General features: G+C 36.9%; 7 protein-coding genes across 17 annotated transcripts; 2 read left to right on the forward strand and 5 right to left on the reverse strand.

Annotated features, from left to right (window-relative positions):
- Window positions 1–12,489: 12,489 nt before the first annotated feature.
- LOC129241878 (major facilitator superfamily domain-containing protein 8) lies at window positions 12,490–63,160 on the reverse strand. 6 transcript variants are annotated; one of them, XM_054878425.1, is made up of 6 exons: window positions 62,990–63,160; window positions 21,844–22,257; window positions 21,258–21,764; window positions 21,030–21,181; window positions 13,309–13,929; window positions 12,490–13,247 (listed from the first exon to the last, which is right to left on the reverse strand). In XM_054878425.1, the coding sequence occupies exons 2-6, from the start codon at window positions 22,027–22,029 to the stop codon at window positions 13,019–13,021; spliced, it is 1,695 nt and encodes a 564-aa protein (XP_054734400.1). In that variant the 5' UTR covers window positions 22,030–22,257; window positions 62,990–63,160; the 3' UTR covers window positions 12,490–13,018. The 6 variants fall into 6 exon arrangements, with proteins under 6 accessions (XP_054734400.1, XP_054734404.1, XP_054734402.1 ...); XM_054878429.1 differs by lacking the exon at window positions 62,990–63,160 and adding an exon at window positions 54,350–54,369; XM_054878427.1 differs by lacking the exon at window positions 62,990–63,160 and adding an exon at window positions 54,060–54,140.
- LOC129241877 (uncharacterized) lies at window positions 54,512–92,876 on the reverse strand. 3 transcript variants are annotated; one of them, XM_054878421.1, is made up of 11 exons: window positions 92,564–92,876; window positions 92,170–92,504; window positions 91,957–92,113; window positions 91,232–91,544; window positions 89,877–91,169; window positions 89,704–89,823; window positions 88,900–89,650; window positions 88,535–88,606; window positions 86,170–88,460; window positions 82,121–82,378; window positions 66,367–66,634 (listed from the first exon to the last, which is right to left on the reverse strand). In XM_054878421.1, exons 1-11 carry the CDS (start codon window positions 92,764–92,766, stop codon window positions 66,569–66,571), a joined length of 5,859 nt encoding a protein of 1,952 aa, XP_054734396.1. In that variant the 5' UTR covers window positions 92,767–92,876; the 3' UTR covers window positions 66,367–66,568. The 3 variants fall into 3 exon arrangements, with proteins under 3 accessions (XP_054734399.1, XP_054734396.1, XP_054734398.1); XM_054878424.1 differs by lacking the exons at window positions 66,367–66,634; window positions 82,121–82,378 and adding an exon at window positions 54,512–54,554; XM_054878423.1 differs by lacking the exon at window positions 82,121–82,378.
- Window positions 79,099–82,113, reverse strand: LOC129241881 (uncharacterized). Its single transcript, XM_054878432.1, has 2 exons — window positions 81,305–82,113; window positions 79,099–80,160 (listed from the first exon to the last, which is right to left on the reverse strand). Exon 1 carries the CDS (start codon window positions 82,088–82,090, stop codon window positions 81,467–81,469), a length of 624 nt encoding a protein of 207 aa, XP_054734407.1. The 5' UTR covers window positions 82,091–82,113; the 3' UTR covers window positions 79,099–80,160; window positions 81,305–81,466.
- A 2,333-nt stretch (window positions 92,877–95,209) lies between the features above and the next one.
- LOC129241879 (ubiquitin-like-conjugating enzyme ATG3) lies at window positions 95,210–97,305 on the reverse strand. The gene is made up of 5 exons (XM_054878431.1): window positions 97,063–97,305; window positions 96,865–97,000; window positions 96,618–96,808; window positions 96,227–96,553; window positions 95,210–96,116 (listed from the first exon to the last, which is right to left on the reverse strand). Exons 1-5 carry the CDS (start codon window positions 97,132–97,134, stop codon window positions 95,835–95,837), a joined length of 1,008 nt encoding a protein of 335 aa, XP_054734406.1. The 5' UTR covers window positions 97,135–97,305; the 3' UTR covers window positions 95,210–95,834.
- Window positions 97,306–97,998: 693 nt separating this feature from the next.
- Window positions 97,999–103,075, forward strand: LOC129240687 (kelch-like protein diablo). 4 transcript variants are annotated; one of them, XM_054876627.1, is made up of 8 exons: window positions 97,999–98,323; window positions 98,402–98,524; window positions 98,945–99,712; window positions 99,791–100,360; window positions 100,575–100,696; window positions 100,752–100,941; window positions 101,008–101,195; window positions 101,269–103,075. In XM_054876627.1, exons 3-8 carry the CDS (start codon window positions 98,999–99,001, stop codon window positions 101,291–101,293), a joined length of 1,809 nt encoding a protein of 602 aa, XP_054732602.1. In that variant the 5' UTR covers window positions 97,999–98,323; window positions 98,402–98,524; window positions 98,945–98,998; the 3' UTR covers window positions 101,294–103,075. The 4 variants fall into 4 exon arrangements, with proteins under 4 accessions (XP_054732602.1, XP_054732603.1, XP_054732601.1 ...); XM_054876628.1 differs by having other exon boundaries at window positions 97,999–98,319; XM_054876626.1 differs by having other exon boundaries at window positions 97,999–98,524.
- Window positions 103,076–108,830: 5,755 nt separating this feature from the next.
- Window positions 108,831–112,016, forward strand: LOC129240856 (DNA polymerase eta). Its single transcript, XM_054876887.1, has 4 exons — window positions 108,831–109,092; window positions 109,161–109,428; window positions 109,498–110,009; window positions 110,079–112,016. The coding sequence occupies exons 1-4, from the start codon at window positions 108,932–108,934 to the stop codon at window positions 111,952–111,954; spliced, it is 2,817 nt and encodes a 938-aa protein (XP_054732862.1). The 5' UTR covers window positions 108,831–108,931; the 3' UTR covers window positions 111,955–112,016.
- A 2,825-nt stretch (window positions 112,017–114,841) lies between these two features.
- LOC129242165 (larval serum protein 1 beta chain-like) lies at window positions 114,842–116,890 on the reverse strand. Its single transcript, XM_054878729.1, has 2 exons — window positions 116,824–116,890; window positions 114,842–116,564 (listed from the first exon to the last, which is right to left on the reverse strand). Exons 1-2 carry the CDS (start codon window positions 116,888–116,890, stop codon window positions 115,015–115,017), a joined length of 1,617 nt encoding a protein of 538 aa, XP_054734704.1. The 3' UTR covers window positions 114,842–115,014.
- Between the last annotated feature and the right edge of the window lie 4,326 nt (window positions 116,891–121,216).

The following is a 121,216-nucleotide window of genomic DNA, read 5'->3' on the forward strand; positions in this document are numbered from 1 at the left end:
TTCTTAGGATCAGTTCTCTCACATATGCATTGTTTTATTTCTTCTAATGTAACATTTTTTGGTTTGCATGCATCTTTTTTTGCGTGAGTCGGGAAAAGGTTTACATTAAGCGTATTGTTCGTAAAAGTACTTTTGAAGTGTTTTGTAAGAATTTCAGCCTTGTTTATCAGTTATTTCATATCAAATTCTAATAAAATAACATAAACTGAGGAGATTAGCAGTATGCCATGAAAATTAATTCAATAAAATGTGTTTTTTTTTTATAGTGGTATAAGTCAGTCTGTTCACAAAGTTTGACAAAATAATTAGTAATTTTTTCATGTCTTCAGATAACGGTTCAGATATGATCAAGTAATCGTTTTAATGTACTATTTACGTACTATTTATAGTTTATTGTAGACATTATACGACGAAGAAGTATAAGTAATGTGAATTCGGAACGCTTAAAAATGGAAGAAAGCAACATGAAATCAAGAAAGGGGACACGAAATCAACGTAATTATGCACAAAATATAACAAAAATGGAGAGAAATAGTGGAGAGGAATATGAAGCGAAAGAGTCTAAGCATTTGAGTGGTGAACTTTTCGAAAATAGACATTGTCTTTGTTCCAAAAAATGTTTAAATGGAATCGGATATGAAGACAGGAAAGCTAATTTTGATTCTTTTTGAAAATTAGCAAATTTCGAAAAACAGAATTTGTTTCTGTATGGTTTGGTTTGAAAACAATCAATAAAACAAAGACGACCCAGAATTTACGAAGGATATATGAGAGAATATAGTTTTAAGTTTCATCTATGTATGTAAATGTACGGAATTCAGAAGTTTCTGTTTACAAAACTTTTTTTTTTTTTGATACTTTCAAAATATTATTAGATTAAGAATAGATTAAGCCGTGTCTTAAATGATAAAACACTTAGAAATGGCTGGTTCATCTAGAAAAACAGGTGAAGAAAAAATTAAAGTGATGCGAGAGCCATTACACGAGATCACATCACTCTTCAGGTCGAAAGTATCTAAGTGCGGACTTAGATATTAGAAAAATGTATGAACTGTATGTGAAAAAATGTGATGAAAATAATATGATGTGAAGGAGTGGGCTTACCGGAAAATATTCAATACGGAGTTCAATTTAAATTTTTTACTCCTCGTAAAGACACGTGCCAAAAGTGTGATTCGCTAAAACTAAAAATTGAAGCATCCAGTAATAAAGACGATAAGTTGCATCTTATGCAATCGTTATCCACATCTTAACAGTGCCGAACAGGCTAGAAAAAGTTTAGCAGATGATATACAAAAATCAGAAGATAAGCCGAGTGAATAATCCGGATTCACATTTGATCCACAAAAAATATTTCTTATCCAAAACTTTCGGTTTCGACAGTTTATTATAAGCGCAGCATGTAACTCTGTGGGCAAAAAGTAAGGTGAATTTGGTTGTAAAATGAAAAATCTTTATTTATTCTTGTAAATCAATTTCATCCCCTTCAAAATAATCCCCTCCCGATGAAATACACTTATGCCAACGATTTTTCCAATCCCCGAAACATGCCAAATAGTCCATTTCCGGTATAGCCATCAGCACTTTTTTCGATTCAGCTTTTATCTCCTCAATCGACCAACGATTTTTCCAATCGCCGAAACATGCCAAATAGTCCATTTCCGGTATTTCTTCGATTCAGCTTTTATCTCCTCAATCGACTCGAAACGCGTGCCCCGGAGTGGTCTGTTGAGTTTTGGGAATAGCCAGAAGTCACACGAAGCCAAATCAGGCGAATACGGTGGTTGCGGAACGATATGCGTGGAATTTTTGGCGAAATGGTCACGAATAACGAGTGCAGTGTGAGATGGTGCATTATCGTGATGCAAAAACCAAGAGTTATTGGCCCGTAATTCTGGTCTTTTTAGACGAATTGCTTCACGTAAACGACGCATAAATAATATTCCTTATTAACAGTTTCCCCAGGTGGAAGGAATTCATAGTGCACCACACCACGAAAATCGAAAAAAACTGTCATCATGACCTTTATTTTTGAACGACTTTGACGTGCTCTTTTCGGTCTGGCCTCGCCTTTAGCACGATATTCGCTTGATTGGTCGGTTGATTCAGGGTCGTAAGCATAAATCCAAGTCTCATCTCCCGTAATGATGCATTTGATCTTGTCCTGATAGACTGAAAGCATTGTTTCACACACATCAACGCGACGACTTTTTTCCAAGAAATTGAGGGTTTTCGGTACCAAGCGAGATTTGACTTTTCGTAGGCCCAAATGGTCTTTCAAATTGGTTTTCACAGATCCTTCTGATATTCCGATCATATCAGTAAGGTCTTTAACAGCCAACCGACGATTTTCGAGCACTAACTCCTTCACTTTATTGACGTGTTGGTCATCTGTTGACGTCGATGGTCGTCCGGAGCGCTCCAAGTCATCAACACGTTCTCGACCTTCTTTGAAGTATTTATACCACTTATAAACATTTTTCTGCGACATGGCCGAATCACTAAATGCCTTCTGCAACATGCTAAACGTTTCCGCAACCGAAATTTCATTCCGCAAACAAAATTTGATGGCACTTCTCTGCTCAATCAAATCAGACATTGTAAAAATCGAAAAATGCACTCTTGGTCGTTTGGTAAACACAAGCGTAAATATATTACTGATAATGACATTCACATGAAAGTTGGCCTAGATGTTATTAACAGTGCTGCCAACTCATGAAAAAAATAACTAGAGCGAAATTTTACTCCCGCAAAGTTTGACAAATAAATTCACCTTACTTTTTGTATACAATTTAGGGTTTCATTAAAGCACATTCGGGGCATTATCACTCAAAAGCATGTTATAGCTTACAGTTACGGCTGCTCAGGACAAAATCGTAACATTAACATAGCTTTAATTTGTTTAAAAAGTGTTCAGTTACCTGATAAAAATGTTGAAACAGTTGATCATAAATTTATGGTATCCGGCCATTCTTTTTTGCCAAATAATCGCGATTTTGGTTTGATAGAAACTAAAATTAAAAAATCGAATTATATTTATACACATACCTGAGCATTACTATAACTTAATAGAAGTATGTAAAAAGAAAAACCCATTTTTGGTAACACAAATGGCTCAGAAAGATTTAATTTCGGCAAAACAACTAATAGTCCGGGAGCCAGGGGTCGATTTTGGACTGGGTTTTTATACCGTTAAATTCTTGACTATGCTTGTGATTTAGCTTTCATGAATAACGAAAGTGAACGTCAGCTGGCGCACCCGCGGTGAGTGTGATTGTGGGAGGGTACGAAACGCATCGAAGAAAAATTTCTACCAACTCATTTTATACCGGTTGAAATTTTTTTTCATGTATTGTTGGCATTTAGTAGAATAAAAAAAATAGTCAGCTGCGCGGTAGAGGGGGGAAAATACGTCAGCTGAACAGGTGAACTTGTAAAAAAAATTGAAAAGTAAAACTACTTTATGCCGATTGAAATTTTCAAATATTATAGTATTAATAAATGAAAATGACAAAATAATCGTCAGCTGATTGTCCGTTGGAGGAAAAGATGTCAGGCGTAGCATTGAAAATTCCGCGCGCCGCCGAGATGTATGAACGCAATGATACATCCTTGCTTCGGCTGACGGTCTTCCCACCGCTATAAACGCAGCTGGCCATCATTATTATATTTTCATATGTGTCCAAAATTATGTAAAAAAATTTCAATCGGCATAAAGTTAGGTTAGGGTTAGGTTGGTATGGTTGCCCAGGGAGTGAGCACACTTGGACGAAGAAGGATTCGTCCTTTGTGATACCATTGTGAAGGAAGTGAGGTGAAAGGGAAGGACCGATGGGATGCAGGGAGAGGGCGGGGAGAGGTGGTGATGGAATGGTTAGGAGCGTGCGGATTATGAACGATGACTATGTTTGCGTCAACCGCTTTGTGCTGCTGATGAAATTCATCAGATTTTTAATGTCAGCGCCAGCTATATCAGCAGGCGTGGCAAAGAAGTAAGAGCCAAGATGCCTGGATCTTAGCCCCGCCAGAGCAGGGCAGCTAAGGAGAAGGTGCTGAGATGATTCCACCTCATCCTCCATACATCCAGCGCAAAAAGGACTCGAGGTGATTCCAAGTCTCACAGCATGCATTCCTTGCTCATTGAGTCCTGTGAGAGAACCCACTAGATTTGAGAGCTGATATTTTGTCAGCCTCAGAAGCTCGCCCGAGCGCCTCCGGTCCACACGTGGCCAGACGGATTTCGCGACTTTACACGTTTGTGTATTTGCCCAGCGCTCGCTGAGTTGGCGCGATGCCCATCTTTCCAGGAACAGACCGCAGGTGGTCAGGGGGATCCCAATTTTCTCCCTTCGCGGGGAAATCACCTCACATGTCCTTTGTCTGGCCTGCTCATCCGTCTCACAGCATCTTCGCAGCAGAATCTGCAGGTGCTGGTGTTAGTTTTGCCTAATTTATGTAAGTGTTTGTTGCAGCTGAAGTGACTCGTGAGGGCGCCTGTGAGAGTGCGAATGCTCTTTTTATTTAACGTGAGGGCCATGTTAACTCTTTTAGCATTGAAACTTAAGAACTTTTTGGAGTGTCTATGCCCCTTTACTAGCCTATATCTCACCAAATTTTCCCAAACACTTTATTTCCCTAAATACTAATAAATAATTTATTTAGTTACAATGAAATGAGTTTGAATAAAATGTTAATTACTAATAAAAATGTCTTCTTGATGGTATAAGTCATTTATAAAATCATGCAGTTAATTTTGAAAGTATATTTGGTATAACTGATTTCATCTTGTACAAAGTTTGAAACTGGGATTATTTGTGTCTTTGTTATAGAATGAACTAAATATATTTTTATTAAAATATAATTGAAATTGAAAAATAAATAAATAAATCGTTCAACCTTGACAATATGTATATACAAATATATCTACATATCCATGTGCAAAAAACCGTATTAACGAGACAAGTGGTTTAACTAAAGATAATCTGACTTGAATAAAACCAAAAGTTCAGTTTGAGCTCCCATTGGACTCTCTGAAGCTTTTAGGCTTTGTATCACACAACAAATTCATATCATATAACAAAATGTGCATTTTTCATTTCTTTCAAAGTGCATTTGTCGTCGTTATTTCAAACAGAAACCAAAGAGAAAGTACCTCAAAGCTTTTCATCATTATTTTATTGGTGAGTTCTCTATAATGACAAACCGTAAATCTAAGCTCCTCGCTCTTCTGCATTTTAATATTCAATGTACTCTCTTGATTTCAACAACATATACGTACATACTTATATATGTACATATGAATGTGCATACAATAAACTGTTTACTTATTGCACATACAAAGTTGATTATAGCTTAGCACATCCGCCGTTTTACTTGTCGTTTATGAAAAATATCGATGGCGGGAAATTATCTGATTTGAATGAAATTAATATGAAGTTAATAATGTCAATTGCTTCCACTAATATATGTACATATTTACTTCGACAACAGATGCAATTGTGCATATAAAATTGGGATTGGAAATAAGGGATTGGATCCCGTTGAAATGCGAAAAATTATAGTCTGGGCAGTCTTTGGGAGATTTTTTTTTTCAATTAACAAAACATTGAAAAATTCATTTCTTGGCTTTATTAAGTACATAGGGGTATTTTGTTACAATAAAAATACAAAATGGCGTCAGAAAAACAAATCAGGCACACACACTTTATTACCATCCGTGGACAGTACAGTAATTTTATAGTAACAGCTGCTAGAGCAAATAAAAAAAATATTATTTACATAAGTTTTTATAAAACTCCTCGAACTTGTTGCTTCATTACTTGGCAGTTTTACGTTATTTTGTTATTTATAAACACCAAATAACGAACCGCCGGGGTGTACAAAAAACAATTAATTATGCAATAATTATTTGAAGTAAATAAGCGTGAACAGAGTGAAAAATCTGGAGTAAAAAAGTTTCAAAATATAAGTACTAAAAATTGTAAAATGTTTTTAAAGGTCAGCTGCCATATTTCTACTAGTAAACAAACGATCAACACAGTATTTATTAGCAAATTTCTGCTAAAGTTAAAATCTTATGCAAGTTGGATTCAAGAGAATTATTGTTTTTATTCACTACTAAGTGGTTGGTGAATCGAAAGCAGCTAATAGACTCCTTCAATTCGCCATGCATTGGCGAGTAGCAAATGTCATAAATAATCATACATTGGCAGCACTGGAAAAGAGCTACCAGAATTGAAATTTGCTTGGAAGCACTGAATAAGTATTAATAATAGGCCTCTTTTTTTCGCCAAGACTTAGCAAGTGGCGAATAGGTGAAGCATATGAACATATGTCGGCAACTCGGGAAGAGAACTGCCTTAAATTACTTGTGCTGATAAGGCAGTGCGACCTAATGAGCTACAGTAATACTCGCTATCAGCGAATCTTGCTCGATAACTTTGTTGTTGTTTTCATATGCAAATTTTTCGTCAAGTTAATCGACCATAGAGATAGCCAGCGGAGCAATGGCGAACAGAAGAGGCCTAATGAAACATTGAATACAGTGAGTTATACTAGTTTTATGAGACCTAACCATACTCGATTGAGGCGAATCTTGCGCGATAACTTTGTTGTTGTTTTCATATGCAAATTTTTCGTCAAGTGAGCAGAGCTCAAACATAGAGAGCAGAGAAGAGTCGAATCGAAGACGACTAATATTAACTAAGTCTTATGCAGCATGTACTAAAAACTCACTGCTAAAAAGTGTATGCTAAAATTAAAAAAAAAATGTGTAACCAGGTTATACTAAAACTATTTCAATAAGAAATTTTTTGGACTAAAAGTCTCTGCGTATATTGTGTACTAAAAATGTTGTACTAAAAAGTTGAACTACAATTATTTTTGTGAAATATTTTGGACTAAAATTTGTTGTTCTAAAATTATTTTTGTAAAAAATGTGCTCTAAAATTGTTGTACTAAAATTATTATGAATGTATATTACATGTGAAAAAATTTGTACTAAAATTGTTGTACTAAAAATGTGTACTAAAATTATTTTTGTGAGAAATTTTGTAAGAAAATTTTGGTAGCGAAAGTATTTTTGTGAAAAATTATGTACTAAAATTGTTGTCTAAAAGTGTGTACTAAAGTTTTTTGTGTGAAAAATTGTGCACTTAAATTGTTGTCTAAAATCGTGTACTAAAATTATCTTTGTGAGAAATTATGTACTAAAATTGTTGTCTAAAAGTGTGTACTAAAATTATTTTTGTGAGAAATTGTGTACGAAAATTTTGGTACCGAAAGTATTTTTTTGAAAAATTATGTACTAAAATTGTTGTCTAAAAACGTGTACTAAAATTTCTTTTTTTTTTTTTTTTGAAAAATTGTGCAGTGAAAATGTTATACTAAAAAGTTTATGCTAAAATTATTTGTAAGAAAAATTTTGTTTTAAAATGATAGACAAAATTATGAAAAACCACATGACAGAAAATTTTGTGTTTAATGCCGACTCGAACTGAAATTTATTAAAATGGAAGATATTAAGTTGGTAAAAGAAATTGAAATTTATAATAAAAAAAATATATCTAGGTGCAATTACGCTAGTGAAAATGGAATGCAGAAAATTTGCCAAAACGAAAAATTCATTTTTAAAAGATCAATTCTCGTTACTTTTTTGTCATAGACATTTCGTAAAGTACTTTTTTGAAACTCTTAAAATAAAATGAAACTCACACGGCAACTTGTAGAATTGTGCCAATTTGGCTCAAGGTTTATTAAAATCGCGACTAAAAATTTGAAGTTTCCATTTTTGATATTTAATGGATAATACTTTAAATGCTTTATGTTATCTGATAAAGAAAAGAAAGAAATAAGAAAAATCTCTATTTTATTTTTAATGATCTGGAAAAATCGTTCTATAGGGTACCCGGCAAACTAATATGACAGGCTCTTAGAGCACAGAAAGTACCTGAATACTAAGTCAAAGCAATACCGGACATCTATGACAATGTAACCACAAAAAAGCAACAGCTGGCGGGCGACAGCGATGAGTTTGCTGTAAAAGAGGGTATACACCAAGGTTCCACATTGATTGATTTTAACCGCCAGCATTCAACGTGACGCCCGGTGGACCATACCGTACGCAGAAGAAGTGTGGAAGTGAGCGAGGATGCAAATAATATCCCAGCCACACTCATCTATGCCTTTTTATTCGACATCAAATGAACTAGAAGATGTTTAAAGTGCTTACCTCTTAAAGCTCGTGGCATAAGGAATTTGCTGATTAAGAGAGGCTTTAACATTTTATCACCAGATGCGTTACGGCAAAACAAAACCGTCACTCGATCTTTGGCCGCTTTAAAACCACCAGCTGATTTTTCAGATTTTGCTTTGTGCGTTCATTTAGGCATTTTCTTCTAGAACAATCCCGTTTCGTCGGCATTTAAATATTTGATCGGAAGTATAACCGCCCTGTTCAATTATTTTTCCTAGTTTATTCGGAAAACTTTTTGCAGCATTTTCGTCTGCTGATGCTACTTCTTCTTTTATTTTTACATTGTGAAATGCGTGTCTTTTTAGAAAACGTATAAGCCATCCCTGTTGATCCTTGTTGATCCTTCAAATTTCTGAAGTTGGTTGTAGATTTTAAGTGCTTTCTCTTTTTTAATTTTCCCAGCAATAGGTTTTTTTTTTGCAAATTTTCCATCCAAAGCACCCTGTGTTTTTCTGATTTCTCAAAGATAGGTTGTCGACTATAAGAAGAAGTTTTAGAACTAAGTTCCGATCCACATATTATTGATTGTCGAATGGAATTCTCATTTTTTCTAATTGTTCTTATAGTCGCTTCGCTTGAACCAAAAGCTTTGCCAACAGATGTGGGACCTTCGCCTCCCTTCAGACAGTCTAAGATTTTTATTTTGGTTCCCAGCGAAATTGCTTGCCTCTTGGGAATATTTTGTTGTTGTTTAGGCATTTTATTGATAAGAATTTTATTGTTTATAGAACTTTTCTAAACCGAAAATTTAACACAATATTACCTTTTTTAGTAGTAAAAAGTTATCAACAACATAAATCGGACTGAAATTTCACCGCCTAATTAAAACAAAAAAACTTTGATTTGAACATTAACTTACAAAATTTTATTGAAATTACATATTTATTATAATATGTACATCCAACGAACTGAACACTTTAACACAATACTGACTGACGAAATGCTGTGTTCAAGCTGAAGTACGAGGCGTGTTTTTAAAGCAAGTACCGTTTTGACATAAAAAACAACAAATAAATTTTTTCCACAAATAATTTATTCACTTGAAAGGCCATACTTTACTCTACTTTTCTACATAACTCCCATTACTATTGAGGCATTTATCGTATCTTGGGACCAGCTTTTGTATGCCATCGTCAAAGAAGATTGCCGCCTGATTAGACAACCACTGCCTCACAGTCGTTTCCACTTTGTCATCACTTTGGCATCCAGCGAGCCGATAATTTAAACTTTCGGACACAATTTCGTAAAGAACACTTCTTGAGACAGCAGGAAACTTTTCAGTTAAGGACGAACTCGTGAATCGTCTGTTCCCTTGCACTTTACAGTCCACTTTTTGAATCAGTTCATCGGTAATGACTGAAGGTCTCCCACTTCGTTCCTCATCATGAATGTTTGTGCGGCCATCTTTAAAGGCCCTAACCCATTTCCGCACCATTCCATCACTCATAATGTTTTCACCATACACTTCACTGATTTGGTAATGAATGTCAACTGATTTGAAGCCTTGAGCACAGAGAAACCGTATTACAGCACGCACTTCACAGTCGGCGAGATTCTCAATAGGTGGAGGCATTTTAAAATCACGCAAAAAGATGTAGACTCGATCGGATGGTTCCGTAATGGCATCTGTGGCTTCCCAACAGTTGTAGCTACACGACGCGCATACGCTAAACGGCGACCGCAGCGCTGCGGCGGCGTAATTTAAAAACGGTACTTACTTTAAAAACACCTTCCATCGGGCCAGACAGTCAATAAAAAATATTATTTATACGTTTTTAAGCGTTTCAGTGGGCAAATGTGGGCAAACAATTCTTGGATTTTGCATGATGATGACGCGCCATCGCACTGAGCCCAAATTGTGCTGGATTATTTGACCAAACGCCAAGTAAATACCATCGTGCAAGCACCGCACTCTCCTGATATGGCCCCGCGCTCCTTCTTTTTGTTTTCCAAGTTGAAGTTCGTGGAAGGAGATTCCAGTCGATAGAGGAGATCAAAGAGAATGAGACGAAGGAGCTGTCGGCCTGAAATTTAACTGTTTTGGGTTTTACGATAATCCCCCAACTGTATTTTGTTGCTGTATAAATAAGTTTTTATAAGACACTGTCAAAATTAGAATAAACAAAATGTTTAGGGACTCGTGCTAGAACAAAAAATTCGCGTAAAAATATGTATTAATTCCACAGTCCTGCGAGGGTGAGTTTCTAGAATGGCTGTACTTGTTTCTTGTAGTTTTTCATGCGCTGAAAACGAATCTGACCTTCAAAATGCTCCAACACGTCAGGATTTTTGGTAAATGAAGCCTAAAAGGTCAAAAAATGGCCATTTTAGCCATTTTTGATAATTTTTTTTGGGATAGAAAATTTTTTTTTTCAATTTTCGACGAAAGGGTCGCATAGTACAACTCTTTAGCTTTAAAACCCATTTTTTTAAATTATTGTACGATTTTTTAAAAAAAAGTTATGACATTTTGAAATTAACAGTTTCAGTTACGTATACGTTGGGTATAACGTCTATTGGCGTAACTGAAACTGTTAATTTCAAAATGTCATAACTTTTTTTTAAAAAATCGTACAATAATTTTAAATAATCGTGTAAAAAATTCCGTGTAATAAAACATAGTTTAAAAAAACTAAAAAACACACTGTGGGCAAAAAATAAGGTGAATTTATTTGTCAAAGTTCGCGGAATTAAAATTTCGCTCTAGTTATTTTTTTCATGAGTTGGCAGCACTCTTAATAACATTTGGCCAACTTTCATGTGAATGTCATTATCAGTAATATATTTACACTTGTGTTTACCAAACGACCAAGAGTGCATTTTTCGATTTTTTCAATGTCTGATTTGATTGAGCAGAGAAGTGCCATCAAATTTTGTTTGCGGAATGAAATTTCGGCTGCGGAAACGTTTAGCATGTTGCAGAAGGCATTTGGTGATTCGACCATCTCGCAGAAAAATGTTTATAAGTGGTACAAAGACTCCAAAGACGGTCGAGAACGTGTTGATGACTTGGAGCGCTCCGGACGACCATCGACGTCAACAGATGACCAACACGTCAATAAAGTGAAGGAGTTAGTGATCAAAAATCGTCGGTTGACTGTTAAAGACCTTACTGATATGATCGAAACATCAGAAGGATCTGTGAAAACCAATTTGAAAGACCATTTGGGCCTACGAAAAGTCAAATCTCGCTTGGTACCGAAAACTCTCAATTTCTTGGAAAAAAGTCGTCGCGTTGATGTGTGTGAAACAATGCTTTCAGACTATCAGGACAAGATCAAAGGCATCATTACGGGAGATGAGACTTGGATTTATGCTTACGACCCTGAATCAACCGACCAATCAAGCGAATATCGTGCTAAAGGCGAGGCCAGACCGAAAAGAGCACGTCAAAGTCGTTCAAAAATAAAGGGCATGATGACAGTTTTTTTCGATTTTCGTGGTGTGGTGCACTATGAATTCCTTCCACCTGGCCAAACTGTTAATAAGGAATATTATTTGAGCATTATGCGTCGTTTACGTGAAGCAATTCGTCTAAAAAGACCAGAATTATGGGCTAACAACTCTGGTTTTTGCATCACGATAGTGCACCGTCTCACACTGCACCCGTTCTTCGTGACCATTTCGCCAAAAATTCCACGCATATCGTTCCGCAACCACCGTATTCGCCTGATTTGAGTCCGTGTGACTTCTGGCTATTCCCAAAACTCAAGAGACCACTCCGGGGAACGCGTTTCGAGTCGATTGAGAAGATAAAAGCTGAATCGAAGAAGGTGCTGATGGCTATACCGGAAATGGACTATTTGGCATGTTTCGGGGATTGGAAAAATCGTTGGTGTATTTCATCGAGAGTGGTTTATTTTGAAGGGGATGAAATTGATTTTCAAGAATAAATAAAGATTTTTCATTTTACAACCAAATTCACCTTACTTTTTGCCCACAGGTAAAAAAAGAAAATATTAATCCTGGCAATCCTAATAAGGATAATGGAAAACTTTTATCAAATTATTGCATTGTCATCGGTCCTTGATAGGTGTGCAAAATTCCAAGTCGATCAGATTTTTAGAAGCCAGTGAAAATTAAGCTCAAAGATTCCGTTACATACATACATACAACCCGAGCTAATAAAAGTGTGTTAAAAAAGTTGAGAGTAATTTCTTTAATTATAGAAATTTGTATTTTTTGAATATAGGTGTTCCAGTTTCTTTTTGGTTCACTGTAGATGCATATAAAAATTTATTTTAAATTTTTATTTTTATTTGTAAGTACAATACGTATAAAGTATACAAAACACATTTAAAGTAAATAATGGCAATATATTTTCATAATTAAATATTGTATAGAAAACTTTTAATAAGATACACACTCGTTTTAATATTATGTACAAACATTTTAAGTCTTTTCTTTCCTACCACAAGGTGGCGCAAAATTAATCACTCTAATCGGAAGATTTATAATATTTTTCGTACGTCACTCATATTGCCCACTTGTGACAGCTGTATTATAAAAACAGCCAAGCAATGGAGCGCGTAAAGGTCCAAATAAAGAAATCCATCACTTAAATCATTTTTTGTTTTATTTAGTAAAAAAGTAAAATAAAATTGTATGACCAATTTGGCACCACTGGTATAAACAGATGTGTCTCATCTACCCTACTTCGCCCTGTAAACCAACAACTACTGCATGCTTAGTAACCCTAAACTTAGCACACATAAAATCGCAACTACTTGGAGGTACATCTGATATAGTAAATATGTATACGAATCACTTTTCAGTCACAACTATAGTGATGTTATTTTTGTCCGAACAAAGAGCTGTATTAAGTGCAGTATCCAAAGCTTCCACGCTATCTGCCAGCGCGGACGCTACTTCGTCATTTTGTGGCACCACTTTGTAGTCGCCGTCGCTAGGTGGGAGTGGCACTTTGTTTGTACTTGGTGTTTGCATTTCAGCGTCCAACGAATTATCAAAGTTCGGTGGTATTAAACGATTTCTAAAACAATAATAAGTGTCAGTGTAAGTTACTCAAGTTTCTTCGAAATACTCAAACTCACTTTGATAACAGCAACCATATCATCGCCGCGAACATCATCACCGACGTAAAACCGAAGGTCCAGTAAGTACCATAACGTGTGTAAATCACACCAACGAAAACAGGTCCCAAAACACGCGATAAACACCCTGCACCGGTCATCAGACCCATCCATACGCCTTGCGGTCGTGGTCCCAAAACCTTGGAGAAAATCGTTTGTATCAACGTCACACCAATTGGATAGCCAATCGATGTGAATGCATAGCCGATTATAAATTGTGTGAGCGTCAACGCCGGTGTACGTTCACACCAAGGTTGAGTTTTGGGACAACCGAGAAAAATTTCATCATTCGGACCGAGATCTATTGTAGCATTGCCCGTAAGTGGTATTGTCACATTGTAGACTTCTGCAGTAATAGGTGGTCCATCACCCCAAGGTATGTACAGCACGCGACCCAGTACCATCAACGAAAAACCACCCCAGATGAGTACATAATGTTCGGGGAAGATTTTGCAAAGTGGATTGATGGCAACAAACGTGACGAGTGCAACAATGGCGCCCACTGACATCAGTAGGCCCATATAATAGAGCGCATCATGATTACTCCATGCGAATTGATCCATGGTGAGCGATGTGCCGAGTCTGCAAGAGAAAAGATGTAAAATGATGAGCTAGAACTGAACAAATCTAAGAAAGTACACAGTAGGTAAGCAAAAACAAAACAGCGGCTGAGACTTATCGAATGCTCTCAAATACAGGGTGGCTGATGAAAGCCGCTACCAAAAAAAAATTGAATAACTTTTTTTCTTTTTAAGTTATCTGTTCCATTTTTGTTTTAATTTGCAGATTGATCTTTAAAATTTATTAAAAGGGATAACTGGGACACGCAAACAAGAATTTGGATAGTCCGCCGCTATCACGCACTGGAGTCCGTAGTTTTGGTACAGAGAGAGTACAAGCGGATGTTTGGCGGCGATCCCCCGAGCAGATGGACCATAATGAGACTGGTGAATAATTTTGCTGAGCAAGGAACAGTCGCAAGAAGGCCTTATCATCGAAACCCACCAGTTCGGACGGAGGAAACGATCGCTGCTGTAGCTGCAGCTATACAAAGCAATCCAAGGGTTTCAACAAGAAGCTTATCTGCTCAACTTGGTGTCAGCCGACAGTCTTTGCAAACAATAATGCACAAAGATTTAGACTTATTTCCCTACAAAATTCAAATGGTTAACAAACTGAATGCAAACTTGCCAATCCGCTTTGAATTTTGCCAGAAGATCCTGCAAATGGTGGAAGAAGACCAAGACATGTTAAACTGCCTTTTCATGTCTGATGAGGCCCATTTCGATTTAAACGGCAATGTGAACAAACAAAATTGTCGAATATGGAGTACTTCTAACCCACAGATACTCCACGAGACGGAATTGCATCCTCTTCGCGTGACAGTGTGGTGTGCGGTTTCTTCACGCTGTATTGTCGGGCCTTATTTTTTTTTTGAAGAAAATGGTCACACCGTTACGGTTACTGGAGACCGTTATTTGAAAATGCTGAAAGAATTTTTCTATCCAGAACTACGCCGAAAGAGAATTCCTTTCAACTCTATGTGGTTTCAACAAGATGGGGCAACGTCTCACATAGCCCAGACTGTTATGACAGAGTTGCGACGAAAATTTCCCAATAAACTGATTTCAAGAAACTCCGAATTTCGTTGGCCCCCCAGGTCGCCTGACCTTACTGCACCTGACTTTTTCCTGTGGGGTTTATGTAAACAAGAAGTTTATAAAACAAAGCCAACAAATTTGGATGAACTAAAACAATCCATTCGGGCAACAATTGCGGCTATTCCTGTCGCAACTCTCAAAGCAGCAATGAACAACTTTTTACTAAGATGCCGCACTTGTGTCAACGAGAAGGGGGGCATTTAAATTCAAATATTTTTAAAACTAGTTAAGCTACATTTAATAAAATTTAATGACCTTCAACTTGAAAAAAAAAAAAAATAAATGAATTCCATACACTAAAAAAAAAGTTATTTGAGTTTCTTAATGTAGCAAAATTCATCAGCCACCCTGTACTTGATGTGAGACTGTAAGCAGTATGAACGCCCCAAGAGTCGTTATTTTTAGGTAGAAGCCTGTCGTACCAAGGGAAACAGAAAATTAACGAAGATTCAGAATTGGAGGTTGAAAGGCCATTTTCTGCTTGTGATCAGTTGCTTCAAAGCCTTATATTTAAGGGGTGTCTACATCGCAACTAACAACTCACTGGCAACTAAAAATGAGTCCACTACAATAATCCGAAGTCTAGAAAGTCATGGCGAAAGCACAGACATCCATATCAACGGCCAGACCGAAGGTTATGCTCTTTATTTGGTGCCGGTGTTATTATAAATCATAAATCACTATTGTAAGAGGCGGCCACCGTAACCCATTGAGTTGGTGTGTGACTACCATTCGGGAGTACGTAGATTCGAGTCTTCGTGCATGGAACAATTTTTTTCTAATAGCGCTCGCCCCTCGGCAGGCAATGGCAAACCTACGAGTGTATTTCTGTCATGAAAAAGCTCCTCATAAAAATATCTGCCGTTCGGAGTCGGCTTGAAACTGTAGGTCCCTCCATTTGTGAAACAACACCAAGACGCGCACCCCACATAGGAGGAAACCGGCTAAACACCTAACAGAAGTGTACGCGCCAATTATTTATTTTTTTTATTGTAAGCTGAAACTCTATAAAACAATAATTAGGTCTTGCGTTACTTATGCTGCTGAAACCTGCATTATCGTCTACATTACAACGATGAACGTCTAGCTGAGTTAAAGGACTTTAAAATCGCCGACATCAAGCTTCAGCGTCTTAAGTGGGCTGGATATGTTCTGAAACCCAACAGAAGTTGTAAAAAATATCTATAATAGTAAGCTGTGCCTCATAATAGGAGAAGCCCAAGAAAACTTGGATTGGCACAATTAATGACGGCAATAAGATCTTTGGACTGAAAAACTGGAGGATGTCTGCAAAAGATCAGGATTCTCGCTCGAAGTTATTAAGGGAGGCCAAGGTTCAATCCGGACCGTCACGCCAACAATGCTGATGCTGATGATGATAAGCGAGTGAAACCAGTACAGAGTACCGATATCGAATGTATGTAGTATACATTCTGGATATAGTAGCAGGTTAAACTCCTACTTATACAGAATCTACCCTGACATACCCAATTTCAGCATGTGAAAGCACACCAAACGACACTAACCATCCCTTAACATGACCTGTCAACCCTACTCACCTAACACCCCTCTACCTCTGGACTCAACCTGTCGAAACAACACGTTTTCTGGGTCTACCGTTAGATGAGTTAGTAAGCTGCTACAACAACAACAAACAATATCGAATGGAATGAATACAGGTGGGCTGGGCTCAATTAAAATTAAACTGTTTAGTTACCTTTAGGGCGCAACTTCTTATAGGTATCTAGAGGAACTATGATGACGAAACTCTCACAATAGATAAATGAGCTATTCGAATTTCCGCTCCAATATTTCTTCTCTTCGATGGGGTAATAGCCTCCCATATATACAGGGTTGGCCATATTAAACTGACCCATGTGATTATTAAAAAAATATGGAAAAAGAAACATTTTTTTGTGTTTCATTGTGAAAAACATTTAATTTAGTTCAAGGAGATTCGTTTACATCACTTTTTGAATATGATATCGCGCAAGTGGTCGCCCTTAGCTCGTATAGCGTAATGTGCCCGTTTTTCGGCGTTTTCCATAGTTTTGCCCAGCGTCTCGGCCGATATGGCGGCTATTTCCCGTCGGATATTGGCCTTAAGTGCGCCTAGTGTCTTTGGCTTGTTGACGTAAACCTTAGATTTCAAATAGCCCCAAAGAAAAAAGTCCGGTGGCGTCAAATCCGGTGATCGTGGCGGCCAGTCAAAATCGCCGCTTTTTGATATCAAACGGCCAGGGAACAAAGTCTTCAATAAGTTGACGGTGGCTCGTGCTGTGTGTGGTGGTGCGCCATCTTGCTGAAACCAGAAGTGCTCCATACCATTTTCACGAACAATCGGCATCACAAAATCGGTTATCATGGCCCGATAACGCTCTTGATTGACGGTCAATGGTTGGTGTTGACCATTTTCAAAGAAGAACGGCCCAATGACCATATCAGCGCAAATGCCACACCAGACTGTAACTTTTTGGTCGTGGAGAGGTACCTCTTCAATAATTTGAGGGTTTTCAGTGGCGTAGAAACGGCAATTTTGCTTATTTACGGTTCCGTTCAAGGAGAAATGGGCCTCATCACTCATAATGATTTGATGCCAAAAATCCTCATCAGTTTGGACCATTCGGACGACAAAATTGGCATATTCCAAGCGACGAGGCTTGTCGGCCGGCAACAGTTGTTGATTTAGTTGTATTTTGTACGGGAATATCCCCAAATCCAAACGAATGATACGTCGTAGAGTGGTCCGAGGGATGTCCAACTGAGCAGAACGACGATTACCTGACGTTCGCGGCGATGACTCGATACTGGCTCGTACGGCCGCGATATTTTCGTTAGATCGTCTTGGCCGCTTTTTATTTGGACGTCGGGTATTAGCCACAGTGCCGGAAGACAAAAATCGTTTGTGCATTTGCTTGATTGCGTTCTTTGACGGCGCACTTTTCACTTTATTTTTTTTTCTCCACGCACGTTGCGTTTTTACAATCGAGAAGGAATTTTGAATGTACAGCTGAACAATTTCAGCGCGTTCTATTGGGGTGTACTGTTTCATGGTATAAATCTCCTTCGACTGACGCTTCCAACGCGGTATGTCATTAGCTGATCTGAAATTACAGTAAAAAGTTATAGGGTTACTCAATGGGTCAGTTTATTAGGCCAACCCTGTATAACTGGTGGGGCAAACTCGATTCCCTAATGTAAACTGGCCATAATTTTTGACGTAGACGTAAATGCGGCTTAAAGTATGACATTTTAAAAAGTAGACGTCAGTAGAATTCTAACCATGTCGCAGTATACACCTGTCGAACGTTCTGAAATCGTCGAACTTTACATTAAGAATCAGAACTCAATTATTCTGACTCAACGCGCGTTTCGTGCAAAATTTCCTCGGAAAAAAGCACCTGATCCTAAGACAATGCGTGCATTATATGCTAAATTTAAATCTACTGGTATTCTCAGTAATGTGCCACGTCCAATTATACACCGCAGAGCTAGATCAAACATCAATATCACCATTGCACAGGAGCTTTTACAGGAGCTTTTTTTCCAAGTCGATTAGTGTCAAAAAAAGGTGATTTTGACTGGCCGCCGCGTTCACCTGACTTAACTGCTCCCGACTTTTTTCTGTGGGGATATTTGAAGGGAAAGGTTTACACTAACCAGCCGAAGACACTTACAGTTTTAAAAGAAAATATTCGACAAGAAATTGCAGCCATAGGACCAGATACATTAAAAAAAGTCATGGAAAATGCAAAAAAACGAGCTCAACTTTACGTTAAAGAAAAAGGCAAACATTTGCGTGACATCATATTTTCTATTCTATCGATTAACATTAGTTAACAAAACCGATTAAACTTAAATCTGTTGTATATTTTTCACATAATATGAAAAAAGAAATAGGGAATGGAGTTTGCTTCTCACTGTATAAGTACATATCAATTAGAGCAACACACAACCGTAAATACAGGGAATACAAATTTGGGCTCTCCGAAACACAATTGTGAGACTAACTTCGGCTGCCACGCCCTCGGGATTTCGACAGCAGAATTATGCCCTCCCTTTTCATGCGTATTCATACACTCGTCAAATCAGTCGTTGTTCAGACGGTAACGAATTAATATTCGCGGAGACTGCTTTGATTTTTTTCTTATATCACCAATACAATCTCAGTTTTTGTCGACTTCTGTTGTAAACCAACCGCTGTCATAACCCCGATTACGTCATTATTCCTTCAAAATCGCTGAAAGCCGGTTAACCGTCTGATGTTGGCCACACCTCCTTCTATATGCTTACCACAAAGACAGATTGATTGAGAGAGCACTGCATAAGGTTGAAGGACCGCTAAGACAGGTACAAATTTGCAATTCATTCACTCTTCTTTGAATGCTGTAGAACTAGAACCTTTCATTATTCTTTGGGTCAGTTATTGCAAAGTCTCTCCTCAGAGTACGATTTTATACCTTCAGCCCAACACATGAGTTCGATGCCAAAATGCGCATATGTTCTTCAACCGCTTTAAAAACCACCAAATCCCTTATCACTTCTTTTGCACAAACCTTCTTTAATCGGTCTGAACAAGATTTCCAATATGTTAATGTATAGAATTTCTCAAATTTTTCCTTGCAATATTCATGAAGCGCAGAAAAATCGACGCAAAAAGCTGCAATCACCGACCGCAAATAGATTCGCCTTTCGCTTTCACTCTTGCTATTTTCCCCCTCACAGATTGCCATTTTCAAGAAGATATTTGGTGTGAGGATGAGTTATGCCACGCACCAGTAGGAAGAGAAGAAAGGAAATTCACAATGCTGTGCGAGTCACTGCTCAGAGTAGGGTTCTATACTCTCGGCTCGTGAGCCACGTGCTGAAAAAACTTCGATTTCACACTAACTCGATTACTATTCTGATCGTGTGACGATTCCTTTGGACGATCACTAAAACAATACAATCTGCACTTAATGACTTGCCCAAATAGAGAGGAAGAAAAGGCCTGCGGTTTAATCTCTTCGAAACCAAACTGATCCTATCTATGAGATCTATGTAAAAATTGTATCCGAATAGAAAAATCGTGTATTACTCATATTTTCATTTTTCATATTTCAATTTTTTTAGCTTCGAAAGGTAGACAGTTGAGTCACTCAATTACAAAAAATTAACTGGATTTTACTGAAAAGACCCAACATAAAAACCGCAACAGCAGGATGCTGTATTGGCTTGCTGCTTGTCCACACTGTTCTTCGAAGTTATTCGGCGAATGTAAGACAAAACTGAACTGTATTACAAAACACAACAAAGTTTGTCTTATTTGGGTGCCTGGACATTGGGGTATTACAGGGAACGAGTTGGCTGATAAACTGGCTAATGAAGGATCTGCAAGTATGCCACTAGGCTCTGAACCCTTTCTAGGTGTCGATTCCGCATCGATTCAACTATGGATCGATGACTTCATGAGGTCTACCCATAGAGAACGTCGGACTGCGTTGAGCTCGTGCAGAGTAGCCAAGTGCTTTGTGAAAGAACCAAACAGGAAAAAAGCGACCTTTCTCTTAAAACTCAGCAAAAAGGACTTGAGAGTGCTGGTGGATGTAATCACAGGGCACAACGCCTCTGGTCAGCATATGCCTACCATGGGTGTCGTAGACAACCCAATATGCCTATCCTGTCTTGAGGATGCCGACACTGGAGAGCATTATCTCTGTAGGTGTCCGGCGTTTTCCAGAATCAGACTTAGGATATTGGGTTGCGATATACTGAGTACGGATAAAGTTCATACTCTTCCTCTTCCGGATCTCTTAAGATTCATCAATGAATCCAAGAGATTTGTGGACGAGTGACCTCAAACTAATTTATCCGTCTTACCACCCACATTTTATCTTTTCTATCTCTATTCTTTCTACTGAAATCTAACCGGGTGTAGCACAATGGGCTCCTGACTGAGTGCTTGGACTTGTCCCATCCCCCACAAATCTTATCTAATCTACATAGATTGCAGAACAGGTTTGATAAATTCCAGTTACTTACGTTTCGAGCAGCACAAAGTTGAAGACCAACACGAAGAATGCCATAATTAAAGTCCACGCCGACACGTAGTCCGGTTTAATGGCCTTCCACGTTTCACGCTCCGAACTTTTGCCCTGCCTTATCATGATTTCGCGTGCGGCTATCTTGTGCTCCTACAAATAACGAAATATGAAGGATATGCAAGATAAGAGTTGGCGAGTAAAGCTCGCCTCAAATATTTCCACTAACCTCAAATAGTCCCGGCAGAAACATGATAAAGTTTCCGATGCTCATTATAACATTTATCCAACCACATGCCGTGTACATGTTGAAGACCAGAGCACCCCAGAAAAAGGTATAGCCGGTATTGCCTAATGGCGTAACGGCAGTTTGTAGGCCCGGACCCACAATAAAGCCCAATACCTGAGCTAATGAGACCATCGAAACTGCTTTCGTGCGTTCACTGAGACGTGTTGCAGCAGACAAATACGAACGACAAACAGCAATATTTGCCGAACTGACGCCGATCAAAAACCGTGCGGTCAACATCCAGTACTTAACATTATCGGGACGCATTTCCAGCGCGGAATAGAGACCGCTTGCAAATGTGAATAGCGCTAAGGAGCATAGTAACGGTAAGCGTATCGAAGCTATTTTATTGCTCCACCACCCGAAGAGCGGACTGAAAATCATCTGACCCAAAGGATTAGCGGCAACAATGAGGCCCATGAACTCTTTGCCTGCATGTGGATCTAGCTATGAAAGAGCGGGAAATTGTAACAGAACTTCGGTTGATTTTTTGTTTGGTACTTTTCGAAATGTAAAATGTGCATACCTTATTTAAGTAGGGCCATATGCCCGTAAGTATAATACTGAAACCAAGTGACATCAGGAACATTGTGAAGTAGATAACGCGCACCGAACGCCAACGACTCTGATATTCCGCCAATGTTTCGAGTCCATCATTGACATCGTCTGGCAGTTTTTGTGATTTACTAAAACAATTGCTGCAGTTGCCCATTATTGCTATTTGTGGTTTGGTGAGGAGATATGTTTTTCACATGAAGAAAAATCGGGAAGATTCGTTGTTGTCGCCTTGCAGTCAACAATTTGTGAAAGGCAGCTTTGTGATCAACATTTGAACTATGCGGTAAGTAGTAAACTAATATGAAGCATACGGCTAGATTTACAAAAAAATTTAGGTCGACTGACTTTCGCTTGCAGAAGGATTTACATGTTGCTCGGTATCCTAAAAGAAAGAAAAAAGAGGGGAGAAACGTATAATAAAAACGGGTAAGCAAATAAAAAATATTTATAAAATATTTGGCTTTATTATAAACCTTTATTGTGTTTCATTATCTTTATTTATCCTGCAAATTTTCATATTTGCAATAAGGAGCCCCATTTGTAAAACCAGATGTGTGCTGACATCAACAAACAACAGGATATGCAGTCAGCTGCACAAAAAACTGTCAAAGCAGGACGCAGAAAAAGTCACATGCTCGAAAAAAGCTTTTTGCACTTCACTCTTACAGGGTGTCCCAAATACAAGCGGTTGAGAGAATACAGAAAATTTCACCTAACACGGTACCGTTAATCGATTCTTAGTTGACAGAATCAGCTGTTGAGCTAACATAATTTTAATGGGTAAAAAATCGTGCGTGTGGCTCACAGTTTATTAGATGTAGTCAAAAAAAAATTATTAAAATATCAAATATAATTTATGGTATTTCCATTACAGAAAAAAATCTTATATTTTTTTATTGTTAAATAACGTGTTTTATTTCATAACAAAAAATGTTTCTTCATAAGAGAGATATGGCAAATTGAAATAATTCAGTTACAGTTTTGAGGGCACAGCTTAAATGATGTACTAAATTAAAAGTATTCACAAAAGCATAAACACATTAATAATGGGTGATCAATCATGAGGTGCTTTTTTCAATAGTTAAAAAAAACAAAAATGTAAATTATGTTCAAAACCTTTATTTATCATTTGAAAGGACATTCTTTGACATTTACTTTTTGAATATGACTTCATTCAAATGTTGGCCGCAACTACGCTTACGGTGGTCCATTCTGAAGGTCCAATTTTCAATCACTCGTTCGAGCATTTCGACTGGTATGTCGTGAATAACACGCGTAATGTTGGCTTCCAGAGCTTCAATCGTAGCTGGTTTATCAGCATAGACCTTGGACTTCACGAATCCCCAAAGAAAAAAGTCCAAAGGTGTGATATCACAAGATCTTGGTGGCCAACTCACAGGTCCTAAACGTGAAATCAGCTGCTCTCCGAAATGACTTCTCAATAAAGTCATTGTTTCACGAGCTGTATGGCAAGTGGCTCCGTCTTGTTGAAACCAAATGTCGTAGAGATCATTAGATTCAATTTCAGGTAGCAAAAAGTCCGATATCATGGTACGGTAGCGAGCACCATCCACAGTTACGTTGCGGCCATCATCATTTTTGAAAAAATATGGACCGATGATTCCACCAGCCCATAAACCACACCAGACCGTTGTTTTCTCTGGGTGTAAAGGTAGCTCTTGAACCTGTTCTGGTTGCTCTTCATCCCAAATACGGCAATTTTGCTTATTGACGTAACCATTGAGCCAGAAATGCGCCTCATCGCTGAACAAAATTTTGCTCGAAAACAGCGGATCTTCTTCAATCTTTTCAAGAGCCCAATCAGCAAAACGGTGACGTGCAGGAAGGTCATTTGGCTTTAGTTCTTGTACGAGCTGTATTTTGTATGCTTTTAAATGAAGATCCTTCCGTAAAATTGGCCAAGTTGTTCCATACGACAGTCCAAGTTGCTGAGAACGGTGCCGAATCGATTCATCGCGGTTTTCACGTACACTCTCTGCTACTGCCGCTATATTCTCAATGCTTCTTGCTGGACGTGGTCTATTCGGCCGAGAATCATCCACCAATGAATATTCGGATTCAAATTTGTTGATGGTATATCGAATAGTGTTTAAGGCAGGCCGATTATGTTGACCATAATGCGGTCTAAGCGCACGAAAAACATTTGTCACAGAACGCTGATTTTCATAATACAGTTGAACAATTTGTAGACGTTGTTGCGGTGTGAGTCTTTCCATGATGAAATGCCAAACGCTGTTCAACAAATCCACGATGACAGTTTGCCACAACTCGCGCGCGATCTGTAAAAAAAACGCAAATGAAAAAAACTCCTCTTAATTGATCACCCGTTATTTCGATTTCATGATTACGGCTAGTACTTAGTGGATATCCCTTTTGATTCGGAACAGCTTTTGATCGGAAATTCATAGATTCTACAAGTTTTGCTGTATAATCGGCACTTCATTTTATCCCATTCTTCCTGTAGTGCCCGTTTCAGATCAAATGCATTAGAAATATTGTCGTTTCTTATTTTATTTTCCTGCACTGACCACAAATTCTCAATAACGTTGAGATCGGGGCTCTGTGCAGGTGTCTGTACTACATGTGGGCAATTCCAGATAAGCCAAGTTTTTAAAAAAATACCAGACGTATGCGTGTGATCGAAACGAATCTTTAATGCCCATTTTATCCACACTTTGTACTAAATTATCTTTTAGCAGATCCAGATACATCTTTTTATTCATGCTTCCTTCGATAAATGTTGAATTCCCCTTAATAGTACATGCAACCCCATACCATCACACTGCCTCCGCCGTGTTTTACTGTAGAGCGCAAATTTCATGGTTGAAGCGCGGTGATAGGTTTTCTCCAAATGAGGACTTCCCATCAGACCTGAAAAGGTTAAATTTGCTTTCATCCGCAATAGCAACGGACTCTCAGAACGAAATGTCTTTGTTCAAATGTTGTCTGCAAAACTCTATTCTTTGTTTTCTATTACGAGTATTAATCAACGGCTTATTTCGGGTAGTCCTTCCATGAAAATTTTCTTCGCGCAGAACTCTACGAAAAGTTTCAAGCTTACAGATCTTGCCTAAGTAAAGGGTGTTTTTTTTTTGAGGAACAAATAGCAACAATTTCTGCAATTTTTCGTTGGCTTTTGCCCTCTTTATAATGACGAATAACGTCTTCCTTTTTTTCAAGCGAGGTCCGTTTCCCCATTTTAAAAATTAATTTTTAAATTAAAATTCAAAAAATTTTTAATTTAAATGTTTTCAACTTTTCTTTACAAAATTTTTTTGAGAATGACTTAAGACAGAAAAAAATACATTTCACCGTTATTGCATTCTCGGAGAAAATATAAAATACACTGCATCATTTAAGCTGTTAGCATATTTTGATGAGAAAACTATTTGTTTTTATATTTTTTCAGCAAGCTTTGTTTTTGTTATTATTCTTTCTGCACTGATAAACAGTACATACATATCTCATTACAAATCGTATACATTTTTTATTACATTTATTAAAATCGACTAATTTTCTTTTTTTCTAAAAAAGTATTGCCTGCATCAAATAAGCTGTGAGTCACTGTATGTCGTGTTTTTGTCTGGTAAGAGGCTGCAATCATGACAACATAAGAGAAATTCTTATTTCCCATTCACACAAAATTAAAATTAATAATACTACAATAATTAAAATTATGGCCGGATATTTTTATTTTTCAAGCACTCAGGCTATGTTCCCCATTGCACTTAAGGCCAAGACATAGAATTTAAAGGATAGAGAGGGGCAGGTAAAAGATTCATTACTCTCCTGAAAACTTTCCAGACTATTTTGTGAATCTTAGCAGTTGCTTGAGTGGAAAAAAATGTAGCTCAATACAACCGACCCAAAAATATACCATCTAATTCTGGCGCAGGACGGACAGCGGCGGCGAAAGTTTTTTTTTTTTAAACAAATAAATATCCTCATGGATCGTCGATGAGGCCTAAGGTGGTCATATGTATGCCATCCCCAGGGATGTTCACGCGTAATTAGTCCGATCAGGGCTTTTGAATCACTCATCCTCAGTCTGAGAAGCTACCAATCCTGTCAGAACATTTCAGCAAACACTTCGTTGTATTGCAGATGGCAGTACTGCGCCCACAATTCTCGTGAGGTTTATTACTGAGAGCCTTATTGCACACGAAAGTGTATGAAATGGAGTTCTAATAATAATAAAAAAAATTTTTTGTTCTTTCTAATAAAAAAAAAAAATTTTTTAAATAATTTAGACGAGCTTCTCCTCCTATTTGTGGCGTGCGTCTTGGTGTTGTTCGACAAATGAAGTGCTCTTTCATGGCAGAAATACACTCGGAGACTTTCCATTGCCTGTCGAGCGTTGACCACTATTAGAAAAACAAATTTTCTATCATTTTGTTGTTTCTTATTAGGTGCGCAACTAAGTTCTCGCTGTTTTTTTGATGAAAATACAAGTTTATTTTGAAAAAATGGTTACAAGTGCATAATTGAAAGTATTGCCCATCGCTGGCTACTACTTTTCCCATCTTTCTGGTAGATCTCGTATACCGTCGCGATAAAACTGTTCATCTTTTGAGGCTATCCACAGATCAAGCCATTTTTTTATGTCTTCATATGAATGGAACTGCTGGTCAGCTAGACGATGTGCCATCGATCGGAACAGGCGATAATCGGACGGCTCAATATCTGGAGAATTTGGCGAGTGGGGTAGGATTTCCTATTTCAGTGTTTCCAGGTAGGTTTTAACGTGTTTGGCAACGTGAGGCCGAGCGTTGTCATGCTGTAGAATCACTTTTTCATGCCTCTCCGCGTATTGCGACCGTTTCTCGCGCCGTGCTCTGCTCAAACGCATCAATTGAAGTCGATACCGATCCCCAGTGATAATTTCGCTTGGTTTTAACAGTTCATAATAAATAACACCAACTTGGTTCCACCAAATACATTGCATAACCCTCGCAGCGTGAATATTCGGCCGAGGCGACGACGTAGAAGCATGACCGAGCAGTCCACATGGCTTTATTTTCTTTGGATTGCTGTAATGAATCCATTTTTCACCACCCGTCACGATGCGATGAAGAAACCCCTTCCTTTTTTTGCCGCTGGAGCAGTTGTTCAGAGGCGAAAAAACGACGTCCAACATCCCTTAGTTTTAACTCATAAGGGACCCAAGCCCCCTGTTTCTGAATCATTTCCAAAGCCTGCAATCGCTTGAAAATGGAGTCACACGCCTAATACTGAAGCAAGCTCTTCTTGCGTTTGACACGGATCCTCATTGAGCAATGCCTGCAATTCAGCGTCTTCGAAGGGTTTTGGCCTTCCTTCACGCTCAACATTAAAATCACCGTCTTTGAAGCGACGGAACCAATCTCGGTACGTTGTTTCACTTAAAGCAGCATCTCCATAAACTTTTTGTAGCTCTCAATGCGCTTCAGCGGCTGGTTTTTTTGAATGAAAGAGGAAAATCAACACTTCCCGCAAGTGACGATTATACGGCACAAAATCAGACATTTTCTGAAAACCAAAAGTATATGATGCCAAAAAAAAATCACTAATGTTCGAAGCAGTTTGTTTACCATAGGTCTAAGCTTGGTTTATGACGTTTGGATTATGTTAGAATCGACTAGCACACACTGCTGGCGGCATCTATTGACAAACAGCGGGGACTTAGTTGCGCACCTAATAATTTAAATTAATTTTTAAAACCTACATACAGACCACCCTGTAGGCGCAAGTGTACTTTCGCAAAAGCTTTTAAGTTTAAGGCACAGGATGCTGAAAGGACACCGAAATAAATGTGAATGCAATTACAAATACTAATAGATATTAGTACGGGTTCATTTTCTTGAAAAAAAGTAGCATACAGCACTAATCGAAGTAAAGTTCACTAGAAAAATGGGTTACTTTTCAATTTTTAATTTTAGTGAACCCCATGAATTTCTGTGTAACTACCGTACCGAATTAGACACCAGGAACATAGAACTGATAACATGAAAAATCAGTTGATAGAAAAAATTGTCCTAATTGTAGTCACTACTCGGCAAGAAATCGCAAACCTTCGAGACAGTTTTTGGTCACGCATAAAAATCATCTGCCGTTCGGCGTCAACATAAAACTAAAGGTTCTTCTCTTTTATGGAACAACATCAAGGCGCACACCAATTCGAGGAGTACCTCAGTCAGAAACCTTATAAGACATGTTGGCTTAAAAATTAAAACATATGCAAAATCTTAATAATACATATGTGAATCTGTCAGTCAGGTTTTAATCATCTTTTCTCAAAAAAAACTACTTGAACACTTTTGCAGTTTTTTTGATTTTTTTTAATTCCGGATTCATGTTGAATATTCCTAAAATTCCTAAATTTTCATCAACTGTTCCTTCTGCTCTTCGACGCAATCCGTGGTAGCTCCTTTCTTCATCGACCTGTGTAAGGTTTCCAATGTAGCTAACAATTTATGAGGAGCAGGTTTCTTGTCTAGTTTTTTCGCCATCTCTTGTAAAATGTCCTTTGCTCGAATTTGGAAGCATGATACTCTGCCTGATACTACACTTTTCTCAAATCTTCCAACTTTTTTCCATATTTCTATTCGGCGTCTGAAACTTACTTATAAATTCTTAAATCTAGGACTCAGATGCCTTCGGATGAGATTCAGTAAACTAGGCTTCGATAGCTTATCAACTAAGTCCACAGAAAGGTTGAAGAGGTGGTTGGTAGTTAAATTTGAGGGTTTCGGCTTTCCACTCACTTTCTTAAGTGGCTAATTTTCTACCATAATAATACAAACTGCGTCGTTCGGCTCGATAATACATCGTCATATTTTTTTTTGCTTCGTCTGCTTCCTCAAGGTAGTGTCCAACCATTCGTCGATTATGTTCATTACTATTTGTCCTCTTTATTAGCGATATTTCCTCCTGTTTGTCCATGTATAATTTTCTTCTATACGCGGATGATCTGAGTGAGTTGAGTCACTTACATATGTAACGGGTGGGCCATATAGCGTTTGCTTTTTGAACCACCTATTTTTTTGAGAATGGTAACACAAATTACATGTCAAATGTGTTCATAATTTACTTAAAGGTTTGACATTTACGAAATGGGACGCTATACGCTTGAACAAAATTGCGAAATATTGAAAACCTATTTCCAAAATGGTGCGTCTTCTTCTTTTCTGATTTTCACATCGGTGGCTACATCAATAAGCAAAATTGTCGGATTTGGGGCTCATAAAATCCACACGTTACTGTAGAGAAGCAAATGCATCCACAACGAGTCAACGGTTTTTGGTCTGGTGGCATCATCGGGCCATTTTTTTCGAAAATGAGCGAAGAGCCGCGGTTACAGTAAATGGCGAGCGTTACCGTGACATGCTCAACGAGTTGTTTCCAAAAATTGAAGAGGATGACATGGACGACATTAGGTTTCAACATTACGGTGCAACTTGTCACACTGCCAAAGTTACACTCGAACTTTTGGCTACTGTTTTTGAAAACCGAATAATCAGCCGAAATTTCGATATCAATTGGCCGCCTCAGAGCTGTGATTTAAGCCCGTTGGACTATTTTTTGTGGGGAGCCGTTAAGGACAAATGCTATGCGAACCATCCAGAGACGATTGATGCTTTAAACCACGAAATCGAAGTTGCCATTCATGAAATTGGAGCCCAAGCAATCGAAAATGTGCTTAAAAATTGGGTTGATCGAATGGCCTACTGTAAAGGCAGTCGTGGCAGTCATTTGAACGACATTATTTTTCATTCATAAATGACAATGTTCAATCTTTAAAATAAAGAAAAAGTTTGAAAAAATATTGATTAGTTTTTTTTTTATAGCCGATTCAAAAAGCAAATTTTACATGGCCCACCCTATATATAGTTGACGTGTACTTAATCGTTTGTTCCTCAACATTAGTAAATGTCACTTTACTTCTTATGCGAAAATTTTTAATATTGTTCCAACATTTTACTACATCTCAAACTCGCCACTAAAGACTATTAGTGAATTAAAAGACCTGGGAGTTTATTTTGACTCCAAGCTCAATTTGAGCACCCACATAAACTAACAGGTGGCGCTAAAGTAATCCTCCTATCAGAAAATGCTATAAATTTTACGATTGGCCCCTAATGTCAGTTCTGTTTTGACATTTGTGTAGTAAACACATGCGAAATACACGTTAATAAACAATGTTACGCTACACTGCTCCAGAACGCGGAATATTGCTGACTATTTATTTGACCAATAATCGGTGACTTTGGCACAACGTGAATTTCGTCGCAGATTTCCTCGCCCTCCAGCGCCTACTGGTGAAACACTGCGACGTTTAGCCGCTCGCCTCGAAGAGACTGGTACAACACGAGATGCTGCCCCGAAGTAGCCGTTCTGCAGAGAATATTGCGCCGTCGACATCGACCAGACGACGTGCCACGCAAATGGGTATCAGTCGACGGTCTTTACAGCGAATTTTGGTACAAGATTTGAAAATGTTTCCGTACAAAGTCCAGACGGTGCATCAGCTGTTAGCTGCTGACCGCCAATCGTGTCTAACATACGCTCAAGCCATCCTTAATCACCACCAGGAGGAAGATGATTTTTGAGGCCCATTTCCATCTTAGCGGGTACGTAAAAATCAAAATTTACTCTTCTGGGGCACTGAAAATCCGCGTGTAACCCACGAACAGCCATTACACCCGCTCAAAGTCACTGTATGGTGTGCTGTTTTCGCTGGAGGAGTCATCAGACCTTTTTTCTTCGAAGACGTCGCGGGCCAAACGGTTACTGTGAATGGTGAGCGCTACAGAGCAATGATCAACGAGTTCTTTTTGTCGCAACTTGATAAATTGGGATTGGAAAACATGTGGTTCCAACAGGACCGTGCAACGGCACACACTGCACGTACCACAACCGATATGCTGAAGGATGCATTTCTCGGGCGCCTAATCTCCCGTTTTGGCGATTTGCACTGGCCAGCAAAATCACCTGATTTGACCGCTCCAAACTTCTTTTTGTGGGGCTTTTCGAAGTCGCGGGTTTATGTCAACAAGCCTCAGACTCTTGCAGCTCTTAAAGACAATATCCGTCAAGAATGTGAGGACCTATCGCCGGAAGTTTTGGCCAAAGTGATGGAAAATGCCATAAAAAGGGCTCTAATGGCAATCAACTGTGGCGGCGGTCATTTATATGGCATCATATTCTCGATTTGATGTAAAAAAAATTAAAAGACCAAATAAAAATAATCCACAAGAAGAATCAAAGTTTTTAATTTTTTTTTTAATTACAGCCAAAAAACATCGCAAGGTTACTTTTGCGCCACCTGCCACCTTGTATATTCTTTCTAATTCGTTCGCATTGTTAGCCTTTATCTGTCGAAATAGTTCTTCGTTTTCTGACCTTTTCTTCTTCGTTTTCTGACCTTTACTCTCAAACGGTTGTACTCGTCTTAGTTCGGTCCAGGTTAGAATACACGGCATTTGTTTGGAGACCGTGAGTCTGTGTGAGAGCTTTTGTGCGCTTTACTTTGCGCTCGATGAAGTTCATTGATGCCATTCCGACTTATCGCTCTCGTTGCTTATTAATAAATCTAATGTCCTTAGAGTCTAGGCGTGTTCTGTTGTCGATGTGTTTTATCTTTGATATTTGCGCGGGCTCAATAGATTGTCCGTATCTGCTCAATAAAATTCGTTTTTAATGTTCCCTCACGCATTTTCCGTTGTAATGAATTGTTGTTTTTTGAGGATTGCTAAAACTGTTTATGGAATGAATGCCTCGTTTAGAAGGACGCCATCTCAATTTAATGCTTATTCTTCTACCTTAGACTTTGATTTCTCTTACTCTAAGTTTACTTTTAAGAAGTTACTTATAGGAATCTTGTCATAAGGTCTTTGTTGGTATCTATCTATTAATAGTCTGTAAACATCTTGGTTGTTGATGAATAAACAAATAAATAAAAATATTTATTTTTTAATTAAAGCCCATTAAAAAATTAAATTGATGAGAAAATAAAAATTACTCTATAAAACCTATACCTTTATGTGCATAAGAAATTTTTCCTGGATAACAAAAAAAAAGTGTTTTTTCATGCGCACACGTCCGTATATTTGTATGCAAACGTATAAATTAAAAAGTACTCAGGGGTGCTGTGGTATTCCTTCAATCTCAATGGCCTATCTACTCGATTAATTACTTCAATGCATACACTAACATACATACACACTTCATATCAGAAAATAAATGTAACTGGATCATTTTATGGAGTTACTTTTAGTAGAACGAATGTGCGCATATCAAATGTACATACATATGTATGTAAATATATAATAGTAACGGGTGATTTTTTAGCTATTATCTTTTTAAACATTTGGTTGAAACAGCTGACGCACGTTTCGTGATTTGTTTCACTGTCAAACATCTTCAGTTTGGTCTATAATATAAACACGAATCGTCTTCCAAACGAACAACGCTTGCAAATCATTGAATTTTATTATAAAAATGCGTGTCCTACAGGGTGGCTGATGAAAGCCGCTACCAAAAAAAAATTGAATAACTTTTTTTCTTTTTAAGTTATCTGTTCCATTTTTGTTTTAATTTGCAGATTGATCTTTAAAATTTATTAAAATGGATAACTGGGACACGCAAACAAGAATTTGGATAGTCCGCCGCTATCACGCACTGGAGTCCGTAGTTTTGGTACAGAGAGAGTACAGGCGGATGTTTGGCGGCGATCCCCCGAGCAGATGGACCATAATGAGACTGGTGAATAATTTTGCTGAGCAAGGAACAGTCGCAAGAAGGCCTTATCATCGAAACCCACCAGTTCGGACGGAGGAAACGATCGCTGCTGTAGCTGCAGCTATACAAAGCAATCCAAGGGTTTCAACAAGAAGCTTGTCTGCTCAACTTGGTGTCAGCCGACAGTCTTTGCAAACAATAATGCACAAAGATTTAGACTTATTTCCCTACAAAATTCAAATGGTTAACAAACTGAATGCAGCAGACTTGCCGATTCGCTTGGAATTTTGCCAGAAGATCCTGCAAATGGTGGAAGAAGACCAAAACATGTTAAACTGCCTTTTCATGTCTAATGAGGTCCATTTCGATTTAAACGGCAATGTGAACAAACAAAATTGTCGAATATGGAGTACTTCTAACCCACAGATACTCCACGAGACGGAATCGCATCCTCTTCGCGTGACAGTGTGGTGTGCCGTTTCTTCACGCTGTATTGTCGGGCCTTATTTTTTTGAAGAAAATGGTCACACCGTTACGGTTACTGGAGACCGTTATTTGAAAATGCTGAAAGAATTTTTCTATCCAGAACTACGCCGAAAGAGAATTCCTTTCAACTCTGTGTGGTTTCAACAAGATGGGGCAACGTCTCACATAGCCCAGACGGTTATGACAGAGTTGCGACGAAAATTTCCCAATAAACTGATTTCAAGAAACTCCGAATTTCGTTGGCCCCCCAGGTCGCCTGACCTTACTGCACCTGACTTTTTCTTGTGGGGTTTATGTAAACAAGAAGTTTATAAAACAAAGCCAACAAATTTGGATGAACTAAAACAATCCATTCGGGCAACAATTGCGGCTATTCCTGTCGCAACTCTCAAAGCAGCAATGAACAACTTTTTACTAAGATGCCGCACTTGTGTCAACGAGCATGGGGGGCATTTAAATTCAATTATTTTTAAAACTAGTTAAGCTACATTTAATAAAATTTAATGACCTTCAACTTGAAAAAAAAAATAAATGAATTCCATACACTAAAAAAGAAGTTATTTGAGTTTCTTAATGTAGCAAAATTCATCAGCCACCCTGTATTAAGAAAGTTTATCGCGCGCTTCTTCCATTTTATGGTCAGTTTAAACGACCCACTGAAGCGGCTATTCGAGCTATTGTGACTAAATTTAGAACCAAATTTACATTATTGGACATCAAACCACCAACACCAACACGCTTACGTAGAGTGCGAACTGAAGAAAATATCGCAGCTGTATCGGTCAGTGTTAATGATGACCATCAATTATCGATTCGTCGCCGTCCCCAGCAATTGGGTCTCTGTTAGTCAACAACGTGGAAAATTTTGCGAAAGGATTTAGGTGTGAAGCCTTTCAAAATACAGCTGGTGCAAGAATTGAAGCCGAACGACCTACCGCAACGCAGAATTTTTGGTGAATGGGCTCTTGGAAAGTTGGCCGAAGATCCACTTTTTTATCGAAAAATTGTGTTCAGCGACGAAGCTCATTTTTGGATTAATGGAGTTACGTAAATAAGCAGAATTGTCGATTTTGGAGTGAAGATCAGCCAGAAGAATTGCAAGAGCTACCAATGTATCCAGAAAAGGTCACAGGTTGGTGCGGTTTATGGGCTGGACCGTACTTCTTCAAAGATGCTGCGAATCGTAACGTAACTGTGAATGTTGAGCGCTACCGTGAAATCCTATCCAACCTTTTTTTGCTCAAAATGCAAGAGCTTGACTTGCATGACATGTGGTTTCAGCAAGACGGTGCCACATGCCATACAGCACGCGTAAAAATGGGCTTGTCGAGTTCGGTGAACATTTTATTTCACGTTCAGGACCTGTCAATTGGCCACCCAGATCGTGCGATATAACGCCTTTAGATTATTTTTTGTGAAGCTATGTTAAAGCTCATGTCTATTCAGACAAGCCTGCTTCAATTAACGAATTGGAAGACAACATTAAAGCATTTATATGTGAAATACCGGCCGAAACATTGGAAACAGTATGCCAAAATTGGACTAAGCGGATGGACCATTTGAAGCGCAGTCGCGGTCAACATTTGCATGAAGTAATCTTCAAACATTAAATTATATGGACTGTACTATCGATTTAAATAAAAATTTCATGCATTTTTCTGAATTTTACGTGTGTTTTTTTGAAAAACTTTCCTATAGCTTTTAAAAAAATCACCCTTTAGAAAACGAATTATAATATTCGATCTGCACTTGTCGTACACCTAAATAACGATGTAGGTGTGCTGTAATAATCATCTGGCAATTGATTAATAGCCGTACTTGTTTAATAAAAAAATACACAGCTGCAGTGACTGTTATTTGCATGCATGCATATACATACATATATTTGTGTGTATGTGCATTAAGGCGGTCAGTTCTGTTTTTTTCGGTACTTAAAAAATTCCGGGATTTGTAATTTTTTGCGAAGCACACGAAATGGAGAAAAAAACACCTTGGCTCTAACTTTTTAAGAAACATGGGTAAGTAAGTTTGAACATTTCTCTTTTTTTTAACATAAAAAGCAATACACACATACTAATCAAACGATTTTTGTTTTTGACGTGATAACGTCTTATAATTCGATTTAACAGGCTGCACGCACGAAAAAATGTGTCGTTACCTTGCTCATATGTAGTTACCTTGCTCATATGTAGTTACCTTGCTCATATTAGTGTTACCTTGCTCATATGTAGTTACCTTGCTCATTGCATTGAATGAACTGCAAGCGAAAGAGCGGAAGGAACGACAAAGCAAACAAAGCAAACGAACGGCAACGTTCGACATCTTGCTCTCCCCTACTTAAGTGAGCGTATATATGTATGTATGTATATGCGCATATGTACATATATAAATTCACGTATTTGTATTGGCATATGCCTTCTTATTGATTATTATTATTTTGATTTACTTGAAGAATTTAAAATAAAACCAAGTTTGTTAATAATACCTGTTGTTTTAATGTTATTATTATTATTTTTTTATTATATCTGAAGGAAAAAATGTATGGTAATATTTACCATATCTATACTAATATTATAAAGAGGAAAACTTTGTTTGTTTGGTTGTAATGAATAGGCTCAAAAACTACTGGACCGATTTTAAAAATTCTTTCACCAATCGAAAGCTACATCACGAGTAACATGGATTATATTTTATTTTGGAAATAGGGCTCGAGATATAGGTCAAAACGTGGACCCGGGTAACCTTCGGATGTGTATGTACAATATGGGTATCAAATGAAAGCTGTTGATAAGTGCTTTAATACGGGGTAATTTTCATACCTATTGATGACTAGGGTCTGGAAATATATGCCAAAACGTGGACCCGCCGTGTCTTTGCACCGAATTAAACCAAACCTACACACATTGTTAAGTAGGTATTGAAGATGATTTCCGTATAGTTTGAATACCTATTGGTAGATAGGGTCTCGAGATATAGGTCAAAACGTTGACCCGGGTAACCTTCGGATGTGTGTGTACAATATGGGTATCAAATGGAAGCTGTTGGTGAATGCTTTAGTTCAGAGTATTTCCATCCGCTCCGTGACTAGGGTCTCGAGATAGAGACCAAAACGTGGACCCTAGAATGTGTTTGTACAATATGGATATCAAATGAAAGCTGTTGATAAGTGCTTTAATAGGGGGTAATTTTCATACCTATTGATGACTAGGGTCTGGAAATATATGCCAAAACGTGGACCCGCCGTGTCTTTGCACCGAATTAAACCAAACTTACACACATTGTTAAGGAGGTATTGAAGATGGTTTCCGTATTGTTTGGGTACATATTGGTAGATATGGTCTCGAGATATAGGTCAAAACGTGGACCCGGGTAACCTTCGGATGTGTATGTACAATATGGGTATCAAATGGAAGCTGGTGGTGAAAGCTTTAGTTCAGAGTATTTCCATCCGTTCCGTGACTAGGGTCTCGAGATAGAGACCAAAAGTGGACCCTAGAATGTGTTAGTACAATATGGATATCAAATGAAAGCTGTTGATAAGTGTTTTAATACGGGGTAATTTTCATACCTATTGATGACTAGGGTCTCGAAATATATGCCAAAACGTGGACCCGCCGTGTCTTTGAACCGAATTAAACCAAACTTACACATTGTTAAGTAGGTATTGAAGATGATTTCCGTATAGTTTGAATACCTATTGGTAGATAGGGTCTCGAGATATAGGTCAAAACGTTGACCCGGGTAACCTTCGGATGTGTATGTACAATATGGGTATCAAATGGAAGCTGTTGGTGAATGCTTTAGTTCAGAGTATTTCCATCTGCTCCGTGACTAGGGTCTCGAGATAGAGACCAAAACGTGGACCCTAGAATGTGTTTGTACAATATGGATATCAAATGAAAGCTGTTGATAAGTGCTTTAATACGGGGTAATTTTCATACCTATTGATGACTAGGGTCTCGAAATATATGCCAAAACGTGGACCCGCCGTGTCTTTGAACCGAATTAAACCAAACTTACACACATTGTTAAGTAGGTATTGAAGATGATTTCCGTATAGTTTGAATACCTATTGGTAGATAGGGTCTCGAGATATAGGTCAAAACGTTGACCCGGGTAACCTTCGGATGTGTATGTACGATATGGGTATCAAATGGAAGCTGTTGGTGAAAGCTTTAGTTCAGAGTATTTCCATCCGTTCCGTGACTAGGGTCTCGAGATATAGGTCAAAACGTGGACCCGGGTAACCTTTGGTTGTGTATGTACAATATGGGTATCAAATGAAAGCTGTTGATAAGTGCTTTAATACGGGGTAAGTTGTTATGTTATGTTATGTTATGTTATGTTGTGTTGTGTTGTGTTGTGTTGTGTTGTGTTGTGTTGTGTTGTGTTGTGTTGTGTTGTGTTGTGTTGTGTTGTGTTGTGTTGTGTTGTGTTGTGTTGTGTTGTGTTGTGTTGTGTTGTGTTGTGTTGTGTTGTGTTGTGTTATGTTATGTTATGTTATGTTATGTTATGTTATGTTATGTTATGTTATGTTATGTTATGTTATGTTATGTTATGTTATGTTATGTTATGTTATGTTATGTTATGTTATGTTATGTTATGTTATGTTATGTTATGTTATGTTATGTTATGTTATGTTATGTTATGTTATGTTATGTTATGTTATGTTATGTTATGTTATGTTATGTTATGTTATGTTATGTTATGTTATGTTATGTTATGTTATGTTATGTTATGTTATGTTATGTTATGTTATGTTATGTTATGTTATGTTATGTTATGTTATGTTATGTTATGTTATGTTATGTTATGTTGTGTTATGTTATGTTATGTTGTGTTGTGTTGTGTTGTGTTGTGTTGTGTTGTGTTGTGTTGTGTTGTGTTGGGTTGTGTTGTGTTGTGTTGTGTTGTGTTGTGTTGTGTTGTGTTGTGTTATGTCATGTTATGTTATGTTATGTTATGTTATGTTATGTTATGTTATGTTAAAGTATATGTTATGTTAATGTTAACTCATTCTCTATATCCATACAAAATATGTATCAAACAAATAAAATTAAAATTTTCTCTTGAAAAATGCAACCATTCAATCAGTATTTTCTTATGACGTTATCACGTTAAACTATCGTCAGTAAATCGAATTTGCAGACAACCTCTTTTTTTCTAAAAATATAATTATATATACTACAACAAAACCCATATAATGCAAAGTTGCAAACTTTGCACAAAATTTATAAAAACTCGGCAAATTTTCATCAAAATTTTAAACCCAGAATCTTTTGCTAAAATCCAGGTTTTATAGTTCAAAGACCGCTTTGATTTTTCGATTTTTTTTACTGATGGTGCTAGTTCCATAAAAAAAATTCTAGCGTGCGTTAAATGTAGAAATTTCACAAGACCGGCAGCAAAAAAAATCTCAAAAATCAATTTAACTTACACTGACTTACTTGATTTTTTATTTTAAAATAAATTAATATGTATTAAAGCCTACCAGTTTCCGCTTATTCCACTTAAAGTGTACGAGATTAAAAAATATATGAACTTTTTTCAAGCACAAAATTCATTTGTTTACTTTTTCAGTTGTGTGGCGGCCGCCGTAGCCTAATGGGCCTAACGCTCGGGAGTGCGGATCTCCGTGCATGAAACAGCAAAATTAAAAGGTTTTTTTTGCTAATAGCGGTCGCGCACCCACAGGCTGTATGTGTGTTTCTGCCATGACTTTTTGATAAAAGTCTCCATAAAAAATCATTTGCCATTCGGAGTCGACTGAAAGCTATAGGATCCCCTCCATGCATATAAATCTAATTATTGTCTTTTATTTTAATACAAATGAAATAATTTTCTCTTTAAATACAAAAATATATTTAAACCCCATTTATTTATTATTAAGGGGGGAGCCTGGTTTATGAGGTCTAAAAATTGCATCCCTTTGCGATTTTTTTTTTTAAAGGAAAAAATTAATTTAGCACTGCAAAGTTTTTTCTATCTTTTAATGAACATTTAAAAAGTATAAAAAATTTTTGTACTGGTTAAAATAAGTTGAAAAAAATGTTTAACATAGAAATTAGTAGAGCGCTGCAACGCTGAAGTTTCCAACTGGCGTACTAGATACAGCTCGTAATTATTATCTAAAGCAAAAAATTCAAATGGATTTCTAATTATCATGATTTTTTATTCTAGATGAACTAAGAAAACTGAGAGAAATTCCAAAATTTCAACTTTTTGGAGGTTTTAAAGAAAAAAATGCCTTTCTATAAAAAAAAATTCACTTCAACTTGGTATAAAAATCTTGAAAAATTTTTTTTTATCTATTTTGTTAGTTCAAATAGAAGAGAATTTAATATTGAAGGGAACAAGCTATGATTCATATCAAAAGGTTCATTAGTTTTTTTCATTCATGTACGCCAATTCAAAGAAATCATCAAATGAAAAGTAGAGAAAAGAAGATAAAGTTTGTACTATAGCTGTCCGGTCACAGCGTAACTACCTAACGCTCGCCTACCTTTGGCTTTGTATCTACGGAAATATTGAGAATTAGGCTCTGTAACTTTGTGTGAATATTGTGAAATATATTAGGAATCGCTTAAAACGAAAAAAAAAAATAGATTTTTTTGACCTTATAAACCAGGCTCCCCCCTTAATTATGTGGAGCTTACCAAATACAATAATACGAGTATGCATGCAATTTTTTCAAATTAATTTGTTGCAAATGAATTAATAGCTGCATGCTGGGACTAATCCTAAGAACCCGGAATTAGAGTGAGGAGATCCCGGAATTATAAAAATCTAAAAAAATTACATTTCTAATGTACATATTCTCATGCTTCAAGACTGATTACTAATATTTATTAATTTTTTTATTTTATTTATTTTTCTGTCACTTGAGCAATAAATTCTTACTGAGCAATAAATTCCAACTGAGCATGAAAAAGTTCTTAAAAATAATTAAAATGTGCAGTTCCAGTAATAGATAAAAGTCTACCCCCCGGATATAGGCGTTTCAAAGTCCAAAAGTTGTATTGAGAAATGTGTTGATACAGTTTTATTTGAAACCTTTTTTAATCACAATAAACTGAAAAAATCCATTATTTAACGTAAAATAACAAAATTATGGGGGAAAATGCAAGAGCAGCGTTGACAAAAGTCTACATACACACCGAAGTTCCTAGCTAGTATACAGATCTGTTGAGATGTGATTATGATAAAGTCCTATTTTTTCTTCTTTTTTTTTTGTTATGCTTGTAGCTTTACTAATTTCAATTCAGTTGTAATTTGGACACTTAAGCATCAAATGTGGATCCGCGAAAAGAGAAAAACATATGGTGAAATTTCAAAAAAATTTAACTTAAAAATATTGGTTCTACTGAAAATAAGCCGCGCACTGACCGCCCCGGGAAACTACCACTCTGAGACATCAGTTCGAATCTCAAGGAAATGGACAAAAATCTATTGGGTTGTTCGGAAAGTAATTTCGTTTTTCCCCGACAGAGGATTTAATTGTATTTTTTTCACAGCTAACTTCACACTTAAGTCGCATTGTCATTGTCATATGTTTTGACAGCTGATATAGCAAGGCTTGTGTGTGAATAAGTTCAATTGATTTTACGCAGTAGTTTTTGGTCGGTGCCCTTTTAAATATGGAGAGCAATAAGCAGCATTTTCATCATATTTTACTTTTTTACTATAGAAAAGGTAAAAATGCTGCTCAAGCCAGAAAGAAATTAACCGATGTGTATGGAGAAGATGTGTTAACAATACACCAGTGCCAGAATTGGTTTGCAAAATTTCAATCCGCCAATTGTGATGTTGAAGATGCACCACGTTCTGGAAGGCCGGTTGAAGCTGATAATAGGCACGATAAAGACATTAGTTGATGCAAACCGGCGAATAACAAATACGTGAGATCGAAATACTGCACTTTATCCAAAGAATTTAGTATCAACTGTGAAGCATGATGGCGCCAACGAAATGGTTTGAAGAGCTGTTGCGGCATCTGGAGTAGGAAGAATAGCATTTATTGAGGGTAACATGGATCGTTATAAATATAATCTTTTACTGGAACATAATGTGAAATCTTCGGATAATTTGGAGCTTGGTGCAAGTTGGATCTTTCAACAAGACTGGCTGATTCACTATGAACCAAGACAATTAAGCACACCACCGTAAAACCCAGATTTAAGTACAGTGTTTGATTGAAAAGTAGTGAGCCTTGTTTTTTTAAGCAGTTTTATTAAACCTTTTGGCTTATACAACTAATATTCTTCAAAATAGGACCCTTGAGCGTCAATACACCGCTGGTAGCGGTCCTTCCACTGCAGTAAACATTTTTTAAACTCATCCGCCGGAATCGCGTTCAATTCGGCTGTCACAGTCTACTTGGGTCGTGGCGACTGGCTCGTGTGCCACTCCGCACTCTCTCTCTTTTGCCTCAGGATCGTACTCAAAGCACCAGGTTTTATCTCCTGTAATACAATTGTCTACAGTATTGTCCGCTTCATCACTTTCCAATACTTCACGACTCTTTTCCACACACAATTGCTTTTGTTCATCAGTCAAAACCTTTGGCAACAATTTGGCACACACTTTGCGCATTTCGAGTTTTGTGCCATCGTTTTACCTGTGCACTGGACAGAGATTGGTCCCCGAAAGCCTCCTTGAGTAGCCCAATGGTTTCGGTACTCGTTTTGTTTAGCTTTACGCAAAATTTGATCGAGTAACGTTGCTCCAACACTTTTAAAACAGCTTTCACGCGCGGAGCGATGTTGACTGCACCGCTGTTGCCAGCGAACTGGAACCGGTTTCTAGTGGAAGTGGAAGGTCCAACGATCATTTTCCCCCACCAGCCGATTCGGTTGATCGCTTGGCAGACGCTCCGCGCGGGAAGGCTCATTACTTTTCAATCAAACCCTGTATTATTGAACATTATGGGAAAGCTTGAAAGTCAGAATTAGAAAAAACTAAGTTTGGTACCCATAGAGTTCTCATCAACACCACGTAGGTTACGTAGCATAGTCAACTGTTCCACCCAAAAAGTGGGCAACAAAAGAGCAAGTAATGTAGGTGCAATAGAAACTTAACTTTTCTCGAGTTATACAGGGTGGGCCAAACAAGATCTACTAATGTTAAGCAAAAATAACTTTTTTTATTTTTTGACATATTTATTTTTCTCTTCTTGAAGGTTATAATTGAATTGTTGGAAATTTATTATGGAACCCTACAGTACAACATAACGCGTTAAAATTATCGAGTTTTTCTATTCTTACACAATTAGCCACACAAATTAGTTTCTTAAATAATGTTTTGATGTCGGATGAAGCGCAATTCCATTTAAATGGTTATGTCAACAAACAAAACTGTAAATTGTGGGGCTCTGAAAATCCAAGGGCAACACACCAACATCAGTTGCACCCATCTAAATGTACTGTTTGGTGCGGTGCTATGGCCACTAGAGTTATCGGTCCATATTTCTTCGAAAATGAGGATGTAACGCCGGAATCGATTTCAAGAGCTTCTTACAGAACATTGATTGAAAACTTTTTGCGGCCAATGGCGGAGCAGTATCCTAATTTGTGGTTTCATACTGCGAGGCAGTAGTCTTTAGTCATTAGTAGGTCTTTGGTAGGTATTTGGCCCACCCTGTAGCTTGTAACATCAGACGGCCGTATAGAATTTCAGTATTAACATATAAAAATGGACGCGATTTTTTTTATCCGATCTCAATAATATTTATGTCGACTCTAAATGAATTATGAAGCAATGCGTGTACTAAGTTGGGACGAGTTTTATTGTTCCAGCCAGATTCTCTACCTGGCTCTAGGGCTTTACATGCCCCCTTTTCTTCAAACTTGGCACCATCGGACTACTATTTGTTCGCTAATTTTAAGAAGAGGCTGGCGGGAAAAAGATTTTATTCAAACGAAGAGGTGATTGCAGAATTAAATGGCTATTTTGCAGACTTGAACAAATCCTATTATTCGGAAGGGATCAACAAACTAGAACAGCGTTGGACGAAGTGTATAAGACTAAAAGGAGGCTATGTCGAAAATTAAAAAAGGTTTACCCCAAACAATTAAGCAATTTTCAAATGACCCTCATATTCCACTTATAAGTAAGTCATTTTGCTGCCTAGGCAAGAGTCTCCGTAAACAGATGGTATTTTTGTTAAATTTTTGTATGCTTAGTCTTAGAGTCTTGTATGCTTAGTCCTAGATTAAGCTTCTATCACGATACGAAACTCAATTTCCTCTATAGTTGATGCTTTATTCTCGATTATCTTGTTTAAAATTTTATTTTATCTAAAATTGTATTTTTAATTAATTTTACCATCTCAGGCTTCTGATCACTTTTTATCATTAAAAATGCCAACAAACTGAAGAGTATTCGGTACGCGGAGCACAAGGAAATGTTTCAATCAGTAAATCAATCAATCAATCAACCAATCAATCAACCAATTACAATTGAAGTGGTCCTGATTATCTATACTTATGATTGATATTTTTCAAAATTGGTATAACGAGCATTAATCATTTAAATACTGAGCAAATTTTTGGACATCAAAATGCGGAACAGTTCGAATAAATGATGACAATTGGAATCTTGGAGTTTTGGCAAAAATAACATGAAAGGCAATTTGATTAATATTATTTATGGAATTTGCATTGAAATGGAAAAGCGAAGCCAAAACAAAAGAATTTATAACTAATTATTAAATTGATTTTTCGCACACTACTCCTCAGTTGGTTTACGAACGGAAATTTAATTTTCCTTATACCTCATATCAACTCATTTTTTTAAACTGCATAGAGCCCGATATGAATCACTGCATGCAAGCCAAATAAAAATCATAGAAAAAAACCTACTTTTATCAATAACTGAATAAAAAATCATTGGAAAAAAACTTAATATTACATAATACATTCTTCTTTCAGGAGTTTAATATTACGAGGGTATAGATACATATATATGTAAGTATGTATGTACGAGTAGCACAAGTACTAAGCGATACTACTAAATTTCTTAACTCTTAATAATGGTTAATCTAATCTAATCTGCTTAGAACTTTACTGATTTTTATTTGTTTGAATAAATTTCGAACTTTTCGCCATTGACGAAATATGAAACATTGTGCTACATAAAGTAACAGTTTAATTTATTGCAACGTGCCAATTGTATTTCATTAAAACAGACATTGTACCTTCACACATTCATAACTATGTGCGGTATGTAAACGATGTTGTGCTTCAAGCCTACATACAAATAAATGCATTGATACCGATCTGCAGTGATGAGCAAATATATGGCATAGCTACGCAGGATGATAAAATTTGGTCGACCTTTAGAACCAAGAACCAGAAAATACTTTTCGAAAGATTTTCGACGTGTTGCATCCGGAGCTTCATGAAACAAGAAAACTATATGCAAAGTCCGGCACTCGATGTGTAACCAACTCCAGATCGCTCGCGCACGTGCCTGTTAGTTGGTTAAATGACAGTCCAGAGTATTGTTTACAAGCGCTCGGAAGCATTTTGCCAAAAGTAAACGCGAAAAGATAAAATCAGTAATGGATTTCAAACGTAATAGTGTGATTGCATTATATTTGGCTGAATTGGAGATTGTTCGTGAGCTCGAGCACCTTAAAGTAGATAAAGTTTTTGTTTATCGCACCATTACTCGCTACAGTGATACGGGTAGCATCGCGAAACGTCATGGAGGTGGGCATTAAAAGACTGCAATGTCACGTGAAATGGTGAAGAAGCGTCTGAGCAAAATCCCCGACGTAGTGCTAATCAACTGGCGAAAGAACTGAAAATACCTGATCTTAGCATCCGCCACATACTGAAGAATGATATCAAGCCTTACAAGATCCAAAAGGCGCATGATCTCACACCAAAGCAGCAACAAGTCAGACTTGAGAGAGCGAATGAGTTGCTTCAGTTGGCCGAAAGCGGTCAATGTCCTAACATTGTGTTTTCTGATGAGAAAATTTTTCAAATTGAGCACTTCGTAACTCCCAAAGGGAGAGGTTTATTTGAAAGACCGTTCATACGGAAATTTGAGTCATCAATTTGCCACCAGAAGCCAGTACCCCCCACAGGAAATGGTTTGGGCCGCTGTAACCGCTAATGAGCGCTTTCCAATCGTTTTCATGGAGCTTGGCGGCAAGGTAAATGAATTATCGGAAAAGTATTCTGGAGCTTGCTTTGAAGTCGTGCGCAGACAAAAATTTCGGTGGTAGACCATAGACGTTTCAACAGGACTCGGCACCATCTCGCAAAGCTCGAGTGAATGAAGAATGACTAAAAAACAACGTTCCTAACTTCATAACCTCCACACAATGGCTCTCAAATTCACCAGACGCGAATCCGATGGATTATTCTCTTCGAGCCATTTTGAAGAGCAAGGTCCGAACTAAAAGATTCACCAGTCTCGAGACGCTGAAAAATACCTTGTCCGCAAGTGAGCTAAAATACCTGCTAGTCACATTTGGGCAGCTTGCGATTCGTTTCTGAACCGTCTCAAGGCAAAAGGTGGTCATATCGAGCAAAAGTAAATTGATTCTTAATTTTGTATTTTAATTGAATAAAAGTAAGTTCCCTAACTAAATTTATGGCCTTTTTAATTGGTTACACTTCGAGTGCCGAACCCTGTAACTATAAATTGCGAATTTACTTTTTAAAGAATTTTTTTAATGTTAAGTTTGCGTCACTACGTTCTTCTCTATATCTGATGCTACTCAGTTTTTCGCACATCGACAAATTCTGCAGGCACCGTAAAATATATACAAAATGTCTCAGAGTCAAATAAAAATCTTTTTATGTATAAAAATGGATTTTAAGGGCAATAGTTTGGTACTTTGACAAATAGTTATGGCCAAACAATGTAAAGATCAAGACCCCAAATATATCCAAAACTGCAATTTTTCTACTTTTACACGAGAATACGGACGATTGAAAAAGTAAGGCAACTTTTCAAATTTTCAGAGCAGCGCACATTCGATCATCGATCTTTTTTTCTCTCCCGAAATCCGAGATCATAAAATAAGCTTCAATTATAAGATACTTTTTCTCCAGTGTTTCTATCCTATCGATAGTAATTATTACGAATGTAAGGAGACACGTCAATCTTAAAACTAAATAAAATGGACGCTGACAAAGAAGAGGGGTTTGTAGACAGAATTCTAAAATTTGTTATACTAATTCTAAATTTTTGTTGCATATTATTAATTATAAATTCACATTACAGACAAAAGCGTGTATCCATAGACGCTTTAGCCTGTTATTGCTTATTATAAAATGTAACTCCGAATTTCGCATGCGTTTGCTGTCATAAATTTTGCACTCGAAGGTTTGCCATTGCCTGCCGAGGAGCGACCGCTATTAGAAAAAACTTTTTCTTAATTTTGGTCTTTCACCGAGACTCGAACCGACGTTCTCTCTCTGAATTCCGAATGGTAGTCACCAGGCACCAACTCATTCGGCCACGGCGGCCAACTGTCTATTACTAGCACCAAATTACGCAATTAAATTAAATATTGCTTCTCCTTGCCTGTTCTTCAAATCATTAATAATAATTAAACAAACCAAAAACAATAAAATATTCCACCAAACCAAATTCTATGAAGAAAAACCTTTCAGTCTTGTCACCTGATTACCATTTTGTAGGTAATCTGTCATATGTGAACGGATCGATTAATTTTTCTGGATTTTTTGCTAATCACGGCATTGACGTATGTACTTGTATATTAGAGTTCTCGTCCATTTTCTGCTATCGAAAAAAGTTGATGAAAAATCTAAATTTTTTAACCAAAAGTAACACTGTAATTTTGTCTCAACCAACTTACTCACCGGATGGGCTTGGTCTGTTGCGATTTTTCCTTGTTCCCGAAACAGAAAATACACATGAAAGGGCGGACGTTTGCTACAATTATGGAGATAAAGTTCGCATAGTTAGAAGAACTTAGGCCATACAAAAGCGCTTTTTGATCAAAGGTGATTCGGTGATGGGAAAAAGCGGTGGCACAAGTTGTAACTCAGTTTTATACTTGAAAAGGCTTATCCTTGAGGGGGATAAAAAAGATGTTGGTGCAAAAATAAATATTTTGTGAAAAAAATAAAAAGTCACCTTACGTATTTGAACACATCTCATATTTCGAAAAGCTGATTTATGAGGCGGCCGCCGCAGTCGAATGGGTTGGGGCGTGACTACCATTCGGAATTCACAGAGAGAACGTAGGTTCGAACCTCGGTGAAACACCAAAATTAAGAAAATCATTTTTCTAACAGCGGTCGCCCCTCGGCAGACAATGGCAAACCTCCGATTGTAATTCTGCCATGAAAAAGCTCCTCATAAAAATATCTGCCGTTCGGAGTCGGTTTGAAACTGTAGGTCCCTCCATTTGTGGAACAACATCAAGACGCACACCACAAATAGGAGGAGGAGCTCGACCAAACACCCAAAAGGTGAGTACGCGCCAATTATGTATGTATGTATGATTTATGAGTTCATACTCGGGTTCGACACATCAAAAACTATCGGAATGGTACAATCTGGCTCCTAGTTGAAAATGTGTGTGGTGTATCAAATAAATTTTTTTTTTTTTTGTTTTTTATTATTTTCAAAAAAAATTTGCCAGCAACGCTATTTCTGAGATTTTAACAGCATTCGTTCTCTCCCGAAAAAGAGCAAAGGACGCAAAATCTGGCAAATTTCATGAACAACCGACTATTTTTAGTGTAAAATACACGGAAATCATTTTTAAGGTTAAGGTTAAGTGCTTTGATAGTTCAAGTTACTGAAAAAAATACAAACCAATAGTATTTATTTACTCAAGCCCTATTATTTTTTTATTTTTTTAGCGCTAAAAAAAAACACTTTTTTTTTAATTTTTTACAGAAATATGGCTTAAGATACTTTAATAAAATCAGTTGCATGTTATTGTACATCTTTTCAATAAGTTTTTAAAAAATATGAATAATAAAATATTGACAAATAAGCCCATGACAGAGTTTTTTTGGAGATATGTTTTTCGAGAGATGCTCTGCGGTGCCAATCGGCATTCGTCGTAGAATCATCTGAAACTAAAAAAGTCGAATTTTTCAGTTAAAGTATGACGTAATGCTCCCCCCCTACATTAATAAATTTTTTTTTTTTCATTTTTGTAGTTTTGGTGGCAAAAAAACGTAAAACGAGCATTTTTGGCGAAAAATTTCGCCATATTTGTAAGTGAAAACCAACCTTAAAAAAAAAAAAAAAATAAAAAAAAAAACAGTGTAGGGGGGAGGTATTTTTGATTTAGAAAACGTGTGCCAAATTTGAAAAGAATCGGTTGAATAGTTTCGGAGTTGTGATTGGCACCGACTTTTAAGAAGTCGTTTCGGGAAAAACGCGTTTGAAAAAATGACTCTGAGAAATTATCAATGCTCCGCATTCGAGGTGGAGTGCCTACAAAGGCTATAACTTTGAGAGTTCTGCTCCGATCCACTTAAAATTTTGACACAACATTCTTGAAATGATTTACTATAAGATGAGTGAAGAAAAAAAATTTCGATTTTGTGACCCTACCCCCCCTTAACAACAAAAAAGCTTCAAACTTCTATAAGCCGCTGTTTAAGAGCTTTAATATGGTGGCCAAATAACTGGATTTCTAATGACGAGTTCCTTACTCAAAGCACGAACAAAGGCCGGTTGAAATTGAAATACGCGAACGAAAGTGGAAATGAACAGACTGTACCATCCGTAAACCTGCTTGGGACATCAGCAGGATGGTCTTAGACTAGCAAGGCTTTCGTCGAACAGGACGGTCGAAAGGAATATGGGGACGAAGCCTGTATGACGAATTCACGATATCTGACGACAACTCGCTCACTTGGACGCAGATAAAGTCAAAAGCGACAAATCGGCCCCAATGGAATTTATTGCTAACTGCACTTTGCGCCCCTAGCCGGCGCGATAGCATATACTCGTATCACTACTTTGATAATAATATTAATAACAGCAACTCTTGCAAGAAAGAGTTTCCTCTACACCAATTTTCAGTTTTCCCACAAAATTTAGTCAATTTGCTATCGAAATTTAGATGTTCCTTTATTTTATTTTATTTTTTTTTTTTGAGATGCAAAAATTAGTGGAATTTTGTAAAGAAAAATCAATCCTCTTGAAAATTTTTTTGAAATAAATCAGTTTTGGCACTCTTAAAACTCAGACATTAAAAAATATAAAAAAAAATATTGTAGTTTCGAAAAAAAGTTTATTTATAAGCTGAAATGTATATATTTATTTCAATTCACTAATTCTCCTTTAGATGCGCATCGCATTTCCTTACAAGAATTTTATTAAGCCATATTACATATAGTTGCATCGGTCAACAAGAATTTTGTTTCAAATTTCAAAATTCAAATTTATGTTTTCAAAAATATTGCCTCTGGGTCATCGGAATAAAAAAGTTGGTTCAATCTTACTCAGAATTGAAAAAAGTTCAACATAAAAACAGATTCGTTCAAATCGGAACAGAATTCAAAAGAAATTTGAATTACATTTTTCGAAATTCTGCTATGCAATTTTTGTGCTCACCACTTTGCACACCCATACAAAAATGCAATCCTTGCTTTATTTGCATCGCGCTTAACCTGCGTGACTCAGCAAATATCCAGACGGCTGGCAGGCAGCAAAGAAATTAATTAAGTGCATGTAAATGTTACATGCGTGCATGTGATGAAAATGAACTGCATTTATGTAATACACATACGAGAGCACGTATATAAGAGCGAACGGGTATATGTACATTAGGATGACCAGCATAAAAAAACTGTTTTCTTGATATTACCCCCTGCACTCTATGTATAATAAAAAAAAAAGTGGTAAAAATGCAACAACTGCTGCTGTAGAAATAAACATTGTTCACCGAGAGGATACCGTGAGTGTAAGGACTGCGCAAAAGTGGTTTTCAAAATTCCGAAGTGGTAACTGCCACGTGGAGGATGCCCCGCGCGCTGGTCGTCCTGAAGTCTTTAACTCCGACGCCTTGCTCGAACTCGTGGAAGTTGGGCCAAATTTGACAGTCGATATGATAGCTCAGAAGTTAAATTCATCGCATGGAACAGTTCACAGGCACCTGGTTCAGTTAGGAAAGGTTTCAAAGCTGGGAAAATGAGTTCCGCATACACTTTCCGTCGCCAACCTTCAGCAGAGAGTGAATCTGTGTTCTCAGCTGCTGCAACGGCGTGAAAATGAAAGTTTTTTGAACCGTATCGTTATTGGTGATGAAAAATGGGTCCTTTACAATAATCCTGTTCGCAAACGCCAATAGTTAGATAAAGATGAAACACCAGAACCGACCCCACCCCAAGAAGATTCTCCTGTCTATTTGGTGGGATATGACTGGTATTGTTTATTATGAACTTCTGGAACCAAACCAGACGATAACTGCTGATTATTATTCCCATTAGCTATCAAACTTGAATGAGGCACTTAACAAAAATCGACCGTCTTTAGTGAATAGACGCAAAGTTTTGTGTCACAACGACAACGCAAGACCTCATACCGCAAGGCAAACATTAGGCAAGCTGAACGAACTCGGATGGGAGCTAATGCCGTATCCGCCATACTCTCCGGATATTGCACCTTGTGATTATCACCTTTTCCATGGACTTCAATCTCATATGAGTAATAAGAACTACTCCTCAAAAGAAGCTATAAAAAGGGATATCGAAGCGTATTTTGGCTCCAAGGACAAACAATTTTTTTAGCAGGGAATTAAAAATTTGCCTAAACGTTGGGAAGACATTGTAAATAATGAAGGAAAATATATTATTGATTAATAAATACTTTAAACATCTTTTTTATTAATTTTAAAACCACCTTTACAAAACGCACGAACTTATGGACTGACCTGATACCTAGAAGGGTTTAAACTTAAAAGGTCTGCAAAAAAAATATTTTAAAATTGTATCAACGGAATCAAAATAATAACATCTTTGAAGCTACTTTTGACTTTTTTCGGAAGAGAGGCTTAAGGAAAATTTGGATAACTCAATTGTGACCGATTTATACTTCTAAGGTATCATTGCAAAGGTATTTATTCGCATTTTTATAACCCACATCCCATTTTTTTTGGATCTATCACTATTTTGATTCTGTTATTTAATTTTTTTTTTTTAATTTAGGTTGACCTTTCAAGTTTTAATTCTTCTATTATCTAAGGTTGTTTCTTTGAAAAAATATTTTTAAAAACTTTTTATAACTTTTTTTTATTTATAAGAAAATTGTGTTGTATAACAATAAGTTCTGCTCACCTAAATCTGAATATTTTTCCAAACAATTTTTGTGGAAATCTTAAAATATAATAAATTTTATAAATCCTATGGAAAACCAGTACCCATTTACTTTGAGTGGGGAGTGATGCACCCTAATCTACATATGTATATGCTATATAGTATGTGTGCATGTGCGTAGATGAATTAAATAAACACTGTAATTGCCTTGCATGCGCACTCACGCATTTTTTGCATGCAAATTTAAATGATGCGCCGCGATTGCGCTTAATAAACCCTGAAATGTTGACAAAGATTTCGAAAAAAGACAAGAGAAATGCTAACAATGATAAGCGGTTTCCTCTTTGTTCATCAACTCTTCAACTCGGGTGTTTTTTCTTTGGTTGGCATGTATTCAACTACATTTCTACTTATAGATATAAGGCCGGATCGGTTTGTATGAAATGTTTATGATGCGACATAACATATGGGCTCAAAAGTTCCGGGTCTAACAAAGAAAACACGTTTTTTGTTTTGTTCAAAATTAATTTTATTCGTCAACATAATTTCCACCAAGAACAACGCAACCATTCCAGCACCGCTCTCACATTTCAATACCATTTTTTTAAGTCTGCGAACGGGCAGTTGTCGCTGGGAGCCAAATCTGGCGATTACGATGGACGTGGGAGCAGTTCGAAGTTCAATTCATGCAGTTTTGCCATTGTTTTAATTGAATTGTGGCACGATGCGTTGTCTTGATGAAACAAAACAGTGCGCATACGCGGCACCCACTTTGAACAAAGCTTTCTCATAGTCAAATGATCATGCAACATAAGGCAACACGTTCTTTTGATATCTCTGCAATGTCAGCGAACTCAAACAACTTCACTTTTCGTTCATTCAAAATGATTTTGTGGGTTTTTGTTTTTGTATGTTTCTTGGTGTTACCGCCTCATTTGTACGCCCACTGCGTTGCGCATCATCGGTGTCTCTACGGCCACGCTTGAGGTCATCGTTTTATTGTTACTTCTGATGCAGCGGAACCGTCATAACACTTTTCAAGCCATTTGAATGGTATTTTTCCCCATCAAAAAGTAGTGTAAAATTAAACAATTAAATCCTTTTGGATTCATAGTTTGGAAAATAATAAACGTAGCGTCGCTCTTAGTACAATAATTCACGAACTAATGAATGGAATATCATGAAATTGTAACAGCTGTCTTTTTATGGTTAGTAAAGGGTGTGTTTTTAGAGGTTAGGTTTTCAAGTTGGCACTACTTTTTTCGTAGATGGTCTTTTTGACAGCTGTCACTTGATTTATGCTCAGTTTGGTTTGCCATTTCATAATGAATAGACTTACACCTGAACAACGTTTGCAAATCGTGCAAATTTATTACGAAAATAATGGTTCGGTTCGCGCGACGCATCGATGAAATTTTTGTTCAGCGATGAAGCTCACTTTTGGTTGAATGGGTATGTCAATAAGCAAAATTGTCGCATTTGGAGTGAACATAATCCACAAGCCATTGGTGAGACGCCGTTGCATCCTCAAAAAGTCACTGTTTGGTGTGCTCTATGGGCAGAGGGAATCATTGGTCTATATTTCTTTAAAAATGAAGCCGGCCATAATGTTACAGTCAATGGAGAGCGCTATAGAGCCATGATTAATGACTTTTTCGTGCCTGAATTGGACGATGTTGATGTGGACGACCTTTGGTTCCAACAAGACGTCGCTACATGCCATACAGCCAACGCAACAATCGATTTATTGAAGGAAATTTTTGGTGAGCGCATTATCTCGCGCCGTGGACCTGTGGCGTGGCCTCCAAGATCGTGCGATATAACACCGCTGGACTATTTCTTGTGGGGCTATGTGAAGTCGCTTGTCTACGCAGATAAGCCCGAGACGATTGACGTCTTGGAAGAGAATATTCGGCGCGTTGTTGCTGACATACGGCCCCAATTGCTGCAAAAAATGGTCGAAAATTGGGCCTCTCGGCTGAAATTTATTCGAGCCAGCCGCGGCGGCCACTTGCCCGAAATCATTTTTAAAACATAATGGCAAACCCTTATCTTTATAATAAAGCTAAATTCTTGGCCATAACATTAAATTATATACATTTTATTTCATCTTGAAAACCTAACCTCTAAAAAAAACACCCTTTACTAACTGAAAAAAGAGGTGAATGCAATAAAACTAGTGCCATTTATGTATTAGGCCCGGGACTTTTCAGCCCATGTGTTATTTAATACACGCAGAAGCCTACTGTAGCTGTTTAATAGTAAAAAGTAGATATACCATTGGCTGCAATTGTAAGACTTGCATTATTTTTAAATAGTTTCTAATCAGTTTCAACTATTAACTAACGGCTACATTACATTATGTACACAAATATGTATATACATATTACAGAATGCATCGTAACATATGTGCATAGCTAACAGCGCCGCTGTTGGCATGTAAAGAAAGACTTCGGTGAATCGACTCATTTTGAATTAGTACCGAATGGTACAGTTTTAGGCCATTAAAATTTTTAATAAAAATTATTCACTCACATGTGCACGTGGTACTTTTTAAAACCAAATAATTATCTCAGCACAAAAAATGTGATTTTTTAAACCACTTGAGCTCACTCGATTATTATTTACAATCTTTAATCATTAGATTATAAATAAAATGAAAAACGTTGTTGGTTAATATTTCACTTACTAGCGCATGAAAATGATGGAGCACAAGTATGGAAAAAATCTATCGGCAATGGACTCAAATGTGTCGCAATTAATACTTTATTATTGTTATTACTTCATACACATTGTTGTTTTTATCTAAGTTCATTGCATTAACATTGCTGTTATATTTGATACATGAAACTGAGAGCAGCGGAGATAGTGAGAATGTAAAGCTCTAGTAATTATCAGCTGCTGTTACAAAAAAAAAAAACAAAAACAATGCGATTAGAGAATTATATATCAGCAGAAAATAAAATAAAATCATCGTACTTAGCTGCCAAGAAACAGCGGTGCAAATGGACTGACTGACGTAATTTTTTTATTTCCCTTTTCATCAGTTTTTTTTTCACTTTTTCACTTTTTGTTATGTTATTTCTCTATTTTATGGGCTTATGGTGCGGGAGCGGTAAACTTATCTGCACTGATTAAATATTTAACACGCGGTTTAAGTTGGTTAACATTAATTAGCGGTGGGCTGTAAAAAAAAAATTGGAAAAAATTAAACAAAAGAAACTAAATTAAAAAAAGAAAAATTTTATTAAAAAAAATTTTTTTTGTTAATAAATTAACCCGTTTTTTATTTTATTGTTAACTTAACAAAAGTTAAATTATGTTTAATGTTTCTACACTCCCAGATGAAGGATTACTTTTAAAATATAATAATTTTTTAGGGGTCTAGTTACGGGCTATGGGAGGGGCCTAGTTAAAAACTTTGTCCATATGTTTAAAAAAATTTTATTTTTATTTTTAAACAAAGTTGGGAAATATTATATTAAAAATATTGAATTTTATTCGAAAATCGAATAATCGACTTAGACTTGACTTCATAGATTATTTCCAGAGCCGATTAAAGGGCTGAAGCATGAACTCGAAGTTGGTATTGGGCAAATTAAAGGCGGAACAAGCGAAAATATTCTGAAAAATTAAATGGGTAGAATGGACTACCGTACAGTAAGCGGTAGAAATCATTTCAATGAAATTGTATTCCACATGTGATGGCAAGATTTACTTTTAGAAGATACATTTTCTGCGAAAAACGAAACTATTAAAAAATGTTATTTGGCATTTTATTTAAAACTGAATTAAATTACGAGGGCGGGTCAATAAGTCCGTGACTTGTTGTATTTCTGAAAAATTTGGCTGATTTGGAGCAGATTACCTCCACAATTTGCGCAGAAATTAACACAAAGTATTACTCCTGAAACCATTATAGTTAATGTGTATAGCTATATAAGTATATTTTATTGAATATATTGCGTATAATAAATATTATAAACCAACACGATCCAATTTGTTCGAATCGAATTGATCAAACAGTTTTCAAGCTATCGCGGTCACGTTTCTATTAGACAGACTGTACACAGGCCATGATGGTGTTACACACACCAAAATGAATTTTTGTCGGTCCGTATGGAGTTTGTAATTTACGAGGGCGGGTAAATAAGTCCGTGACTTTTTGTATTTCTGACCTCTTTACTGAAAAAGAAGTACTGCTCCTGTCAACAGGCATGTGTCAGTTGACTCCTGTCAAAATTTGAATGTGCTGCGTCAGTTAGTTTGTGTTTTACAGCTACCTTTATCAGACTACCCAGTAATTTGAGGAGAAAATGGAAAAAACTGAATTTCGTGTGCTTATTAAGCCGGTTCAGCCTTAGAAACCCACTGTTTCGAATTGGTCGACTGTTGTTTGGTCTCTGGTGTTGTGGTGATAGATCCATATTTCGTCCACGGTTACAAAACGGCGCAAAAACTCCTCCATATTGCGATTAAACAACGCCAAACCTTCCTGTGAAGTTGTTACACGATTGCGTTTGTGGTCGACTGTAAATTACTGGGTAGTCTGATAAAGGTAGCTGTAAAACACAAACTAACTGACGCAGCACATTCAAATTTTGACAGGAGTCAACTGACACATGCCTGTTGACAGGAGCAGTACTTCTTTTTCAGTAAAGAGGTCAGAAATACAAAAAGTCACGGACTTATTTACCCGCCCTCGTAAATTACAAACTCCATACGGACCGACAAAAATTCATTTTGGTGTGTGTGACACCATCATGACCTGTGTAAATTCTGTCTAATATGTAGAAACGTGACCGCGATAACTTGAAAACTGTTTGATCAATTCGATTCTAACAAATTGGATCGTGTTGGTTTATAATATTTATTATACGCAAAATATTCAATAAAATATACTTATATAGCTATACACATTAGATATAATCGTTTCACGAATAATACTTTGTGTTAATTTCTGCACAAATTGTGGAGGTAATCTGCTCCAAATCAGCCAAATTTTACCTGAATAACTGTTTGACTATCCATATTTGTTTTGCTTTAAGTTTTTGCTTAACTATTGCCCAAACATTTTCAATAGAATTGATATCAGGCGACTGTGAAGGCCAGTCCAACATTTCAATCACATTTTGCTGTTTCCACTCCACACACCTTCGATACATGGGATCGTTGTCTTCTTATAAAATTCAAGGATGGCTAGTTCTTCCAAACAACTTCGCAGCTAACGATAATAATGCTTTTTGGTAAATTTAACCATCAAAACTGTATTCAAATTGACGGTAAACACAAATGGCCAAAACTTTTTTCGGAGAAGCAGTCCCAAATATTATATTAACCTTATTTGGATGCTTAACAGTTTGTTGAAGTTGTCGATTATCAACAGTACACCGCGATCCACGTATTTAATTATTCGCCCAAAAGAAAGATTCATCCGGGAATATTACGTTTATCTAATTCTTTTCTGAATTCGATTTAGCCTATGCAAATGTTTTTTCAATGTGTGATAATGAGATCAGGGCTTTTTCAATGTACTCTGTACTTTGAGGCCTTTGTCACAAGGAAATCAATAATCTTCTGGTCTCGAGATTTTTTTTTTTTGAGGTCACGTCCGGGGTAGTCCTCAATGTTTTTACTTTCGGTATACCGTTGCACCCATTTATTTATGAATGTCTTCGACTTCTTCAAATATTTTGATGTAGATTTGGCCTGTAGATTGTGTACATAGGAACACTACCTCAAGTCAATTTTCATACAAGGAACTAATTTTGTAAAAACAACGTACGCTGTATAAATTTCACACAAAACTAAGAAATTGCACAACGTGTATTGCGAAAAGAATACGCCTATTTAGCAGCATTTACACTTTTTTATAACGGAATTTTAAGTTTGAATTTAGCCGGTCGCGATTCTATACATACATACTGTATCTATGTCTGAGTTGTTTAAGAACACATAACTCATAAATTACAGGTATTGCGTATATGTACAGCCTATTTAGTTTATATTTTGTCATACGGATGCTGCGAATGCGAATGTCAAATATTTTTAAGAAATAATTTAAGTAAATTAAGTAATTGAAAAAAATGTAAGCTAATAACTTTTAATAATTTTTATTTCATTTAGTACTTAAATTTAAAATTGTGCCGTATATTTAATAAAAAAGTAACATTGCTGCCTTTTCAGGCTCCAGTGGAGAGGACTTTCAGTTATATTTATGCTTTGTTTCTGCTATACAAGAATATATCATTTTTGAGAATAGCATCGGGGCTGTGTGGGCATTTGTTATCCTGCCAAAAGCATTTGTAACATGGCTTCAAACAAGTATGTTCAATACATTAGAGTGAAAATATGCTTAAAATATTTTAGAAAACGTACGACCTTCAAGTACATAATCATAAATAATCTAATGAAAAATCGGTAATTTTTGCTTTCATATTGAAAAACCAACACTAAGTTTTCGCGCAAATGAAAATGCAGCTGTCGAATTAGCAAACCAATAGTTAGTAGTAGGTAATATTTATCAAGATAACAGCTTTGATTATTGAATCTATAAGCAATATTCTGCTTCCAATGACAATCTGGTATGTTCCCTATTGAAATATTAAGATAACAACTTGTGCTTGTGGAGATGTGGGTTGACGTGTCAGATTTGTCACTTGCTGACGCACTCGCAAGTAGCTGAGATGAAGATTCCTATTAATAAGTGTCCACAATTTATTGTCACATTGCAACTTGCACAGCATTCGCATTCGCACACAAAAGCTTCGCATTGATTATTGCAAATGCGTATATCCACATCATCCACGCTTTGTAATACGTGTGGTATGAGTAACTTTCGTGTGCAATTTAAAATTGCGAATTGATGTGGAAAAATTGGAAAACCCTCATGTGTTGATGATGTGCGCAAAGTTGGCTTGGAAAAAGCTATGAATACGGGACGCATATATTCCAAAAAGAAATATTTGACTTGATTTTTGCTTTTATTCAAAAATATGGCAGTTCAAAATTCAGTGAAAATAATGTGGCATAATCATGGCATAAGCAAATTATATTAAATTATTAAATCTACGAGGGAACTAACAAAAGTTCGGTAAGTTAATGGTATTTTTCATTTTTTTGAAAATTTTTAAAATGTCAAATTTCAGAAAAAATTTAGAAAAAATCGGTTAGAATGGAGACGAGAAAACGAAACTGAAGCAATGTCTGCAGAAATTCCGGCAGCGACGCAGCACGAAATTCGTTACTCAATACTTTACGGCTTTTGGCCTGAACTCAAGCCTGTGGAAAATTTCAATAAGTTCTGAACTGCATATAATACGGGCACGCCATATCTTAAGACTATTTGTAAGTGGTATCACAGATTTTACACTAAACATTTTTCTGTGGAGGCCGAGCCTCAAGAAAGGCGGACAAAATCGTCGACCGAAGAATAAATGCGGCACTAATGAACCGAAAAATTAACGGAGATCCACGAATGACACAGAAAATTATGAATAGTGAACTGAGTTTGAAATAGGTGGGTTCTACGAACTGAATGAGCGTCAAAAAGAAGGTGGAGTAAATTTTGCTACATATTCTTTAAGAAAATTCGAAAGCGAAAAGTCTATTAACTATAATATGATCTTAACAAGTGGCAAAGCTTGGTTTTTTAAGTATGGCCCGGACACCAAACAGCAGTCTATGGTATGAAGACCTAAAGGAGCAAATTCACCTGTGAAAGGCAAGCAGCAAAATTATAATCTCGGTACACTTCACCCGAGCAAAAATTTGGTGCTGCTATTCCGTTAGATTCTGACAGTTTCTGTCTGCCAAATAGTACATGGAAAACTACCGAATGGCAGTCACGCACCAACCCATTCGGCTACAACGGCCGCCGTACAGTGGATTTACAAATTTCAAAAATATGGAGAAGAAAAAAAATAAAATGAAGATTAAAAATAAAAATAAAAAATAATAATATAACGGACTTTTGTTACTCCCCTCGTAATTCCTTCATAGCTGCTGTCAAGTCATTTGCACTTAATTACAAATTGCTGTTATATTTTTGTATGGAAATAATACATGCACTTTAATATGTAAAGGTTTAATGGAAAGGTTTCGAATTTTGTAAATGGGTTTAAAGTTCTTTATGTGACGATGTGAAATTAGCCAAAAATCGTATAAGCGACTATCGCGCCAATCAAGAAGAAGAATAGAATTGTACGATTTGTAAACGTTGTTGAGGCGTAAGTCTTTCCATGATGAAATACCAATGAATACTAAAACAAATTATGTATGTATGTATTTAGTTGGGAAAAAGTGCTCCAATCTGATCACCCTTCTAAATTGCGCCCTGCTACTAGCTCTGACGTCAGAAACGAAATAGTACGCATCGGAAGTAAAGAGGAAGTGTCAAAATCACATATCGCACCCTAAATACAAAAGGGTCACAACTCAAAATTTTCCACACTCGAGCTTGACTTGTTTACAGTAGCACAGAAAACAAACTATGTGGCATATCACGCTGAAATTTGCCATGTAAGCTTATAACAGTCCTACCAAAAAACAAAAAATTTATTTTTGCCATATGTCATCCGCGAACCGTTTTATTGATAACGTCTCGTTCATATTTGAGCAGAAATACATTTTGAGTTGTGACCCTTTTGTATTTAGGGTGCGATATGTACAAATGCAAGAATGACAAAAATGATAAATACGTTTGTTATTATTATTATTAAATAATACAATAATATTATTAAATATTATTAAAAAAATAATATTATTAAAATATAATAACATTATTAAATATTATTACAATTTAATTATTAAATTAAATGTTATTAAAAAATATTTATTATTATTATTAAAAAAATTAGATAAATAAATCGGTGAATTTAGGCAAATAAAAGTAAACGGAAATTGTCTAAGTGGAAAGCGACATGAGTTTGTGTTTTTTCTTTTCGTTATTGACGGCACATCCAAGAAGCTGCCTGTCGAACTCAAGCCAAAAAAGATAGCGGAATGTTGATGGCGCAGTCTCCTATGCAATCTTCTTATAGTCAAGCACACTCGACTCCGAACACCGCCTACTGTTAGTTTTGATGTAAGTTCTAATGGTATCGATAAATCTTAAAGACACCAACTTAGTTCTACTTTGAAATATCAGAAAAATAAAAGCAAATTAATGCCCAAATCATTTTCGCACACATTTTGATTTACTTTATTCTTTTGAAGCTTTGCAACACAGAAAATTAGTTGCAAAAATTCGTCATGGTGCATATAAAATTCAACGTTCAATGAATTTTTTCGTAGCTCGTGCCACTGTTTTGTTTTCTTAATGCAATCCATAAGTATATTTTTTTTAATTTTGTTTTTGCTTTTCATTTCTACCAAAATATCACTTCTCTTCATTTATAAGCTTTTTAGCTGTACAGGTTTTTACAGCCCACTATTGACACACAATTACATATTATACAGCTGTTGTCAGCTAATTAGAAACGCTCTCTTTTGATAAACGCTTGATGAACATAATATTAAACTGTTTAAATTTACCGTTATTTTTTCTCTTAAAATCATTTGCATTGCTTTTGTTACTCTATTTACTACCCAATGCGCCTAGTTTTGTAGTTGTGTAATTGAAGTACCGTTAATATTATCCAACGCAGTGCATGGGTTACTTAGTTCAAGGTAAATAAACTGAGACGAGTAATTAGAAACACTTGTTCCATGGAAGCATATTCGGCAAGTTGTGTTATTTTAATAGTAATATAATCGACTTTTTGGTATGTATATATTTTAAATTGGTTGTTAAAAGCAACTAAAATATTCGTCTTCAAGATGTGTAATGGGAAAAAGCAGCAGCTGTACACCTGCCCTGCGCAGCTCCATTTTTGACCTTCGTAAGGCTGGAAAGTCGTACAGGGAAGTTTCTAAGCAAGTCAAATGCTCAAAAAAAATGGTTTTTAATGCCTTAAAGCATATCTAACTTTTTAAGACTGTTGACAATGAAAGAGGCCCCGGAAAACTTCAGCAGAAATTGACCGCAAGATAGCAATCATCTCCAAAAGAGACCCAAAAACAACTTCCACTGACATCCAACGGGAAATTCAGGATCAATATAATTTCGAAATATCCAAAGGACAATTGCTCGGCGTCTGGTCGAATCTGGATTGCATGGCAGAGCAGCACGCAAGAAGCCCCTTCTAACCAAGATACAAAGGAGACGGCGAGTAGTCTTTGCGAGATCCCATTGGTCATGGACTCCAAATCAATGGAAATATATCATTTGGAGCGATGAAACCAAGATAAATCGTATAGGCCCAGATGGTAGAAGGTATGTTCGAAGGCCAATCAACCAAGAATTCAATCCTCGCTACGTTTCGTGGGTAGTGAAGCATTGTGGAGGATCAATCATGGTGTGGGGATGTTTCTGGTGGAATGGTGTTGGCCCAATTCCCCATTCATTCCATTGATGGAATTTTAAATAAGGAGAAATACGTCGATATACTAAAAAATGTAATGTTGCCGTGGACTGAGGAAAATTTGCCTGTTATATGGAAGTTTCAACAGGATAATGATCTAAAGCACACGGCAAAGTTGACGAAACAGTTTTTCGACGAAAATTCCATCAATGTTTTGGAATGGCCATCATCCAATGCGGACTTAAACCCAATAGAGCATCTCTGGGATGACGTTAAAAAAGCCGTGAGTGCCAAAAATATCCCAAATATGGATGTCCTTTTTGCCGAAGTAAAAACGGCATGGCAAGCAATACCTGTGGCGCGCTGTCAGAATCTCATTACATCAATGCGCAATCGATGTGAGGCTGTGTTGAAGCAAAAGGGTTATGGAACCAAATACTAACATAATCTTTATGTAGATCTGATAATACATTACTGTTTCTAATTAGTTGCCCTATCCAAATCGTGTATTTCACATGCTTTAAAAAAAATATATATATAATATATTTAATAAAGAATTGGGATTAAATTGTTTTCCACTAGTTTTTAAGTTTATCATATGTTTAAATAAAATTGGCAACAAGTTATGAAAATACGTGTTTAAAAGGAAAATGGAAAATTTATTTTGAAATAAGTGTCGTTTCTAATTAGCTGTCAACAGCTGTATATACATATTTATATATTTACTCATAACACCAAAGACACAACAAAAACAAGCATGCATATGCATAGCCCATAAGCGTGCAGACAACTTCTGCTTTCAAGACATAAATACCAGTTTATTATGTTTTTTTCTATTTATATTATTTTCATTTTTATTTTTAGCAACTAGTGCTCTTTTATACTTTTTCAAATAATTGCTTTTTTTATAATTAAAAGCTTGAATACCCAGCAATTGCTTTGGTTTCATAGATAGCATCTAAACAGTTCGTTTCGCTTTTCGATTTTGCTGAATTGGGTCAATATGCAGTGCTTTGTTGTTTTCGTTGCATTTGTTTTGTTTTTTCTTTAATCCCCACTGCACACAAACGCACAAACACAAATCGCCCATAGCTTCTGTTCAAATACTGTTGCTGTTGTGCACACTATATGTATGTTTAGTAATAGTATATACATATATGTATATATATACATATGTACATCTGTATGTCAACTTAAGTATACGTAAACAATTTACTTTTTGATTTAGTTGTTGCTATTGTACTTTTCACGTCTTCTTGACGTCCACAAGCAACAAAGAAAAACACTTAACAATCCGTTTGATCGTTTGGTTAACTTTTCCGTCGTTAGCCCAGGCACACCTTTTACGGACGAGTATTCACGTTCAACTGTTGTATACTGACTGTTGCTGGTTGCCGCTTGCGGCCTGTATTGACAATTTACAATGGCAATAAAGCAAGCGAGTCCAACATCACGCTAGCCTTTCATCATTGCGTCATAACTGTTCTCGCTGCTAGTGCTTCTCTGTCTCTCCCTGACTCTCTTTTTCTCTCTCTCTCCCTCTCTTCCCACACACTTGGTTGGACAATGACTGGCACGCGATCAACAATGCATTAAGGCAATTTTAGGATGGTTAGCGAATGTGAGCGCCGGAATACCCTACACTGCTAACAAATGCCAACTACGCCAACTTCTATCTCGCCCATGTTGGGTGGTGCTTTGGTTCATAGTGTGCTTTAGTTTCCCTGTTGTATGAATTGGTTAAAAATATGAAGGGTTAAAAATGGTCCAATCCATTATTTAGTCTAAAATATACTATCCATTTCTTTCATTCTTTCGAAGCTTAATGATGAAACCAAATCTTTAAAATGCTGACTACGAGACCCACATACTTAGTCTTTAGCTCTCTATTATGAAATTAAACCCGTTAAGCAATGATTGCATCTTAAGTTTTCTCCATCTTGAAGCTTTCTATCCCAGCGAAGTAACAGCGTTAGCAAGTTTGACCGAGTTCATCAAAGCGTACCTGTCACTTGCTCGTTTTCGTGCTGACTGACGGCAATCGCAAACACCAAGTGAAACGAAATCTTTTTCCACTTGACCTTTCCAATGTAAAGGCTGTATTTCACTTCCTCTTCCTCTGGATCTTTATACGTTGCATCATTCCATCACTGATTATATCATCATTTCTTCTTCCACGACATCGAAAAACTCCATAAATCTGCCGCACACTCCTTCCCTTATGATATATTGGCAACGTCCATGATTCTGCATCATATGTATAGTACAGGGTCCGGCACTCTAAGTGTAACCAATTAAAAAGGCCATAAATTTAGTTTGGAAAATTACTTTTACTCAATTCAAAGTAAAAAAATGTATGAAAATAATACAAAATTAAGAATCAATTTACTTTTGCTCGATATGACCACCTTTTACCTTCATTATGGCCTTGAGATGGTCCAGAAACGAATTGCAAGCTGCCCGAATGTTACTTGCAAGTATTTTGGCCCACTCGCAGACATTGACTTTTTCAGCGCCTCGTGACTGGTGAATCTTTTAGTTCGGACCTTGCTCTCCAAAATGGCCCCAAGAGAATAATCCATCGGATTCGCGTCTGGTGAATTTGAGAGCCATTGTGTGGACGTTATGAAGTTCGGAACGTTGTTTTTTAGTCATTCTTCATTCACTCGAGCTTTGCGAGATGGTGCCGAGTCCTGTTGAAACGTCCATGGTTTGCCACCGAAATGTTTGTCTGTCTATGGCTTCAAAGCAACCTCCATAATACTTTCCCGATAATATTTCGCGTTTACCGTGACGTCAGGCTCGATGAAAACGATTGGAGAGCGCCCATCTGCGGTTACAGCGGCCCAAACCATTACCTGTGGCGGGTGCTGCCTCCTGGTAGCCAATCGACGACTCAAATTCTCGTATGAAGGGTCGGTCAAATAAACCCTATCGTTTTGGGAGTTTACGAATTGCTCAATTTGAAAAATTTTTTCATCAGAAAACACACTGTGTGGAAATTTACCGCTTTCGGCCAAGTCTGATTTGTTGCTGCTTTGGTGTGAGATCATGAGCCTTTTGGATCTTGTAAGGCTTGACTTTGAGATTATTTTTCAGTATGTGGCGGATGCTCCGGTCAGGTATTTTCATTTCATTCGGCACTTCGTCGGGGGTTTCGCTCAAGTTGCTTCTTCACTTTCGCGATGCTACCAGTATCATTGTAACGAGTAATGGTGCGATAAACAAAAACTTTATTTACTTTAAGGTGCTCGAGCTCACGAGCAATCGCTGGTTGTGATTTTCCCGCCAAATATAATGCAATCACACTATTACGTTTGAAATCCATTACCGATTTTCTTTTTTCGCGTTTACTCTCGGCAAAAAGCTTCCGCGCGCGCTTGTAAACAATACTCTGGACTGCCATTTTGCCACCTAACAGACAGCTGATTCCCGTGCGTGAACTGCGTGAGCGGTCTGAAGTTGGTTACAATTCGTGTGCCGGACCCTGTACATAGCACTAGCAGTGATGGTAGATTTCTAAACATGGTTTTTGCTCCTCAAATAAGGAATTTATTTTTCCATTTTCTACTTAGCCGAACGTAGCATTTGTTTGCTAGCAAAATTCTGCATTCAATTTTAAAGCTGATATTATTATCGTTGTTAACGCTGATTGCCAAATAACCGAAGTCCGCTAACTTCAACATATAATAACTCTCAACATTGACATGGGAGACGCGAGTGTGCAGACTGGAGGTTCTTATCTTGTCCTCTCTTTAGTAACTTATCTTATTGATGCGTACACTTTTGTTAGGTGTTTGGCCAAGCTCCTCCTCCTATTTGTGGTGTGCGTCTTCAATACATTAAATTGGAAAGTTCCATTTTTATAATTGATTTAGTGTGCAGGGGCTGCATATCTTACTAAAAATTACTCGTACATTCACCTTTTTTTTTTGGTGTAAAGGTATTGTTGTCATCTATCATCAATCAATCACATTTAATCTATCGCCAAATTACAATTTTCTTAAAATATCTTGCTGTTCTGTTAATGCCACTGTTACTGTTTCCGTTTACACTTCCTTTGCAAATGTTCTGTATTGCGTTTTGCTGTTAATGTTACATAGCGCACAGTCTTACTTATGTTCTGTTAATGACACTGTAAATGTATGCCACTAAAAAACGAAAATAAAAAAACAGGCTCAATTGACTCTATTCAGTGGCCCAGTGCAAATTATCTTAACATGTGTTGCTGCTCTGTTAATGCAGCTGTTACTGTTACTTTTACTATTGAGCAATTGCACTGCATTGAGTATCTCCGCTGCTGTAACCGCTCACCCCAGTTCTGTTACTGCAATTTTTCTTGTTTCTGTAACAAATATACCAATCCTATGCTGTGCTTTGCACCTTAAGCGCGAGTGCTCATATTTCATTTTACGAAAATATATAATCTTTTTAATTAATAGCGTATTTTGATTAATTAAAAAAAACTTAAAATTTTTCACTCGTAAATTTTTCCGCTGCTATCTTCATACACACATACATATATTGAGAGTAGTTAAGTTTTTTTTTTTTGGGGTACTTTATTTTAAGAAACACTGGTATATATCTGTAAATAGAAAATAATGTGACTGAAATAATACTTTATAAATTTTAAAAAATATTGCTTTTGATTTGTTAACTTAATTTTCCTCCAACCGTAATTCGTCAGAGAGATGTACATACATATCAAATAGTGTTTTTGTTTTTGTAATAATGTATGTACACATGTATATCAGTAAATGCTCGAATTTTGTTTGTATTCATGAAAAATTGTATGTTAAAATGAAACATCTGGGCTCCACCACATTAATTCTGATGACGATGGTGCAGTTTGTGTATTAGGCTGTAATGAAATAAAAGCGAAAAAAACATAACTTCTTTTTCAAAAATAAACAAACGATTTGAAAAGTGCTGTAACGTGAACGTGTAAAGAAAAAAATCGCAAATAATATAAATTTATTAAAAGTTAGTGCTTTAAAAAAATTTAATTCAGAAAATATTCAAAAATATTAAGCCAAATTAAATAAAACAGTGATTGAAATAATACGCAAAAATAGTTTATTCAAAATTAAATAATCCAGTTTATAAATTGTTTATGCAGTTTTTTTTATTGTTAAAAATATTAACCTCTTAAAAGCTATTTTTCGTAACTAAATTTATATGAACCTTAAAATCTAGTGAAGGTTGAAAGTAAAAAATGACTTTAAAATTTAACGACGCAAGAAAATAACAAACATTTTGAAATACTTAAGCTGGCAAATGTATGTATGCTTTATGTATGTATGCTTTATTTAATATGTATGCACATTTGTATTTTAGATGAATAAAAAAAAAACTCAATTCAATGCTCTTAAAAATAGTAACAACAGCTAATCGAAATTCAAAAGGAGTAGCACATCAGTATAAAATATTATAAAAAAATACCGCATCACTTGCCAAATGTGCTCTGACAAAAAGACAGCGTTGCAAATTTCAAGCGTCAAAATAACTACTACTTTTGATTTAGAATTCCAGTAGTCAGCTTATTCTTCTTCCTCTTGATTCACGCCTTAGTCTAGTTATAATTAATGGGAATTATGAAAGCATAATTTTTGGAATTAGTTAAACCTAGCCAATACTTCAAAAACTTCAATACACCTTCTTTACAGCTTTCTGTAACTAACAGTTTTTACAGTAATTAACAGTTTTTAACAAAAGTAAACTTCAATTGGTATGAGAGAGTGTATATAATTTTAACTTACATTATGGCATAAATATTTCGATTTTAAATCAGTAAGCCCATCCTTCTGTGTCCATTCACACAACAGTCTAATGAAACGATTCACTTTAACGGAACCGCACGACCGAGCGCTCTCGCTCCAACAGCATTCAGTGTAATGCCCTTAGCAAAAACAACAACAAAAACAAAGGCTGCACCGAGTCATGCTCAGAATGTTCATACAGAGTTTTTTTATCGCCTAATATTTTTTTTGCATGTGTATGTAGTCAGAGCATCTGTTAATTGTAAGCCCCGTTCTCGTATTATATTAACTAAATACAAATGTTCAGTTTACAGAACTAAAACTGTTAAGTTTACATATGTAGTTAAATGTAACGTTAGAATAAGTATAAATGTAAGTGCATAGAAAATGAGAAATATGTGTAAATATTTGTTGTTCATATGTTTATTATGTTAAGAAATGAACTCAGTTCTTGAAGTAACATCAAAGATGAATGTTTCAATTTCGGGAATGTGAATATATGCAATGATAAATTTTTTTGATTTTGACGCTTTATTTAATTATTATTTCAATTTTTAATATTGAGTTAACAAGATTCAGCGCATCACAATTCTTAAAAGTGTAATATGTGTAACTCGTGTTTTAAATACAGAAAAAATTCAGATCTGAATAATATTTGCGGGCTTTTGGCAAAACAACTTAAGTTGACTTAGCCACGCCTTGTCGAACACTACGTTGCAGGGTTTTACTGAAGTATTTTAACTATTAACCCTTTGCACTCGAGGCCATATCCGCGCGGACTAACCAGCAACTCGAAGCGTTTCTAACCTAAAATGTCTGCATACAAGTTAATAATTAAAATATTCACTTTAATAAAGTTCAATACCCCTGGTCGCAATTCAATTGCTGATACAGGTTTTTAATTAAAATATTCACTTTAATAAAGTTCAATACCCCTTGTCGCAATTCAATTTCTGACACAGTTCCGCTTGCTCCAAATTTAATTATTTTATTAAATCAAAGTGCTGACGACCTCAAATAAGCTCACGTTGCATTCAACGTGATGATTGCTGTTCGATAGTTAATATAAAGTAGCTAGTAAATAACAATGTAATTAAGTGATCAACAGTCCAACTAAGAAGACATAGTCTTCCGGCAAAATTAGTATTAATGCAAAAGTCCGATTAAGAAGACACAGTCTTCCGGCAATAATTTATTAATTTATATAATAAAAGATATAGAGGACATAGTTCTCTCTTTTTAAAATAAATAAAATAAAAAAGTATTTTATTAATTGGCGCCCGAGCAGCCTGGTATAAAAAATATACCACGGAACCTAAGCCTGTACGCGTCCGTCCGCAGGCATCCGTTCGTTTAGTGTATTGCAAATGAATCCTTAGTAACGACAAGCAAAACGGAAAAAAATCATGCAGTCGGAACGGTTTTAAGCTAAGTAAATTTAGTGATAATAAAAAATAAAAAAAATCATAACCTTTTAAATAAAACGCGTTATTTGGTGTGAAGAATAGAACTATTCAATATAAACGCAGTGCGTGCTTATAAATGAAAAACTGAAAAAAGACTACCGTAGGAGTGTATGTGACAGAAGATCTAAATAAACAATTGAAAAATTAAAAAGAACTTAAAAACCAAATAACTATGTTATGAAAAACTTCTTGGAAGAGAAATCAACTTTAAAAAACAGCAATACCAACAACAACACCAAGGACAACAAAACCAACAACAACACCAACAACCAGCAGCAGCACAACATCAATAATGTCATCGGCAGTTCTAATTATTGTGTAAGTTAAAATATATTAATTTATATTTTTAAGAAATATTATAAGGAAAAATAATCTTACTTTAGTAAAAAATAAATAAAAATATAGTAAAAAGAAAGAAAAACTATTTTTTTCTCAACAAAGATTTTTTTTTCAATACTATGGCTAATCCTAACAACATAATAAGACCACCTATCCTTAATAATCCTAGCCCAGACCAAATACCAAACCCATCAGTACGGCCACAAAATTTTCAAATAAATGCCGAATTAGAAAATAGGATAGCTTCCATTTCTGCACAACAGTGTAGGAGTATTGTGCAGTCTATAATAAACCCCAACGCGGACATAAATTACGGAAATGACCAAATCATAGAGGAAAGATATAGGGAAAACTTAAACGACTTGGACAAAATTCCAGACATAGTAAGAAGTTTGAGAGAATTTTCTGGAAACCCATCCGAATTTAACTCCTGGAAAAAAAGTGTTGATAGGGTATTACAAATCTACAACTCAATGAGGGGAACTCCAAAATTCTATGGAATCCTAAACGTAATTAGAAACAAAATAGTAGGGAATGCAGACATTGCATTAGAGTCATACAATACACCTCTGGACTGAAGTAGTATAGTAAGATGTTTGACCCTACATTACGCCGATAAACGTGACTTAGGCACACTGGAGTACCAAATGACCTCACTTATCCAGGGAAGAAATAGTATTCAAATTTTTTATCAACAAGTCTACTCGCATCTATCCTTGATCCTAAACAAAATTGGTTGCATGGAAATGGGTCAAGAGTCTTTGCGACTTTTGACTCAAACATATCGAGACAAAGCTCTCGATACTTTTATAAGAGGCTTAAACGGAGACCTACCGAGACTCCTAGGCATTCGTGAACCTTCAGATCTTCCACAAGCACTACATCTTTGCTTGAAGTTAGAAAACCAACATTATAGGTCAGAATACGCGAATAAACACCAAAACCACAAACATCGTCAACAACCACCACTTCCTTCAACGCGTAACTTGAACACGCAAAATTATAACAGACCATTTTACCCGGAATTAACGTTTCAACACCCTACCAAATATGATACCCCTATGAACAGTATGCAACAAAATACATTTAAAAATCAACCGCTTTTCCCTTAGCATAACCCCCAACCAGCGTTCTAACCGCATCACCAAATGCGACAACAATTCCAGTTTCAACCGACAAGACCGACAGCACCTAAACCCCAACGATCTGAACCAATGGAGGTTGATCAGTCGATACAAACAAGAAACATTAACTACCAAAACAGACCCAGTCAAATGATGCAACCCCAAGGCAAAAGACCTGCATCAATGAATCACGTCCCACCACCATTTAAACAACAACGAAATTTTCACGTACAAACTAAACAGCAAAATTTTGACAATTTAATAGAATCTGAAGAATTTCAACCCGAAAATTACGAAGACAACTACTACCAGCAACTGCAAAACGAAGATATTGAAAACTACGTTGAATCCTTAGAACAACAGGAACAACAATATGGAATACCTACCCAAGATCTGACTGATATTCATTTTTTAGGCTGACGTATTCTTCGCTCCCATATTTCGAATGTAAGGCGAAGAATGGTCAAATTTAAAAAATTTTAATAGACACAGGGTCTAATAAAAATTATATTCAATCATCTCTCGTTAACAATCCTAAACAAAACGAAAAATTTTGTTTGCCAACTCAGTTTCTGGCGACATTAAAATCACGCATCATACATTCGCGAATCTGTTTAATTTACCCAATCATCCTATTAAATTTTATATTTTACCTTCTCTAAAATCATTTCATGGTATTTTAGGCCATGACAGCTTACAGGAACTAAATGCTATAATTCATATTAAGGAAAAATACATGTTAATAAATAAAAAAATCAAAATTAAAGTTCACCGACAAATTTCCCAATCCGTAAACAAATGGAATTTAGAACTAGTCATATGGACAAAGTTCAAAAATCTCAATTAGAAGAAATTATAAATAACCATCCCAATTTATTCAAAGACCCTAATAAAAAACTTACATTTACTTCTCGAATCAAAGGAGAGATTCGAACCGCATCTGACTCACCGATATATTGCAAATCATATGCTTATCCCATGGCACTTAAAGACGAAGTTGGAAAACAAATAAATGAACTTTTAAGCGATGGTATAATCAGGCCTTCTCGATCACCTTACAATGCACCCGTCTGGATTGTCCCGAAAAAAATGGATGCATCCGGTGAAAAAAAAATTCAGAATGGTCGTCGATTACAGAAAGCTGAACACGGTCACCGTAGCCGATAGATACCCTATCCCGGAAATTAATGAAGTTCTCGCAAATTTTGGGAAAAATAAGTACTTTTCAATGGTAGACCTTAAAAGTGGTTTTCACCAAATTCCTCTAAAAGAATGCGACATAGAAAAAACCGCAATCTCAGTCAATAACGAAAATTAGAATTCGACCGACTTCCACTCGGATTAAAAAACTCGCCATCAATTTTCCAACGTACTTTGGATGATGTTTTAAGGCATAATTATATTTTCCAAATCCGAAAGAGAACACTTCGAAAATCTATATAAAATATTTGAAACATTAGAATCCGCAAACTTCAAAATACAACTAGACAAGTGTGAATTTTTAAAAACAGAAATTGAATTTCTAGGTTTTATTGTAGGAACTGAAGGAATAAAAGCTAACAAAGAAAAAGTAGAAGCAATAGCCCTAAGCTCTAAAAAATTTGAGAAGCTTTCTAGGCATGTCAGGTTATTATAGGCGTTTCATACAAGATTACGCGAAACTTGCTAAACCCCTGCCATCCCTTTTAAAAGGGGAGGAAGGACGCATCTCAAAAAATGCCTCCAAGAATACAAAAATATCTTTAGACCAGAATGCTCTAGATGCATTTCAAAAATTAAAAAATTCGTTAGTCTCAAGTGATATAGTTCTCTCTCATCCCGACTTTGAAAAATGTTTCGAGTTAACAACAGATGCTTCCGACTACGCAATCGGCGCAGTTTTATCTCAAAACAAAAAGCCCATAACATTCCTTTCCCGAACACTGAGTAAAACCGAAGAAAATTATGCCACAAATGAAAAGGAAATGTTGGCTATAATTTGGTCATTAAATTCACTGAGAAATTATCTGTACGGATTCCGAAAGGTAATCATATTCACAGACCACCAACCTTTAAAATATGCTCTTAGTAGTAAAAACACTAACAGCAAAATGAAGAGATGGAAAGCCATCTTAGAAGAATACGATTATGAACTCAGATATCAACCCGGTAAAATAAACGTGGTAGCAGATGCACTATCTAGGCCACCACAGATAAACTTAATGACAGCGACCCAACATAGCGACGAAAGTTCGTCAGACAATAAAATACCAGCAGTGGAATGTCCTATAAACGCCTTCAAAAAGCAAATTCATATTTTAATAGACAACCATGATAACTACAAATTTTAAATTCCCTTTCCAACTTATCACAGGCATATAATAAAAAAAAACGCAATATACCAGAAATATGTATATTAATTTCAATTCTAAAAAAATATCTTAATCCTAGCGTAATTAATGGACTACTTACTACAGAGCCAATCATGAGAATAATTCAAGAATTTTATTCTGAATATTTCATAAATTACAAAATTAGATTCACACAGTCACAGGTCAAAGAAATAACTAAGGATGTAGAACAAGAAGAGGTCTTAAGGGGTTAGGGGTAGTCAGAATTTTCAAAAAATCGATTTTTTTTTTGCATTTTCTTAAAGTATAATGTTTTAAAAATATTGTGTAAAAATTTGAAGTGAATCCGACAAATACTTTTCAAGTTATTCAACAATTAACAAAGGGCGCTCGGCCGCTCCGGAGCCGATAGCAAAACTTTAAATGCGTTTTTCTCAAAACTATGTTTTTCAAACTGGTGAACACTGTAACTTAAAAACCGCTACGTAGATTTCAATAAAATTTATACAGCTTTTGAAAAACATAAAAAACTTGTGCCTGATCGAAGGATTTTTTTTTTTTTTCAAAAATTTCGATTTTTTTTTTTTTCTAAATCTGGAAAAAATTTTCTGAGGCCGCCATTTTGTTCATTTTGAAAAAAAAAAGCTTCGATCAGGCACAAGATTATCTATTAATAAAACTAATTTTTCTTGTCCGATTGGTTTTAGATGAATCTGCAAGGACTTGTGATGTTCACCGCAAGGGACTTCTGGAGAAACGGGCTTCACACAAACAGCGATAACTTTTGCAATTATTAATTTTTTTTTTTGAAATTTTGGTGAAGTCAAGTTAAAACATGATGTTTTTATGCTATGTTTTTATTTTTGTTAAATAAATTAATTAAGTAGCAAAAAAAAATTCGTGAAAATAATCATTTTTTCGGGCCTCTGACTACCCCTAACCCCTTAATCAAAGAACACAGAAGAGCCCACAGAGATGCTAAGGAAAATAGAGAGCAAATAAAAAAAATTTCTATTTCCCAAAAGTGACGGAAAAATCCAATAGAATTGTTAAAAATTGTCAAATTTGCAGAGAACAAAAATACGATCGTCGTCCTAAAAAAACACAATTCCAACCCACACCAATTCCACAAAATCCTGGAGAAATCGTCCACATTGATATTTACTCCACCGAAGGAAATCTCGTACTAACAGCAATAGAAAAATTTTCGAAATACGCTTTAGTCCAAATTCTAAAGTCTAGGGCAATAGAAGATATTAAAGAACCATTAAAAGAAATCGTTTTAGCTTTTAGCATCCCTAAGTCCATAGTCATAGATAATGAAAAGTCCCTAAATTCCGTATCAATAAATTTTCTTCTTAAAGATAAATTTGGCATCGAAATCTACACTACACCACCATACTCTAGCTCTGTTAATGGTCAAATCGAAAGATTTCACTCAACCCTTTCAGAGATTATGAGATGCTTAAAACCAGACAAACTTCACACTACTTTTCACGATTTACTTACCAGAGCAATACACGAGTATAACAGGTCGATTAACTCCACCATCGGCAGAAAACCGATAGATATATTTTTTAACAGAAATTCAAGTAATGATCCAAAAAAAGCAATTTTGGACAAACAAGAAATCATCAATCGTTTAACAGAAAAACAGAAACAGCACTTAAACTACCATAATCAGAATAAGCACGAAATAAAAATGTATTTGCCAGGAGAAGAAATTTTTGTCAAAGTTAACAAAAGACTAGGATCAAAACTAACTCCAAGGTATAAAAAATAAATAGTCAAAGAAGATAGAAACTCAACTGTTTTAACAATGACAGGCAGAATTGTCTATAAAAATAATATTAAAAGAAAATAAATTACCTTTACAGATTGTGTTTAACCTTTGTAAAAACTGAAGTTCAAATTTTGGATTACACTTCTTCGTATGTCGTGACAATTAATAGAGGTACAGCGAAAATCCAGCAAGGAACTTTTACTATTTTACATTCAATAGATCTGGCACAGTACGCAGTACGCAATATACATATCCAATACCCACAAATTTATCCAACAAAACATCCCAAATCACCATAACCTGTATCCCATTCTTATCCACGAATTAAGCCTTACCGAAAATATTTTACAAAATATAACACCCACTATAAAAAATACGAGAGCAATAAATGCCATAGGTACTATTTGGAAATATGTCGCAGGAACTCCAGATCACGACGACTTTGAAATAATAGCTAGTAATATAAATGATCTAAACAAAAATAATAATAAACAAGTGTACGTAAATGAAGTTTTTAATAAAAGATTAAAAAATCTAACAGATATAGTAAATCAAATTTCTAATGTAATAAGAAATTATGTATTATTAGAAAACGAAATAGTTATAAATCTACAAAATAGAGTAAGACTAGTTAAGGAAGAGTTAATAAATATTCAAAATGGAATCGAATGGGCGAAGCTTGGAATCGTCAACCCATTAATATTAGATAAAAAAGAAATTGAAATTGCTACAAGTAAAATTAGAGAAAAAAATATTGTTTTTGTGAGCCCCGAAGAGGCACTCCAATTTGCCAAAATATCTGTCTTATACAGTACTAATAAAAAAATATTTTATTTGGTTAAGATTCCCTTAACAAAAAAGGAAACCTATGAAAACGTAATCTTAAGACCAGTAAAAAGAAAAAAACTCTGTAATTAATTTAGAATTTAAGCAGATTTTAAAAAATGATAACACTAGATGCTTTCCATTTCAATTCAACCGGGCTATTCGGGTCATGTTCTCCGATTTGGATGTAACTCAAATATGTTGCTCTCTGGTCAAAATAATGAGACACGTATTTTTTTGTTCGCCCGAAAAAATTTTTTTTCCAGAGTTATCGGCAATTTTGTTTTTCGGCTCAAAATCGATTTTTTTTTAATTATATAAGAAACAATTTTTTTTAAATGCCCATAACTTAGTCAAAAATGAACCGATTTTAATAATTCTGGACTCAAAATGATCGTCATTACTTACACGAGCGACTTAATGTAGAAACAATTGCAAAAAAGTAGTTGAAAATTTTTTATTTAGCAAAAAAGGAAAAAAATTGAAATTTTTTCGAAATTCAATATTTCAAAAAGTGTATTTTTTTTTTTTTTATAACTTTTTCCAAATCAAGAGGATACCTCAAACTTCAAATGAGCTGAATGCCCAGTAGCTAAAATGAATTGTTTGTGAGTAATGAATTTTTGAGTAAAAAACTTGTTTCGCACTTTTTGTTTTTTGGAAAATAAAAAAATGTCAACAACTTTTTTGCAATTGTTTCTACATGAAGTCATTTGTGTAAGTAATGGCGATCATTTTGAATCCAGAATGATTAAAATCGGTTCATTTTCGACTAAGTTACGGGCATTTAAAAAAAAATTCTAATATAGATGCTTTTCATTTCAATTCAACCGGGCTATTCGGGTCATGTTCTTCGATTTCGATGTAACTCCAATATGTTGCTCTCTGGTCAAAATAATGAGACACGTATTTTTTTGTTCGCCCGAAAAATTTTTTTTTCAAGAGTTATCGGCAATTTTGTTTTTCCGCTCAAAATCGATTTTTTTCATTATATAAGAATTTTTTTCTTTTTTAAACGCTCATAACTTAGTCAAAAACGAACTGATTTTAATGATTATGGAAGCAAAATGATCGTCATTACTTACACGAGCGACTTCATGTAGAAACATTTGCAAAAAAGTAATTGAAAATTTTTTATTTTCCAAAACAAAAAAAGGGCGAAACAAGTTTTTTACTCAAAAATTCATTACTCACAAACAATTCATTTTAGCTACTGGGCATTCAGCTCATTTGAAGTTTGAGGTATCCTCTTGATTTGGAAAAAGTTATAAAAAAAAAAAAAATACACTTTTTGAAATATTGCAAATGTTTCTACATTTTTTGCAAATGTTTCTACATGAAGTCGCTCGTGTAAGTAATGACGATCATTTTGAGCCCAGAATTATTAAAATCGGTTCATTTTTGACTAAGTTATGGGCATTTAAAAAAAATTGTTTCTTATATAATTAAAGAAAATCGATTTTGAGCCGAAAAACAAAATTGCCGATAACTCTTGAAAAAAATTTTTTTCGGGCGAACAAAAAAATACGTGTCTCATTATTTTGACCAGAGAGCAACATATTTGAGTTACATCCAAATCAGAGAACATGACCCGAATAGCCCGGTTGAATTGAAATGGAAAGCATCACTATATATGGTATAATAAATGATTGTGAAAAATATAATAAAATAATAATTTGTAAAGAAAACCAAATAACGAATATTTCAAATACTAAATGTATTCCTAATTTTATATATAAATAAAATGGAGAAAAATTGTTGATGAAGCTATGGTCCACCACGGACTGTGAGGCTAAGAAGAAGAATCTTATAAGCAGTCAAAATTCTACATGTGTAACGAGCAACAATCATCATATCCCATTAATCGAAGATATCGAGTCAGGGGTTATCCTAGTAAATGATTGCAACATGGCTATTAATGTCGATAAAACGCAGAGAAATATATCTGGAACACTTCTTATTAAATTTCATAATAGCAGTATTAAAATTAACAATAGGACTTTTAGTAATATAGAAGCCTCACCTTTACAAATCATCCCCGCATTAATGCAGCCCGCTCCTTTTGAAAGCGACCATATTAATTTCCTATCACTTGAAGCTCTTAATGAATTACAGATTAATAATACGGAAGTAATTTCAACTATTCGGAAACATTTGAAAATTGGAGGATGGTCAATCTCTGTTATTCTCAGTCTAATTATCATTTCCATAGCATGCTTACGATTTGTCTTTAAAAATACAAAAAAAATAATTGTTTGGGAATCTCAAATTCCAGACACTAATAACGAGCCTCATGTGACAATGAGTGTGCAACATTGTGCTGAATCCCATAAACCAATAGCATTAGAAGCTCCTATCAAACCACCAAGATTTAACAATATTCCGTTTTTCTAAATGATTGAGGACGATCAATTTAAGAAGGGAGGAGTTAAGAATTAAAATATTCACTTTAAAAAAGTTCAATACCCCTGGTCGCAATTCAATTGCTGATACAAGTTTTTAATTAAAATATTCATTTTAATAAAGTTCAATACCCCTTGTCGCAATTCAATTGCTGACAGAGTCCCGCTTGCTCCAAATTTAATTATTTTATTAAATCAAAGTGCTGACGACCTCAAATAAGCTTACGTTGCATTCAACGTGATGATTGCTGTTCGATAGTTAATATAAAGTAGCTAGTAAATAACAATGTGATTAAGTGATCAACAGTCCGACTAAGAAGACATAGTCTTCCGGCAATAATTTATTAATTTATATAATAAAAGATATAGAGGACATCGTTCTCTCTTTTTAAAATAAATAAAATAAAAAAGTATTTTATTAATTTACATAAGCAGATAAAACTTTTATATTTTAATATTTAATGTATCTTTACATCTTTACGAAGATAATTTCTTACACATTTAATTTTTATTTGTACGATATTTGATATAACAGCTGCCGAGATGCATGCCCATCGAATTTCCGTACCTAACAAAGTGATGAGCGAGATTCACTCTGCGAGTGCAAAGGGCAAAATATTCCCCTTATAGCTATGGAATGTAATTCAAGAAAAGCTATACAAAATCGTAAATTTATCTATATAAAAGCAAAAAATTCTAGTCAGATAAATAGCTTCGACAAAAATTCAGTCATGTACATATGCACATACGTACATATATCTAAAAATATGCGCATTAAACTAGGCAACATTTCTCTCGCCACAGACTTTCTATGTACAATAATTTTTCTGTTAAACACTTGTAACAATAAACCACGAAAATTTTATCAATTCAAACTCACTATTTCATAATGGCAGCACTTTTCATCTATAACAACAACAAATGAGTTGCATCAAAGCTTGTGAACTCTCTTTCAAAACGTAGTTAGCTCAGAGCCTAACAGAGAAATTTATGTAACAGTGGTAGCCCACAGCGTTTAAAATTGCATGTTAATAGTGGTAGCCAATTGCGTAAAGAAATGTTATGTTAACAGTCGAATTACAAATTTAAACATGCCTTAAAGCGCGGCCAGTGGCGTTACTATGTAAGTAAAATAGGAAGCATTAATTAATTGAGTTCTCGTACATAAAATTACTTATATTTTATTTTCTGCATAAATATGGGTTACGTTAAATATCAATGTTCGGTCTTTTGTGCACAAGATAGCCTGTCAAAAAAAATGTATTAAAAATCAACGCAAGTTTTGAGCCACTTGCAACTTTTATAACAAAAATCAATGAGCTGTAAGATTACAACCCGAATTTCTTGTTATTCTATGGAATTAAAAAGTGTGAAATCTTGACGAAAATTTGTTTAACTTTTTTTTAAATTTAATTTGTACTATGTGTGAAACTTGGATTTATGTAGTTTTTGTAGGAAGGAGTATGAAATATATATTAAAAAAATATATTTAAATTAGACTTGTCAAAATCCTAGTGCTAGTTATTTAACGCATTGTATATTTTTAGGCCCTTTCACCCTTTTTGGGTGTTTGGCCGAGCTCCTCCTCCTACTTGTGGCGTGCATCTTGATGCTGTTCCACAAATGGAGGGACCTTCAGTTTCAAGCCGACTCCGAACGGCCAATGGTTTTTTTATTAGGAGCTTTTTCATGGCAGAATACACTCAGAGGTTTGTTATTGCCTACCGAGAGGCGACCGCTATTGGAAAAAACATTTTCTTTATTTTGATCTTTCACCGAGACTCGAACCTTCGTTCTCTCTGAATTCCGAATGGTAGTCACACACCAACCCATTCGGCTACGGCGGCCGCATTCCCATGGCAGCCGGTTCTACGTTACCGGAATGACTCGGGTTTTTCCCGACCAAGGGCTGCCGCCCCAGTAAACTAGCCCTGTCTAGTGTACCGTATCCCGCTACGGCGCCCGCTTAGGAATAAACGACGTAAATACTTCCAGTGTTTGGAAGAAAAAAAAAAAACCAAACACATGAAACTTGCCGACTACTCTCTTTAGATAGAAATACAATAGTTATCAAGAGACCGCAAATAGCAGCTGTTTGCGTTAACTGTATTGCCCTGGAAGTATCAAGCATTCTTCTGAAACTTAACAGAGCTCTTAACAGAATTTATATTTTGGACGGAAATAGGCTACATACTCGTTAACTTTTCCGGCAATCAATTTGTGTTTTAAAATACAATTTTATCACATCGAAATACCAACTAATTTAGAGCCTCTTCTCTGGATTCTCTTTCGTATTAGGATATATCATTTTTGCATTGAAGTTGAACGGGCTGTCAAATCACTCAAGTTATGCTGCCATCTAACCAAATAGTTCAATTACAGTGCACTCGCGATAACTCGAACTAATTAAAACAGGCGCTGTTCGATTTATCGAATTTGTTCGACTTATCAATTGAGTGTGCTATGTTAAAAAAACAATCATCGATATCGATTTTTCGATCGATTGTTGAAAATGGAAGCCAGTAGAAAATTTCTGTAGTATAGTTTCGTTATACGAATTACATTTTGGTCCATTGGCTGGATCAATGGTGTCGCATTCGGCGGCATAAACATAGTTAAAATTAAACCATCCTCGGACTTTAATTCGATTTCGTTGGGATGTGATGGGGCATTATCAATTAGAAGAAGAGCCTTCTCAGGTAGTCCCCCATCTTTCAAATATTTTCTTACCTAAATATTAAAGTCATTTAACTTGGTTAAAAAAATTGTTTTAATGAATCTGGATTTTACCTGCGGCACGAACGAATTATGAAACCAGTCTTTGAAAATCGCCGAAGTCATCCAGGCTGATTTGGAATTTTTGTATTCCACCGGACAGTTAAAATTTTTGAAAACACGAGGATTTCTTGCTTTGTCAATAACGAGAAGTTTAAGCTTATGGTTGCCGGTAGCGTTAGTGCAAGCCATAAATTGCCTTATCTTTCTTTTTTATAAGACTTATGGTGGACTTGGCTACCCCATATTCCTTCGCTAGAGAAGTAACACTACGACCACGTTTAATTTTGTTAAGGACTTCAGCCCTCTCTTTTAATGTTAAACACTTCAACCTTTTACGATCCATTACTCACGTGCACTGATACACTACAAATGACAAATTTAAAGCAATTTGGTCAATGCAAGATGTTGTTCCCAGAAAACTAACGGGATATTAACGCCGAAATATTCATATGGACAATACACTAGTATACATATAATTTATATACATATACTATTACATATGTATCTATGTACAAAATGTACATGTTTGAAAAGAATGTGTGTACAAATAAATTTGTTTTTTTGTTCGAGTTATAGCGCTTTTTTATTGTTCGAGTTACAAAGAAGTCAATAGGGGAAAAAATGTGTTCGAGTTAGCACGTCGTTCGACTTAGCAGCTATTCGAGTTACCGCGAGTGCACTGTATATAACATTAAAAAAATCATTTAATATTCAACAAATTATACCTAAAATTATACAATTTGAGCCAAGTCAAAATCGATGAAAAGTCTGTAAACGATAATTTGCTTGTCTTTCGTTATACATTTTGATTTTTTTTTTAGTATAGAACATGCCGTATGTGCAGATTTTCCAGTTACAGATTTTTACATAACAATTTTCAAAAACTTTCACAATGTTTGCTTAAGTTTGGCCATCTCTTCCAATATACTTGGATCAATGGCCAAACTCAAATCGTCAAACTTATGGGTTGCCCGCATAGATGGTGGCTCTCTTGCTGCAGCAGCAACGCTCAAAAAATTTCGCTGTGGAAAATTTCCTGAGTTATTTAGCAAATCTAAACATTTACTCTGAAATGGTGATGAGAATTCCAAAAACAATAACAGTGTTTGTGCGCTTAAGGTGTGAAGAGTGCGGTGTGAGCTTTTTGAAAGTAATCTACGTTGCTGTCCTTGTTCCCATGTATTGTAGTGAAATTCGCCGAGATATTGCAATACCAGCAGCAAGTCGTTTATCAATGCTGGCCTACAACGCGGTAATAGTTCGGTTAAAATATCACCACTCACAACAAGCCTCTGGTGTGATGTGCGAATTTTCGCTTGCAAATATGGCTTGCCAATGCTGGTGCATTGCAGCTGGTATTCGGCAATGTTGTCTGTTGACACCTGGCTAAAATAATCCAATTTTTCTAATATACGAAAGAGAAACGGCTTGAGACGCGCTTGTGGGCGCATGCGACAAGTGCCTTTTGGTGAAGGTAGTGGTGTAAATGATTTTTGTGCTGTTGGTGGCATGGAATAATTGTGCTCTTCTCTAACATTTACCTGCAACATTTCGATTGTATTATGTGGGTATGGTTTTGACGATGATGACCTTGTCATGGAATAATTGTGCACTTCCATGGAATGTTCCTGCGACATTTCGGTGGTGAAATGTGGATGTAATGAGTGCTCTGGGATAGGAGAATGTTGCATTCGGTTTGTAGTTTCCGCTTGCACTTGCCACTGAATCGGATTATGTGATTGCTCTTCTTGCAACTGCGAATACTGTTGCTGCTGCTGTCCACCACTATCGCGCGATGCCTACATAAGAATGAGAGCAGTGTAAGCACAACACTATGATTAGAAGTAGATTTAATTTTTATTTTTTTTTTTTATTTATTATGCGCAGAAAGTAATTGAGAGCCGTACAAGTGGCACGATTGCTAACCAGTTTCGATGAAGCAAGCTCTGAAAAGCAACTCAGCTATTTGGATTTTGAAATGAGATATATTCACTAGGCTGCAAGTATATTTGGCGCGCACATCCTTTTGTTGGGTGTTCGGCCGATGTCCTCCTGCAATTTATGGTGTGTCTTGATTTTTTCCACTAAGAGGGCCAACAGTTTTATACCGTCTCCAAACGGCAAGTGATTTTTTATAAGAAACTTTTTCATGGCACTACCGCACTTGCACTTGCCGCGGGGTAACCGCTTTAGAAAAAAATGTACTATTATTTGGTGTTTCAAGTGGTAAAATGATCCTTTAAATAAACTCCTCTTAATGCTCAGACTAGAGACCCCGCCACATGAAAACCCCTTTCGCTGAAAAAAATAACCCTAAATAAGACCGCGCATATACTCTCACAATCGGTTCTACGTTACCGAAACGACGCGGATTTATATACAGCCATAGAACTTCGTTCTTCAAATATTGTCGGAGGAAGACATCCCGCCATTGTTTAAGTTTCAATATTTCGTACTCTAGTCAAGTCAGCAACCAAAGGAAGTGAAAGTGCAATCCGCATCCCCATACAGCGTAACAAATCTATTGTAAAAACGACTAAAGCGCACCGCCAATAAGCTGCTTATGCCTATAACCTTCCGATATCCACTTGACGCATGAGTTTAGTGAGTAGTATGAGCTACACGGCAACATAGACATGGTACTGAGATCCGGATATAAACAGCGACTTCACTGGCTAGGTCACTGCGTCCGAATGGATACAAACGCTCCGGCTCTGAAAGTATTCGATGCGGTACCAGCTGGTGGTAGCTGAGGAAGAAGAAGACCACCTTGGCTTGAAAAGATCAGTTATATGGGGAATGTTTATGCTGCTAAAACAACAACAACCCTTAAACTCAGCCAAAGCCGCTTAGGCGGTTAACTCACCAATCAAGAAGAAGGAGAACATGGTTGCGCAGAACTAAATGACTCTGGTGCTAACTTTTATAAATATTCCCGGCAAGTGCTAGGCAATTCAGCAGAAAAGTTCTATCGAAGAAAAAGAAAAACCGTTCATTATGGCTTCTCATCACATTCTTTGTTTTCGGAGCAAAACTACTAAGCCCTGCCTAAATCAGTGACCCTGTAATGAGTGTAATCGAGTTCACTCAGCGTTTGGCTAAGAGTATGTGCTAATGTGATGGGTTCATGCCGAGGAGAAAATGGTGTTAGAGGAGTGTGGATTAAAGGCTATATGATGAGATGGTTAGTATCGCGCTCTACTCGCTAAATGCAGGGTAAATTGTTGCGAAAATACTCAAAGAATTACACATTGGGCAGTCACACAAGAACTCCATCAAGCTTAAAGCCTCTTAAGACCTTTTACCTACAGTAGGGAACTGCATAACATGCGTGAAGTAGACAGAAGGAAAATAGTAGGTTTTCTGGCAGATCACTATTACTTAAATAACCATCTCTCAAAAATTCACATCGGAAATAAAACTAAGAGTATACTCTGTTTGGAGATTGATGCAACGACAGAGCATATCTACAGCAACAGCATTGCCTTGGCATAGACAAGATTGCACATCTTTCATTGAGATCAAATGGATGCGAATGAAATCAAGAATGCACCTGTTGCTGATAATCTCAAATTGGTACGCAAGGCGGAAAATTTCTTGACTGAATTGGGCTTACAACAGCTAGGTTAAAGAGAACCTGATGTAGTACATTTAAGGTAGTAAAACCAGTCAATAGGGCTATTATTAACTGTTTCTAAAACATATGGTAGGGCACAAAAGATCTTTTAGGTTGAAATGTCGACCTTGTCGGACAGTGTCGGCACACCACTGACACAAAATTATTTTTATTATTTATCGTGCGCGACTTCTTCTTCATAGAATAATATGCGGCGAAGAAACGTGATGTGAACTCATAAGCTACAAAAGACTAGCAGAGCCAAAGGCACATAACATAAAGTACTGTGCACTAGACGGGGCTAGTTTGCCACCTGGCCGAAGGAGGTCAAACTACAGCTTAAGGTCAAAGTCTATGGCACACCAATACCGACAGTAAACAACCCCAAAATTTTGGGAGTTACCTTCTATTGTTTTCTCCCTTTTTCTGCACACATAACCGCAATTGCTCCTAAAGTCTAAAACCATAAGATCCTCAAATCGCTTACCGGCAGCACTCGGTACTGTATCGGCAAAGACAAAGAAATGTTGCTGGCGACATTTAGAGCAATTAGCCGGCCGGTTCTGAGCTATGCTGCGCCTGTCTGGTCGCCTGGAACTAGTCATTCCCAGTGTATTAAACTTCAGACATGCCAAAATACTGCAATCAGGACAGCCACGGGATACCTCCTGATGTCCACCCCACAACACCTATACAAGAATCTGCTCAGCAAAGAGTTTCTGCTGGGTTTCACTCCAGTAGGCATCTGCTAGAACTTATGCCGCCTCCCAGGAATGTCAGGAGGCATCTCTTCAACTATTCTGACGAGATCCAGGACAAAACGAACCTAAAACTACTGGACCGGTCAGTATTTAGACAGACGATAAATAACATTCATCGGGAGACACCTACCACCTTCCTGAACTCCGGACCTCAGAATGCCGTCGTTAGAGTCCAGCCAACACCTGTTGCAGATGAAGAGCGTCAGCTACCCCGAGAGACCCGTGTAACTTTGGCACAATTACGTTCTTGGTACTGCAGCAGACTAAGCTCCTACCTATTCAGACTTAACCCCAACATACCCAATATATGTCCAGCATGTGAAGGCACTCCGCGCGATACTAACCACCTTTTCAAATACCCCATCAAACCTACTCACCTAATACCTCTCTCAATCTGGACTCATCCTGTCGAAACAGCAACTTTGCTGGACCTACCGTTTTATGAGCTAGATGAGAACGACCGGGAAGGGTTTAGTAAGCTGATACAACAACAACATATAACTTAACTTGCTTTTCCCCCCCATTAGTCGTTTCTACGTTACCACGACCTGGATTTACTATATATCCGGCCAAGGGCTGTCACTCCAGCAGCACTCCCCGTACATGTATTGGGAATGTTTTTGCTGATACAACAACAACATATAACATATAAGTATGTACATAATTGGAGCGAACATAACATATTTTGTTAGATATTTGGAAGAGCTCCTTCCCCGTTTCTTACGGAGATTTTTCATGGCAGAACTACATTCGGGAGCTTTGTCATTGTTTACTATGGTGCTTTACTATTATAAAAAACTCTATCATTTGATGTTTCATAGCCTTAATGGGTGTCGAGCCCTTGTCCTACCGAAGGTTAGTCACACACAAACCCACTCTAGTGCGGTGGTCTTGCACGACATAAACCATTGCATGAAGATCTCTAAGTAATGAAGAGAAAATGGATACAATCATTTTTGATATAGGAGGCCTCCTCTGCGTTGGAGCAACAAATTGGAAAATAGCTTAAATTCCCTTATTTTTTCATTCTGCACGAGAGAAAAAATTACTGGCATGCTTTGTTAAACTCAGTCAAAATCACTTAGGGGCTATGCCGCTAATCAGAAGATTGAAGATATTTTTAAAAACTATATTAGTGTTGTTCTTTACATGGTGGTGGGATGAATGTGAATTTCTGCAGCGGTGGTTGGGATGAATTTGAATTTCCGTTTACCTGTGTCACATCCAGTAACTGATATACGAGTGGTTGATTCAGCGGTTGAGGTAGCACTTGGTACTGCTGGTGCTGCTGTGGCGCATTGGTTTCTAGCACCATTGGCGATGACTTTTGAAGGTACTGCTGTTGTTGTTGCTCTATCTGCGAGTGTTGATACAATTGCACTTGTTGGTGGTGGTGCTGCTGCTGTTCCACTTGCTGCAACTGTTCAAATTGTGGGTGTGGTAGGTGAACCAATTGTGATTGTCCAAACAGTAATTGGGACTGTTGTTGGTGTAGTTGCAGCTGTTGTTGTTGTTGTTGTTGCTGCTGCTGCTGCTGCTGTTGTTCTTGACTACGCTGCAGTTGATAATGTTCTATCACCTTCAGCAGTTCGGAGTTATTGAAGAACGTACTATCGCCACTTAACGTATAGACATATGATGAGTTGGAACTATTGGCACTTGTGGAAGATATCGGCGGTGGCAACGTTAAAACCAAAGAATTTGTATTTACTGGAGGCAACGTAACACTACTTGCGGAAATGACCTGTTCACCCACAGCTGCTGCTAATTGTCTTTGTTGCAAAGTACTCGGGCTTTGACTGCTGGTGGAGGGGAGACTGATAATGGCTGTGGCTGTAGCGTTTGAAGGCGCCTTCTTTGTATTTAAAGCAACTGGTAGTGGTTGAAAAACATGTGTGAGCTGTGGCACAAATTCGCTGTGTTTTGTTGTTTTGCGTGCCGCAACGGACTTTGCAGTCTTGGCGGTTCTCGTTTTAGCAGCGCAAGTTTGTATCGGTTGATTGGATATTTTGACCAAAGGTGGTACATTAGTTGGCAAATTTTGTGACACACTGCCAGAAGGTCTAAGCATAAATTGTTCTTGAACTTGTGTGTGTGTACGCTGAAGAAACAGTTGAGGCGGAGCGAGTTGCTGCTGCGAAGTTGAATCTCGTAGCAGTTGTTGAGAGATGATTTCGATTTTATTATAGGCGTTCGTCTGCACATTTTCATTGACATCTTCTGCTGTCAGTTGTTTTTGTACTGATAGATTATCATTTATTGGCTGCGGCAACTGACTTATATCCCTGTGTTGCGATGTCATCTCTGGTGGTGGTGCCGCCGCTTGCCGCTGTGTCGCCGGTTGTTGGTGTGGCAACATACACATTCGTTCTTCCAGTAAGGCCCCCAGTTGGCCTTCGATTTCTTGATCTTGTTGAGTCTGTTCCATATGCTGCTGTACACAGTGTTGTGTAGACTGCAATACAGTTTGCTGATTTGAATTTTGATGCGCTGCCAGAAATGGTTGTTGCTTTGATTGTGTTTTCGATTGCCTGTCTTTCTCTGGTTCTTTTGTTTGGGGTTCGCGCTGAATTCGAGATTCCGCCGTTTGTTGTTCTGGTTGGGTGCATTTTTCAGATGCCACGGATCGTTGCTTTTGATGGCGAGACGACGTGGGTTGTTGAATTATTCGCGTAGCTACGGTTGCAATGTCGTTTTGCTTTTTTTGTACTGAATTTTTCGCTTTCTCCTGTTTTACATGCTTCAGCATGGCTTTTTGTTCTAATTGCGATGTTTTCTGTAGTGCCAATTGCGTTAATAATTCACTTGTGTTCCTTATTGCTTTTTGTTGCTCTTTCGGCTTTTGCTCGAGTTCTGGCGAAACCTCTGATTGAAGTGGCTGGCTGGATCTTTCATTTGTTGTTGTTGTAATAAGAGTAATACTTTCTTGCTGCGCTGTTTTTCCATGTCCTTGTTCTTCTTGCAACGAGTTCTGTAGTTGTGCTTGTAACTGTTCCAAGGGTGGTTGAGTTTTCTCTGTTGGCTGCGTTCGTATCGTTTGCACGCATTGCTCGGCCGATAATGATTGTTCTTGCTGTTGATGTTGTTCATGTTGCTGTTGTGTGCCTTCTTTTGACTGAGATTCATTCTCTAAAAGTATTGTACTTTCATCTATCAATTGATTTTGTTGCGAGTTCAACTCATTCGAGTCTTGCCTCAAAGGCATTTGACTTTCATTTGTTTCAGCTGCCAGAGGCCAGTTACGCAAAGCGCTCATATCAACTGACCCACACAACACTAATGCATTGGCATCATTCGAATCTAAGTTTTCTGAATTCGATAAGGGCAGTAATGTTGACTCTTGCGATTGGGAAGATTGAAACGTGGTGTCTAAATCGACTATTTCATCAGGTGCTTGGACACATTCGTAATGCTCCTCATCTTGAGTTAGATTAAATTGAAGTTTGTTGAGCGGAACAAGTTTCTCTTCTTTAATATCTTTGCATGGTATGCCCGGACCGACAGCTGAAAATAACAATCGGATTTTTGCAATTCTTAAAATCCAGAGCTTTTTTATTTAAATTTGTATATTAACTTACGAATTTGTACAAATGCTTGGTCACACACAGCTACTGGCAATTCGGAACGTATATATGTGGCGAGAAGTCCCTCTAGAAATAAAGATAAAAAAATATTTATTTAATTTTATTGATACTACCAAACAAAAAATTTAAGATTTTTAATTTTTTGGTGCTATTGTTATTGTTGTTGTAGCAATATAAACATTCCCCATACATATATGTATACGGGGAATGCTGCTGAAGTGACAGTCCTTTATCAGACATAAATCCGGGTCATTCCAGTTACGTAGAACCGACAATCGTGGAAACGACAGTTAAATTCCGTTCAATTATTAAGTTTGTTTTAAGTTATTGTCTTCAAATCAGTTATGCCACCCACTTACGTGATGTTTGAATTGCTGCATCGACAGTTTTACACCTTCGTGTGTTATTTGCTGCCACCTCTTGTGCACTACCCCCCACAGCTGCTTGCATTTCGTGCCCACTAATTGCTGCCACGGTTACCGCCGTAAACGTTGGCTCTCTTACTTCGTTACGTGCACACGTTTCTTGCTCCCGCTCCACAGCATGGAAAACAACTGATCTCTCGAAGTTTGTATTTTCGTTATCTTCTTCTGCAACTGACGGTCTTTCCTCGATCGCCACATCGCTAAGTACTTTAGATAGTAATTTTGGTGTATTCCATATCCATTTATCATAAAACCAACATTTTTCATAAAATTTCTGACGGTATGGTTCTAGGGAAGTATTGCTCCTATTAATTTTCTTTCCAGTACATCGATAGTAATCCCAAATAACGATGTAATCGTAATTTGTCATCGCAATTAGATCTTGCCAGTGTAGTAGCTTTGGCGAAATATACTTTAAATTAATTTCTGGAAGTATAACGTTTTTTGTTTTGAGAAACTGAAAAAGATCAGCCACGCGCACAAAGAGGTTAATAGGCCAAATGCGTGGATGCTTTATTGTATATTCATAACAACAATTCAGAAGTTGAAGATCCTTGTGAATTTCTGGCGCATCGTATATATGAGTATATTGTTGGAACTCTGCAAAGGACATGTTTAGAATGGCAGCAATTATACGCCTCTTTAAACCACTGTGAAAACGAAAAAGATACGGGAGCGTGCAAGACTGGAAGGAAAATTGTGTTATTGCAAAATGTATTGGGTACCAGATTTTCTTACTTTTTCAACTTCGGCAAAGTACAACTCTATTGCTTTTTGCACGCGTGGCTGTGAAAGCATTTGTCCACCGTCCGTGTCGTCATTCTGATGTGAGTCTGCGGTTACTTCCAATAAAGTGGACTGAAAAAATTATTTATTGCAAAATGTATCAATAAGCTATTAAATATTCATACTTTCTCAGCGCCGGAAGCACACAGTTGTACAGTAATCTCATTATCGTCAGCAATGACATTCTGATTTAATTTTCTGGACTCCTCAATCATTGTTGCTGATGCTGGCTGCGCAGTCATTTCGTTGTCGTCTGTAACGGCATTCACATTAAGCACTCTGGGTTCCTCAGCCATTGTTCTTGCCACTGGCTGCGCAGTCATTTCGCTGTCGTCTGTAACGGCATTCACATTAAGCACTCTGGGTTCCTCAGCCATTGTTGCTAATGCTGGTTGTGCAGTCACTTCGCTATCATCTGTAACATTCTCATTAAGCTCTTTGGGTTCCTCAATCCTTTCTGTTGATGCTGCTGGAAAACATGCAGACTTTTCACGCACACAATTTTGCTCTAGTTTTACGACTGACTCTTGTCCAGTTGTGGTTATTTTAGCAGCAGTTGTATGAGAAGCTATTTCCCCAGTCAGTCTGTGTTCGGGGAGTGCTTCTGGGTTTATATTGAGCGCTTCTAGATTTTCTTTCGGATTTTCCGTAACCGATTTAGCATTTGCTTCACCTTCATACTCAGCACTGCCACTACTTACATCCATAGCCGATTTAACATTTCCAACTTTTATTACGTTTTCAGGTACTTTTTCAGCGGCTTTGCTTACTTGACTTGGTTCTGAGCTTTCGCCATTGGCCACTCCCTGTGTGGCTACGCCTCCATCAAAATTGCTCACCTGCGGTACGGTGACGCTTTCACTAGAATGTTGAGCTTCTACAATTTCTTCATCAAATTCAGCTTCCAGCGTGGTCTGCTTTCCCATCACCTGATTCTTATCTAATTTGTTTAATACTTTGGGTGTCTCTCGCAACCAAATGTTGTGTTGCCAGCATTTCTCGTAAAATGCTTTACGATAAGTGTCTAGGTTTGTGAGTTTATTAAATTTTACACCCCTACAACGATAGTAATCCCAGCGCATAATTTCATCAAAATTTGTTCTAGTACTCAGTTCATGCCAATGTAGGAGCATTGGCGAAACGTGTTCTAAATTTTGTTCAGAGAATGTAATACCCTTTGATTTGATGAAGTGAAATAAGTATTTTAGAGGTATATAAAGATTTAGCGGCCAAATTTTAGGTTCCTTAATCGCATAGTCGTAATAACCACCTAATAATTCGTCGTCCGCGTAAATTTCGGGTGCATCATATATTCTTGTATATTTTTTGAATTCTTCGAATGACATTTTAAGAATCGCTTCGATTATATGACGTTTGAGACCTTTATGGAAACGTAGAGCATACGGAAGCGTATTATTCTGAAATAATATATAAAAAAGTGTATAAATTGTTTAATGGTAAACGACTACGACTATGCTACCTTATTAAACTCTCTATAAAATAAATCTTTTGCTTCCTGTATACGCTGCGTTACCGTTATCATAGCTGATTGGTTTTGAGGGCTTGGTAATTCTTCCACAGACACTTGTTGTACGGCCAAATCATTTCGTTTCGCATGATTATGCTTTGGTTGTTGTAGAATCTCAGATTTAATTCGTTCTAATATCGCTTGCTGTTTTTCAACTTGTTGGACATGGTGCTTTATATGATTGAGTAAAAAGTTTGACTGGGTAAGAGTTTTCATGGAAATGTATAATTTATTTGCAGGACTTTTGGATTCCATTGGTTGTACGCTATAAAGCAAAGCATAATTATTTTTATTATAATATAGGTATGATATTAATTAATTAAGAATTGACGCTTACACCCTTTGTTGGGTGTTTGCACGAGCTCCTCTTCTGCGTGTGTATTAATGCTTTCCCACAAATAGGGGTGGTTTAGAGTTTATGCTACCTCCGAACGGTAGATATTTTTTAAGAGGAGCTTTTTCAAAGCAGAAATACATTCGCCATAGCCTACCGAGGGGCGCGCGAAAAAAGAAAAATTAAAAAAAAAACTTTAGAAAATGGTTTTCTGTTATTTGGTGTCTCAGCCCCGTGGTTTCAAACCCGGGCACTATCGAATGTGAATCACGCACCAACCCATTCGGCTACGGCGTATGTATGATATTAGCTTCTTAAAAAATAGTTCAAAAATTTCCAATACCTTTGCTGTGCAATTGCAATACTTTGCGTTTTGGAAGATTGTGCCTCAGCTAACTCCGGTTTTTTCTGCTTACTCACTTTCTCTAACGGTGCAGATTTAACAATTTCCACTTTTTTGCTTTGTTCTATGTTCTCCTTTTGTATATCAGTAGTATGTTCTGTAAATTATAAATGTAAATACAAAGAAACGTAGCAGACAGAATGTTTAGCTTACCTCTTTCTTCTCCAGCCTTTGGTATTTGCATTATTTTCTTTTTAACAAAAACCGGACACGCTTTTATATCCAGTTTATACACCTGGCGAATTTGTGGTTTTTCATAAAATTGTATGTAATAATTTTTTAAAACACGATCCAGCATTAATTGATCGTCGGTGAAGTCAAGACCTGTTGCACTTTTTATGTTCAATAGTATACATTTCGCGACAGTTGTACTGTGGGTCATTGTTTTGAATGTATTAAAAGTAACAGGGTAGCGAGATTCGTTAAAATCGCCAGGATCCTGCACAAAATTATTCCAATTAAATTTAATTTGTGATATGCTCGGAGAACTGCAAAGAGTTTTACTTCATTTAGTCGGTATTCATTTTAATTTAAACCATTTACTTACACTGTGGTTGCAGGAATATTCTCCTTCTCAATTTCACCAACACAATTTTCTGCATCTTGTGCATCTGAACTGACGCCATTGACTTTACTTGTGTGTCCATTAGCAAATTCCGCGGTCTTGCGTGGCTTTTTACGCGGTATGTCTGAGGTCTGTGGTGAAAAAAATCGTTTTATGCTTGGATTATTGCAGCTTCTTTTATTCATTTTTTCATAATGCTGTTCCGATTTAAGTACTGCGCAAAAATTAAATGGCGACACGAAATATAAAAAAATGTACCAGTACAAATTGTAAATTTATATTTTGGAGCATTTTCTATAGGAATGTCAAAGTATAAGCGTTGCCAAAGTCATTTTTCACCGAATTGAAAGCAGTGTTACCGTCTTGGTTATTTTTAACAAAGTCGATTATTTATTTTACTTCGCTTGCATTTTAGGCCAAGCGTTAGGGCGTTAGTGGCGAATAAGGGAAGCAACTGGTATAAATGAAAATATATTGGCAGCGCTGGAATAGAACTACCTTAAATGATATGTTTGTAATATAAGGTCTCTTCTTTTCGAATAGGTGAAGCAACTGGGATAAATAAACATATATTGGCAGCTTTGGAATACAGCTGTCTTAAATTAAATGTGTTTGTAAGATAGTAAGTTATACCAGTTTAATGAAGTGTAGCCATACTCACCACTAATCTTACTCGATAACTTTGTTGTTGCTTTCGCATGCAAATTTTTCGTCAAGTTAGCCGAGCAAGGAAGTGGCGAACAGAAGAGGTCTTTTATTATTTTAAATCTACGAAAATGAATGGAATGGAATAAATGGATAGGTGCAAAACAGAAGTTTTCGGGTCTTACAAATATTATGGTCAATTCGAAATAAATTGGAAATAATTTTTTTTCAAAATTTGTTAATTTTCCTTTTTGATTCACGGTAGCATTGGTTGAAAGATTATAATTAGTGCTACCAAATTTACTTAAGGTCTGTTATTTTTACTATTTTTACATAAAGGCGATTTCACATACAGTCATGGACTTTTCAAATTTGACATTGTCCTCGTTTCTATTTAAACTGAAAAGGAAAATGACTTTACTTTACGTTTACGTGGAACAATTTTGCAAAGACATTCACATTTTACTAATGCATTCATAAGTCTCTCAATGTTTTCGGCACTTTCTATGATTTCCCGAACGCAGCTAATTTGGCAAACGTTTGACGTAAATGGCCAATTTGCCAATGTTTCATTGTAATTCGCGAAAAAAAGCCAAACCAAAGTGGATTTATTATAGGTGAAAGCATTCATCCAGCTGAATTTTTCGCCGTAGGTATGGCTTACGTCAAAATGATATGCTTTGTTTGTATGTATTGGTATTTTTACATTCGTATGCAAGGCGAATTTATTACAGGTGACAGCAAACACATATAAGTAAAACCCTACCTGTATTTGTTGTTGCGTTTGGTGCAAGCATCATGTCAAAATCAGTAATCAAATGTAAACATACGAATGTAAACATACCAATACATACAAACCAAGGCGAATTTATTACAGGTGACAGCAAACACATATAAGTAAAACCCTACATGTATTTGTTGTTGCGTTTGGTCCAAGCATCACGTCAAAACCAGTAATCAAATGTAAACATACGAATGTAAACATACCAATACATACAAACAAAGCATATCATTTTGACGAAAGCCATACCTACGGCGAAATATTCAGCTGGGTGAATGCTGTCACCTTAATAAATCCACCTTGTTCGTATGTTTACATTTGCGATTGTACGTTGACGTGATGCTTGGACCAAACGCAACAACAAATACATGTAAGGTTTTATTTATATGTGGTTGCTGTCACCTATAATAAATTAGCCGTGAGCCAAACATAATCATAAAAGAGCACGCAATTCGGAGAAATACATTTTGATTTCGGAGAAATGTATAATAATCTATGGTTCACTCAAATATAAGCCCAAATAAATCTGGCTTTGATGCATGTAATTTGTACGAAACGAAACTAACGACAAGTGCTTAAAAGTGAATTATCTTTAAAACTGTAGGACGTTTAAGTTACACAAATAATTCTTCTCTTTTTTGACAGCTAATACATATTTTCAATTGTCTTCAGATCGTTGTGTTGATTTTTACAGTATCAAACCGTTAACTGGCTTATCTCATCGAATTTGACAGAATCAGCTGATGGGCTGACGCAGTAAGGGTTATGAATCGGTTTGTTATTTTAGTCTATATATGTATATAAAGGGTTTTCCAATAAGAGGTGTTATATTGATATTCAAAGAAAAATGCTATTTTTTAATATAAATGATCGGATGTTTATTTCATTATAAAGAGGAAAGTATGCCGTTAACAGTTGAAAATAACATCAGGCAAATGACCACCACGACCATGCTTACAGGACAATATCCTTTTCATGAAATTTTCCATAACCGAATTGCAAAGTGGCTGCCCTATGTCTTCAAGGTGTTAAATCACAAGATCTCGGTGGCCAATTGTGATCACCTTTTGGAGAGATATCACGGTCCGGAATTTTATATTTCAGGTGATCAAAAATACAATAAAAATGAGGTCGATTTTTGAGTGTCCAGATTTTAGTATGGCTTGGACAAAAATGCTTAAGTCGAGATAGGATGCTTTAGCTCAAGATCAAAACATTTTATTTCTTAACTAAATTTGAAATGTCCTGTACATAAATTCTTATTCTAAGTGGGAAAAAGTAATGGGCGGCACATAAATCTGAGCTAAATAATAATTTATATTTTTATTTTAAACAAACCACGTAAGTAAATCAAGTATCAAAACTCTTTGTCAAATTTTCGACTGTAGCTACCAGAAGTACTGGTTCCACATTCTTTACATATAGCATTAATAAATTTTCTGAAAAACAAATGTTAATATGCAATTTATTGCTTTGCATTGCAATGTCTCTTATAAATACACAATATGACTTATAACATTCATTTCAGCTTATCTATAAATGTGTGTGCGAAAATACATAAAAAAAAGGTGAAGACATTCTTTTAAAAAATCTCGAAGTCAGTTATAAAGACGTACACATGCATCGTTTTTGCAAGAACAAAGAATACATTTTTTGCGATAGTTAAAGCTTTAATAAATCAAATATAAAAATATTAACTTCTACGATCATAAGCAACTTCAGCAGCTTTCAAAGTATATATGTATGTATCTTATAAATAACATTAAAAATTGCTTATGTAATGATCAAAAGCCTTTTCTCAGCGCTAATCTTTATAAAATAACTAGTTTAAGACATATTAAAATTTTGTGTAAAATCATATTCAATAGTCGGTATGACAGTTTGCACGAATTTCAGGAAAATTATCAAATACATGTGCACGCCCAGTTCACCGCCACCCTCCTCAACAGTTTGAATTATTTTCTTCATAATATCAGCATGACGACATGGATGTACGCTAGCCATATTAGGACCTGGCAAATGCGGGTGGCTCTCCATGGTAACAGTCTTCTTGGCATGATCCTGCGATACATCCTCGTACATCTGTTCAACAGTTAATGGTTTTCGATTCTGTTGAATTAATGAAAAATAATATTTTAGTTACACGCAAGTAAAGATGAATTTCAAAATTAAAACAAAAAAAAAAAAACAGGGCATAATAAAATACAACAAAAACTCACTTCATCATAGCCAACTACCCAGAGACGTGGCGTCTGATAGTATTTATCGTAAGTGATGTGTAAATCGTAGGTACGAGTATGCAACACAGAGTCTGTAGCATCAGCGCCACCAGCTGCTTCAGCAGAGTTGGAGTTCTTTATTGCCGATTCGGGGTCTATTTTACGGGTCGTGGTGGCTACAGCAGGGTCGACTAATTGCAACATACCACTTTCTTCGAATTCATCCATATCGATCGCCTCGTCATCGTCATCATCATCATCGCAATTATCATTACCTCCGCCAGTTCCGTTAGTGCCATTGTCGCCATCTGGTGTACGCATTTCATCCTACAATTAAAAAAATTGGTTTATATGGCTACGGAGAGTGTTGTTAAAACTTTGTGCTATATACCTTGCTTTCGTCAAGCGTTAATTCGCAGACTTTTTCCTCTAACTCAGCGGTGCCATCTTCATTTAGCTGGTGAGTTTCGACCCAGCCACCGTCGCCACCCTCCTCTTCAACGACAGTCTCTTCACCAACATATTCCATTTGTCTGCAACGTCTGTAGCATGGCACATTGCGAGTAATTAAAAATTGTTTATCTATGAAATTAATGTATTTTAGTTATTGGCAAATTTTTGTATGCTGTGAAGTGAACCTTTCGGTAAATATGGCTTCGTTTTTGATTCGTCGCCAGCAGCCCATTGCCAGGTGGGGCAATGATGAACCAAGTGATCACCGGCGGCTACAAACTCCTCTGGTGTCAAAACACCTGTTTCACGAAATTTGGATTCCTGAAAAAAAATACTGTTGGTTACCTATTCTTCGTATATCTATATCACCAGCCCATAGTCACCTTTAGCACTGGGGTAAGATACTCAGCAACATTCAGCGCCGTTCCTTTGACAGTGTTTAAAACACTTTGCATTGTTCTGTATTTAATTTTAGCTTCCTTCCTATTATTATATTACTCTTTAAATGTAAATATACTAATTCAGTTTAGTAAATTTACTCGATTTCCACTGTTTTTTTTTGCTACACCTTGAGAAAAGTGTTATTTCCACAGACTTTCACCGACCGTCTGGAGCCTTTCGGAAAATGACGTTCGATTAGCGTTGCCAACCACGGATGTTTTTCTGATTACAGATTAACACAGGAACATAGGAAATAATTCTTATCTATTAGGTCCTACTTTTATTTATTTCGCATTTGGACTAGAATCTGCAGAATTAGAAGTAAACAATGGAAGGAAATTCTAACTTTGCACAATTTAACCGAAAACTGCATGTAAGTTATTTTCGACTGTTATTTTATTTGTTTTGTATCTTTATTTACACACATACAGCTGATCACAATGTTCTATTTATTCAAAATCACTGAGAGAATTGCCGTACCAACGCAAACGTAAATAGGTAAAGTTTATTTTAAACTTTTGCAACTTATTAACAAAACATGTATTGAATGAAACTGCATAAATAGCTCTTTGTAAACAGTGGATGATTTATTTGTATTTGGGTTGCCTTGTAGTAAATGCATTTATCATTATTTATATATCTCCTCTTTACACAAACACATTAAAAAAGCTGCCATATTTCGTAAATTTTCTAATGGATGATATCTGTCATAAACGAGCTAGAAAATGGTTATTTCATACATTTAGGGTTTCAATCCTAAAGCCCTAAAAAAATATTTTTTAAATATTAGGGTTAAATTTCGATTAATTGTTTTGATAATTATTTGTGACGATTAAACTGTATTGAAGAAGAAGAATTGAAAAACTATTGGCAGCACTGGCAGTCGGATGCGTGTTGGTGTTTGTGCAGTGAGGTGGATCGAGAAAAAGTGACGATTTTTCTGATTTTTCGTAAAAATTATTGAGAAAAACTCATAACTTTTCTTAAAACTATCAAAGATGAGTGCGAATACACTAGTTACGCTATAGTAACCCGGTTTTTCGCGAGTTAGCTTACTGTGATTGCATTTGCAAAATTTACCTTGCAAAATCGAACGAAAGACAAGATAAAGGGTAACAAAAATAGAAGCAGCAGTAGCAGAACGGTGCGACACCAGCATAGGGCGGTAGCAATCGCGCAGACGAACATTTTGGAGGAAGGTCGGTTAGTTAGCTGAGTGCACAAAATAGTATATGGAAAAATAAAATTCGACATAATTTTTTATATTTCGCATTCGAAAAGTTTTACATATAGAAATTTCAATGCAACGACGCTACTGAGGAAACCGCGAAAATTGCATTTTCGAGAATTGCTACCTGGAGTTGGTCGTGGTGTTTTGGGCTTGTCGTTGACAAAAACGCTAAGGTAAGAAAAAAAAGAACATGTAATTGCTAGTGTATACGTTTTACTTAAGCAGTAATTGATAATTGGCTCAGAAAAAGTAGGTAAAACTGTTTGTCAGGCAATGACAGTGGCATAGATATTTTATGCGTTGTTTTTGTCTCTGTTGTGAGGGCTGTTGTTGACAGCTGTTGTGGGCATCAGCAGTGCGACGGAAATAGTGGGCGAATAAGTTTTCTTAGTTCTTACATGAGCCGATACATGTGATATTTTTGGAGCGAGTCGAGACCGCACACATGTATAAATTAAAAAAAAAAAGAAGTGTCTGTACATCAGTTTGAGATAAATACCGTAACTTGTAGATTTACAGGAAGTGAAAAAGCAGGGTGCTTAAAAGTTAATATTCTTATTCTATTTCATCTACTCATCCATCATTCTTTACAGATAGACGCGGTGTGGGGTTGGGCTTCTGCCCCGCTGCGTTTAGCGGCGAACAGGATGGGCGATCCAATGCTTCCAGGCGCAGCAGGAAGTGCGGGCGCCTCCACTGGCGCCATTGATCGGCCACCATCACCGGCACGACTTTCGCACACCTCGGAGAAGCACCCCAAAGTTACATTATCCGAGTTGAATATGCTCCGACGCCATCGCGAACTTTGCGATGTTGTACTCAATGTTGGAGGTCGTAAAATATTTGCCCATCGTGTTATACTTTCCGCATGCAGTCCATACTTTCGCGCCATGTTTACCGGTGAATTGGAGGAATCACGACAAACTGAAGTGACCATACGCGATATTGATGAAAACGCCATGGAGCTACTCATTGATTTTTGTTACACTGCTCATATCATTGTTGAAGAGTCCAATGTGCAGACATTGTTACCGGCCGCTTGTTTGCTGCAGTTGGTCGAAATTCAGGACATTTGCTGTGAATTCCTCAAGCGCCAATTGGATCCAACAAATTGCTTAGGCATACGCGCTTTTGCCGATACGCATTCATGTCGTGAACTTTTACGAATTGCCGACAAATTCACACAACACAACTTCCAAGAGGTAATGGAGAGCGAAGAGTTTTTGCTGCTACCAGTCGGACAACTTGTGGATATCATTTGCAGTGATGAATTGAATGTTCGTTCTGAGGAGCAGGTTTTCAATGCAGTCATGTCTTGGCTGAAATACAATGTTGCTGATCGGCGTCAACATTTGGCACAGGTATTATTTAAGTGAAAATTCGAAAAAATATAAAACTAATATACTTATGATTTTGTAAATATTTTCCACTTTTTTAAGGTACTGCAACATGTGCGCTTACCGCTATTGTCACCGAAATTTCTGGTCGGTACTGTTGGATCAGATTTATTGGTGCGCTCAGATGAAGCTTGTCGTGACCTCGTTGATGAAGCAAAGAACTATTTGCTCTTGCCACAAGAACGTCCACTAATGCAGGGCCCTCGTACGCGCCCACGTAAACCTACCCGTCGTGGTGAAGTTTTGTTCGCTGTAGGGGGTTGGTGTTCAGGTGATGCCATTGCCTCCGTTGAACGATTTGATCCACAAACGAATGATTGGAAAATGGTTGCACCCATGAGTAAACGACGCTGTGGCGTCGGTGTTGCTGTACTCAATGATCTGTTGTATGCTGTTGGAGGACATGATGGGCAAAGTTATTTAAATAGCATTGAGCGTTATGATCCGCAAACCAATCAGTGGTCTTGTGATGTGGCGCCAACCACCTCCTGTCGCACCAGTGTTGGCGTAGCCGTGCTTGATGGGTTTTTATATGCTGTTGGCGGGCAGGATGGTGTCCAGTGTTTGAATCATGTTGAACGCTACGATCCTAAGGAAAATAAATGGTCTAAGGTGGGTAATAGTGTACGAGAAAAGTCCATTTATGATCTTTAATTTTTTTTTTCATTGTTTATATTTAATTATAATATTTTTGACAAACGTTTCGTTTCTTTTTGTTTAATTATTACTTTTACTATTTTGTGTTTCACTATATTTATTAATTATAATTTGTTATTTGCACTACTTATGGCTTTTTAATTAATTAATATACTCTTTTTTTTAATAGGTTGCACCAATGACTACGCGCCGTTTGGGTGTGGCTGTTGCCGTACTGAGCGGTTATCTCTATGCAATTGGTGGCTCTGACGGTCAATGCCCACTGAATACCGTTGAACGTTATGACCCAAGGTGAGTGATAATCACTTTAATAATTTTTCAGATATTTAATTTTTTTCTCTTGCAGGCAAAATAAATGGTGTGCCGTCAATCCAATGTCTACACGTCGTAAACACCTGGGTTGTGCTGTTTTCAATAACTACATTTATGCTGTCGGTGGGCGTGATGATTGCATGGAGTTATCTTCAGCTGAGCGCTATAACCCGCATACAAATACATGGAGCCCCATCGTAGCGATGACCTCGCGTCGCAGCGGTGTAAGTTTGGCTGCCATAAAAAAAAAAATAAAAATAAGTAACCTGTATGTACTAAATTTTTATTAGGTTGGATTGGCTGTTGTAAATGGGCAACTATATGCCGTTGGTGGTTTTGATGGCTCGGCCTACTTAAAAACAATTGAAGTTTATGATCCCGAAACAAACCAGTGGCGTTTGTGTGGCTGTATGAATTACAGACGTTTAGGTGGTGGCGTAGGTGTAATGAGAGCACCGCAGACTGAAAACTATATGTGGTGAGTGTTGACGTAAATTTGCTTAAAATTGTATACAAACTTTAATATATATTTTTTCACTTAATAATTTCAGGATACGTAAAGATTCCGTTGTTTGATTGAATCCAGAGGTGTGTTATTATTGAAGCCGGAGCTACGTCGTAACTATTGTGCGTTGCTACGGCACATTTTAAGGCTTTTGAGCTTATACTAAATTTATGATAAGCAAAGTATATAGAAAACTACAACCATAAAAACAAATCGAATAAACTATTTAAAACTAATTAATTATATAAAACCTATTGCGCATGAATTCCATTTACAACAGATCAGATGAAATGCATTGTTTGCCGCTTGCCTGTGATGATAATGTGGATTTTGGATTTGGGCGAGAGGCACTTGTGCGCTTAGCCAATAATCACTTTGTAAAATTTTTAATAAAACATTTCCACATAGTTGTTTTAAACAGCTACATGTCCCGTGCGCTGTAATCGCAATTGAAAAAGAGAAAAAAAAAAAAACAAATCGTTGCTTATACAGTGCACGGGACACGCAAAAAATATTTATTTGTAATCGAATAAAATCGCAATACCATAAGAAAATTATGAATGGAATAAATTAAATTAGTTTTAACGAAGTTAAACGAAAATAAGCGTATATAAAAATTATAACTGCCTTCTAACTGCAAATAACGAGAAAGAAAGAAAATTTGTTAGTTTTAATTAAGCACATGATCAGTATCCATGCGAAAAAAAATTGCGCTAGTGGTTAAAAGAGTTTAGGTTATTCATTATGCGTTTATTTTTTTGTTTTTATTTATGCACTATTTGAGATATATTTGTAATGCTAAAATGAAATTGTATGTAAATGCATTGTAATTTTTGAAGTTCTTTACTAGTATTTTTTTTTTAAATGGTTCCTTGTAAATTTACTATTTTTCAATTCACTCGCATAAACCCCTGCCGGTAGGATTTAGTAATGAAAAACTTTGCAGTGAAATAACATTTATTTTGAAAAAAAAACTTTTTCACTTTATAATTCTTACGTCTTCTTATTTCACAACTATTTTCAATTATTGCAATACCTTAATACCACTGGCCATTGGTTTTTCATGCCATACCATACAATGACTGAGCTAGACTCGTCATTTTGCCGGAGGGGGTTAAAAGCGTATCAACAATTTTAGCTCTACTTCAGTCAGTCTAATTTTGTACTATTGTTTCTTCAACCGAATCACCTAAAAATGAACCTGAAACTTGCACCTTCCACTCATAGGAATAAGCTATTAAAAATATGTTAACAATTAATTAAAGAAAAAATGCAAACAATAAAAAATTGTAGCAGCCTAAGAAAAGAGAACCAAAAATTTAAATGTCGAGAAAGTAAAAGAGATAATTGATAAAAAGTAATTATGTCAATGCATGTGTGGCATTCTGCTTGATTTCCGCAGCTATTTAGTTGCACTCATGTATTTACACATATACATATTTTGTATGTGCGCATAATTTATCTATTTTACTTTTGTGAAAGGCCTTTGTAAGATTAAGTTTATTTTAGTGATTCTGTTTTTCTTTTTCTGTAATGAATTGATATATTTAGGTATGTAATATATAAAAATATATGTATATGTATGTACGTCGGCATATCTGTGTAAGCATGCATCGCATGTACATGCATGTATGTATGCGTACGTGTATTTGAAAACTTATGAACATTGTTCTTTGAAGCAATTGCTGGAAATAAAAATGTTGATAAATTAAGAGATTATTATATGCAAAACAAAAAGAAATGAGCGTTGGCAACAACTCTAGATTGAATTGCAATTGAGTTCTACTGTGAAAATATTATCTAATACTAATGGACATTATTATTGAATGCGCTCAATAAATTAATGACTAATAGTTATTTGTTTTCTTTTGATAAGGGGAAAAAGTAGAGACCGACCGAATATCTATTTTCGAATTCGAACCGAATATTTTAAAGAGCCCAAATAATAAACAAGCAATGAGGTTTAACAAAACCGGTATTTTTTATTAAAAGGAAAAACAAAGATACATACAGTTTGTCAAGAATATCTTTGCATAGTGAAGAAAAATTTTAAATTTTAGCTTTGATCGAGAATTCCAACAACAAATAAAAAATGTGAAAGGGGTAAGAAATTATTTAGTTATAAAGCGATTGTTTTTAGTGCTACAAGTGATCTCAGATTTGAATAAAAAAATGCCAGGAAAACGAGTTTCATAAAATATTATTCAATTAGTGTATTTCAATCACTACAAAGGCAAATCAGTCAGAGAAATCGCCGATATGTTCTCCCTTAAAATTAGAACTGTATATAATATCAGAAACCGTGCTGAAAATGAAGAAAGACTTGAGTTGAAAGGATCTACAGGCAGACCAAAAAAAAAAATGACGCAGCGAATTGAACGTAAAATTATTTATAATAGCCCGCAAAGCAGTACAAGAGGATTAGCTCTTCAAGTGGAAAAATACTACGGGTTATGAGTTTCTCATGAAACTGTTCGAAAAGTGTTGCAAAAACAAAAAAAATCTTCAAGAGTGGTTAGGAAAAAACCTCTGTTATCAGAACAAAAAGTTGATAAAAGATTGCGATTGCCATCGAGCACATATCACTTCCCACAGAGTACTGGAATGACGTTATTTTCTCAAATGAGACGAAAATTATGCTCTACTATGTACCATGATGGACCCCAGAGAGTTTGGCGTAAGCCTCTCACAGCACAACAAAACAAAAATATTATCCCTACCGTAAAGTTTGGAAAACTGTCAGTAACGGTTTGGGGTTGTGTATCAACAATGGGAGTGGTTGAAATCAAAATTTTGGGCGAAATAATGACCAAGGAAGTATATCCTGCTGATATTTTAAAAAACGAATTGACTTCCAGTATTAGAAAACTCGGCTTTGTTGACGCGGAAAATTCGATCAAATTTAAATACAAATACTATCAAGATAATGATCCCAAACATAAATCTTATTTATGCAGATCCTGGTTACTCTACAACTGCACCAAAGTTATTGATACTCCCGCCCAAAGTCCCGACATTAACCCAATCGGAAATTTGTGGGTTCATTTAAAAAGGAAAGTAGGAAAAGGATCGCCAACTAATAAAACTGAATTAATAAGATTCATCAGAGAAAAGTGGGGGAAAAATACCATTGGAATATGATATTCCGAAACTAATTAAATCAATGCGAAGTCGTCTTCAAGCGGTAATTGACGCCCAAGGAGGACATACAAAATATCAACCGCAAAGGACTGCAGTTTTTGTTGTTTTCATCAGTTATGCAAAGATTTTTTTGACACTTTTTAAATAGAGTAAACATCTTTTTTTGTTGTTATTTTTGTAATGTGTGTGTTTATTTAATAACTGTTGGCGCCTTATAGTCGTAGACAAGTACAGTAATGGAATGTGTGTATACATTTTTTGTTCGCTTTTCTATTTGTTGTTGGAATTCTCGATCAAAGCTAAAATTTTAAAATTTTCTTCACTATGCAAATATATTCTTGACAAACTGTAAGTCTCAATCACAATAATTTCTGCTTATAAGATACTTATGCTTGTAAAAAAATAAAAATAAGCCTAACCTTAAAAATATGTGCTGATGTGTTAAAATATTACTTCGAGTTGAATTATTTTATATTGTAATGTTAAACCGTTAGCTCAAAGTGCGTTCACATATGCAGCAATTAGCAATAAATCCACCTGTTCACATATGGTAGATTACCTGGAAAATTGACAATCAGCTGTCAATATTGCTTTGAGAGGTTTTTCTTCACCGAATTATTTTGGTGGAATATTTCGGTGTTTTTGGTTTCTTTATTTATTAGTAACGATATGAAGAAAATACAAGGAAAAGGAATAGCTAACCTTCGTTCAATAATGTGTGTGACTAACTAATTAAAACACATTTTTTTGCCAAAATTCGTTTTTATTCATCAACATAGTTAGGGAGATACAATCATTCCAACGCTTTTCCAATCTTTTAATACCGCCTTTGTAAAACGATTTTTCTTTGCCTTCAAAATAGGCCTCAGTTTCGGCGATTACTTCATTATTTGAGCCAAATCTCTTACCACGGAGCATCTTTTCGAGGTCTGCGAGGAGCCAGTAGTCGCTGGGGGCCAAATCTGGAGAATACGGTGGTTGGGGAAGCAATTCGAAGCCCAATTCGTTCAATTTTGGCATCGTTTTCATTGATTTGTGACACGGTGCATTGTCTTGGTGGAACAACACTTTTTTCTTCGCCATATGAGGCCGTTTCTTTGCGATTTCGTCTTTCAAACGCTCCAATAACGCTATATAATAGTCGCTGTTGATGGTCTGCCCCTTCTAGAGAGAGTCGATGAATATTATTCCATGCGCATCCCAAAATACAGACGCCATAATCTTGCCAGCCGACTGCTGCGTCTTTGGTCGCCTTGGGCGGTATTCACCGGCTGCATGCCACTCAGCAGACTGCCGATTTGACTCTGGAGTGAAATGGTGGATCCATGTTTCATCCATTGTGATGTACCGACGCAAAAACTCCGACTTATTGCGCGTAAACATGTCCAAACAGCTCTTTGAATCATCGATTCGTTGTTGTTTTTGCTCCGGTGTGAGCAAACGCGGCACCCATTTGGAAAACACCTTTTTCATACCCAAATGTTGGCGTGTACATTGTCTGATGATATCTTTAGAATGTCAGCAATCTCCCTCACTTTCACTTTACGGTCAGACATAATGATTTTCAGTGTTTTTTCAACGTTTTCCGGAATAACAGCGTCATTTGGCCTTCCAGTATATGGAATGTCATTGGTGTCTGTACGACCACGTTTGAATTCGGCATACCAATAACAAATGCTTCTTTTTGATGGAGCAGAGTCCGAATAATGTTTTTCGAGCCATTCCTGGCACTGAACAATATTTTTTTTTTTTCATTAAAAAACAATGATTAATCAGCACACGGAATTGCTTTGAATTCATTTTTTTTAAAAACTCAAAAGTAGCGTCACTTAAAGCACTGTAACATGTAAACAAATGGTCGGATTAACATATGATTTTGACAGTAAGCCTAAAAAGGTTGCCAACTTTCGAAAAAAATATTGATTTAGTACTAGTGCCGCCATCTATGTGTCAGTCACACACATTATTGAACGAAGTTAATTTAATCGCGCAATTGGCTGTTAATAATAAACAGTTGGAGGAAATCCGTATGCGACGTTTACTGAGGTAGCAAAAAATTATGGCAGCAATACGCATAGGAAATTGTATATTACATTTTATAATAAGTAATAAGAGGACAAAACGTTTATGGACACACCCTTTTTTATTTAAAATGAATGCATAATTAATAATATTTAACAAACATTTTATTAGAATTATGTCTACAAATCTGTTTTATTTGCCGGCATGCATTTCATTTAGTTTTTATTTTGATGTGTCTCCTTACATTCGTAATAATAATTATCGATAACACGAAAAACACAGGTTTGTATGTCAAAAAGTACGGTTATTATCTAAGAATATTTTACAATCTCAGATTTTAGGAGAGAAATTTTGTATGTGAAATCTCGCTTTTTAATTACGGATTGGGAGTTAAGCACGAAAAAGTAGATCTTCTACACAGGCCCGACGAGAGGGGGGGGGGGGCCGGAGTTCTTAGAGGGGTCCGGACTCGAGATTATACGTATTTATATGAATTAGACATTATTGGAAAGGGCCCGCATTTGCAATTTTTCCCCGGGGCCGGATATGCTCTCTACGGCCCTGCTTCTACTTATGTGTGAACCTAGTATTACTTCTTGTTTTAGTTGATGAGACTCAGCTGATTAACTGAAGGGTTGTTTGAAAATATGGACCAATGATTTCAAGTCTGTCAAAAACGTGGGATAAGTTATTGTATGTACAAAGTAGAGCAGCAGGAGTTCAAAAAATAATTCAGTTGGCAGTTTATTACAGTTTCCTGATAGGCAAACAATTTCGGTAATTCTTTGGACTCTGATATTTATTAAAAAAAAAACAAATACAACTTTTGTTGTCCTAGTTAGTCAGACGTCACTGTTATAAAATTTTCAAATGTTACTTGCTTACCCATTCTCAACCTATTCTCGACTTGCGAATTGACACCTACAACGCAATAATGATGAAATGCAAGATTGCGTCATTCCAGATTTGTGACGCCAACTTAGAAAATAAACAAAGGAAAAGAAGAGGAGAAATGAGCAGCTCATAACCTGCGGCATTCGCTCAAGTACCCTCTGGATAGCTTCCGAACACCCGTTTGAGAGCCAGCTCATGTGGGAAGGCGAAACAGGAAACCAAGATTTTTGGTTGTGCGCTGGGTTTAGGACCCGCCATCTAAAAATCCTTCCCCAATGAAAAAGCAAGCAAAACCTCGTATACATACATTTTTGCTTCTCAATGGCATTTATTGAATTTTCTTCAAACATTTTTAAAAAACAAATATGAATAAAAATCTCTCTAATCTGCCTAAAATTAACAAATGAAGTTAAGCCAAATCAAAGTAAATGATATGAACCTGTTTTTAATTCCTAATTGCTGCAATTTCTAAGTGCTGCAAATAAAGCATTGAGCTATTTGAAACTTCGCCGTACTTCAAGCATAGCTGACATTTCGATGGTTTTCGAGAAAAGTGACATAATTCAAAAATACTAAATACTGAGTTGGGTCAGTTTTCTAGATAAGTGACGCGCCAATTCGATCACCTGACAAAACGACACTAACGCCATTTCTCAGAATTGCTTCAAGATTCGCTTATGACGCTTTTCCAGATAAAAATATATAAACTCTGTAGTTGATTTTTGCTTTTAACGGCAAAACTCCGAATTTTGAGTTAATTTTGAGTTGTGTCGCTTCTCTCGAAAACCATCAATTTGGTCTTATTTCAAGAATGATAGAGCAACAGATCGCGCCTTTCGAATTCGCCGTGTCATAAGAGGCCATGAAGAAACAAGCAAAAGGAAGGGAAATTACGTGTTTGTGAGGAAGAAGAAGAGTAGGCGAAAGCAATGAATACAACCAAGGCGAATTTATTAAGGTGACAGCATTCACCCAGCTGAATTTTTCGCCGTAGGGATGGCTTATGTCAAAATGATATGCTTTGTTTGTATGTATTGGTATGTTTACATTTGCTTATTGATTTTGACGTGATGGTTGCACCAAACGCAACAACAAATACATGTAGGGTTTTACTTATATGTGTTTGCTGTCACCTGTAATAAATTCGCCTTGCAATGAACACAACCAAATACAAGAAATCATACGCACACACACATACTTTATTGCCACGGCGTCCTCCGCATAAAAACGCAAACAAACTGCATTTGAAGGCTTTATTTGTGCTTTTACAATTACACACACGGCACTTCGTTTGCATTACTTTGTGTAGTTTAAATCTCACCAATCACAATATTACCAAGCCATTCACTGAATCTTCGCATACATGCAATTTCTCCTACTTTTCTTAATTTTGTATTGCGAAGGGAGCTGATGTCAGAGTAAAGTAACTGTATTTTAATGGCGCCACCTTCAGTACTCAATTCGCCTTGGTCATGCGCCACTAATCGAGTTTTTACTGTATCAACTTCCTCAGCTGATATTTGAAAACACTTGTTGTATGCGCGCGGGCGCCGTTTCGTGTTTTGATGCAATTGCTTTTAGCGCAATCGAATTTTTATCAACATTTAATTTATTATAGTTAAAGATATACAAATATTTATGTTATCGCAAAAATGTCTACGAGAAATTATATTTCGATGCAGCAAAAGTATAATCGTGTGATTGTGCTGGTGGACATGGACTGTTTCTTTTGCCAAGTGGAAGAAAAACTAGATCCGCAATTGAAAGGACAACCTTTAGCAGTGGTGCAGTACAATGCTTGGCGAGGTGGTGGGTAAGTTAAAATAAAAAATATAATTGAAGGAAATTTCATTAAAAAACTATCTATTAAATGTGGTCAAGTATTATAGCGGTAAATTATGCAGCGCGTGCCAAGGGCGTTACGCGCCACATGCGAGGCGACGAGGCAAAGGAGAAGTGCCCAGAAATACAATTGGTAAAAGTGCCTAATATACGCGAAAAGGCCGACTTAGACAAGTATCGCGAAGCGGGCAAAGAGGTGGCAAATGTTTTACAACGTTTTACACCGTTACTGGAGCGTGCTTCGGTCGACGAGGCATACTTAGACATAACGGAAGCGGTTAATAAGCGCTTGGGTGATATGAATGCAGTGAGTCAATTGAATTTTTGTAAAGTATGAAGAAATATTAGGATTATTGTTATTTTTCATATGCCACAGGGTTCATTTATGCTACAGCCACAAGGATTAGTAAATACCTATGCTGTTGGTTACGCTGGGATAGGCGAATATGTCAATTTGATTACAAACCGTTTCAATAATCCTAACACAGAGGATATTGATTTAGAATCTGGTGCGTTCGCCCAAGCACATGATGCCGCCGACATGGCTGCAACACGTCATAGTGATATACGCCTGCTTATAGGCGCTGCCATTGCGGGTGAAGTGCGTGCCGCTGTCAAGGCGGAGACAGGCTACGAATGCTCTGCCGGTATTGCACACAATAAAATACTCGCAAAATTAGCGTGTGGCATCAATAAACCGAATAAGCAGACTATTTTGCCACTGACGCAGATTCCGGTGTTATTTGAAACGTTGCCGCTTGGCAAAATACGTGGTTTGGGTGGTAAATTTGGCGAAGAGATTTGTGCTAACTTGCAAATACGATTTTTAGGAGAGTTGTTACCGTATTCGGAGCAGGATTTACAACGTAAATTTGACGAGAAGAGTGGGTGAGTTGTGAGAAAAAAAAATATTTCATTTCATTTAGTTCTCAATCATTTTAAAATGTTAACTTGCAGCACTTGGCTCTATAATATATGCCGGGGTATTGATTTGGAGGCGGTTACACCGCGATTTTATTCAAAAAGCATTGGTTGTTGCAAGAAATTTCCAGGACGTAACAACATTACCGGGTTGAATACACTGCGGCACTGGCTGAGCGAGCTGGCCAATGAAGTATGCAATCGCATGGAAAAGGATATGATTGAGAATAATCGTCGTGCTAAACAAATGGTTGTCAGTTTTGTGCAAGAATTTGACAATGAGGAGGTATCCAGTTCACGTTCAGCACCACTCAATGGTTATGACAAGGAGACATTAACAAAATGCAGCTTAGATGTTATACAGTCACATACCAAACAATTCTTCAAAACAGGCAATACTTTGGCACTGAACAATCCCATAAAATTTTTGAGTATCAGCGTGGGCAAATTTGAAACAATACAAAGTGGACAGAGTAAATTACAGGAAATGTTCGCGAATATGGCAGCTAAGAGGAAAAACGAATCCGAAGATACTTTGATTCAGACGCGCTATGTAAATAACGGTAAAGACACGCAAGACCAAGTCGAGTTGCCCGTTGCTAAGAAACCAACTTTTATGGAAAATTTTTTGCGACGTGGCTGTGAACAAAATGCGAATACTGCAACAAATACTAACTCGGATGCAGCTATGATAACTGCAGAGTCTGGAGAAAAGGCAACGTGCACAACTAATGTGCAGTTCAATACCAATACAACAGACTCAGGAAATGTAACGGCAATACAGAGTACAATAAATAATACGATGAAGACTACACAATCACCAGAAAAAAACAGCTTCTTTCTTAATGCATTGAAAAAACAAATGATTACGGAAGGCGAGTGTAAGCCTAATGAGCCTAAAAAAACTGATATCTCGAAAAGTTTTTTTGCAAAGATTTTAAAGAATTCAAAAGACGAAATTAATTTAACCGAAATAGCAACTCCAAGCAATCTGCAGATATCTTCAGAAGATGCATGCAATACAACCACTTTCCAAAGTAGTGTTGATGACGTAGAACAATCCGTTGCGGAAATGCCACAGATTAATGAGCAGGCGTTTGAAACTGGGAGAGTTGTTACTACTGAATCTCCCTCTAAATCAAATGAAAATGTTGGCTTATCAAGAAATAAGCGTAAATACGCAACCGTTATAACCAACCCATCCCCGCCGCATGCATTGCATTTAAGCAACATACCAGTAAATTCAAAGCATACTCCTTCGGAAACCTATGAAACCAGCTATGCAGAATTTGCAGTACCTGAATTGCGTACAGAATTTCTCCAAATGACGAAATGTGAAATTTGTAAAGTTGAAGTACCATCAGATGCACGTTCAATACAATTGCATCAAGATCACCACATAGCCATGCAGCTCAGTCAGCAACTACGTCAAGAATATCGCACAGAAATTAAAACTCAGTTAACTGCTAACAAGTCCACATCGACTGCGGCGGTACCTAAGAAAAAATCGAAAAAATCACCTGTACAAGCAACAAAAGTCGCAGGTGGGAAAATTGGCACAAGTATAACCAAGTTTCTGAAGCCTAATGTTGTTGGTGCCGCAACTTCTTCGAATGTGTCTGAAAGCGTAGCGGCATCCGAGCATGCTGCCGCGCCAATCAACATCTTGGATGACACTGTAGATGCGGTGATTTGCGAGGAATGCAAGGCGCCCATAATAAACACTGAGCTGCAAGAGCATAAAGATTTTCATGTAGCCAAAGCACTGCAGCGCCAACTCAACATGCTGGAAGTGCGCACCGTGTCTCTTGTCAAGCCGAATACCGCTTGCAACAGCGCATTGAACACAACTCATTCAAGTATTAAAAATAGCAAACCAATTACACAATTCTTTTCACAATCAAATTGTTAGATGCTGTGTTAGATAGAAAGAATCTCAAACAGTGAAAAATATACAAATAGCTACTACATCAACTCTGCTATTCTTATTTGGAATGTTTAAGGTAAGTTAAACCACTTTGATTTATATTCGATTTTGTTTTTCAAAACCTATGGGAACTTGCAATCTCCTGTACCAAGCTGTATTCACATAAGGTGATACCTATTCTACAAATGCAATAATTTAGCTCCCCTTGCAAATAATCTCACTTTGATGCGCCTTATCCTGCTCCTTATTTCTAGTGTTCTTTATACAGGGTTTTTCAATAAGAGGTGTTATTCCCGTAAAAGATCAATGGTTTCGTTGCTTGTGTGGCGCGTAGCGCTGTCTTGTTGAAAATAAACGCTGTCCAGATCACCACCATCTAGGTAGGTAGAAAGGTAAGATGGCAAGAGTACCCCAGGTACACTTCAAGTAGACCACTCCATAATGTGGACCACTACCTGTGAAAAGGTTTAGGGAAGAGAAAAACCGTCTACAGCCATCCAGTGCTGTTGATGTAGTGGAAGAGAGAAAAGGGACCTAGGCTGGAGAATTTTTTCAAGTCACCCCCAAAGGGCACGCTAAGAATCTCAAGCGCCTAGCCGCCAGAGTCGGACATTTGTAGAGGAAGTGTTCCACAGTCTCTTTCTCTGCAGGATCCCCACAGCTTCTGCAATAGGGGTTGTACGGAATTCCAAGCTCCTCCGCATGAGTATCGATGACCCAGTGACCAGTGAACACCGCAATGAGTTTGGAAATTGAATGGCGGGGTAGTCCCATCACCTTAAGCGTTCTGTTTCGATCTTATTGAGGCCATAAGCCATAGCACATGATGAGACAGACCTCCATCACCTCCACAACAGTCGGTTCTACGTAACCGGAACGACCCGAATTCATATCCGGCCAAGGACTGTCACTTCAGCAGCATTCCTCGTATATGCACGGGGAATGTTTATGCTGCTACAACAACAACAACCGACCATCTTGCGTTTTTTTTTAAAGAAATTGTGTAGTTTCCCTTTAACAACGGTTGGTGTCCCCACCGATGTCTGAGAAGGGGACAGCTGAAACCGGTTCTATCGACCACTTCCTAGTAAGCTCATCGGCAATTTCATTTCCCTTTATAATCCTGTGCCCAGGAACCCAGACAAGGGAAATGTTTCCTGCACGTTCGAGACGTTTGAGTTCCTCCTTACAGGAGTTCGATTTAGAGTCAACCGCCGCTCCCACTCCGGACTCCATCTTGGATCCGTCAGTGAAAGCAGAGGTATCAATATCCATACCGACTCTCTCCTCTTTTCAATCCTGCCTGCTCGGAGAGATAGCCCTAGCACACCCCTCAAAACACAGTTTGCGGATGGAGAGGTCAGTGCGAAGAACAGAAAAGGGGAGATCCGTTTCAATATGCTACTATATCCTATAGTTGTCTCCAAAGGCCAATCTTCTTCAACCTAATAGCACTCTGAACAGCAATGGATTTAACCTGCAGATCCACAGGAAGAAAGTGCAGAATAACGTTGAGCGCACCATCCAATTCCGGCCATAAAAAATCTTTCGATAGAGCAATCCATTCACCGTAACTGTTGCTCCAGCTTCATTTCGAAAAAGTAAGGTCCAATGACTTCGCCGGACCATAAACCGCACCAAACAGTCCCTCCTTGAGGATAGAGAGGCTTTTCAACAATAACTCTTGGATTATCTGAGCTCCAGATCCGACAATTTTGCTTGTTGACGAAGCCACCGAGGTGGAAATGGGCCTCATCACCCAAGATGATTTTTCGATGGAATTCCGGATCATTTTTGTGGATTTCAACGACCCAATCAGCAAAGACACGACGTTGTTGATGATTGGCTGGAGTTCTTGTGTTAACTGGACTTTATAAGCTTTAAGACCCAAATCTTTATGCAAAATACGGTATAATGACGTTTGTGGAATGCCTAATTCCAAAGAACGACGAGGAATGGACAAACCTGGGTTTTCTTCAACACTTTCGGCTGCCACAGCAATATTTTCGACTCTTCTTGAGCGACGTTTTTATTCTTCACATTACTAACTTGTCCCAACGGTCCGACAAGGCGCTTCACGATGACCCAAAAATGTTCGAGTTTTACGAACCGTCTCTGCCAAATTTTCACCATTTTATAGTGAATTTTAATAATTTCAATACGTTGTTTAAGCGTGTATCGTTCCATTTTTATTAATGGCGTAGTTTCTAATATACTTGTGAAATATCAAAAAATTACAGTTTCAAAAGTGACATTTACCGAAATAGCAGGCTATTCAAAATAACACCTGTTATTGGAAAACCCTTTATTATTTAATTTTGCTGAAGTTTCAAAAACGATTTTTCTATTTTTGATGTGATTTATTCACCTAGTGGATGCAGTGATAGAAATCACATATGGTATTTCGAGACTGCTAAAACAAGCTTTCGTATGACTGCAGAATATCGCCCGTCAAGCATGTTGGTTGGTTCCTGCCGGATTTTTGGGTCCTTCAGAGCAAATACGAGTTGCAGTTGAGCCAACTCGGAGATAATTCAGGAGAGGGGTGTTAGATGATTGGGTTTGATGGGGCATGTGAAAAGGTGGTTAGTGCCGTGCGGGGTGCCTTCACATGCCGGACATATGTTTAGTATGTCGGGGTCGATTCTGGATAGGTAGGATTTTAACCTGCTACAGTATCCAGAACGTAAGAAGTAATCCCTCTTTGGACTTACAAGCGAGCGCCCGAAATAAGCCATTGTGCATACTTAAGAGATAATAGGGAGTTTATAGAAGTTTGGCCACGGCAAAAATTTCAATATGAATTAAATAAAAATTAGTTCTCGGTATACCTTTTGGATTGCGGTAGCAATTGGTTGCATTTTTATTTTGTTTTCTTTCCATTTTCTTAATTAACACACAAAAAACTAATCAAACACGTGTTACCCTAATAAAACAGGTATTGGAATCTAATCACAGCGTTTCGGTTGACAAGATTTCCATATTTTACTTAAATATACCCAATTCGAAATTGAGTTTCTGCCACAGCCAACTCGAGCCTTAGATTTATTGGAAGTATTTGGTGTAGTAATGATTGTAGAAGTTGTAGTCGAAATGACCGAAGTTCTCGTATTCCTCGTAGTATTGCTTGAGGGTGTTGTTGTGGTAAATGCTCACATCCATGAAGTAGCTGTTAGACATTGAGAGCAGTTCGAATTCATCAATGGGACGATCCAATGGATAACCGAATTGTTTGTTGTCAATATAACGTGTGCCGGAACCAATGCCGCTGCTGTAGCTTGAGTCGAAGTTGGAGTATTGCTCGACGGATGCTTGGTAGGGCGCAATGTGGAAGAACAATTGCACAGGGAATCCACTCTCCCAACCCTTAGGTAAGAGAAGACGATCTGGGAAACCAGAGTGTGGTTCGCTAATGTCTAATGGCAATTCGTATTTGCCATCGAAGGCAGCCATAACGTAGTGATACAGTTCGGTGTAAGTGGTGCGATCCTTCACAGTCCAGAGGTAGTCATCGGATGAGCGTTTGATTACATTTTCCCCAACAGTCAGCTCATAAACGAATTCATCCAACTCAACAAAGTTCTCGCGGTTCTCTTGCAGTGAGATAAGACGTCCGTACTCATCGTACTTAGGACCGTAGAATGAGCGAATTACAACTTTTTGTTGCTTGTCAGATTGCACTGTGATGTTAAAGTGGAATGGCTTGTGGTTGAGACGCATTTGACGAGCGTACAATGATTTATCCCAAACGAATGAACCATCAACGAATACCATTTTGTCATTCATCAAGTTGGTAACATCAATGTCTACCATGTCGAAATAGGTGACCAGTTCACTAGCCTCGACATTTTTGATTTCAACGCCGGTAAGACCAATTTCCTTTTCGGTGTAAGGAGGGAGATGCTTTTTGAAAATATTTAATATTTCGGTGCCACATGTGGCCATGCTGAGAGAGAAAGGAACACGCATCATGGTTTCGAAGTTCAATAGAGCGTTGGGGATTACTTCGTAATCATTCTCTTTGACGTCGGCGAAGTACATATAGTGCAGCATGTACCAGTAGTTGTAGAAGTGTTTATCGGGGCTATCGACATTGCTTTGCACATAGTTTCCGATGTATTCAATAGATTCCGGTTGGCGCAGATCGATTTTCTGACCGTCCTGTGTGGTGTAGACTCCGGAATTGAGGGTACTATATATACTTCTGTAGCTGCTTTGCAATCGATGCCACATGTCGAAGTTGCCGACAGTTTGGATTTCGAAGTAGTTTTTGCGGTAGCTATAACCAACACCATTATACGAAACCAATTCTGGATCATAACCTTGTTCGAAAGCATGATACCAAGAGGGTTTTGGGATTTTACCAATACCATGGGACAAACGTTCCATGTAGTAACGAGCCAACAATTGCTGAATATTGTAGATCCACCATTCACCACGGCGATCCTTATTCAAACCGAATGTTTTGCCATCCAAGAAGAAAGCATAGTCCATATTCAAATAATACCAATACGAGTTCCAGCCCAAATCCTCAGTGAAGTATGACAATACAGAGTGCTTATTGAAGAACTCAATATCACGAGTGAAGTCAACAACTGCTCCGGATTAGATACTTTGCTCCAATGCCCAAAGACTGTTGCTTACAGCAGCCGCAACCAAAACTTTTATATAAAAATTTAGAAGTCTCAGCTCGCTACTTTAGGTGAGGCCTATCAATAATGACTACATTTTGGTGATATGTTTATTGCTAAAAATAATTAATATAATGCAATCTTTTTGTATATTTTTGTGAATGTAGGCATAGTTCAAAATTAATGCGCAGGCCTTATGAGTTGCATTTAGTTTAATAATTACGTTGTTGATAACGGGATGTGATGCGCTGACACCAGCCGAAAAAAAGATCGGCAAAAGAACAAGACATAATAAATGTTTCTTTAATTTTTCACGTAAGCATTTATGGTATGTGATAAGCGTTATGTTTTTTGGCCTGGCATAACAACATGTTTTGAATATGTAATTATTGGGTATGGGAATAAGTTTCCGTACTTTTTTAGCCAAAGTTACGAATTATTTAAACATTTAAAGAATTCATGATCTTATATTATGTGAAGTAAGTGCCATTCGAGGCTACAACTTTACTCCATCTTTCAGGCATCATACGGATTCCCCTGACGAGTTCTTTTGACTTGATCCATTGATTGAGCCAGTTTGCGATGCTCTCGTAAGATGTGAACCGCTCGGACTGCCTGCATTGATCGGGACAGATGGTAATCCGAAGGTGCAATGTCTGGAGAATACGGCGGGTGGGGCAAGATTTCCCAATTCAGCCGCTCTAAAAATCTCTGAACCGATTTAGCATCGTGTGGCCTGGCGTTGTCATGCAGCAAAATCAGTTTGTCATGCCTACCGTTCCATTCCGGCCGCTTTTCTTTGAGAACTCGATTGAAACGCATTAGCTGCAGTCGGTAACGGTCGCCAGTGATGGTTTCAGCTGGTTTAAGGAGTTCATAATAGATGACACCCTTCTTATCTCACCAGCTGCACAACATAACCTTTGAAGCATGAATATTTTTTTTCGCTGCCGATGGAGCTGGTTTTTGACGCTCAGGGCTATCATAATAGATCCATTTTTCATCGCCACTGACGATGTGATGCAGAAAACCTTTTCTTTTCTGCAGTTTGAAAATCATCTCACACGCCACCAAACGTCTCTCGATATCCCTCTCCTTCAATTAATGTGGCACCCGGTTACCTGCCGTTTACCGACGGTTGATCTGTCAACATCCAACTCTTTAGACATATCATCAAGGGCTTGACATGCGTCTTCATCCAATAATTGTTGTAGTTGAGTATCTTCGAGTTTTTTAGGTGCCCCTGCGCGATCTTTATCACTCACGTCAAAATTGCTACTTTGGAAGCAGCGACACCTCTTTTACGAGGGCGGAATCTTATTCCCACACCCAATAGAAGGTGAGTTGATGCACTCTCTAAAGCAGACTTAGGGAATTATCCAAAAGAATTAGTACTGTATTTGAAGTGTTTATTGGCCACTAATCCAAATATAAGTGGTTTTCTAAACAGTATTTCAAACTGGAGCTGGATAAAACTTCGATCATCGAATCGAGAACGGTGATTGCAAATTGCCATGAACAACTTAATGTTAAATAAATAAATGCATTTATATAAAGCGAAAATGCTTCAAAATAACATAGAACTATGAAATGAAAAATGCCTCTTATCATCCATTCATCCCTACTACTTCTATTAACTTCATTCATTACACAGATGACTCCAACGAAAACAACGCTGTACAATGCGGTAGAAAAGCCGACTCATTCCCGTCTTTGTGTATGGCGCTGAAGCGAGTGGATGATGACGACAACTGATGAGAGAGCACTGGGAACGTTCGAGAGAAGAATTCTCCGAAAAATCTTTGGTCCTCTTCTCGTAGGCGAGAATGAGTTCCGTATTCTCTGATGGAACAGCGAGTTGTATGAGCTATACCAAGATGTGGACATAGAGAAGCCTATGTATTAAAATGCAGCGGTTGCGCAGACTTCGGCCGGGGCACGTGGGTATCGCGGGTAACGAGATCTCTGACTCTTTAGCCAGAATGGGTTCTGAGGCACAACTTTCTTGGCCCGGAGCCCGTTCTGCCACTCTCTTCTACGGCTATCAAAGCCACGGTTAGCAAACGGGTTACTCTAACCCACAATCGAGCTTGGCAGGCTGAGAGAGGCTGTCATGTCCGACCTACTGTAGCAGTTCCTGATGTCACTAAGCAGGCTGGTTGGACTGATGACGGGCCACTTTCTATGGACGAAGCACATGGAAAAGGTGGGAATCTCTGCCCAGTATGGGAAGAGGAGGATGAGACGGCGGACCACTTTCTGTGCGTCTGCCCAGCCTTCGCTCGAATCAGTCTTGAGGTCTGTTGCACTGGTGTGTTAAGAAGCGACCACCTTGGCTCCTTGGCACCACAAGATCTACTCAGATTTCTTCGGAGGTTGAGTAGATTTAAAGAAAATTAAAAAGGGAATCCGAGTGCAGTACAATGGATTTGACTGTGTCTGAGTGCTGCACTTGCTAGTCTGTGCCGACAAAAAAAAAGAAGTTGATTGGAAGTACTTTGATACGATAATATCACTTTTGAGGAACTTTTTGGCCAAAGTGGTATAACTTTTATAAAAAGCAAAAAATGTGATTTCTCTGCTATAAATTATGCAAAATTACTTAAATTTGGTACAAATGATGAACTCAAAAAAAAAAAAAAAAAGAAAAATTAAAAAAAATAAATGCGACACAAGTAAAATATTGAAAAATGGGCGGTGCCACGCTCCTTTTTGGGTAAATGCGTAACGGCTTAATCAAATTCATTCAAACTTGGTACAACTCTTTTAAATTCGAGATAAATTCTATTGAGCTCGGAAAAAACTTCACCTATTTTATACTTACATATGTTAAGATAAATTTTCCGTCTGCCCCTCTGCTGTTATAAATGAATGTTAATATATCAAAATCAAAAGTGTCGGGACTTTGAGACGATCCGCAGCAAAATTGACAAAATGGCGCGTATTTGAGCGTCCGTTGTTCCAGTCTGGGTTTCTATATCTGCTCGCCTTCAAAGCGAATTTCTCAAACGTGCTTTATTTTTTAAGGAGTGCAGATCTAAATTTGCTAGACCAATCGTTTTGACATTTTACACAGACTTCTTCACATAATTCACCAGGTATACCCTAATTATTTATCTTAACAAATTCGTCGTTTTTTGTTTTTGTGCGAATAAGGGCTTTTTGGTTTCCAAGTGCTACGAAAAATTAAAAACAAAAATTACTAGGGATACCTCGAGAAAGTTCTCCTTTAATAATCCCAGTTTGACTTTTTTATTTTAACTGCTTCTGGTGAGATTTATGAGGTACACCGCAAAATAACTTTTTTTTCGAGACGCCTCGGGAGATACACTATCACTCACTCAACTTTCTATAAATTTTCCAAAGAAAATTTATATGTGTCAAATGTTGCATTATAACATTTTTTTTCTATTGATGCCGCCTCCGAACGGCCAAGATGGTTTTCTTGAGTAGCTTTTATCATGGCAGAAATACCCTCGGTGCCTTGCCAATGTCTGCCGGGGGCGATCAACTTTTATCATTTGGTGTTTCATACGCAGAGTTTCGAATCAAGATACTACTGAATGGTAGTCACGCACCAGCTACAGCAGTCGCCGTATATATATGCATAAAGATGCCTACCAAATTTCAGTAAATTAAACAGTACCAAAATTTTAGTTCATAAGGGTGTTGACACACCCCCTTTTTCAATACTTACAACTGCTTTGCTGTTTGTATCCGATCGATGTAAAATGCATCGATTACCTTAGTACGCATAGTTCCAGAGATCAACAGTATGAATATTTGGCGGTGCCGCCCTTCGTTTTCCAATAACTATCTCTCTTAGAAGAGTCTTGCTACTCGTCTTTTACCAGGCCCTTGTATGAACTTGACTATTTCTTCAATTGAAGTTCACTGCTGCAGAATTTCACCGAAATCCGTTAACTTTTGCTTATATTCTTACGGCTTTCCCCTCTTTTTACTTTATACTACACTCAAGTTCAAATATGTTTTTTATGTTGTGTCATATTAAAGTTTAAGTGTGGAAATTTTATGAACATCCCGGCGATACTCTGGTATTCACTTAAGTATTCAACGAGCTTCTGACAACTAGGCACAATTTAAAGTATGAAATGAACTTCGAGGCTCATTTTTTGTACCCCTTTTAGTATAGTCATGCATTCTGGTCTCTTTTTTAAAGAAATACCATGTATATGGGCGTAATCCCCTAGTCTTTCTCTCTCTCGCAGCGTCTAATGGAAAAAGAGGGACAAGGCGGAATGAAATTCATTGACCTGGCGCTAGTTTTTGTACTCGTACACACAGTTGTCCAAATCTGCACAGTTTATGTTTAGCCTTCCTGCCTATCTTTAAGCTTTGCGCTCAGTGACGACTCGGAGGAGGTGAGAGGCTGCAAGTAGCCAAGTTCTTGTTGATAAATCGTCACCCTTTAAAAACTAGAGTTTTAGCTCACCTCTGAAATATTTATGCAAAAAATATTTAGCCTCGTTTTTCAGAGGAAGATGAGACGTTGGACTCTGTTCAGAACTACTTCTTAGCTTTTGTGGTTTTCCAGGCCTAAAAGAAGTAATGATAGAAGTGCAGCAACTCGGGTCTAAGGAACAATTGACTCTAAT

This window comes from Anastrepha obliqua, chromosome 3 (assembly GCF_027943255.1).
Source record: "Anastrepha obliqua isolate idAnaObli1 chromosome 3, idAnaObli1_1.0, whole genome shotgun sequence".
Classification (NCBI taxonomy): Eukaryota; Metazoa; Arthropoda; class Insecta; order Diptera; family Tephritidae; genus Anastrepha; species Anastrepha obliqua.

What these genes read in the sequence shown, in the direction of transcription:
- LOC129240856 (XM_054876887.1), top strand. Translation starts at nt 108,932, where the DNA reads ATGTCTACGAGAAATTATATTTCGATGCAGCAAAAGTATAATCGTGTG. An exon ending in AATGCTTGGCGAGGTGGTGG is followed by an intron (nt 109,093 to 109,160) that starts GTAAGTTAAAAT and finishes AATGTGGTCAAG; the next exon opens with TATTATAGCGGTAAATTATG. An exon ending in GCTTGGGTGATATGAATGCA is followed by an intron (nt 109,429 to 109,497) that starts GTGAGTCAATTG and finishes CATATGCCACAG; the next exon opens with GGTTCATTTATGCTACAGCC.
- LOC129241878 (XM_054878425.1), bottom strand. Translation starts at nt 22,029, where the DNA reads ATGGGCAACTGCAGCAATTGTTTTAGTAAATCACAAAAACTGCCAGAC. An exon ending in TTCTGCCGGGACTATTTGAG is followed by an intron (nt 21,182 to 21,257) that starts GTTAGTGGAAAT and finishes CGTTATTTGTAG; the next exon opens with GAGCACAAGATAGCCGCACG. An exon ending in AACTTTGTGCTGCTCGAAAC is followed by an intron (nt 13,930 to 21,029) that starts GTAAGTAACTGG and finishes TTTCTCTTGCAG; the next exon opens with ACTCGGCACATCGCTCACCA.
- LOC129242165 (XM_054878729.1), bottom strand. Translation starts at nt 116,890, where the DNA reads ATGTCTTGTTCTTTTGCCGATCTTTTTTTCGGCTGGTGTCAGCGCATC. An exon ending in CACATCCCGTTATCAACAAC is followed by an intron (nt 116,565 to 116,823) that starts GTAATTATTAAA and finishes AATCCGGAGCAG; the next exon opens with TTGTTGACTTCACTCGTGAT.
- LOC129241879 (XM_054878431.1), bottom strand. Translation starts at nt 97,134, where the DNA reads ATGCAAAGTGTTTTAAACACTGTCAAAGGAACGGCGCTGAATGTTGCT. An exon ending in ATCTTACCCCAGTGCTAAAG is followed by an intron (nt 97,001 to 97,062) that starts GTGACTATGGGC and finishes ATTTTTTTTCAG; the next exon opens with GAATCCAAATTTCGTGAAAC. An exon ending in TAACGCTTGACGAAAGCAAG is followed by an intron (nt 96,554 to 96,617) that starts GTATATAGCACA and finishes TTTTAATTGTAG; the next exon opens with GATGAAATGCGTACACCAGA.
- LOC129241877 (XM_054878421.1), bottom strand. Translation starts at nt 92,766, where the DNA reads ATGAATAAAAGAAGCTGCAATAATCCAAGCATAAAACGATTTTTTTCA. An exon ending in AATATTCCTGCAACCACAGT is followed by an intron (nt 92,505 to 92,563) that starts GTAAGTAAATGG and finishes AACTCTTTGCAG; the next exon opens with TTCTCCGAGCATATCACAAA. An exon ending in AGTTACTGGATGTGACACAG is followed by an intron (nt 82,379 to 86,169) that starts GTAAACGGAAAT and finishes ATTCTTATGTAG; the next exon opens with GCATCGCGCGATAGTGGTGG.
- LOC129241881 (XM_054878432.1), bottom strand. Translation starts at nt 82,090, where the DNA reads ATGCCACCAACAGCACAAAAATCATTTACACCACTACCTTCACCAAAA.
- LOC129240687 (XM_054876626.1), top strand. Translation starts at nt 98,999, where the DNA reads ATGGGCGATCCAATGCTTCCAGGCGCAGCAGGAAGTGCGGGCGCCTCC. An exon ending in AGGAAAATAAATGGTCTAAG is followed by an intron (nt 100,361 to 100,574) that starts GTGGGTAATAGT and finishes TTTTTTTAATAG; the next exon opens with GTTGCACCAATGACTACGCG. An exon ending in GTTGAACGTTATGACCCAAG is followed by an intron (nt 100,697 to 100,751) that starts GTGAGTGATAAT and finishes TTTCTCTTGCAG; the next exon opens with GCAAAATAAATGGTGTGCCG.